Source organism: Mustelus asterias, chromosome 1 (genome assembly GCF_964213995.1).
Source record: "Mustelus asterias chromosome 1, sMusAst1.hap1.1, whole genome shotgun sequence".
Lineage (NCBI taxonomy): Eukaryota > Metazoa > Chordata > Chondrichthyes > Carcharhiniformes > Triakidae > Mustelus > Mustelus asterias.
Genome location: NC_135801.1, coordinates 10570817 through 10714995, shown reverse-complemented (window position 1 = coordinate 10714995; position 144179 = coordinate 10570817). Strand labels below are relative to the sequence as shown.

Here is a 144179-nt window from a genome sequence, read left to right as displayed (position 1 = left end):
ATAGAATCCCTACAGTGCAGAAGGAGGCTATTCAGCCCATCGAGTCTGCAGCGACCTCAATCCCACCCAGCCCCTATCCCTGTAGCCCCACGTATTTACCCTGCTTGTCCCCCCCTGACACTAAGGGACAATTTACCATGGCCAATCCACCTAACCCGCACTTCTTTGGACACTATGGGGCAATTTAGCATGGCCAATCATTCTAACCTGCATGTCTTTGGACATAGCCAATCAGATGTGTGCCAGCCACCATTTTGGATGAGGTGAATGTACTGGAGATGGCAGTGCATGTTGGGAACATTCAACTAGAGAATTCATTTAGTTAAATTTGGGTCCTCCAATTTTTCCAGAACCCGTTCATTTCATTTTCCATTGCCCAGTGTTTCCTTTATCACAGACTTAATTTGTACCAAGCAACATGGCACTAACTGGCAGGGAGGCACTCTTCTCTCTTACCTGAAATGGAACCTGGGAAGCGCAGGAATTGAGGGAAGAAAACAGCTGGAAGGTTCCCGAGCAGTGTTGAGGTAAACCTAATCATCTCATTACACAACTTTCTGACAAGCAGCGTGATGAAGCTTGGCTGACGGTGAGAAAGACCCTTCACATTAAAGCCTCCCTGCAGGCCTGGGGGACTCACCCCCCACCCATGCCTCCCCCCACCCCGCACTTTGCCCTCCAGGTGACTGCAGTGGGGAAGAGGCAGTCCTCAATCTCTTACTGTGCATTTGCAAAGAAGGTCTGGAAAGAGGAGCGGTGGTTTTCGTTGAGGTTCATCCCGCTCAACTCCATGGACACTGGACTCTGTTCTACGGCTGTTCCCAGAGATTCAGAGTGAGATATACATGCTGGAGGACCACCAACTTGGCAAAAGATGCTCTTTTCTCTTCTCAAATACCATTGGTCTTCCAGTACAAAGAGTTGATCAGTGTCGCAGCTTGGCACATGTCAAGGTGCAAGACTCCAAGTTGTGGGTCACACTGAAGCTTGGGAGAGCTGCTGCAAAGGCCACTTACTAAAAAGCATTTAGACAGTTACATGGGTAAGATGGGTATAGAGGAATATGGGCCAAATGTGGGCAATTGGGACTATCTTAGGGGTTTAAAAAAAAGGGTGGCATGGACAAGTTGGGCTGAAGGGCCTGTTTCCATGCGGTAAATCTCTATGACCTCTATGACTATGACTCTAAGGCTCTGCAGCCATGCTGCACCCAGGATCAGGAAAGTGTGGAAAGCTCCTCAGGATGTATGTTCAGCATGTAATGAGTATGATCACCATTGGGGGGAATTTTCTTGTCCCACTCGCCACGGGAATTGTAGTGGGCGGGGAGCAGACTTTAATCCATGCATTTCTATTAGCAAAGACAAGCTAACTCATTGCACAAGATGGCATTTCTTTGTTCGACTAGATACAGCATGTAAATGAGCATTATCGACCTACTACATCCACCACCTGAGATATTGGGGATGAAGAGGGCAAAAAGATGGATGGATGTGGAATTTTAGCTCCTGACCAATTCCCTGGCTCCATCCCATCCCCAGCCATTTCCCCGAGGCAGGATTTAGGGGTGTTATGGCAGCGCTAGCCACTTGACAATGACAGGGCGGCACGGTAGCACAGTGGTTAGCACTGCTGCTTCACAGCTCCAGGGACCTGGGTTCAATTCCCGGCTTGGGTCGCTGTCTGTCTGGAGTTTGCACATTCTCCTCGTGTCTGCATGGGTTTCCTCCGGGTGCTCCGGTTCCCTCCCACAGTCCAAAGATGTGCGGGTTAGGTTGATTGGCCATGCTAAAATTCCCCTTAGTGTCCTGGGATGCGTAGTTTAGAGGGATTAGTGGGTAAATATGTAGGGATATGGGGGTAGGGCCTGGGTGGGATTGTGGTCGGTGCAGACTCGATGGGCCGAATGGCTTCTTTCTGAGCTGTAGGGTTTCTAAGATTCAAAGGTAGCCAATTCACCTTGTTAATGTCCACTAAAGATCAAGGCTGGAATTCCCCGACCTCACCCGTGGCTGGGATTCTCTGGTCCTCGTGCTGTGAATGGAGGTTTGGCTGAGTGCCAAATTCTCTGTTCTGACTGGCCATGGTGGCAGGACGTACAACATGGGGGGAAAAAGAGGTGACTGACTATATGTGATTGCAAATGGGTACTGCAAATGTCCGTTGACCTTGGGTGGGATTTTCTGGTTTTGGAACGAGCGCAACCAGAAAATCCCACCAATTATCTGTAATTTTAAATCTAGTGAATAACATAGTGTTGGAAGAAGAACAGAGGACACCGGAAAAAACTCAGCAGATCTGTCAGCATTTATCAGGGGAGAAACAGAGTCAGACGGGCCGAATTCTCCGGCCACGCTGGTCTAAAAGCCAGAAATTCCCACCCGATCGTCAATGGTGTTTCACATTCTCCGTAACCCATCCACTAAAATTCCAGTAGCTGGTGGGATGGGAGAATTCCGGCCAACATCGTTCAGGAAGCAGTTAGACAAAGTACTTAGGGTGAAGCGGATCAATGGATATGGGGCAAGGAAAGGATTAGGCTATTGAGTTGGATGATCAACCATGATCGTAATGAATGGCGGAGCAGACTCAAAGGGCCGAATGGCTTCCTCCTGCTCCTAGTTTCTGTGTTTCTTTCGTTTCCTATGAGTCCATGGTCTCTATGTCAGAACTGAAAGGAGGGAGAATGTAGAAACTGCAACCAAAAGTAGCATCTTGAAGAACAAAGACAGATGCTGGGTGTGAGAGGGAGAGGGGGTGTTTTGCATAGAGGCAATACATGTATGGAATATTTTTTTAAAAGGGGAGGGTTTAAGATGGAGGAGAAAGGTCATGATCTAACTCAGCACCTTACTGTCATGCCCACATGTCCCGTCCTTGGCCTGCTGAAATGTTACAGTGAAGTCCAACACAAACTGGAGGAGCCACATCTCATCTTCTGGTTGGGCAAATGTAATAAGTCTTCGGAGGCAGAAGTCTCTTAACCAAAATCCTTTTATTTACAAACTCTAACAGCAGTATATTGTGCTATCAGTCGGCAGTTTACCTTTGGGAGTCCCAGAGGAACTGACAGTCCCAGTTGACTAGAAGGAAAAGACTCCCTGATAGGCCCATCAATTGATTCCTTAATCAGGGAGTTCATATTCCAATAGGCCAACCTCAATGGCCTGATTGAAGTCATTACAGCACAATGCAGCCCCTGGGACCCAACGTTGAGTTTGGCAGCTTTAAACTGTGGCTATCCCGGTGGATGGGCAGGGACAGTTGATGTTACAAAAGCAGAAGCTGGTCTTGGTGAAGGAAAGGACATGGAAACAATTCAAAGGCTGTTTCTAATACTCCTGAAGCACTTGAATTTATGTACAACAATACCTATGAACATCTTGCGGCATCTGAGTGATTCATCCTCAAGATGTTTCTTTTTGTTGTGGTGATGCCGGTTAACATCTATACTTCCATAAAGTCAAACACCAAATGTGCCTTCGCAAAGTTGTCAGATATCATTCAATCTTTTGTATCATATTTGTACATATGTATATACAGATATATACGGGAGATGATCCAACACAACACATTGCACCTGCACTGACAAATATCAAGAGATTACAATTGTCTCAGTGTCATGTTCATGTGGATTGTGATGAGTGACGCTGAGTGCTTTAATCCAGGTATTTCTATTGGCAAAGAGAAACTGACTCATTGCACAAGATGGCATTTCTTTGTTCAACTAGATACAGCACGTAAGTGAGCATTATCGACCTACTACATCCACCACCTAAGATATCTGGGCTGAAGATGGACAGAAAGATGGATTGATGTGGACTTTTCAGCTCCTGATCAATTCCCTGGCTCCATCCCATCCCCAGCCATTTCCCCGAGGCAGGATTTCGGGGTGTCGTGGCAGCGCTAGCCACTTGACAACGGCAGGTAGCCAATTCACCTTGTCAACGTCCACTAAAGACCAAGGCTGGAATTCTCCAACCTCACCCGCGGCTAGGATTCTCCGGTCCTCCTGCTGTGAGTGGAGATTTGGCTGAGTGCCAAATTCTCTGTTCTGACTGGCCATGGTGGCGGGGCATGCAACATGGGGTTGACTAAATGTGGTTACAAATGGGTATTGATACGTAGAAAAGCTCCATTAAAAATTCACCAAAGCAGCTGGCTTTGATTGTAAATATTTCAGAGCAGTGGCAGGGTTTCAAAGCTGTGAATTCATCAACTAACTCGCGGTGGCAGGAAGCACTGCAGACACAACATGTGATTACATTTTTAAAAAGATGACTTGTTTATTTTAGATTTCCCTGTTTGAAAGTACGAGCTATTTTGAGACAAACTTTACAAAATGAAATGCCAATTGTAATGTTTGACTTTGAGGCTGACACGGTTATCTTGTACCAACCACAATCCCAGTGGTTAACACTGCTGCCTCACAGCTCCAGGGACCTGGGTTCGATTCCCGGCTCAGGTCACTGTCTGTGTGGAGTTTGCACATTCTCCCCGTGTCTGTGTGGGTTTCCTCCGGGTGCCCCAGTTTCCTCCTGCAGTCCGAAAGATATGCTGCTTAGGTTGATTGGCCATGCTAAATTTCCCCTTAGTGTCCTGCGATGTGTAGGTTAGATGGATTAGCCACGGTAAATATGTAGGGTTACAGGGATAGGGCCTGGGCGGGATTGTTGTCAGTGCAGACTCAATGGACCGAATGGCCTCCTTCTGCACTGTAGGGATTCTATGCACCGGCAGTAGTTAGTGTTCAAGATATTTGATTGTAATTGACGGAGGGGGAAACAGAGAACCTGCATAACTAAAAGGATAAGGAATAATTATTTTCATCTGCATGCAGGTTGACGTACGAAATTGGAAATGCATTGAGCTCTCTTTTCACCTGGCTGTCTGGTGAACGCAAGAAAATCCTTAACACCATCATTTGTTCTACTGACGTAGTTACACAGCTCCAATGTCATTAAGTCACCTGCCTATTCTACTTGATTTATAGCTTTTGACCAAGTGCAACACGACAGGATATTGGTTAAGCTGACATCTATAGGAAATCCTGTGTGATCAAATCGCCTACCTCCTGATTATACTTTGTTCATCAGTTTGCATCTAATTTGTCCACTACTCATCTCCGTAACATCGCCTGGCTTCAGCCCCCGGTCTCAGCTCAGCTGCAGCTGAAACTCTCGTTCATGCCTTTCATACGACCATAGAATCCCTACTGTGCAGAAGGAGGCCATTCAGCCCATCGAGCCTGCACCAACAACAATCCCATCAAGGCCCCAGCCCCGTATTCCCACGTATTTACCCTGCAATCCCCTGACACTAAGGGGCAATTTAGCATGGCCAATCAATCTAACCCACACATCTTTGGAGATGGGGTTGGAGATGGGCTTGGAGATGAGGTTGGAAATGGGGTTGGAGATGAGATATGAGATGGGGTTGGTGATGGGTTTAGAGCTGAAGTTGGCGATGGGGTTGGAGATGGCATTGGGAGATGCAGTTGGAGATGGGATTGGAGATGGGGTTGGAGATGGGGCTGGACATAGGGTTGGAAGATGGAGCTGAGATGGGGTTGGAGATGGGGCTGGAGATGGGGTTGGAGATGGGGCTGAAGATGGGGTTTGGAGATGGGGTTGGCGATGGGTTTGGAGATGGGGGTTGGAGATGGGGTTTGGAGATGGGGTTGGAGATGGGGTTGGAGATGGGGTTGGAGGTGGGGTTGGAGATGGTGTTGGAGAGTGGTTGGACATGGGGCTGGAGATGAGGTTGGAGATGAGGTTGGAGATGAGGTTGGAGATGGGGTTGGAGATGGGGTTGGAAATGAGGTTGGAGATGGGGTTGGAAATAGGGTTGGAGATGGGGTTGAACATGGGGTTGGAGGTGGGGTTGGAGATGGGGTTGGAGATGGGGTTGGAGATGGGGTTGTAGATGAGGTTGGAGATAGGGTTGGAGATGGGGTTGGAGATGGGGTTGTAGATGAGGTTGGAGATAGGGTTGGAGATGGGGTTGGAGATGGGGTTGGAGATGGGGTTAGAGAAGGGGTTGGTAATTAGCAAAGATTCATACAGCTGCTTGGCAGATTAGCCAACAAAAATTAAGGTCACACTGATACGACATGTTTTAGAACTAATCGTTGCTACACGTGGAAAATAACTGATCGGAGGGAAAAAGGAAAATATTGTGAGACTTTGAGCAAACAGCAGGGTAACGAGAGTAATTGGAAAGCAGGAAAAAGCATGATGGGCTGAACAGCCTCCTTCTGTGCTGTAAGATTCACATGATAAAATAATTCTCAATGAGTATATAGGTTAGAAATCTATTACTCATTGCACTTTCCCCTTTAATTCTGCAACTCGATTAAGCACATTAAATGTCTGCAGTTTAGGCTGCTTTCTCTTCATTGTATTCCTGTGGGTTGTTATTATGCATTTTATATGTTGCAGCTCACACAAGGAGACTGAGTTGCTGTGGAAATGTACACTTTTGCATGCATGTTGTAGCCTGCAGACATGGATAATGATGGTCGAGATTTTGAATTTCTCTCCCTCGCACGGTTGCCCAGAAATCTTTCCTGCTCTGACCATGTGTTGAAAAATGTTCAGGTTGAAACTCAATCTGTTTGACTGTACCATGAATGCTCCTTCCTTGGACATCAGGGCCTGAGGTGGGTCTCAAGCCAGAAGCTCAGAGGTAGGGGCACTACCCACTCCAGCACCTCATTGCGCACGTAGCTCAAGGCATTAACAAATAATAAAATGGACCCTTTGGTCAGAAATGTTGAAGGTATTTCTTAAACAGAGCCACTGCACAGCAACTACAACAATGAAAGCTCGCCCCTCCCACAATTCCCAGCCATATCTCTTGGCAACCAGCCTTACTGTTCATCTCAGCACAGTAAGAAGTTTAACAACACCAGGTTAAAGTCCAACAGGTTTATTTGGTATCAAAAGCCACAAGCTTTCGGCGCCTTAAGTCCCTTCTTCGCCCTTTTTTTAAAAACCCCTAAGCTAATCCCAATTGCCCGCATTTGGCCCATATCTCTCTATACCCATCGTACCCATGTAACGATCTAAATGCTTTTTAAAAGACAAAATTGTACCTGTCTCTACTACTATCTCTGGCAGCTTGTTCCAGACACTCACCACCCTCTGTGTGAAAAAATTGCCCCTCTGGGCACTTTTGTATCTTTCCCCTCTCATCTTAAACCTCTGCCCTCTAGTTTTAGACTCCCCTACCTTTGGGAAAAGATATTGACTATCTAGCTGATCTGTGCCCCTCATTATTTTATAGACCTCTATAAGATCACCCCTCAGCCTCCTACGCTCCAGAGAAAAAAGTCCCAGTCTATCCAGCCTCTCCTTATAACTCAATCCACCAAGTCCTGGTAGCATCCTAGTAAATCTTTTCTGCACTCTTTCTAGTTTAATAATATCCTTTCTATAATAGGGTGACCAGAATTGCACACAGTATTCCAAGTGTGGCCTTACCAATGTCTTGTACAACTTCAACAAGACATTCCAACTCCTGTATTCAATGTTCTGACCAATGAAACGAAGCATGCCGAATGCCTTCTTCACCACTCTGTCCACCTGTGACTCCACTTTCAAGGAGCTATGAACATGTACCCCTAGATCTCTTTTTGTTCTGTAACTCTCCCCAACGCCCTACCATTAACTGAGTAAGTCCTGCCCTGGTTCAATCTACCAAAATGCATCACCTTGCATTTGTCTCAATTAAACTTCATCTGCCATTCGTCAGCCCACTGGCCCAATTGATCAAGATCCTGTTGCAATTGGAGATAACTTTCTTCACAGTCCACTATGCCACCAATCTCGGTGTCATCTGCAAACTTACTCACCATGCCTCCTATATTCTCATCCAAATCATTAATATAAATGACAAATAACAGTGGACCCCTGAGGCACTGTTATGCTCCTGAGGCAAAAGGTGAAATCCCATGAAATGTAACCTTATGCAACAACCTACCATGCGGTACCTTGTCAAAGGCCTTGCTTAAGTCATGTAGACAACATCAACTGCACTGCCCTCATCTATCTTCTTGGTTACCCCTTCAAAAAACTCAATCAAATTTGTGAGACATGATTTTCCACTCACAAAGCCATGCTGACTGTCCCTAATCAGTCCTTGCGTCTCTAAATGCCTGTAGATCCTGTCTCTCAAAATGCCTTCCAACAACTTACCCACTGGCTCACTGGCCTGTAGTTCCCAGGCTTTTCCTGCAGCCCTTTTTAAACAAAGGCACAACATTTGCCACTCTCCAATCTTCAGGCACCTCACCCGTGACTATCGATGATTCAAATATCTCGGCTAGGGGACCCACAATTTCCTCCCTGGCTTCCCACAATGTCCTGGGATACACTTCATCAGGTCCCGGGGATTTATCTACTTTGATGAACTTTAAGACTTCCAGCACCTCCTTTTCTGTAATATGTACACTCCTCAAGACATCTTTCTGTTTCTTTCATGGGAGTGTGGGTTATTCTTTCATGGGAGTGTGGGCATTACTGTCAAGGCCAGAATTTGCTGCCTATTGGTAACTGCCCTCGAACTGAGTGGCTTGCTAGGCCAATCCAGAGGACAGTTAAGAGTTACAAGTCGGCAGCAGATTTCCTTCCCTGAAGGGGCATTAGTAAACTCGATTTCTTTTTACAACAATCTATTAGTGAAATTTTAATTCCCAAATTCATTGATCGAATTTAAAATCCACCAGCTGCAGTGGTGGGATTTGATCCCGTGTCCCCAGAGCATTAGCCTGGCTCTCTGATTACTCGTCCAGAGACATTACCACTACCACTCCACTGGTGCTGCAAGGTTCACTGTTTCTAGAAAACCAACAAAAGCCAAAACATATGTTTTCAAACTCAACATTATTATCGATGTTAACAGTACACGGTGAAAAAAATCAACAGAATCATTTTCATCCCACACCCTGACTCTGAATCTATTGAGAGCTGTTTTGCATTGGATTCAGAAGCAGATGTGGGGTCTGGATAGAGAAATTTAGATTTATATTAAAACGCAGAAACCTAGAACTCAGCATTTTAATTTGCTTAACATCTCTGTTAAATTAGCAGAGGGTAGAATTTCAGATGCAACACATTAAGTATCCCATCATTTCAAGGGACTAATCTCATTGCTGGAAGCACGTTACAGTGACAGGATGTAATAAAAACCTATTAATAGACTGTGATTATAATATTTGAATGTGCTGCAGTCTTCTTTGTACAGTTCTTGCTTTTTCCTCTTTAAAACAATTGCATAGAGTTGGGTAAGTACCCTCTGGTCTGAGTCTGCAACATGCAAGTCTGAAAATGCATGGGATTACAATCAGCGCATACATCAGCAAGCAGATATAATGTGTATTCCTTGTGCCACAAGAGAAGCAGTTGAGAAAATAATTAATGAGTATGTCTTCTTATGAGGTTTAAAAGAAGGATCAGTGGCTTTGAGTTGCTCAATTTAATAATGACGGAAGGAGACTTTCAGGCTCTGCTCACACATTGTCCTGACTAAGAAAGAATGACTTGCATTTCTGTAGTGTTTATCATGAACTCAATATGTCTCAAAGTGCATTATAGCCAATGAAGCATGCTTGAAGTGTAACTACAGTTATAATGTAGGGAAAGTGGTGGTGTGGTGGTAGTGTAATTGGATTTGTCATTCACTGGACAGGCTGGAGTTTTTTTCTTTGGAGCGTAGGAGACTGAGAGGTGATCTTATAGAGGTGTACAAGATCATACGAGGCATGGATAGGGTGAATGCACTCAGTCTTTTTCCCAGGATTGGGGGAGCTCAACTACAGCCAGAAGCAAGATGGTGAAACAAAAACCTGCTGGGAATTGTTTGGATTTGCCAACTGTGCCATGTTCCATTAAAACCCCTCCCCAAAGATTTCTCGGATGGCTGGAAGGGCGGAAAGCTCACGTAAAAGTGTGGAGGACAAAAGGGCATCAAGGGGAGGTGGTGGTATAGTGGTACTGTCACTGGACTAGCAATCCAGAGACCCGGGGTAATCCCCTGGGGACCCAGGTTACAATCCTACCACGGCAGATGGTGAAATTTGAAGTCAATAAAAATCAGGAATCAAAAAGTCTAGTGATGACCATGAAACCATTGTCGATTGCTGTAAAAACCCATCTGGTTCACTCCTGTCCTTTAGGGAAGGAAATCTGCCGTCCTTACCTGGTCTGGCCTACATGTGACTCCGGACCCACAGCAATGTGGTCGACTCTTAACTGCCCCCTGAAATGGCCGAGCGAGGCACTCAGTCCAAGGGCAATTAGGGATGGGTAATAAATGCTGGCCCAGTGATGCCCGTATCCCATGAAAGAATAAAAAAAAGTGGTAATCTCTCAATTGCTAAAGGCTGAAAGAAACCCCTTTTGAATGAACTTGTTTCCAGCATCAAATAAAATCCCCTTCAGCCAGATAGAGGATGTGTTCGGCAATTGGTAAATTTAGATCTTTTTTTTAAGCTTCTGAGAAGCAATTCACACTGTTGCTGACAAGAAACAATGTGTAACCGAGAAGAGGTGGAAAGGACATGAGTGATAATTGGTTGCAGTTTAATAGAAGTATCTGTTCAGTCGTGCAGACAGCACGGCATCAGTCGCTGCTCTCTGTGAAATGAGAGTCAGATTATATTCCCTAATCCGGGTAAAAATATCAAAAGACGTGATTCAATTGTCCTTCCTCATTAGTGAACAAGAATTGGTTGCTCAAAGCCTCATTTTGGTTTGATCTATTATACATCAATAATTGCTTCTACCCCCCCAAGCCTGTCGCCGTGGGAGTTTGCATTCAATAAAAACTGGTTGTAATTAAGTGCTTTGATTGATCTGTTTGTCAACACACAACTTATTAAGTGCACTGATTTACATTCCTCCATGGTGGTGTGTTTGAGTCTAATGATGCCATACAGGATGAGTATGTGAGCACAGTGACTTTGCGTATAAGAGCGAAGGGGCAACGAAAACTTGGTGCAAAACATTGGCTCGATCTCAGACGGATCAATTTTGTGTCCTCCCTTATTACACAAGGAGCATTGGAGATTCATCTGGGTGACAGAGGGATGAGAAACTATAATTGCAAAGAGGCTTGACATACCGCTATTATTTCAACTGCAGCACAGAAAGCCAGAAGGGGATAACATTGAGATATCTTAATAAATTATCAAGGGTTTTCATGGAACGAATAAGGGAAGATTATTCCCTCTGGTTGTGGAGAGAATGCTAAAAACAAAAGCTGCCAATTTAATATTGCCACTGAGGGTGAGGTAGAGGGGCGAGGAGAATTTTTGCTTCATTCAGAAGGCTGTCTGTTTACAGAATTAGAGGGTGGAGTGTGAGTGGATGGCATTGATTCCTGATGTCACTATAAGTGTGCCTGTAGACTTCCTCCACTTCGAATCCAAAACTAAGGTATTTTTTACTGTGAGTTTGTCAGTGGGCGAATGAAGTTCTATCTTGAACTTTTTGGATGTGGGCATCCAGGTTTTTCATTAAATCGTGGCATTTTTATTTGCAGTTTGTTCCATTTTCCAACAAGCTACAAACCTGGTCTTTATTCTACCATATCCTCACCCTGCCCGATACAAAATATTGATTCGATCTGGCATGCTTGCTACGACTCTCACCAATTTTTACAGATGCACCATGGAAAGCACCCTTTCCGGATGTATCACAGCTTGGCATGGCTCCTGCTCTGCCCAAGACCGCAAGAAACTACAAAGGGTTATGAACGTAGCCCAATCCATCACGCAAACCAGCCTCCCACCCATCGACTCTGTCTATTCTTCCCACTGCCTCGGGAAAAGCAGCCAGCATAATCAAGGACCCCACTCACCCCAGGACATTCTCTCTTTCACCTTCTTCCATCGGGAAAAAGTTACAAAAGTCTGAGATCACGTACCAACCGACTTAAGAACAGCTTCTTCCCTTCTGCCATCAGACTTTTGAATAGACGTACCATAAAGTAAGCTGATCTTTCTCTACACTCTAGCTATGACTGTAACACTACATTCTGCACTCTCTCCATCCTTTCTCCCATATGTACTCTATGAATGGTGCGCAAGAAGCAATGCTTTTCGTTGTATACTAATACATGTGACAATAATAAATCAAATCAAAAAAATGATTCCATTCCCTAGCATTGACATTCTTCACTTTGATGAACAGAGAATTAAATCCCCTCAAAATTTAGAAGATAAAATATAAACAAAAGTTATTATATGTTCCAAATCTGTAACTGTTCTAGAAATCCAGAGTGTAGACTAATCTCAATGAAACTCCAAGGGTTCACAAAACTGACATGAATGAAGCAGCAATAGTAAGCAACAGGATGGCGGAATTTTTGGGGGCTTTATTTCAGATATTTTTCCTGGGTTCATAGGAATATTGGCCTGAGGAACAGGAGTAGGCCATTCAGCCCTTCAAGCCAACTCCGTTATCCAATAAGATGATGGCTGATCTGGTTGTGGTCTCAACTCCGATTTGCCATCTACCCCCACCCCACACCCCAATAGCCCTTAACTCCCTCTTCTATCAAAAACTAACTGTCCAAATGACCCAGCCTCTACTGCTTTCCGGGGAAGAGAATTCCACCTGTTAAAAAACTTTTTTTTTATTTGTGTGATGTCGCTGGCTGGCCAGCATTTATTGCCCATCCCTAGTTGCCCAAGAGCAGTTGAAAATCAACCACATTGCTGTGGCTCTGGAGTCACATGTAGGCCAGACCGGGTAAGGATGGCCGATTTCTTTCCCTAAAGGACATGAGTGAACCAGATGGGTTTTTCTGACAATCGACAATGGTTTCATGGTCATCATTAGATTCTTAATTCCAGATTTTTAAAATTAAATTCAAATTCCACCATCTGCTGCGTTGGGATTCGAACCTGGGTCCTCAAATATTAGTTGAATTTCTGGGTTGATAGTCTAGCAATAATACCACTAGGCCATCACCTCCCCTAAGAGAGAAATAAAAAGATTCCCCTCATCTCCATCCTAAACAGTAGACCTTTCATTCATAAAGTTAAAGTTTACTTATTAGTCACAAGTAGGGCTTACATTAACACTGCAATGAAGTTAAGTTACTGTGAAATTCCTCTAGTCACCACAGTCTGGTGCCTGTTCGGGTCAATGCACCGAACAAGACGTTTTTCAGACTGTGGGAGGAAACCGGAGCACCCGGAGGAAACCCATGCAGACACGAGGAGAACGTGGAAACTCCACACAGACAGTGACCCAAGCCAGGAAACAAACCGGGTCTCTGGCGCTGTGAAGCAGCAGTGCTAACCACTGTGCCACCGTGTCCCTAATCAATGTCCCCTGGTTCATGTTTCAATAAGATCACCTCTCATTCTTCCAAACTCCAAAGGGTACAGGCCCAGCCTGTTCAATCTTTCTGTTCAGCCTTTTGGTCTATTTTCTTTTCAACATTATCTGAGTAATTTGCAGAATACCCAAAGGATTGAACAGAAAACCTTTTCACCAGATCTTGGCTTGGATTCATCACCATGCTCTTGGATAAACTACCACATTGTCGGGAGTGGGTTAGAAGGAAGACTTTACTTGAGCAAGAATCAGGCTTTGAAATGCTAAAACGGGCCTTATTAATGACAAATGAGGTGTGAGATGACTTGAAGCCAGTTCGCCACAGGGCTATTATTAACCTCTTTGGAACGATTGACACAACACAACTGATGGACTGACTCAGAGATAGAGCTGTAAGGATTAAACCACAGCATCAATTAGCAACAACATCGACATAGTAATAGCCAGAGTTGTAACGATAAAAGTAAATGATAAAGATACAGATTGTTGCTCAATGGTGGTAGTCTAGTGTGGGCGAACATCTAATTTGTTGGGGATTTTCCACCTTTGTCATTTTAGGGATGAAATCCCTCCCATCAATAGTTTTATTAGGAAAGAAAGCTGAGAGTTTCGTGATAGATTTGTTTCGTTGTACGCTGATTTCTCTTTCAGTGAAAGCTTTTGTCAGACGGAATCGCATCATTTAATTCTCATTCATCATCATCAAACTTTGTCAATTAATTAATCGACTGCTTCATGCATCAGCTCAACAGTGGCACAGTGGTTAGCACTGCTGCCTCACAGCTCCAGGGACCCGGGTTCAATTCCAGTCTCGGGTCACTGTCTGTGTGGAGTTTGCATGTTCTCCCCATGTCTGTGTGGGTTTCCTCCCGTTGCTCCGGTTTCCTCCCACAGTCCAAAGATGTGCGGGTTAGGTGGATTGGCTGTGCTAAATTGTCCCTTAGTGTCAGGGGGATTAGGAGGGTAAATATGTGGGGCAAAGGGGATAGGGCTTGGATGGGGTTGTTGTCGGTGCAGGCTCGATGGGCCAAATGGCCTCCCTCTGCACTGTAGGGATTTTATGATCACTCGATGGCCCCAAACTGCTCTGTTTATTCAGTTTGTTGTTGATCCAACATTTTACGCTGTACCGGTTCAGTTTGGGGACAACGCTGTCATTTGTTTCATGGTGAATTCCTTTCAAGATTTCCATACCACCAGAGTGAATAACTGCAGATTTCTTCCTCCATTAGGCCACACATTTGCCCCAAATTCTTACCCCTCAGGCAGTGAATAAGTGCAGTTCCAAAGCATTGCCAGGAACTTGACTAAGTAACCTTTTACTGCTTATGCCTCAGTGGGAGTATTCCTGTCTGGGAGGGCGGGGGGTTCGAGTTTCACTCCAGAGACTTGAGCACTTAACTCTGGGCGTACATGTCCACCGATCACTGAAAGTGGCAACGCAGGTGGATAAGATAGTCAGGAAGGCAGATGACATGCTTGGTTTCATTGGTCGGGGGCATTGAGTATAAAAATTAGCAGGTTATGCTGCAGTTGTACAGAACCTTATTTAGGCCTCATTTGGAATATTGTGTACAATTTGGATGCCAAACTATCAGAACATTATGAATGCTTTGGAGGGTACAGAAGAGGTTTACCAGGATGTTGCCTGGTCTGGAGGGTATTAGCTATGCGGAGAGGTTGGATAAACTCAGTTTGTTCTCACTGGAACAACTGAGGTTGAGGGGTAACCTGCTAGAAGTTTACAAGATTATGAGTGGCATGGACAGAGTGGATAGTCAGAAGACTTTCTTTTGATTTGATTTGATTCGATTTATTATTGTCACAATTATTAACATACAGTGAAAAGTATTGTTTCTTGCGCGCTATACAAAGCACACCGTTCATAGAGAAGGAAATGAGAGAGTGCAGAATGTAGTGTAGAGAAAGGTCAACTTAATGCAAGGCAAGTCCATTCAAAAATCTGACAGCAGCAGGGAAGAAGCTGTTCTTCAGTCGGTTGGTACGTGACCTCAGACTTTTGTATGGCTCCTGCTCTGCCCAAGACCACAAAAAACTACAAAAGATCATGAATGTAGCCCAATCCATCACGCAAACCAGCCTCCCAACCATTGAGTCTGTCTACACTTCCCGCTGCCTCGGCAAAGCAGCCAGCATAATTAAGGACCCCACGCACCCCGGACATTCTCTCTTCCACCTTCTTCCTTCGGGAAAAAGATACAAAAGTCTGAGGTCACGTACCAACCGATTCAAGAACAGCTTCTTCCCTGCTGCTGTCAGACTTTTGAATGGACCTACCTCGCATTAAGTTGATCTTTCTCTACACCCTAGCTATGACTGTAATACTACATTTTGCACTCTCTCGTTTCCTTCTCTATGATCGGTATGCTTTGTCTGTATAGCGCACAAGAAACAATATTTTTCACTGTATGTTAATATATGTGACAATAATAAATCAAATCAAATCAAATGATTGACGTTCTCAGGGAGTGCCATTGGGGGTGTATCTGAATGCGAATGATTGGTTTTGATTGCCAACCAGGTGTATGAACAGAATCAAGCATCATTCATTTTCAGTAGTTGCATGGTTAACTAAACACTCCTCAGGATGCAAAGTAGCTGCTTTTGCCGAACTATTGAGACTGACTGTGGGTGGTCTGCACCCCCTGGCTTTACCTGCCTTCCTTTATCTTCAGTTTTACAGGATGTAGTCATCGCTGGCTGGGCCCAGCATTTATTGCCCATCCCTAACTGCCCTCCATTTCAGAGGGCATTGGAGGATCAACCACATTGCTGTGGCTCTGGAATCACATGTAGGCCAGACCAGGTAAGGACGGCTGATTTCTTTCCCTATGGGACATTATTGAACCAGATGGATTTTCCCAACAATCAACAACGGTTTCATGGTCATCAGTAGATTCTTGATTCCAGATATTTTTTGAATTCAAATTTCACCATCTGCCATGGTGGGATTCGAACTCAGGTCCCCAGAGCATTACCCTGGGTCTTTGGATTACTAATCTAGTGATAATTTCACTGTGCCACTGCCTGGCCTTCCTACATTCTTGGTGTGGAGCTGTCAGGATTGGACTGGGGTAGGCACAGTAAGTAGTCTCACAACACCAGGTTAAAGTCCAACAGGTTTATTTGGTAGCATGAGCTTTCGGAGCGCTGCTCCTTCATCAGGTGAGTGGGAGTTGGGTTCACAAACAGGGCATATATAGACACAAACTATTACAAGATAATAGAGTCATAGAGGTTTACAGCATGGAAACAGGCCCTTCGGCCCAACTTGCCCATGCCACCCCTTTTTAAAAAAAACCCTAAACTAATCCCAATTGCCCGCATTTGGCCCATATCCCTCTATACCCATCGTACCCATGTAACGATCTAAATGCTTTTTAAAAGATAAAATTGTACCCGCCTCTACTACTACCTCTGGCAGCTTGTTCCAGACACTCACCATGCTCTGTGAGAAAAAATTGCCCCTCTGGACACTTTTGTATCTCTCCCCTCTCACCTTAAACCTATGCCTTCTAGTTTTAGACTCCCCTACCTTTGGGAAAAGATACTGACTATCTACCTTGTCTATGCCCCTCATTATTTTATAGACCTCTATAAGGTCACCCCTCAGCCTCCTACGCTCCAGAGAAAAAAGTCCCAGTCTATCCAGCCTCTCCTTATAACGCAATCCATCGAGTCCCGGTAGCATCCTAGTAAATCTTTTCTGCACTCTTTCTAGTTTAATAATATCCTTTCTATAATAGAGTGACCAGAACTGTACACAGTATTCCAAGTGTGGCCTTACTAATGTCTTGTACAACTTCAGCAAGACGTCCCAACTCCTGTATTCAATGTTCTGACCGATGAAACCAAGCATGCCGAATGTCTTCTTCACCACTCTGTCCACCTGTGACTCCACTTTCAAGGAGCTATGAATATGTACCCCGAGATCTCTTTGTTCTGTAACTCTCCCCAATGCCCTACCATTAACTGAGTAAGTCCTGCCCTGGTTCAATCTACCAAAATGCATTACCTTGCATTTGTCTAAATTAAACTCCATCTGCCATTCGTCAGCCCACTGGCCCAATTGATCAAGATGCCGCTGCAATTGGAGGTAACCTTCCTCACTGTTCACTATGCCACCAATCTTGGTGTCATCTGCAAACTTACTAACCATACCCCCTGTATTCTCATCCAAATCATTAATATAACTGACAAATAACAGTGGACCCAGCACTGATCCCTGAGGCACACCGCTGGTCACAGGCCTCCAATTTGAAAAACAACCCTCTGCAACCACCTTCTGGCTTCTGTCAAGAAGCCAATTTTGTATCCATTTAGATACCTCACCCTGGATCCCGTGAGATTTAACTTTATGCAACAACCTACCATGCGGTACCTTGTCAAAGGCCTTGCTAACGTCCATGTAGACAACATCAACTGCACTGCCCTCATCTATCTTCTTGGTTACCTCTTCAAAAAACTCAATTAAATTTGAGAGACATGATTTTTCACTCAAAACGCCATGCTGACTGTCCCTAATCAGCCCTTGCATCTCTAAATGCCTGTAGATCCTGTCTCTCAAAATACCTTCCAACAATTTACCCACCACAAATGTGAGGCTCACTGGCCAGTAGTTCCTAGGCTTTTCCTGCAGCCCTTTTTAAACAAAGGCACAACATTTGCCACTCTCCAATCTTCAGGCACCTCACCCGTGATTATCGATGATTCAAATATCTGAGCTCGGGGACCCACAATTTCCTCTCGAGCCTCCCACAACGTCCTGGGATATACCTCATTAAGGTCCCGGGGATTTATCTCACTTGATGCGCTTTAAGACTTCCAGCCCCTCCTTCTCTGTAATATGTACACTCCTCAAGACATCAATATTTATTTCCCCAAGTTCCCCAACATCCATGCTTTTTCTCATATGGTTGGATTGCGAATCTTAACAGGTAATCAGGTCTTTACAGATGCAGACAATGCGAGTGGAGAGAGGGTTAAGCGCAGGTTAAAGAGATGTGTATTGTCTCCAGCCTGGACAGTTAGTTTTTGCAAGCCCAGGCAAGTCGTGGGGGTTACAGACAGTGTGACATGAACCCAAGATCCCGGTTGAGGCCGTCCTCATGTGTGCAGAACTTGGCTATCAGTTTCTGCTCGGCAATTCTGTGTTGTCGTGTGTCTTGAAGGCCGTCTTGGAGAACGCTTACCCGAAGATCAGAGGCTGAATGCCCTTGACTGCTGAAGTGTTCCCCGACAGGAAGGGAACATTCCTGCCTGGTAATTGTCGAGCGAGACTCGCATTCCAACCATGATCTTGTAATTGAGTCTGTGTCTATATATGCCCTGTTTGTGAACCCAACTCTTCACTCACCTGATGAAGGAGCGGCGCTCCGAAAGCTCGTGCTACCAAATAAACCTGTTGGACTTTGACCTGGTGTTGTGAGACTACTTACTGTACATTCTTGGACCTTGGGAATCTTCTCTTATCCAGGTTTTCCCTCCTCTTTAGCTGTCGCCATTTACACCTGTAATGGAGCCCATTTTTGTTTCCTCACTAGTTACTCACTATCCCAGTTCAACATCCCTGCTTGTCATTGAATCACTGCCGGGCTCCTCCATGTTAGAGGCTTTTGCCTCTTGCACATTTCCTGCCCCACTTCCCCTCCTGCTCTGCACTGGCTTACAAACCTGGAACATCTTTCCAATTCTCACAGAAGGTCATGGACCTGAAACACTAACTCCGTTTCTCTCCCCACAGACCATGCCTCACTGCTGAGTGCCTGCCAGCATTTTCTATTTTTAACTTGGATTTCCAGCATCCACACAGTATTTTCTTTTGTTTCAATGTGAACTGCCCCTAACTCACAGAGTGTTACTGCTGACCTTCCGCAGTGTCTCTAGGTATAACAACTTGCATTTATGTAGCACCCTTTGTGCAGTAAAATGCCCCAATCATAGAATCCCTACAGTGCAGCAATAGGCCACTCGGCCCATCGAGTCTGCACCGACTCTCTCTGACAGAGTATCTTACCCAGGCCCTCACCCCTGCCCTACCCCCATAACCCTGTGCATTTACCATGGCTAATCCATCTAACCTACACATCTTAAAGTTAAAGTAAAGTTTATTTATTAGTCACAAGTAGGCTTATATTAACACTGCAATGAAGTTACTGTGAAAATCCCTGAGTCGCCACACTCTGGTGCTTGTTCAGGTACACTGAGGGAGAATTTAGCATGGCCAATGCACCTAACCAGCACATCTTTGGAATGTGGGAGGAAACCGCAGCACCCGGAGGAAACCCACGCAGACACGGGGAGAATGTGCAAACTCCACACAGACAGTGACCTGAGGCGGGGTCTTAGAACACGAATTGGCAATTTAGCATGGCCAATCCACCTAAGAGATACAAAAGGGTCCAGAGGGGCAATTTTTTCACACAGAGGGTGGTGAGTGTCTGGAACAAGCTGCCAGAGGCAGTAGTAGAGGCGGGTACAATTTTGTCTTTTAAAAAGCGTTTAGACAGTTACATGGATAAGATGGGTACAGATGGATATGAGTTAAACACTGGCAATTGGGACTAGCTTAATCGTTAAAAAAAGGCAGCATGGTCAAGTTGGGCCTGTAAACCTCTATGACTCTAATCTACACATCTTTGGACTGTGGGAGGAAACCGGAGCACTGGAAGGAAACCCACGCAGATACAGGAAGAATGTGCAAACCTCACACACAGTGACCTGAGGCTGGAATTGAATCCAGGTCTCTGGTGCTGTGAAGCAGCAGGGCTAACCGCTGTGCCACCGTGCCGCCCCAAGACACTTCACAGATAAACCAATTGACAGCAAATTACAGCAACAGCCCAAACACCAGATTTTTAGAGCCCTCAGCTCCCCATCCCTAGTTTCTCTTTATCTACCCTGGGCAGGATACTCCGGCCGTTCACAGCAGTGGGATTCTCCAGTCCCGCTGCAGTGAATAGAGAATCAGTGAAGTGCCAAATTTTCCATTTTCACTGGTAGCAGTGGCGGGATGGGAACGGCTGGAGAATTCTGACTCCTGTCTGTTCCCTTAATAGTTTTAAAACATTGATAAAATTACTCTTTAACCTTCTCAATTCCAGAGAATACAACCGTAGTTTGTGTAAATTGCTGCTCTTACTTTGACCCTTGCAGTCCTGGTATTGTTCCCAAAGGCCGCAGTACCTACATATAGTGAAATATTTCTATTCTATGTGTTCTATTGCAACACAAGTAAGCTGGAAGCCACACACCAGTAGCCCACTTACACTTGCTCGAAGCTTCACATATTGAAATGCAGGGATCTGCCCTCTGAAGGCAAAAGGAATATGTCCAGGCATTGTACCTTTTTTGGAATTGAACAAAAGCATGGTGGGTAGCAGTTCCCTGGTGCATTCTCCATGGCAATGGAGCAGAGTCAACCTGCTAACCAATCAGCACCCTCTTCTCATGCAGTATAAATTGTTGCTCCTTTTGAAATTTGGCATTCTTGTGTCTGTCCTAATGAACAAAAAGCTTGGGCAGCATGCCTCTGTTTTTACAACATTAAACTGTTTTAGTCGAGTGAAGTTTCTAAGAAAGGTTAAAGGAACATCTTGCCTCACAAATCCCATTCATTATTTTAGTAAGTACTCTCACAACACCAGGTCAAAGTCCAACAGGTTTATTTGCTACCAAATAAACCTGTTGGACTTTAACCTGGTGTTGTGAGACTACTTACTGTGCCTACCTCAGTCCAACACCGGCAACTCCACATCATTCATTATTTTAAGCAGGGCCCATAAGTTTAAAGTTTATTTATTGGTTTCACAAGTAGGCTTAAATCCACACAGCAATGACGTTACTGGGAAAATCCCCTAGTTGTCACACTCCGGCACCTGTTTGGGTACACTGAAGGAGAATTTAGCATGGCCAATGCACCTAATCAGCATGTCTTTTGGACCTTGGGAAGAAACCAGGGCACCCAGAGGAAACCCCACAGACACGGGGAGAACATACAGACTCCACACAGTAACCCAAGCCGGGGATTGAACCCATGCGCCTGTTGCTGTGAGGCAGCAGTGCTAACGTGCCGCCATAAGGCAGTTAGCTCCCCGTTTCATACATTTCCATTTGCCATATCCTTACATTTCAGGGTAACTGGACAATATGTTCCCAAAACCCTGTCAATATAGAACAAGATAGAACAAGGACAGGAATGGTTGTTGGAAGGTCCGGGGTATAGATGTTTCAGTAAGTGTAGGGTAGCTGGTAAAAGAGGTGGAGGAGTGGCACTGTTAATCAAGGAGAGTGTAACGGCTGCAGAAAGGCATTTCGAAAGGGATCTGCCTGCAGAGGTAATATGGGCTGAGGTTAGGAATAGGAAAGGAGCGGTCACGTTGTTAGGAGTTTACTATAGGCCCCCAAATAGTAATAGAGATGTGGAGCAAGAAATTGCTAAGCAGATTATGGATAGGTGTGGAGGTCACAGGGTAGTTGTCATGGGGGACTTTAAACTTCCAAATATTGATTGGAACATTTATAGGTCGAATAGTTCGGATGGGGCAGTTTTTGTGCAGTGTGTGCAGGAGGGGTTCCTGACACAATATGTGGATAAGCCGACAAGAGGTGGGGCCACATTGGATTTGGTAATGGGAAATGAGCCGGGCCAAGTGTTGGATTTGGTTGTGGGAGAGCACTTTGGAGATAGTGACCACAATTCGGTGTCTTTTGTTATTGCAATGGAGAGGGAGAGGGCCGTACGGCAGGGCATAGTTTACAATTGGGGGAGAGGTAATTATGATGCAATCAGGCGGGAATTAGGAAGCATAGGATGGGAACAAAAATTGTCAGGCAAAGGCACTAATGATAAGTGGAACTTTTTCAAGGAACAAATACTGCGTGTCCTTGATAGGTATGTCCCTGCCAGGCAGAGAGGAAATGGCCGAGTGAGGGAACCATGGTCCACAAAAGAGGTGGAATGTCTTGTCAAGAGGAAGAAGGAAGCGTATGTTAGGTTGAGAAAACAAGGTTCAGTTGGCTCGATGGAGGGTTACAAGTTAGCAAGAAATGAGCTGAAAAAGGGGCTTAGGAGAGCTAGGAGGGGGCATGAGAAGTCCTTGGCGGGTCGGATCAAGGAAAACCCCAAAGCTTTTTACTCTTATGTGAGGAATAAAAGAATGACCAGGGTGAGGCTGGGGCCGGTCAAGGACGGCAGTGGGAATTTGTGCATGGAGTCAGAAGAGATAGGAGAGGTGATGAATGAATACTTTTCTTCGGTGTTCACCAAGGAGAGGGGCCATGTTTTTGAGGAAGAGAAGGTGTCACAGGCTGATAGGCTGGAGGAAGTAGATGTTCGGAGGGAAGATGTACTAGCAATTTTGAATAAACTGAAAGTTGATAAGTCCCCTGGGCCTGATGAAATATATCCTAGGATTCTTTGGGAGGCAAGGGATGAGATAGCAGAGCCTTTGGCATTGATCTTTGCGTCCTCACTGTCCACGGGGGTGGTGCCAGAGGACTGGAGAGTGGCGAATGTGGTTCCTCTGTTTAAGAAAGGGAATAGAAATGACCCTGGTAATTATAGGCCAGTTAGTCTTACTTCGGTGGTCGGTATGTTGATGGAAAAGGTCCTTAGGGATAGGATTTACGACCATTTAGAAAGATGCAGCTTAATCCGGGATAGTCAGCACGGATTTGTGAAGGGCAAGTCTTGCCTCACAAATTTGAGAGAATTTTTTGAGGAGGTGACTAAGTGTGTAAATGAAGGTAGTGCAGTTGATGTCATATACATGGATTTTAGTAAGGCGTTTGATAAAGTCCCCCATGGTCGGCTTATGAAGAAAGTAAGGATGTGTGGGATAGAGGGAAGTTTGGCCGATTGGATAGGCAACTGGCTATCTAACAGAAGACAGAGGGTGGTGGTGGATGGAAAATTTTCGGACTGGAAACCGGTTACCAGCGGAGTGCCACAGGGATCAGTGCTTGGTCCTCTGCTATTTGTAATTTTTATAAATGACTTGGAGGAGGGGGCTGAAGGATGGATCAGTAAATTTGCTGATGACACCAAGATTGGTGGAGTAGTGGATGAGGTGGAGGGCTGTTGTAGGCTGCAAAGAGATATAGATAGGATGCAGAGCTGGGCTGAAAAATGGCAAATGGAGTTTAACCCTGACAAATGCGAGGTGATTCATTTTGATAAGACAAATTTAAATGTGGATTACAGGGTCAAAGGAAGGGTTCTGAAGAATGTGGAGGAACAGAGAGATCTTGGGGTTCATATCCATAGATCTCTGAAGGTTGCCACTCAAGTGGATAGAGCCGTGAAGAAGGCCTATGGTGTGTTGGCGTTCATTAACAGGGGGTTTGAGTTTAAGAGCCGTGGGGTTATGCTGCAACTGTACAGGGCCTTGGTGAGACCACATTTGGAATATTGTGTGCAGTTCTGGTCACCTCACTGCAAGAAGGATGTGGAGACACTGGAAAGAGTGCAAAGGAGATTTACCAGGATGCTGCCTGGTTTGGAGGGTAGGTCTTATGAGGAAAGGTTGAGGGAACTTGGGCTTTTCTCTTTGGAGCGGAGGAGGTTGAGAGGAGACTTGATAGAGGTTTATAAGATGATGAGGGGGATAGATAGAGTGAACTTTCAAAGACTATTTCCTCGGGTGAATGGAGCGGTAACTAGGGTTCATAACTATAGGGTTCATGGTGGGAGATATAGGAAGGATGTCCGGGTAGGTTCTTTACGCAGAGAGTGGTTGGGGTGTGGAATGGACTGCCTGCAGGGATAGTGGAGTCAGAAACTTTAGGAACATTTAAGAAGCTATTGGATAGGCACATGGAGTACTTCGGGATGATAGGGAGGAAATAGCTTGATCTGGGTTTCAGACAAAGCTCGGCACAACATCGTGGGCCGAAGGGCCTGTTCTGTGCTGTACTGTTCTATGTTCTATATAACTATGGAGTTAGTTAGTCACTCAGGTGCTACAAGATAAAGGGTGGAATCTTACAATTTCCCACCGTCCCCTTGGAGTGGGCTGCCAAGGGCTGGAGGCAAAGTTAGGCATTATGGCTTGACACCGTGCCCATCAACGACCTGTTGCCATTGGTTACTTGCCTTCAAACCAGCCTGGTCCCAGCAAAACACTGGCCTTAACTGGGTGTCCAGCAACATGGTTCCTCTGTGATGCGGACTGCCTGCAGTCCCATCAGTGGCCTCTAATCCCAGCAAGGCTGCTGGGATGAGAGCGCTGCCAACAATTTGATTGGCTAGCAACTTTTGAAGGCGGGACTTCTTCCTCAATGGGTGTGGAGGTCTTGTCCTGAGCCAATTAACAGGCTGACAGTCATAAAATTGGTTCTGGGGCTACACAGCCACACAGAGGAGGGCTCGCCGCTGATCTTTAAACCAGGAGGTGGGACCTCTAGGTAAAATTCAGCCCGTGATCCCTCACTCTCCTCACCTCTGGTAAAGTGCCTGGTAAGAAGTCTCACAACACCAGGTTAAAGTCCAACAGGTTTATTTGGTAGCAAATACCATAAGCTTTTGGAGCACTGCTCCTTCGTCAGATGGAGTGGAAATGTGCTCTCAAACAGTGCAAACAGACAAAATCAAGTTGCAGAATACTGATTAGAATGCGAATCCTACAGCCAGCCAGGTCTTAAAGGTACAGACAATGTGGGTGGAGGGAACATTAAACACAGGTTAAAGAAATGTGTATTGTCTCCAGACAGAACAGCTAGTGAGATTCTACAAGCCCAGGAGGCAAGCTGTGGGGGTTACTGATAATGTGACATAAAGATGGGACTGCAGGCAGTCTGCATCACAGAGGAACCATGTTGCTGGACACCCAGCGGAAAAGCTACGGCATCTCCTCCGGAGCCTTCAACATGTCATTGATGAAGACAAACATCTCGCCAAGGCCATCCCACACCCCTACTTCTTGCCTTTAAACAACCACGCAACCTCAAACAGACCATTGTCCGCAGCAAACTACCCAGCCTTCAGGAGAACAGTGACCACGACACCACACAACCCTGCCACAGCAACCTCTGCAAGACGTGCCGGATCATCGACACGGATGCCATCATCTCACGTGAGAAGACCATCTACCAGGTACACGGTACCTACTCTTGCAACTCGGCCAACATTGTCGACCTGATACGCTGCAGGAAAGGATGTCCCGAGGCATGGTACATTGGGGAAACCATGCAGACACTACGACAACGGATGAATGAACACTGCTCGACAATCACCAGGCAAGACTGTTCTCTTCCTGTGGGGGAGCACTTCAGCAGTCACGGGCATTCAGCCTTGGATCTTCAGGTAAGCGTTCTCCAAGGCGGCCTTCACGACACACAACAGCGCAGAGTCACTGAGCAGAAACTGATAGCCAAGTTCCGCACACATGAAGACGGCCTAAACCGGGATGTTGGATTTATGTCACATTATCAGTAACCCCCACAGCTTGCCTCCTGGGCTTGTAGAATCTCACTAGCTGTTCTGTCTGGAGACAATACACATTTCTTTAACCTGTGTTTAATGTTCCTCCACCCACATTGTCTGTACCTTTAAGACCTGGCTGGTTGTAGGATTCGCATTCTAATCAGTATTCTGCAACTTGATTTTGTCTGTTTGCACTGTTTGAGAGCACATTTCCACTCCATCTGACGAAGGAGCAGTGCTCCGAAAGCGTATGGTATTTGCTACCAAATAAACCTGTTGGACTTTAACCTGGTGTTGTGAGACTTCTTACCGTGTTCATCCCAGTCCAACGCCGGCAACTCCACAAAGTGCCTGGTGTCAGAGGCTTCACCGTGAGGGGAGTGTGAATGAGATAGGAGCTTCACAGTGTGAAAACCATGGGTGCAAACCTGTGCGTGTGTGTGTATGTGTGTGTGTGCGTGTGTGAGCGTGTGTGTAATGGAATTCCTACTTACCATGTTGCCAGGGTTAGTGCATTGCGGTTCTGTCCCAGTCACTGCTGCAACGTCCCTCACGAAACAGACTCAACGGCAGCGAGAGTTTTGCATATTCAGTTTAATTGGTTTCACAGAAACACCAGATATTTACATACACTCGTCAAAAAAAACCACCAGCACAAACTGATTTTCAGTATCACAGTAGATAATTGTAATGTGCATAGCTCCATGCTAACCATTGCATACACTGTACACACAACATCCTCAGCAAACAAAACCACCGTACATAGAAAACATAGCAGTAAATAGGTAACACCAAGTTACACACACACACGCTCACACACGCACACACACACATACACACACACGCACAGACACATTAGACACGCGCGCACAAAACCTTTCATTTTTACACGTACACAGGAAAGCAATAGACAGATAGGCAGTTTTGTACTGTTGAACCTCAAACACAATGTCTGCAGAACAGAGTCCTGCTCCCAGGCCCTCATTTCAGTGGGAGGGAATCACTGCAATGAGGCCTGGTCAAAGCCACAACACTCTTGAGTACAGCTGATGGAAGACTTCAAAGTACACTGTAAAAAAAACACACACTTAAGGGGAGAATTTTACAACTAGCCATATCTGAATTCAAAGTACATTCACATACAAAAAGAGAGGAGGAAAAATAAAAGAGAGTTTCTTGGTCACTGCGCCCTTTGTCTGTTGATACTCACGCTTCAGGCTCGTAATCTTGGTATTCACCCTATGAAGAGTGGAACCAGAGAAAAAATATTAGTTTCAAAGTACAACAAGAGCTTTCCGACCATCTCCTTCTGCCTTGGGATGTGTCCTAAAGCCAGCCCCTCTGCTTGGTAAACAGCCAAGCCCAGAAGTGTAGTTTTCCCCGGGTTGGTCCCAGCTCTCCCTTTGCATCTCATCAACTTAGAGGGTCGTGGTGGTGTAGTGGTATTGTCACTGGACCAGAGATCCAGGGTAACACTCTGGGGACCCAGGTTCAAATCCCACCGTGGCAGATGGTGAAATTTGAATTCATTAAAAAAATGATCTGGAATTAAAAGTGTAATCATAGAATCCTTACCGTACAGAAGGAGGCCATTCGGCCCATCGAGACTGCACCGACAACAATCCCACCCTGTCCCCGTAACCCCACATATTTACCCTGCTAATCCCCCTGAAACTAGGGTCAATTTAGCATGGCCAATCAACCTACCCCGCACATCTTTGGAGTGTGGGAGGAAACCGGGGCACTGGAGGAAACCCGCACAGATACAAGGAGAATGTGCAGACTTCACACAGACAGCGACCCGATGCCAGAATTGAACCCGGGTCCCTGGCGCTGTGAGACAGCAATGCTAACCACTGTACCACCGAAATGATGACCATGAAACCATTGTCAATTGTCGTAAAAACTCATCTGGTTCACTAATGTCCATTAGTGCTACCCTTACCTGGTCTCCACCTACATGTGACTCCAAACTCACAGCAATGTGGTTGACTCTTAAATGTCTCTGAAATGGCCTAGCAAGCCAATTAGGGATAATGAATGCTGGCCCAGCCAGTGATGCCCATATTCCATGAACAAACAAACGTTTGGTACTTGCAACTTAGTTAGACTAGCCTAGGGATAATATGTGAACACTTGGTAAGTTTGAGACTTCAAACCGAACAATTTCCACTTCACTGCTGCTGAGCTATTGGATGACAATTTGCTAACAGTGTTTCCTACTCCTTTCGTGGAGTACAGGTTTGTTTCTTGTATTGTTCCTTGGGAAGTGGGCATTATTGGCAAGACTAGAATTTGTTGCCCATCCTTGTTTGCCCTTGATAAGGTGGTGGTGAGCTGCCTTCTTGAACCCTGCAGTACATGTAGTAGGTGCACCCACAGTGTTGTTAGGAAGGGTGTTCCAGGATTTTGACGCAGTTACAGTGAAGGAACAGTGACATAGTTCCAAGTCGCGATGGTGGACTGCTTGGAGTGGAACTTGTAGCTAGTGGTGTTGCTACCCTTCTCCTACTAGCTGGTAGTGTTCACAGTCTGGAAGGTGCTGTTGAAGAAACCTCGGTGAGTTGCTGCAGTGCATCTTGTAGATAGTACACATTGCTGCCACTGTGTGTTCACAGCAGTGAACATTTAAGGTGTTCGATTAATCAAGCCAGCTGCTTTGTCCTGGATGATATCAAGCTTCCTGAGTGTTGTTGGAGCTGCACTCATTCATCCTGTTGGAGATTATTCCATCACACGCCTGACTTGTAGATGATGGACAGACTTTGGGGAGTCAGGAGATGAATTACTCGCCACAGAATTCTCACCCTCTGCCTTGCTCTTGTAGTCACAATGTTCGTTGGTGCCTCCTGTTCCTCACTTAAGTGACCACGTATGAGCTTAGAAATTGAGAAGTGGACGTCAACATGGAGCTTGACCCTTGATCTCAACTTCCCAGCAGGCATCACCAGCTAGCAACCAGAACTGGCAACCTGGTTGATTTTTAATCTTTAGTGCCAGTCCAATTATCAAATAGCAGCTACTGCTTGTCTCGGTTCAGCTGACTTAACACAGACTGGGTAATTGAACCTGGCACCATCTGGTCTCTATAACCTCGAAGGATTACATAGAATTTACAGCAGAGAAATAGGCCACTTAGAACAACAGTTCTATGCTGATGTTTATCACAGAATCACAGAATCCCTACCATGCAGAAGGAGACCATTTGGCCCATCGAGTCTGCACCGACCACAATCCCACCCAGACCTTACTCCCAACACCCCACATATCTACCCTGCTAATTCCCCTGACACCAGGGTCAATTTAGCATGGCCAGTCAACCTAATCTACACATCTTTAGGAAGGGAGGAAACTGGAGCACCCTGAGGAAACCCACACAGACACGGGAGAATGTGCAAACTCCACACAGACAGTGACCTGAGGCCGGAATTGAATCCGGGTCCCTGGCGCTGTGAGAGCAGCAGTGCTAACCACTGTGCCACCCCTATATTCTGTGCAAGCCTACTCCCAATTTAATTATTTCTCCTTAACCGACCCTATTATCCCTTTATTCCCTGCTGTCTCTCATGTTTGCATCAAGCTTCTACTAAATTGCATCGGTGTTATCATTTTCAAACGTTCCATGTTGCAATCAGTGTCCAGCTCCTTAACACACTGTGTAAAGAAATTCTTCCTAAATCCTTTCATTAATTTGTTAGTTGCTATCTTACATACATTCTCCCTCATTCTGAATTCACCCACGAGCGGAATAAAATGTCTCAGCATCTACCTTATCAAGTCACTATTGTTACAATTGTGAGATCACATAGGATTGTTATGTTTCAGGACTGAGTCTATAATTTAGGGTAAAATGGAGGAATGAAGGGTCATGTGACCTCTTCCGAATCTTGACGACAGCAAAACTGGGTGACTTGGTTGTTAAAGATGAAAAGAGGGCTCAGGTTATTTTACAGAAAGGAAGGTACAAGCCTGTAGACAATGACAAAAGCATTTGTACTGACACTGAAAATGTCCAGTTTTGTAAATAGGTATACTTCGAACTGTCTATTTAGTTTCAAGATAGAATGAAGTTGGGACTCTAAAGGATAGCTTATTAGCATTTCTACCTGGATACAAGGCCTATGTGATTCATATTGCCATGGAGATGAGCTTTGAGAGAATAAGCGTCTATAGGGGGCCATTGTTGGATCAAGTAACATGTTTCCCTTAAAATATCACTGAATGTTACAGACAGGTCAGTCTTCAAGATGCTGTTAGAGACAGCTGAGAGACAGAGGTAGTCATTCTCTATGGTGCACCATGCTAGAATGCAGACGGGTCTCACATTTGGATTGAGGAGACCAAGGTGACAAGGGTTTAAACAAAGATGAAAGATTTGCTAAGCTTTGGCCACAGGGAGTGTTCTCCAGGATAATTTACAGCAAGGAAATCAGTTTGAAAACTTATCCGGCCGGAAAAGGAAAAAGCTTAGAATCACTTTGGACTGGTCCCTATAAAACTAGATGTCCATTTGAGGGACAAAAATAACCATACAGGAAGATTTTTAATCACCTGAAATATTAAATAGAGGATTTTTTCTGTAATTTAGAGTATAAGTTGCTGACTTAAATAGTGTTTTGTCAACAATGCTTTAAGATTGTATGTTACAGTAAAAGTCTTAGAACATGAAATCTTGCTGAGCAATTACGCTAAATTGGTCACTGGGAATGGAAATTTCTTTTTAAAAGTTATCGGTCACAACAGGGGTTGTCACACCATGTCTCTACTCCCTACGCAGTCTCATGCAAAGAATGATCTCTTGGGCAATATGTTCTTGGACTGTCTCTGTCTTTGGAATTGTACCCAAATCGATAAGAGAGGATGGGGGAACATGTATCATGAAAAGTAACTGCAAGAATTAAAAGAAAATTGAAGTCACTGCACGGGATTTCTTAATGTTTGCCCTCTGTTCTCATCACTGCTCCTTGAACAGCCACGAGGAAGCGCATTTGAGAGCTCTCTGAAGTTTCCCTCAGGAATATGCAGTCATGCATCACAATCACTTGAACTTTAGTTCTGCAGCCGATGGTGCCATTTGTAACCTCAGCATTGGATACCTGACATGTAATTCAGAAATCTATCTTACATTGGTTTAAATCTGTTTAAGTTTGCATTAGTCTCTTCGAGATGTTGGAATGTAACCGGTGACAATTTTGTATTAGATGGAATGTGACCAATGGTAACAAGCTATAAGGGTCAGCTGACCCAGTAAACCCTGGAAACAATTATAGAATGATGTGATGGTCAGCTGACTCACTATAAATAACAACCTGTTGGGAATTGTGGGGAGCTTGGATTGGCCCAGGGTGAGGCCCCAGGTTTGGAGTAATGAAGTTTCTTTATTAAACCCTTTCTCTGATTTATAAGTTGGAGTAAGTTTTGTTACATTTTTATTGTCTGCATTTGAAGAGTTCCTTCCGAGGAGACACGAGAGGCTAATTTGAACTCCTCCATTCTATATTACCCACAATAAGAGGAATTTCATGAACTCACCCCAGGGGCTGCTCCAAAGGCCTCAGCGTCAGGATCTATCTGCAGCGCTTCTGTGTTGTCCACCATACCTTCCTGAGGGAAAAGGTCTTCATCCTGTCAAGAGAATAAGTCAGCATCAATACTGATTCACCCAATACTGAGCTATCAGCAGTAATCATGTAGGGTGGCGTCTGGTTTTGTACCAGACGGTTCTGGGTTTCAGTGCACCTCAGCACTGTTCCTGTACCAGTACTCTCAGGTCCGGTACTCTTAAGCTCACATTGCTCGCAGAACTATCGCCCAGCCTGGGGGAAGGTCTGTTCAGTCGCAGGCACACCCCAACAAATCTGAAGATGATTCAGAGAGTCATCCAGCGCAGAAAAAGCCCTTCGGCCCATCGAGTCTGCACCGGCAATAATTACCACCAAAGTCGCACTAATCCCATTTTCCTGCACTTGTCCCATCTCCTTGAACTGTTGTGATATTTCAAGTGCTCATCCAAATATTTTTTAAAGGTTTCCGGCTTCGATTACCTTCCCAGGCAGTGCATTCCAGATTCCCACCACCCTATGAGTGAAAGAATGTTTTCTCAAATCCCCTCTGAATCTCCTGCTCCTCACCCTTAAGCAATGCCCCTTCGTGACTGACCCCTCAACCAAGGGGAACAGCTGATTCCTATCCACCCTGTCCATTCCCCTCATAGTCTTTATACATCTCTCCCCCCTCAGCCTTCTCTGCTTTAGAGAAAACAATCCAAACCTATCCAGTCTCTCCTTATAGCTCAAATGCTCCATCCCAGGCAACATCCTGGTGAACCGCCTCTGTACCCCCTCTAGCAAACACATCCTTCCTATAGCGAGGTGACCAGAGCTGCACACAGAAATTCAGCTGATTTGATTTGATTTGATTTATTATTGTCACATGTATTAACATACAGTGAAAAATATTGTTTCTTGTGCGCTATACAGACAAAGCATACCGTTCATAGAGAAGGGAAGGAGAGAGTGCAGAATGCAGTGTTACAGTCATAGCTAGGCTGTAGAGAAAGATCAACTTAATGCGAGGTAGGTCCATTCAAAAGTCTGACAGCAGCAGAGAAAAAGCTGTTCTTGAGTCGGTTGGTACGTGACCTCAGACTTTCCCGAAGAAGAAGGTGGAAGAGAGAATGTCCGGGGTGCGTGGGATGCTTAATTATGCTGGCTGCTTTGCCAAGGCAGCGGGGAGAGTAGACAGAGTCAATGGATGGGAGGCTGGTTTGCGTGATGGATTGGGCTACGTTCACGACCTTTTGCAGTTCCTTGCGGTCTTGGGCAGAGCAGGAGCCATACCAAGCTGTGATACAACCAGGAAGAATGCTTTCTACGATGCATCTGTAAAAGTTGGTGAGAGTCATAGTGGACATGCCAAATTTCCTTAGTCTCCTGAGAAAGTAGAGGCGTTGGTGGAGCTTTCTTAACTATACTGTCAGCATGGGGGGACCAGGACAGGTTGTTGGTGATCTGGACAGCTAAAAACGTGAAGCTCTCGACCCTTTTTACTTCGTCTCCGTTGATGTAGGCAGGGGCATGTTCTCCTTTACGTTTCCTGAAGTTGATGACAATTTCCTTCATTTTGTTGACATTGAGGGAGAGATTATTGTTGTCGCACCAGTTCACCAGATTCTCTATCTCATTCCTGTACTCTGTCCCGTCACTGTTTGAGATTCAACCCATTATGGTGGGTTGGCCGAACCAACTCCAACATGACCTCCCTGCTTTTAAGCTCTACGCACTAGTGAGCTGTTATCAAAGTTTATTTAAGAATACAGTTAATATATAGCAATAATTCTTACCAATTACAAACAAGAAAGAAAAACCACCATGATATTGTATAAACCTTAACAGCTAATTCCGTTCCAACCAAACAAATCCCACAAACAAAACACTTGCCACAGGTTTCGCACAGAAAATATGAATACTCACGTGATGCTGGAACTTAGTGCTTTGGTTGGATGCTGTAGTTCTCTTGATAGACGCACAAGCTTGAAGTCAGAACAGCTTCCCAAAATATCAGGGAGAGAGAGGGGCTCCAGGGGCCCCGCCAACAGCAGAATTTTCATTCCAGGAAGGCCAGGAGACCTGCTTCCAGCTAGCCAACAGAATCTATAATACCAGGGAGAGTGAGAGAGAGAAAAACTGCCTGCCATTTGACAACCAGGGGCAGCTTCTAACTCAAACAGCAGCAAGCAGCCAAGCTGAAAGTGAAACCTTGAATTCACTATGAAGAAAACAAAAACTGTCCAAAACACTTGACCCGCCACCCAATCTTCCCTCAAACAATGCAGGGTCATAAAACAATCCCAGAAAATACCTGAGGCCCAGAGTAAAAATAAACAAATCCCCCATTTAAACCATTGAAGCAGCAATAAAAGGACTTCTAGCAGACAGTCTGGCAACAATGAAAAAAACCAAAGCTGCTTATAGTTGCAGAGAACATGATTTAAGAAAAACATTTCTTAAAGGTACACTAGTGTCACACATTGAATAGTGACTCTCACCAGCTTTTACAGATGCACTATTGAAAGCATCCTTTCTGGTTATATCACAGCTTGGTATGGCTCCTGCTCTGCCCAAGACTGTAAGAAACTACAAAGGGTCATGTACGAAGCCCAGGCCACCATGCATACCAGCCTCCAATCCATTGACACTGTCTACATTTCCCGCTGCCTCGGGAAAGCAGCCAGCATAATCAAGGACCCCACGCACCCCAGACATACTCTCTTCCACCTTCTTTTGTCAGCAAAAAAATACAAAAATCTGAGATCACGTACCAAATGATTCAAAAACAGTTTCTTCCCTGCTGCCATCAGACTTTTGAATGGACCTACCTCACATTAAGTTGCTTTTTCTCAACACCTTAGCTAAGACTGTAACATTACATTCTGCACTCTCTCCTTTCCTTCCCTATGTACGGTATGCTTTGTCTGTATAGCTCGCAAGAAACAATACTTTGCACTGTATACTACATGAGGGGGGATCTCAGAGAGGTTATAAAATTCCAACAGGATAGACAGGGTAAATTCAGGGAGGATATTCCTGATGGTGGGGGAGTCCAGAACCAAGGGTTACAGTCTGAGGATTCGGGGTAGACCACTTAGGACGGAGGTGAGGAGACATTTCTTCACCCAAAGAGTGGTGAGCCTGTAGAATTCATTACCACAGGAAGTAGTTGATGCCAAAACATTGAATGCATTCAAGAGGCAGCTGGATATAGCACTTGGGGAGAATGGGATCAAAGGTTATGGGGAGAAAGCAGGATTAGGCTCTTGAGTTGGATGATCAGCCATGATCTTGATGAATGGCTGAGCAGGCTCGAAGGGCCGAATGGCCTCCTCCTGCTCCTATCTTCTATGTTTCTATGTGACAATAATAAGTCAAATCAATATGATATAGGCTTAAGAGGCTGAATGGCGTCCTAGGCTTTGCTGTTTTTCACATGTGGCAGTTTGCTATTCACAGAATCTTTTTTCCGAGGTGAAATGCACAGTCGTAGCACTGTCAGGGGACTGAGGAGCTGATAAATCAGTTGTCAAGCTGTCCATTAAGTAGCAAGACTCTGGTTACGAATGGTGAAATGATGAGGTTGCAGTCGGAATGGCAAGAGCAGTTGGCAAGATGTCAGTCAATTGACACTGGCTAATGAGTAAGCAGCATAGTTGGCAGGTTGCCTGGTACTGACACATGGATGGGGCAGGAATGATCTGCCAGTTCGTCATCGTCTCAACTGCATTAATCATGTAGCAAGACATCTGATTCATAATTTATGACTGTACATCAAGTTTTGTTTCCCTTCCACCCAACAAAATGCCTACACTACAAGCAAGGCGGTCCAAAGCTATCGGGTGCCCTCAGTAAATCATGTGCCCCCCCCCACATTAGAATTAATTTTGTGCACAGAATGAATTTTAAAAATCTGCATTTATACCTCGCAGTAAGTTGATCTTTCTCTACACCCTAGCTATGACTGTAACAGTACATTCTGCACCTTCCCCTTTCCTTTTCTGTGAACGGCATGCTTTGTCTGTATAGGGCGCAAGAAACTTTTCACTGTATGTTAATACATGTGACAATAATAAATCAAATCAAATCAAAATAATTACTGATTTAAAAGGAGAACATTAGGAAACCAACTGCATAACCTCATTGTTCCACAATTTTCACAGCATACGCACCAGAGGAAATATCTATTGTGTGATACTGTGCGTTCCTGCAACACTTGGCCCATTTCACGCGCAATTTACACAATCAATAATCATTACAATGGAGTGGGTTGGATGAAATTACTTTCTCCAATGTCATTTACTGGTTCACAGTTTTGCAGCAGTCATTTGATGTACACATTTGTAAAACCGTTGCATAAACAGAATGAGGAATATAGTGTGAAATTTTAGGAAAGGTTGGGCAGCACGGTGGCACAGTGGTTCGCACTGCTGCCTCACAGTGCTAGGGACCTGGGTTCAATTCCCGCTTGCGTCACTGTCTGTGTGGAGTTTGCACGTTCTCCCCATGGGTTTCGGGGGTCCATGGTGCAGCCTCAGAATGTTTCCAGATATCCCTCTTCTTTCTCAGTAAGTCCACCTTCTGGCCTCAGCTTCCTCCCAGAAATCACTCTTCATTTCCAGGAGGTTAGGTTGATTGGCTATGCTAAATTGACTCGAGTTTTGGGGGGATTAACAGGGCAAACATGTGGGGTTACAGGATTAGGGCCCGGGTGGGATTGTGGTCGGTGCAGACTCGATGGGCTGAATGGCCTCCTTCTGCACTGCAGAGATTCTGTGATTCCATGATGATTCTATGAGGTTCATCTTCTTTCCACAGTAGTGGGTCAGTGACATTGGGCGTCTTTTCAAGACAGTGCCAGGTATGACAGCGAATTACATGCCATCCAGACCTGCCCTGCCATCAAATACAGCGCAAAACGCCAGGGTGCGTAATGAATGAGGTCGGGACCGGAGGAATTGGCGTGTTTTACCACCAGCCACCACAGCGGGAAACACTCCACATGCCATTCCCCACCATGGGACTTAGTTCCAAGCTGGAAGAGGTCTGCCCGTCGGCCGGAATTGTATCGCCCCGCCCACCAGGGGAATCGGAGCAGACGAGGGGCAGACAGTTTTGGGCGGGACTTTACAGTTTTGGGACGAGCAAGGGCATAAAATCCCGCCCGTCAACTCTGTTTCTCTCTCCACAGGTGCTGCCACCTGTTTTTCCAGCACTTTGTGTTATTATTAACCAAGCTGGCTGGTGGTTTATTTAAATAGAACAGATAAGTGAACAATATGCCACATATAACAGTGAATAACATCAAATTTACAGCATAGGAATGAGCCATTCCATCCAGCTAGCCTGTACCAGAGTATATGTTGCTCACAATCTCCTCTCACCCTGTCTTATCCAGCTTTATCAGCATATTTTGCTATTTCTGTCTCATATGCTCACTCTTAAATATATCTTTCCTATTAGCCTCAACTATTCTTTATAGGAGTGAGTTCCACACTGTAACCAGTTTCTGGATACAGATATTAGTCTATCAATTTCCTCCTGGTTATCTTATTCATATTGCTCCTAATTTTGGACTCTTCCACAGATGGAAACATGTTTTCCACTTATTAAATGTATTACTTTACTCTATTAAACCCCACATAATCTTAAAAGCTCCTCAGACTTCTCTTTTCTACAGGAAAGAGACACAGCCTTTTCAGCTTTCATGACAGTCATAACCTTTCAGTTCTTGAATCGTCCTTGAAATTTTTTTCCGAATCTTATAATTATTTTCTGAACTGCCTCCAGGATCTCTGTACCCTTTTCATAATATGGAGACCAGAACTTTTCACAGCACTCCAAGTTAAAAGTTTTAAAGTTTATTTATTAGTCACAAGCCGGCTTACATTCACAACTGCAATGAAGTTACTGTGAAAATCGCCTAGATGCCACACTCCGGCACCTGTTCGGGTACACTGAGGGAGAATTTAGCATGGCCAATGCACCTAACCAGCACGTCTTTGGACTGTGGGAGGAAACCGGAGAACCCGGAGGAAACCCACACAGACACGGGGAGAGTGTGCAAGCTCCACACAATGACCCAAGCAGGGAGTCGAACCTGGGTCCCTGGCACTGTGAGGCAACAGTGCTAATCATTGTGCCACCATGGCCTAACTGGGCAGCACGGTGCCTCACAGTGTCAGGGACGTGGGTTCAATTCTGGCCTTGGGTGACAGTGTGGAGTTTGCATGTTCTCTCCGTGTTTGTGTGGATTTCTTCTGAGTGCTCTGGTTTCTTCCCACGGTCCAAAAAGTCGTGCTGGTTAGGTGGATTGGCCATGCTAAATTCTCCCTCAGTGTACCCGAACAGAGTGTAGCAACTCGGGGATTTTCACAGTAATGTCATTGCAGTGTTAATGTAAGTCTACCTGTGGCTAATAAATAAACTTTTTTAAAACTAGGGTGTGGTATCTGTTTAGCATAACTTCTCTGCTTTCAATTCTATTCTATCTCTCCGGAAACAGACACCAGCGCTGGAATTCTACCACCTCACCCGGCATGAAATTGGAGCGGGCGAGGGGTGGGTAATAGAAATGTCCGTTGACCTCGGGCGGGAATTTCTAACCTCACTCGAGCGAGACCATAAAATCCCACCCCAGTTTTTATTTTACATTTATTAACCGGGGATGCTACTTACAGTAATTTGGATATCTGTACCTCAAGATCCCTTTGCTTTGCTACCCAATTTGTCTTTTATTTTCCCAGGAGTTTGTGGCTTGTAAGACAACAAATGAAGGAAAACTCCAAATTTTGATGAAGAGACAGAGGTCTGATGACGCAAGGAAGTCCTTCACAGAGCTCCTTTCGTCTCTGGACCTCGGTCTGAAAATCTACGGGATATCCAAAACATACAATCGAACTCTAAAGTTTTAGGTCTGTTAGAATAGAAGAGTGTATTTACTAGAGGATGAAATGGTCCATAATGAGGCACTTTAAGGGCCGCACGGTGGCACAGTGGTTAGCACTGCTGCCTCACAGTGCCAGGGATGTGAGTTCCATTCTAGCCTTTGGGTGACTGTCTGTGTGGAGTTTGCACGTTCTCCCCATGTCTGCGTTGGTTTCCTCCGGGTGCTCCGGTTTCTTCCCACATGATGTGCAGGTTAGTTGGATTGGCCATTCTAAATTGTGTCCAAAGATGTGTGGGTTGGGGAAATCACCGGGGTAAATACGTGGATTTATGGGGATAGGGTCTGGGTTAGATGCTCTGTGGGAGAGTTGGTGCAGACTCAATGGGCCAAATGGCCTCCTCCTGCACTGCAGGAATTCTATAAGACTTTGCCCATTTCATACTTTCATATCAGTACAATAAAGAATAAGCAATTCACACTGAAGGACAAACTCTCTGCTTCTGAGCACCGATATTCTCAGTTGAAAGAAATGTCTCTCTGTGAGAAGAGTCTCTTGCAGATGATCAAGGGTAAACGAACCTAATCTTTCAGAGTCAATGCCACTTCAATTATAACCATAAACAACTGAGACAGGGCATTCTGTTCATACAACCACAAGCTGCCTGGAGCTAAATTAAAGCCAATATAATGGAGACAAGATCTCCACGCGAGAGAATATGCTATCAAGATCACATGACAAAGAGAGGCTTGGACTGCTTTAAATCACTGTTGATGTAAAGCATGCTGCTGTGAAAATTAAATACAAAATCTGAAAGCTCCCTTAATTGGTAGAAATCACAGTATGTTCCCAAGGACATCATTAATAACCTGTAAAGGTACAATAACGTCAGCAGGGCCAATATTGTTCTGTTATCCGCAGGTCACTGCATTAACATTTCACAAGGTGAATTCCTTCAAATTATTGTATCCTTTACTCTTTAATGTCCTTGGATTAAGCATTTACATAGAATCATAGAATCCCTACAGTGAAGGAAGCCATTCAGCCCATCAAATCTGCACTGACTCTCTGAAAGAGCACCTTACCTTGGCCCAGCCTCCATTCCTGTAACCCCATGCATTTACCATGGCTAATCCACCTCACCTACACATTTTTGGATACTAAGGGGCAATTTAGCAGGGCCAATCCACCTAACCTGCACATCTTTGGACTGTGATCCACCTTTCAACAAATGGGGGAAGCAAGTGCAAGATCACAGAATCCAGTACTGCCTGCAAGAGTCAACCGGGTCATAGAATCATAGAATAGAATCCCTACAGTGCGGAAGGAGGCCATTTGGCCCACCAAGCCTACACCAACAACAATCCCACTATATCCTGGTAACTCCACATATTTGTCCTGTTAATCACCGACACTACGGGGCAATTTAACATGGCCAATCAACCTAACCTGCACATCATTGGATTGTGGGAGGAAACCAGAGCACCCGGAGGAAACCCACGCAGACACGGCGAGAATGTGCAAACTCCACACAGACAGTGACCCGAGGCCGGAATTGAAGCCAGGTCCCTGTCGCTGTGAGGCAGCGGTGCTAACCACTGTGCCACCTAGTATGTTGCAATTATTTCAGCTTCTCTGCAGTACAAATGAATCAAGTCCCTCACATAAACGGTAGATGCTCAGCAGTACTAGGTATTCCAGTTTGACAGCTCTTAATAATAGAAATGTTGTAAATAGAAAGAAATACCTAATCGGTATGAAGAAGGCCGTGCTTCATACAGCTGGTTGAGGACATTACTTGAATCACTCAATTTTAATTATGTACTTGAATATTTTCCTTTTAAACTTTACTGTCTGGTTCACAGTCAACAATCACCCTTATAAGTGAACTTTGTGTCGCTTATCAACTGAAGCGTGCCTTTTATTAATAGTCTCCAGTTAAACAAATAGCATTGTGTGGGGTCATAATGAAGATATATTGCTGTTTCAATGTAATACGCATTGCTGCTTCAATGTAACACATATTGCTGTTTCAATGTAACACGCATTGCTGTTTCAATGTAACACGCATTGCTGTTTCAATGTAACATGCATTGCTGTTTCAATGTAACACGCGTTGCTGTTTCAATGTAACATGCATTGCTGTTTCAATGTAACACGCATTGCTGTTTCAATGTAACACACGCTGCTGTTTCAATGTAACACGCATTGCTGTTTCAATGTAACACACATTGCTGTTTCAATGTAACATGTATTGCTGTTTCAATGTAACACGCATTGCTGTTTCAATGTAATACGCATTGCTGTTTCAATGGAACACGCGTTGCTGTTTCAATGTAACATGTATTGCTGTTTCAATGTAACACGCATTGCTGTTTCAATGTAACACACGCTGCTGTTTCAATGTAACACGCATTGCTGTTTCAATGTAACACACATTGCTGTTTCAATGTAACATGTATTGCTGTTTCAATGTAACACGCATTGCTGTTTCAATGTAACACACGCTGCTGTTTCAATGTAACACGCATTGCTGTTTCAATGTAACATGTATTGCTGTTTCAATGTAACACGCATTGCTGTTTCAATGTAACACACGCTGCTGTTTCAATGTAATACGCATTGCTGTTTCAATGGAACACGCGTTGCTGTTTCAATGTAACATGTATTGCTGTTTCAATGTAACACGCATTGCTGTTTCAATGTAACATGTATTGCTGTTTCAATGTAACATATATTGCTGTTTCAATGTAACACATATTGCTGTTTCAATGTAACACATATTGCTGTTTCAATGTAACTTGCATTGCTGCTTCAATGTAACATGTATTGCTGTTTCAATGTAACACATATTGCTGTTTCAATGTAACATGTATTGCTGTTTCAATGTAACATGTATTGCTGTTTCAATGTAACACGCATTGCTGTTTCAATGTAACACGTATTGCTGTTTCAATGTAACATGTATTGCTGTTTCAATGTAACTTGTATTGCTGTTTCAATGTAACATGTGTTGCTGTTTCAATGTAACACGTATTGCTGTTTCAATGTAACACGCATTGCTGTTTCAATGTAACATGCATTGCTGTTTCAATGTAACACGCATTGCTGCTTCAATGTAACATGTATTGCTGTTTCAATGTAACACACATTGCTGTTTCAATGTAACACACGTTGCTGTTTCAATGTAACATGCATTGCTGTTTCAATGTAACACCCATTGCTGTTTCAATGTAACACTGTTTCAATGTGACATGTATTGTTGTTCCAATGTAACACGCATTGCTGCTTCAATGTAACACACATTGCTGTTTCAATGTAACACGTATTGCTGCTTCAATGTAACACCCATTGCTGTTTCAATGTAACGCTGTTTCAATGTGACATGTATTGTTGTTCCAATGTAACACGCATTGCTGCTTCAATGTAACACACGTTGCTGTTTCAATGTAACACGTATTGCTGTTTCAATGTAACACCCATTGCTGTTTCAATGTAACGTGTTGCTGCATGCATTCTCCTCTCAATATTAGGAACGGACAGAAAGTCACACTATTGACACCCACACCAATACACACTGAAGTAAAAGTTTTATTTATTAGTCACAAGTAAAGCTTACATTAACACTGTGATGAAGTTACTGTGAAATTCCCCTAGTCGCCACAGTCCGCCGCCTAACCATAGAACATAGAACATAGAACAGTACAGCACAGAACAGGCCCTTCGGCCCACGATGTTGTGCCGAGCTTTATCTGAAACCAAGATCAAGCTATCCCACTCCCTATCATCCTGGTGTGCTCCATGTGCCTATCCAATAACCGCTTAAATGTTTCTAAAGTGTCTGACTCCACTATCACTGCAGGCAGTCCATTCCACACCCCAACCACTCTCTGCGTAAAGAACCTACCTCTGATATCCGTCCTGTATCTCCCACCACGAACCCTATAGTTATGCCCCCCTTGTAATAGCTCCATCCACCCAAGGAAATAGTCTTTGAACGTTCACTCTATCTATCCCCTTCATCATTTTATACACCTCTATTAAGTCTCCCCTCAGCCTCCTCCGCTCCAGAGAGAACAGCCCTAGCTCCCTCAACCTTTCCTCATATGACCTACCCTCCAAACCAGGCAGCATCCTGGTAAATCTCCTCTGCACTCTTTCCAGCGCTTCCACATCCTTCTTATAGTGAGGTGACCAGAACTGCACACAATATTCCAAATGTGGTCTCACCAAGGTCCTGTACAGTTGCAGCATAACCCCACGGCTCTTAAACTCCAACCCCCTGTTAATAAAAGCTAACACACTATAGGCCTTCTTCACAGCTCTATCCACTTGACTGGCAACCTTTAGAGATCTGTGGATATGGACCCCAAGATCTCTCTGTTCCTCCACAGTCTTCAGAACCCTACCTTTGACCCTGTAATCCACATTTAAATTTGTCCTACCAAAATGAATCACCTCACATTTATCAGGGTTAAACTCCATTTGCCATTTTTCAGCCCAGCTTTGCATCCTATCTATGTCTCTTTGCAGCCTACAACAGCCCTCCACCTCATCCACTACTCCACCAATCTTGGTGTCATCAGCAAATTTACTGATCCACCCTTCAGCCCCCTCCTCTAAGTCATTAATAAAAATCACAAAGAGCAGAGGACCAAGCACCGATCCCTGCGGCACACCGCTAGCAACCTGCCTCCAATCCGAAAATTTTCCATCGACCACCACCCTCTGTCTTCGGTCAGACAGCCAGTTACCTATCCAATCGGCCAACTTTCCCTCTATCCCACACCTCCTCACTTTCATCATAAGCCGACCATGGGGGACGTTATCAAACGCCTTACTAAAATCCATGTATATGACATCAACTGCCCTACCTTCATCAACACACTTAGTTACCTCCTCAAAAAATTCTATCAAATTTGTGAGGCACGACTTGCCCTTCACGAATCCGTGCTGACTATCTCGGATTAATCCGCATCTTTCTAAATGGTCGTAAATCCCATCCCTAAGGACCCTTACCAACCAACGTGTCTTTCAGAACATGGGAGGAAACCAGAGCACTTGGAGGAAACCCACGCGGACACGGGGACAATGTGCAAACTCCACACAGACAGTGACCCAAACCGAAAATCAGGTCTCTGGCGCTGTGAAGCAGCAATGCTACCATGCCACCCCTACACACTGTACAAAACTGCACAATATTCACCCCAAACTATCAGAATAATTGAAGACGTTTACGCTCCTCAGCTTTGGGGAGATGGTAAAGAAAAAACCTCACTGATGTTGAATAAATAATACTCAAAAAATTAACATGGAAACCTACTGTAAGGTAAGTTAGTACACGAGAATACATATTAATTGGTAAGAATTAACTTCAAAACAGGTTTTAGAATAAAAGCATCTCGGGGAATGAGGCAGAGTGAAATATATGAGGGTCATTCAAAACGGTGGGCTAGATCTTACCAAAAAATAGCAAAGTGTTGCTTCCAGCGAGAAAACCAGTGCTTTTTCTCTCCAGATCTTATGACATTTTTCCAAAAACAATTAAGGGGACATATTTCACACTGTCAGACGGGGAGCGCGGGGCCTAAACATACTGGCAAAACTCGGTTGCCCTGGGATAAAGCATAGTAAGAAGTCTCACAACACCAGGTTAAAGTCCAACAGGTTTATTTGGTAGCAAAAGCCACTAGCTTTCAGAGCGCTGCCCCTTCATCAGGTGAGTGGGAGTTCTGTTCACAAACAGGGCATATAAAGACACAAACTCAATTTACAAAATAATGGTTGGAATGTGAGTCTTTACAGGGGTAATCAAGTCTGAAAGGTATAGACAATGTGAGTGGAGAGAGGGTTAAGCACAGATTAAAGAGATGTGTATTGTCTCCAGCCAGGACAGTTAGTGAGATTTTGCAAGCCCAGGCAAGTCGTGGGGGTTCCAGATAGTGTGACATGAACCCACGATCCCGGTTGAGGCCGTCCTCATGTGTGCGGAACTTGTTATCAGTCTCTGCTCAGCGACTCTGCGTTGTCGTGTGTCACGAAGGCCGCCTTGGAGAACGCTTACCTGATGATCAGAGGCCGAATACCCGTGACCGCTGAAGTGTTCCCCAACAGGAAGAGAACAGTCTTGCCTGGTGATTGTCGAGCGGTGTTCGGTGGTGTGGGGATTGGATTGGGGGGGGGGGGGGGGTGTGGTACTCTGGGAGCTGCCCTTTGTTAATCAACGGGCAAACCCCCTCTCCCCCAAGGGTAAATCCCTCTTCCTCCCTATCCTCCCGCCCCTTGCCATCCCTCTCCCCAACCCACCCAAACCGTCTTGGCTCAAGAGCCCAGACTTACTTGCTCCAGGTATCCAAGGTCCCCTTCTGCTGCAGTCCCAACAGCGGCCACCGGTGCCTCTGTCAGCACTGCTGAGACTGATGGAGCTGCTGGCTAATCTGATTGGCCAGCACTCCAGAGGGCGCGACCTCTGCTTCTGTGAGTGCCCCAGGGTGGTGTGGTTATATTGACTTATTTATTACAAAATCATTTAGAACTTTCTAGACTAGCATTTCAGAGCAGTACTGAGGGGAAAGCTGTTATCTTGTGTCCTCTTTCTTTCCAGTGGTGGATATAAAATATCCCAGGGAATTTTCTTTTATTCACTTGTGGGACATGGACGTCACTGGCTGGCCAGCATTCATTCCTAGTTGCCCTTGGAGGGCAGTTGAGGGTCAACCACATTGCTGAGAATCATGTAGGCCAGACCAGGTAAGGATGGCAGATTCCCTTCCCTAAAGGACATGAGTGAACCAGGTGAGTTTTTCCGACAATTGACAATGGTTTCATGGTCATCTGTAGATTCTTAATTCCAGATATTTTTTATTGAATTCAAATTCCACCATCTGCCGTGGTGGGATTTGAACTTGGTCCCCAGAACATTAGCTGAGTTTCTGGATTAATAGTCTAGCGATAAAACCACTAGGCCATCGCCTTCCCTCTTCAAAGAGATGGAGTGGGAAGTGGTATCTTGTGGCAGTCAACATTCATCTTTCATGCGTCATCACCAACACCGAGTAACAGGTAATTTATCTGGTCCTTGTTTGTGGGATCGTTCTGTGCTGCTATGTTTAGCCCACATAATGACACTGACTGCACTTCAAAGTGCTTTGAGGCATTCTGAGGATGAGAACAAGGTGCGACATGACTGCAAGCTCTTTGTTCCATGGATCAGACTTTGCATCAGCCTGTTCCAGTTATCGACTTTATGGCATTTGAAAGCAAAACTGCTGAAGTAATTGAACTGTGAACATGCCCCAATCTACTTATGTATGTCCCAGAGAGAGTTGTAATACACAAAGCCTGTTATCCTCAGGCCTAGAGGGAGCACTGATTAGTGGCTAGCGGGGGAGCTTTTTAATTAAGTATCTATTCAATTTGAGTGCTTTACCCAACAATTAAAAATACACAAATGAGACACTTAAGATAAATTTCCTCATTAAGATTTGAAGAAATAGTATTGAATAAGATTTATGAAAATAAACCTTGTTGGCCCACTCATTAAAGCCACTACTGGTTGGAATTATGGAGCATTTAATGCAACAAGCACACCTCAGGTTCATTGTAGGGACATAGTAGTTGGGATTTTCCTGGTGGGCTTCTGGACTCCGCTGTCAGGCTATTGGTTCTCCAGCTTTGAGAGCCCACCCACAAGCCTTAATTGGACACCACCTTTAGAGGAAGACACACAACACTCTTGAGGGAAAAAAATGGAAGATCCCTAATTTTTAGTCAATGGATCCGAAAACTAGATTCTCCCACAAGAGGAAACATCCTCTCCACATCAACTCTGTCAAGGCTCCTCTGGGTTTTATATGTTTCAATTAAGTTGCTCTTACTCTTCTAAACTCCAGTAGATACAAGCGTAGCTTATGCAACCTTTCCTCATCCAACCCGCCCATTCCTGGTATTAGTTGAGTAAACCTTCTCTGAGCTGCTTCCAACACATTTACATCCTTCGTTTAATAAGGAGATTAATATTGTACATAATACTCCAGATGTGGTCTCACCAAGGCCCTTTTAACTGTAGCATAACTTCCCTACTTTTGTATTCAATTCCCCTCACAATAAACAATAACATCATATTAACTCTTGTAATTATTGGCAGTACCCGAATACACGCCTTTTGTGATTCATGCACCAGGACTCTCAAAACTCTGCAATGTCTCAGCATTTAGAAAGAATCATAGAATCCCTACAGTACAGAAGGAGGCCATGCAGCCCATCGAGCCTGCACTAACAACAATCCCACCTAGGCCCCATTCCCGTAACCCCACTTATTTACCGTGCTAATCTCAATATTCTTGCTATTGAGGGAGTCCAGCAAAGGTTCACCAGACTGATTCATGGCATGGTGGGACTGACATATGAAGAGAGACTGGATCGACTGGGTTTGTACTCACTGGAATTTAGAAGAATGAGAGGGGATCTCATAGAAACATATACAATCCTGATGGAACTGGACAGGCTAGATGCAGGAAGAATGTCCCCAATGTTGGGGAAGTGCAGAACTAGGGGTCTCAGTCTAAGAATAAGGGGTAAGCCATTCAGGACTGAGATGAGGAAGAACTTCTTCATTCAGAGAGTTGTGAACCTGTGGAATTCTCTACTACAGAAAGCTATTGGGGCCACTTCGTCAAATATGTTCAAGAGGGAGCTGGACGTGACCCTTGCGGCTAAAGGGATCCAGGGGTATGGAGAGAAAGCAGGAGTGGGATACTGAAAATACATGATCAGCCATGATCATATTGAATGGTGGTGCAGGCTCGAAGGGCCGAATGGCCTACTCCTGCTCCTATTATCTACGTTTAATCCCTCTGACACTAAGGGGCAATTTTTTAGCATGGCCAATCCATCTAACCATCACATCTTTGGACTGTGGGAGGAAACTGGAGCACCTGGAGGAAATCCTTGCAGACATGGGGATAACGTGCAAACTCCACACAGTCACCCAAGGCCAGAATTGAACTTGGGTCCCTGGTGCTGTGAGGTAGCAGTACTAACCACTATGCCACCCCAAATTTTCTTCCTTATTTTATTGTCAAAATAGACAATTTTACACTTTGCCCATGCACTTAATCTATCTATAACCTGGCTGGAATTCCACACCCTACCCCATCCTTCCATTCCGGGCTTTAGCAGGGTTTAACAACTGAGCCTCATATACTGAAAATGAGATCTGAAATAACAACTGTTTGCTTCACTACTCCAGGCAACATTTGCAAATCAATAAGTCACTGATAAGCTTGATTAGTCTGCAGATCTCATTGATTTTAAAGCGTTAATTAGATTTATACCTTTGGAGTTGCTAACTGAATATCATCAGTTAAACACCAGGAACTGTTCCACTGGCTATTGGGTCTGTAGCCAGAGGATACGGATTTATGATCATTTGCCAAACTACTGACAGGGAGGTGAGGGAAACTTGCTTCATGTTGCAAATTACTATAATCTGGAAAGCTCAATCTGAAAGGGTGGTGGAAGCAGATTCAATAGCAGTTTTCCAAAGGGAACTGGATACATGTAGTTGAGAAGGAAACATTTTCAGGGCTAATGGGGAGTGGGATTGACTCGATAGCTCATCAAAAGAGGCCCAGCCACGATGGGCCAAATAGCCTCCTCCTGTGCTGTAACATTCAATGAGTGGAATTCTCCAGCTGTTCACGCCAGCAGGATTCTCTGATCCCGCCGGCAACGCACCCCTGCCCATGGGTTTCCCGGTGGTGTGGAGTGGCTTCAACAGGGAAATCTCATGGACAGCAGCGGAATCAGAGAATCCCATCACCAGCGAACGACATTCTGCCTTCCACCGTCAAGGAACAGGCCTCTGAGAGACTGAGAATCTCGCCCACTGATTCTCGTCTTAAGCAGGCCAAGATTCGAGACAAATTGCGAAGGCACATTCAATCGGATATCATCTGCTTAATTCGACAAGGGCGTCCTACGCAAGCTGAGAAATGGTGTAATGTTGTAAGGAAAACTCGGACGACAACAGAGTAGCATTTCCCTCCAGTGCATCCATGGAACAGATTGATAAATAAAATGGGTTTGTTTACACTGCGTCAATAATAAAATAGAGAGGACAGCATGAATATCTGGTGAAGAATGAGTTTGAAGGTTGCAAGGATAAATAAAATTGAATCCAGTCTGAAGTATGATTAACTCCTTGTGGTATTGGAGCCATGGCCAGGTCAAATGCAGTTGGTCCGGAATATACAATTTGACAGATATCCTTGTGTTGCATGTTGAAGGACAGAGAAAAAAACTCAATGTTCCTCTGGAGGTGAAGTGGGATGGAAAATATCGAAGACAGAATGGATTTTATTTATTTTTTTGGAGGAGAAATGTCACTGAGTTCAATTTTGATTTTGTGCTTTAGCAGACTTGGAGCACTGTGTCTTGGTCACTGAAGTGCACAGCAGAACATAGCTCCCTCCCCCGCGGCATTTGGTTACTAGGGAGGAAGCGGGGATTCCACTGCCTTCTCATCTTTCTGGTTGTATCACAACTTGTTATGGCTCCTGCTCTTACCAAGACCGCAAGAAACTACAAAGCCCAGTCCATCATTCAAACCAGCCTCCCATCCATTGACTCCGTCTACACTTCCCGCAGCCAACATAAGCAAGGACCCCCCGCACCCCGGACATATTCTCTTCCACCTTCTTCTATTGGGAAAACGATACAAAAGTCTGAGGTCACGTATCAACTGACTCAAGAACAGCTTCTTCCCTGCTGCCATCAGACTTTTGAATGGAAAGTCTCGCCCCATCTCTAACTGCAACACTATATCCTGCAACCTCTCTTTTCCTTCTCCCATGTGTACTCTATGAATGGTATGCTTTGTCTGTGTAGTGCATAAGAAACAATACTTTTCACTGTATCCCAATACATGTGACAATAATAAATGAATTCAATTCAATTCACCTCCAACCTGGTTAAGTCTGTGGAAGCAAGACCATGGATGGCATCCCCACCCAACACTAATTGGGTCCCTTAAGTGGGCAAATAATGTGCACTTACGGGGCCTCACCACACCATTGCTGGTAGCTGGCAATAACCCAGGCTAGGCGGGAGAGCTGTAGCGAGCACGATAAGCAAACCCAGGGGAAATTTCATTGAGGGTCTGGGGCGGGTGGGGTCCCTCATTCAAAGGCATTCAGTGTGCTCACTAAGTGCCAGCCCCATGCCCCTGCTGCCGACCCCTCTCCCCTGCAATCCCCATGACACCCCCTCTCTCCTCCCCACCATCACTCACTTCTGGTCTGGGGATGCTACCAGCAGTAGCCGCCGGTGGTGCTGTCATTCATTCCAGTTCCTGTCCTCCGATTCATGGCAGTTCTCAGTGGATGGGACTTCCACCCCCCCAGGGGTCGTCCTCAATCTCAGGGAAAGGCCCACCGCTCTCCGCTAAGTACCCGAGTGGTACTCAATTTGGTGTGTTGTCACTAAAAGAAGCGATGCAGGGCTCTCATCAGCTCTCCAACCAGTGGGTAAGTAACATCACCCACATTCCACAAGAGTAGATATTACAAACACACAAAAACTGTAATTTTGACAATTGTAACTTAACGCAATTCCCTGCTATCTTGTGCTGGTGTCCCACTTAGATCACGAATTCCATCGACATCGTCCCACTTAGAACCAGGGAAGTTAATTTACTGTGGATTTTCAATAAGATCCAAGTCTTTGGGACTAATTGAAAAGTTCTCATGAATAATAAAAACCTGTCTAAACTGTGACTTTTGATGGTTTTCAATTAAAACCTAATTATTGCTTCTCTGCGGTAACTGTGCAAAGATAAAATTTTAAGTGCATAAAGTGGAGACAGTGCAGAAGGGAAACCATTGAGGTGGAGTCATAGTGATAAAGCTCTGAGACGGGAGACATATAGTCCCTCGAAATGTGAGTAACCTGATTTTGGGGCATGCAGAGGGGTTGGCAATGTGAGCAGCAACTGCACCTGGATGGTGAGGCCTAAAGTGCACGCTTTATTGGGCCTCGGGTCTCATTGTCAGGCTTTTAAGCTGTCGACACCGAACAGGTATCCCCCAAATATGGGATGTTGGACCTGGTTACTGGGAAGACATCTAACGGGCCTTCCCGGTAGGTTACCAGTCAAACACTATGGAAGACACAAGGCAATAAATGCCAGCCCTAGTCACCAAGTTCCAAGACTGAAGAATAGAAAGCTCAAAGTTCCTTCACTTAGTGGGGAAATGGATGGCATCACTCTCAAATGCAACACTTGAATCTTCCGCCTGGCAAAGGCAGAGGCTGTTGCTGTTCAGGTAGAGCACCAAATCATAGAATCGTGACAGGGCAGAAGGAGGCCATTTGACCCATCGAGCCTGCACCGACAACAATCCCACCCAGGCCCTATCCCCGTAACTCCATGTATTTACCCTGCTAATCCCCCTGACACTGCGGGGCAATTTAGCATGGCCAATCCACCTAATCTGCGCATCTTTGGACACTAAAGGGCAATTCAGAATGGCCAATCCACCTAACCTATGCATCTTTGGACTGTGGGAGGAAACAGAGCACCCAGAGGAAACCCACACAGACATGGGGAGAATGTGCAAACTCTACCCAGACAGTCACCTGAGGTTGGAATTGAAGTGGAGGTTGGAATTGAACCCAGGGTCCTGGCACTGTGAGGCAGCATTGCTAACCACTGTGCCGCCCCAGGTCAGATGCAGCTTCAAATATGTCGTGCTCCTGTTTCATTAAGTTACTTCTTGCTTGACCTGCTTAGAATTGCCATGATAGCATTTGAATTAGTCCATGCAGTGCTGAATTGTCTCTCATTCTTTGCAGTCAACACACCTCAGCATGGGAATTGTCAAAATATCCTGTCATGTTTCCAAGAATGTGACTCCACTTCGATGCTCAACTAGCCCCCATGGCAATCATTAGTTACTCTGTGCGGCCAGGCATAGCATCAGCCCCAGTGCCACAGAAAGCAACAGTCCGTCACGCCTGGTGACTGCTTGCAGGCTGCACAACCAATGAATGCACTGATTCAATTAGTCCCACTTGATGTGGACTTAAAACAAAAGTGCCATTCCAATAACATCAGAACCGCTCAAAACAGCTGCTAAGGCCTTCCAATATTGACAGATAGTTTTTTTAATAAACCGCCCATATTCATTAACCCATAACCTTAAAATAAATAGTGCCCCTGAGGCAGCTGTAATTTACCCCAGCAGTAACACACACCATTGCTTCCTCCATTCAAAACGCCTGAGGTCTCAGCAACATTCAGAGACCTCATTTTCTGCACCGCGTGGCATTTAACTCTCTCTGGGAAAGATTGGAATTGGACATTGAGAGAGGAAAAAAAAGCGCTACATAACCCTGCCAAAGGATTTCTCTAAAAGTCACTGCAGTCTTGCCATTCAGTTTCTCCGTCATTAAAGTTCCTATGTTTTGCTTAAAGTTAAAGTTTATTTATTAGTCACAAGTCGGCTTACATTAACACTACAATGAAGTTACTGTGAAAATCCCCGAGTCGCCACACTCTGGCGCCTGTTCGGGTACACTGTGGGAGAGTTTAGCATGGCCAATGCACCTAACCAGCACGTATTTTGGACTGTGGGAGGAAACCGGAGCACCCGGAGGAAACCCATGCAGACATGGGGAGAACGTGCAGACTCCGCAAAGACAGTGACCCAAGCCGGGAATCGAACCCGGGTCCCTGGCGCTGTGAGGCAGCAGCGATAACCGCTGCGCCACTGTGCCAAAAATAAGAGCCCGTACTGGAAAACTGAATCACGTCCACAATCACCACAACTGGACGAAACATCTCTTCCATCTGCTTTTACCGAAGTTACAATTACCACTCTTTCACTGAACAGGCCAGAGGCTCTTTTCTCCGAAAAGACCTATGGGCCACAGCATAATAAAGTGGTTTGATAAGGAAGAAGAGAAAATGGTTTCCATACAGGGAGGGTACCAAGATCAGAGGTCATAATATCGGCTGGTTGCTCATAAATCCGATAGGGAATTCAGGAGAATGCTCTTTATTTAAAGCTTGGTAAAATTTGTGGGACTTGCTGCCGATCGTGTAGATGTACACATTCCGCGCTCTTAATGGACGCTTTTAGCACCATTCTCAGCCTTTATCACCTTCATTTACATTCCCTTTCTCTTATTATCTATTCTATTCCTATCAATTACAGTCCCCCAACCATCCCCCCCCCACCCCCCCTCACCCTCATTGTATAAATCTTGTCCAATTTTCCTCGACTTCAGCTCTGACGAAGGGTCATCCAGACTCGAAATGTTGGCTCTATTCTCTCTCTACAGATGCTGTCAGACCTGCTGAGATTTTCCAGCATTTTCTGTTTTTGTTGTTGGAAGTAAAAAATGGAGTGAGGAAGAGAAGGATTTCTGATTGGTGAGACAAAGGAGGTTGGATGTTTGGAACATAAACACTGGCATAGAGGTGTTGGGCTGAATGGCCTGTGTCCATGCTCTCAATTCGATGTCAGTCGGTGGCACAGTGGTTAGCACTGCTGCCTCACAGCACCAGAGACCCGGGTTCGAATCCAGCCTTAGGTCACTATCTGTGTGGAATTTGCACGTTCTCCCTGTGTCCACGTGGGTTTCCTCCGGGTGCTCCAGTTTCCTCCCACACTCCAAAGATGTGCAGGTTAGGTGGATTGGCCATGCTAAATTGCCCCTTAATGTCAGGGGGATTAGTAGGGTAAGTATATGCGGTTACAGGGATATAGGGCCTGGGTGGGATTGCTGTCAGTGCAGCCTCACTGGGCCAAATGGCCTCCCTATGCACTGGAGGGATTCTGTGATTCTATGAAGTCAAATAGTTATAAATTTTTCAAATCCACATTTCCTACACCAAATTCTGTTGGCCCTCTGAGTGAGATTCTCAAATATGCTTTCCTGCTTGACCACTCTGATTTGACAAGAATTCTTTGTTTCATTTTTCACGAACTCACACCTGAGCAGATAGACAAGGCCATGGTTAAACACTTTGTACAATTGATGGCACGTCTTGCCACTCGTCAAAAGTGTCAGCCTAGATCATTCACTCAATTCTTCAAGTCGAGATTGAAGATATGATATTCTGACTGGGGATTGAGATCACTATCAGTGAGAGAGATGCTCTATTCATCAACTCCCTACCTCAGGAGATCAGAGTGTCACTCCAGTTAGGTTGGAATTCAACTCTGAATTTACATCATTTAGAATGGCGGAGTGGCACAGTGGTTAGCACTGCTACCTCACAGCGCCAGCAACCCGGTTCAATTCCCAGCTTGGGTCACTCTCTGAGTGGAGTTTGCACATTCTCCCCGTGTCTGCATGGGTTTCCTCTGGGTGCTCCGGTTTCCTCCCACAGTACAAAAGATATGCTGGTTAGGGTGCATTGGTCATGCTAAATTCTCCTCCTGAACAGGCGCCGGAGTGTGGCAACTAGGGGATTTTCACAATAACTCCATTGCAGTGTTAATGTAAGCCTACTTGTAACACCAATAAATAAAAAATTTTTAAAAACTAAACATCAAACCTTTCAACAACACTAATCAAGATCATAGTCATGAGATGCTCTGATCTTCTGACATATTTAGACAGTTACAAGGAAAAATTTTACAACTCATTAAAAACATTTGAGACATCGTTTCTTAAGTGCTCAAGAACAATAATTGGCAAATTACAATCCTAAAAACATAAGAAACAGAAGAAGAAGGCCATTTGGCCCATCGAGCCTGCACTGCCGTTCAACACAGCCTTTGGATTCAACTCCATTTTTCCACCCTCTTCGCATATCCCTTAATTTCCCAAGAGGCTAAAGTTCTGTCTATCTCGGCCTTAAATATGTTCAATGATGGAGTAGTCACAACCTTTTGGGTAGAGAATTCCAAAGATTCACAACGCTTTGAGTGAAGAAAATTCTCTTCATTGCACTCCTAAATGGCCTGCCCCTTACCCGATGCCCATGCCCTCTTGTTCTAGCTTCTCCAACCTGGGGAAGCAACCTCTGTGTGTACCCTATCCAGCCCCTTCAGCATTTTGTACGTTTCAATGAGATGGCCTCTCATTCTTCCAGTGTTAGCAACTCAGCCTCTCATCATTGGACAACCCTTTCTTCCCCAGGACCACCTGAATGAATCTTCGCTGTTCAAGATCCTTTGAAGATCAACATTTGCAAGGTTGACATCTTCCTTTTTTACAATCAAAGTGAATCATCTCACACTTTCTATTATATTATACCCCATGTGCCACCTTGTTGCCCACTCAGTTAGGCCAGATCTTCACTTCCAAGGCAGGTAGCTTGAGTTGGGAAATTTCCCAGCTTGGCGCATCCACCTCGGGGGAAGAACCCTGAATGGCACACTTTTCATTCATGGGGGGCTGCAGTGGCCCAGTTGCTCTGGATTCTGATCAATGTGGCACAGTTGCACATTGGTTGGCACTCCAGCCTCACAGTGCTAGGGACCCGGATACATTCCGGCCTTGGGTGACTGTGTGGTTTGCACATTCTCCCCGTGTCTGTATGGGTTTCCTCCGGGTGCTCCGGTTTCCTCCCAAAGATGTGCAGGTTAGATGGATTGGTCATGCTAAATTGCCCCTTAGTGTCCCAAGAAGTGGAGGTTAGGGGGATTAGCAGGGTAAATACATGGGTAATGGGGATAGGTTTTGGGTGGGATGCTCTGTGGGAGAGTCGGTGTAGACCCGATGGGGCAAATGGCCTCCTTCCGCACTGTAGGGATTCTATGATGGTAGTCTGTCAGAAAGAATCGGTGCAGACCTGATGGGCCGAATGGCCTCCTTCTGCGCTGTATAGGGATTCAATGGAGAGGCAGCCATAGGGCTGAGGAATGCTGAGGTGGACTGGTTAAAATGCATGCCCCAGTTATGTGGGATTCAATCCCAATTGTTTTGTTAAATATTAGGTCCTTTAGCCCTCACCCCTCATGCCTCACCCACTCGCCATATTATAATGTAACCATTGATAACATTGCATCTGTTGTAATGTAACCAATGGTAACATGTTGTGAGGGTCAGCTACTCAGCTGACCCGGTAGACAATGTAACCAATGGCAAAATGATGTGGTGGTCAGCTGACTAGGTATAAACAAAAAGCAGATGGGAATTGTGGGGAGCTTGTATGGCCCAGAATGTGGCCATGATGTGGAGATGCCGGCGTTGGACTGGGGTAAACACAGTAAGAAGTTTAACAACACCAGGTTAAAGTCCAACAGGTTTATTTGGTAGCAAAAGCCACACAAGCTTTCGGAGCCCTTAGCCCCTTCTTCAGGTGAGTGGGAATTCTGTTCACAAAACAGAACAGAATTCCCACTCACCTGAAGAAGGGGCTAAGGGCTCCGAAAGCTTGTGTGGCTTTTGCTACCAAATAAACCTGTTGGACTTTAACCAGAATGTGGCCCCAAGTGTTGGAGTATTGAAGTTTCGTTATTAAACCTTTTTCTTTGATTTGCTTTCTGAAGTTAGTTCTTTTATTGCTTGTAACTGAAGTATCCTTACTGCTGGATTAACACCCCATGCCTATAGATGCCAATGAAACCAATGCCCCCACCCACCCTCAATGGCCTCCGACATTCCCATCACCTGGATTGAATTCCATCCAATGAGTGAGACTTGGATAGGGGAAAGAATAGGAATCTCACTGCCTCGGCTGAACACTGGCACAGTTGCTACAGTCGCAGTATCAAGCCCTACTCTAAGGTCCAACAGAATGTAAATTCAAGGCACCCTCTCTCATCTAAGGGAGACGGTGAAGATATACCGTGGGTCTACTTGATGAAGAGGCAGGGGTCCTAGCCAAACTTTGTCCCTTAACGCACCTAAAAACTGAATATCTGATTATTGTCACATTGCAGTTTGTTGGAGTTCACTCTGCAAATTGGCTACTGCATCTCTGATAACTGGGGTGGCATGGTGGCACAGTGGATGGCACTGCTACCTCACAGCACCAGGGACCCGGGTTCAATTCCTGCCTCGGGTGACTGTCTGTATGGAGTTTGCATGTTCTCCTCGTGTCTACTTGGGTTTCGTCCAGATGCTCCAGTTTTTTCCCACACTTTGTGTGGTTTAGGTTGATTGGCCATGGAAAATTGCCCCTTAGTGTCAGGGGGGCTAGCAGGGTAGATGCGTGGGGTTATGGGATAGGGTCTGCATGGGATTGTGGCCGGTGCAGACTCGATGGGCCAAATGGTCTCCTTCTGCATCAGAGCGATTCTATGATTCTATTCTATGATTCTATGAACCACTTTCTCCACCACCACCTTCTCAAGGGGCGATTAGGGATAGGCAATAAATACTGATCTAGCCGGTGATCCCATGAATGAATAAAAAAAGCAATGACTACATTCAAAAACGCTTCATTGATTGAGAGGTGCTTTCAAACATCCCAAGGTAGTGATAGGTGCCGCACAAATATAAATTCTTCTTCCCTGATGTTCAAAAAAGTCAGAAATTTATGGTAGAATTTGTTGTGGGCAAGGAGAGACATCTTCTTCTGCAGGTCTTAAATTATCACAAATAAGTGTTTATCCTCACACTGGCATAACCAAGGCAACTGTTTGTGTGTTCCTGTGATGATTAATGGTTGCAGATGCACATTTCCCTCTCAGCTCTGTGGCAATAATACTCATAAACCAGGGCAGGTCAATAAAGAGATAAATAAAAGAATGAGGCTTTTTGGAGACACACAAATAAACACACTGGGCAGAATGTTCTGCCCGCTCGAGGGTGCCTGGAAGCAGGGCAGGAATTTAATCAGGGGGGTGGCAGATGAGTAACCTGCTGCGTTTTCACCTGTGCCAAAAGAATTCCAAGACAGGAAGGTCTATGGTCAGACCCCCTCCTGCCAATCGACGCCCTTAATTTGTCATGTCCGCTACGACTCTCACCAACTTTTACAGATGCACCATAGAAAGCATTCTTTCCGGTTGTATCACAGCTTGGTATGGCTCCTCCTCTGCTCAAGACCGCAAGAAACTACAACAGGTTGTGAATGTAGCCCAGTCCATTACTCAAACCAGCCTCCCATCCATTGACTTTGTCTACACTTCCCACTGCCTCGGAAAAGCAGCCAGCATAATTAAGGACCCCACGTACCCCGGACATACTCTCTTCCACCTTCTTCCGTTGGGAAGAAGATACAAAAATCTGAGATCACATACCAACTGATTCAAAAACAGCTTCTTCCCTGCTACCATCAGACTTTTGAATGGACCTACCTTACATGAAGTTGATCTTTCTCTGCACCCTAGCTATGACTGTAACGCTACATTCTGCACTCTCTCCTTTCCTTCCCTTTGTACGGTATGCTTTGTATAGCGCACAGAAAACAATACTTTTCACTGTATACTAATACATGTGACAATAATAAATCAAATCAATTCAAATGAAATTAAATGATCAAACAATGACCTCTTGCATAGAAACAAAGAAACTAGAAGCAGGAAGGGGCAATTTGGCCCTTTGAGCCTGCTCCACCATTCATTATGTTCATGGCTGATCATCAAATTCAATATCCTGAAATGCCTTTCCCCCCATATCCCTTGATCCCTTTAGCCCCAAGAGCTATATCTAATTTCTTCTTGAAATCACACAACATTTTGGCCTCAACTACATTCTGTGCTAGTGAATTCCACACATTCACCACCCTCTGGGTGAAGAAGTTTCTCCTCACCTCAGTTCTAAAAGGTTTACCCCTTATCCTCAAACTATGACCCCTAGTTCTGGACCCCCCCCCCCCAACCATTGGCAACATTCCTACAATGGCTCCTTCCCACTGCTGTTGGTATTAAACCAGGTGGGCCTGTCACCAATTGGTGAACACAACAAGAAGGCCTGTGCAGACTGCTTGGGGGAGTTGTACACCCACACCCTCCTCACAGCCCCCTCCCCCACAAACCATGAGACCCTGCCTGCCATTACTTACCTCTGACCTAGATTACTCTTTGATCCTGGACCTCTGATAACTTTTCCCGTCGCCAGCTACCACCATCTCTACAGTAGCACCTTTAAGCACAAGAGTTGGCGGCCTCTGATTACCCTGCAACTCTTGGTGGGCGCGGCTTCCCACCCTCGAGGTCCTCATGCTGGGGAAGACCTACCAGTGGTCTTTCAACTGCCTAATTGGCTTGTGGTTTGGCAATCTCACCCAAAAGCGGCAACACCAGCTCTCCAGTCATCAGGCAAGACCTGCTGTCATCAGGATCGTGCCCAGTGATACAGAATGAAACATACAATCAGTGGTAAGTCATTACATAGGAACATAGGAATTAGGAGAGGAAGTGTAGGCAATTCAACACGTCAGTCCTGCTCTGCCTTTAACATGATCATGGATGATCTTATCCTGGTCTCAACTCCACTTTCCTGCATGCTCTCCACAGCCCTTCATCCCACTTTTCCTCAGAAACATATCTATCTTTTTCTTGAATCTGTTGATTAATTCTGTCTCCACTGCACCGTGGGGCAGTAAGTTCCACAGATTCACAACCCTCTGAGAGAAGTAGTTTCTCCTCATCTCATTAAACCCCTTTATTCTGTTCACCCATTCAATCAGGTCATAGCTGATCTCTGTCCCAAGTCCATTCATCCTCTTTGTTCCATATCCCCCCCATATCCTTACACTCAACAACATTTATTAATTTTCCATTGATCCAGCAGCCCCAGTGAGCAGTGGGGGCAGCGGGTTATTGAATATATTCAAGGTTCAGGGGCATAGGCAGGCAAGCGGAGTTAAGGCCGCACAATGAACCATGATCTTACTGAATGAGGGAGCAGGCTCAAAGGGCTGAATGGCCTACAACTCTTCCTTATGAGCTTGTGATCCACATACTTTGGGGAAGAGGGCTTTAGATTTGCAACTTCTGAGTGAAAAAAAAACGCTTCCTGTTGTCATTCCTAAGTGGCCTCATCTTGTCTATATCCAGCCCACCTTCTCAATCCTGCCCCTCTCCTGTGGTATGGTGATCCTCAGATTAAAATCACCACCAGTCAGTTCTCCCCCTCAAAGGAGAGAGCAGAATATTGTCACCTGGGACTATGGCAACTTTCATCCTATCCTAATCTCTTTGTGTACTTCGACTGGATCAACGGAGAGAAAAGTTGTTCTGGATCAGCAGCAGAAGAAAAATAACAATTTGCACGACAAAATGGGACGGGACATTGTTATTTTATTACTTAATGAATATGTTATATTATGCGTAAGGCTATATTCCCTGATGAGACCAAACCTGGGCACTTCTCCAAGTGTCACTATGAGATAACTCGAATACTAACTCACAATTGCAGCACAGTTGGTGTTCTTCTCTCAGCAAATAAAAACCATACATCATTTATGTTTTATAGTCTTTGATGTTGGTACAAGAGTCCTTGTAAATGTAGTGTCAGTGACATGGTGTCCTATTCTATAAGACCATCCAGCACCCTAACAACATGGTACAACCTCAAATGAGCTGCATCGAGTGCGCTTTGCATGACATTCCCATCAGTTACCCTGTGTCCTTATGGCCCCCTTAAGCATGACTGCCCAAGCGGCTCCAATTAAAGTCCAAGTTAAGAGCAGTTTTGTTTCTTTAAATGTGGAAGGCTCCCACCAGCTGGGTGGGGAGGGGATGTGGGGGAGGGGATGTGGGGGAGGGGATGTGGGGGAGGGGATGTGGGGGAGGGGATGTGGGGGAGGGGATGTGGGAGAGGGGATGTGGGGGAGGGGATTCGCTTCTGACCGTTAGCGAGCAGCGGTGGAAGTGGGGTGCGTGCCATCTTTACAATCGGGACACAAAAGAAATCAGCTGAAAGATGTAGGCCGGGATTCTCCAATCTCACACGCCCCGCCACCACTGCCAGCGAGAATGGAGAATTTGGCGCTCGGCCAAAACCCCATTCACTGCAGCGGGACTGGAGAATCCCAGCCATGGGGGAGGTCGGAGAATCCCAGCCATGGGGGAGATTGGAGGATTCCAGTCGCAGGGGAGGTCGGAGAATCCCAGCCATAGTCAGAAGATTGCAGGCAAAATTCAACTCGCCTTTTCAACAAAAACCTGCATTTGTGTAGTGCCTTTAACACCGTTAAATGTCCCAAGGTGTTTCGGAGTAGCATCGTCTGACAGAATTTGACGACGTGCAGAGCTGTCAGGAAAGGCAACCAAAAGGCTGGTCAAAGAGGTAGATTTTATGGAGCATCTTGAAGAAGGAGAGATCCAGAGATACTCAAAGAGATTACGAGAGGGAATTTCAGACCTTAGGGTTGAGGCAGTTGAAAGGAGGGACGGCACGGTGGCACAGTGGTTAGCACTGCTGCCTCACAGCATCAGGGACCCAGGTTCAATACCCGGCTTGGGTCACTGTCTGTATGCAGTTTGCATGTTCTCCCCGTGTCTGCGTGGGTTTCCTTCGGGTGCTCCAGTTTCCCCCCACAGTCTGAAAGACGGGCTGGTTAGGTTCATTGACCCGAACAGGCATCGGAGTGTGGCGACTTGGGGAATTTCACAGTAACTTCATTGCAGTGTTAATGTCAGCCTTACTTGGGACTAATAAATAAACTTGAAAGGATGGTGACAAACTGGGGCAATCTGGAAATCAAGGATGAGCAAGAAGCCAGAATTGGAGGAGTGCAGAGATCTCAGAGGTTTGTAGATGTGGTGATTGTCCCTTTAAGGTAGAATAAGAGTCAGCTGGCCTGGCTGAACAATTGGGACTCAGGGTGGGGTATCACCCCAGGGGGAGGAGTTCTCCTAGGGCAGAGGCATTCCAGAACTCCCTGCAGACATGCTGTTGGTCTTGTAAACCCTTGTAAAGAAATCCTTCTTGTTCACGAATGAAGTCACTGAAAGTGCATCGCTACCTGTCCTGGTCCCTCCATGCTGATGCTATAGTTAAGCAAGCCCACCAACGCCTCTACTTTCTCAGGAGGCTAAGGAAATTTGGCATCTCCGCCATGGCTCTCACCAATTTTTACAGATGCACCATAGGAAGCATCCTATCCAGGTGTATCACAGCTTGGTATGGTTCCTGCTCTGAGCAATACCTCAAGAAACAAAGGGTCATGAATAAAGCCCAGTCCGTCAGGCAAACCAGCCTCCCATCCATTGACTCTGTCTATACTCCCTGCTGCCTCAGAAAAGCAGCCAGCGTAATCAAGGCCTCCATGCACCCCAGACATACTCTCTTCCAAGAAAAGATACAAAAGTCTGAGAACACGTACCAACCGACTCAAGAACAGCTTCTTCCCTGCTGCCATCAGACTTTTGAATGGACCTACCTTACGTTGATCTTTCTCTACATTCCAGCTATGACTGTAACCCTTATTTGCGGAATGATGTATTGGCCTTGGAGGGAGTACAGAGAAGGTTCACCAGGTTGATACCGGAGATGAGGGGGTTAGCTTATGAGGAGAGATTGAGTAGATTGGGCCTGTACTCGTTGGAGTTTAGAAGGCTGAGGGGAGATCTTATAGAGACATATAAGATAATGAAGGGGCTAGACAGGGGAGAGGCAGAGAGATTCTTTCCACTTAGAAAGGAAACAGGAACTAGAGGACACAGCCTCAAAATAAGGAGGAGTCAGTTTCGGACAGAGTTGAGGAGGAACTTCTTCTCTCAGAGGGTAGTGAATCTCTGGAATTCTCTGCCCATTGAAGCAGTGGAGGCTACCTCGTTAAATATGTTTAAGTCACAGGTAGATAGATTTCTGATCAATAAGGGAATTAAGGGTTATGGTGAGCGGGCGGGTAAGTGGAACTAAACCACTATCAGATCAGCCATGATCTTATTGAATGGCGGGGCAGGCTCGAGGGGCTAGATGGCCTACTCCTGCTCCTATTTCTTATGTTCTTATGTAACACTACATTCTGCACCCTCTCCTTTCCTTCTCCCTTATGTACTCTATGAACGGTATGCTTTGTCTGTATAGTGCACAAGAAACAATACATTTTACTCCATCCCAATACATGTGACAATAATAAATCCAATCAGATCAAACGGTGGACCTGGGGGAAGTTAGAGAGTTAGAGGTGGGTGAGGCCAGCTTCACGTTGGGCAATTCTCTTTGAGTCCTGAAAGCATTTACTTGCAAGACAATTTACAACAAAGATTCATAACTTGGCGTTGATACAATCATAGACTCTTTCGGCAAAGGCAAAGGCCATTCAGCCCATTCTGCCCGTGGCAGCGCTCTGAAAGAGGGATTCACTGCCCGGCTCTCTCTCCATTGATTTTCAAATGATTCCACTTCTAATATATAGACAACTCCCTTTGAAACTTTACCACTGAGTCAAATGAAAATTGGAGGCTAATGACTCTGCTAATTAAATTGCTCGTGTTCTTGAGGGATCCTTCCCACAGATTGAAGAGCTAACATTTTAAAAAGGTAGAAATCCCGCTGTACTGAAAATGATTCTGCCAATCAACCTCAGATTTCTGTAAGGTTGTTGATCATGCAAGTGTATTCCTCTCTGAAAACAAATCATTGAATTGCTATAAGTATGAGCCAGAGGTAATTAACTCTCCCCCCCCCACAATAAATAGCCGTCGGCTGAATCATAGAAAGCCTACAGTGTAGAAAGAGGCCATTCGGCCCATCGAGTCTACACCGAACACAATCCCACCCAGGCCCTACCCCCATATCCCTACATATCACGATTATCACAATGCACGATTATTTTTCGGGGCGGCAAGGTGGTTCAATTCAGGCCTCGGGTGACTGTCTGTGTGGAGTTTGCATGTTCTCCCCGTGTCTGCATGGGTTTCCTCTGGGTGCTCCGGTTTCCTCCCACAGTCCAAAGATGTGCAGGTTAGGTGGATTGGCCATGATAAATTGCCCCTTAATGTCAGGGGGATCAGGAGGGTAAATATGTGGGGTTACGGGATGGGTCAGTACCTGGGTGGGATTATTGCCGGTGCAGACTCGATGGGCCAAATGGCCTTCGTCTGCACTGTAGATTCTATGATTCTAAACCGCTTAAGGAATATAATAGCATGCAGTGAACACTGGAACTGATCCAGAGACTGGATTCAGTTCTGAATGCAATCAATACATGTAAGTAAAGTTACAACAGCAATCATTGTGGGAATGTCTCTCAAGAACTGTGAAGGAAATCAGTATATAAGATAAATGTTCCATTGATTGTTAAGCTCAGTTAATATAGCATAGAAAATGAACAAATGGGGCAGATGCATCAAGACAAGTAGATGTAAAAACCTCTGAAAATAGGAGGCTCATTCCTTGTTTGTGGTCTCCTTGGGCTATCTTGAATTCAGTTGATGTGGTCTACATTCAGCCCAACCAAATGTCCTTCAAGAGGTCGCTGTCTAAAACATATGTTGTTGAAAAACCTACTGACCTGAATGTGGAGTTTGATGGTGCAGGAATGATCTTTCTGGGCGAAGGAGGGTGCCCAAAACCATTTCTGACTCTTGTACTGCTCCCTCTCCCAGGACTGATGTGAGGGTTGTTGTAGCAGCCCACGTTTAAGTCCTCTTTGCTGAGGAACTTCTTAGAGAAGTCCCGAGGTATCCTGCAGCTTTGCCAGGCTCATGCAAACGAGGCCTCGGGCCCGATATCGGGTGTGCCCTGGGCCTAGCCACACTGGCATAGGGATGATACTAACTCAAAGGAACATAGGACAAAGGAGCATAGGAATTAGGAGCATAGGAATTCGGAGCAGAAGTAGGCAAATTCAGCCCTTCGAGTCTGCTCGGCCATTCAATCAGATCATGGCTGATCTCTCCCGGGCCTCAAATCCACCTCCCTATCTGTTCCCCATGTCCCTTTTTTAATTAGAAATATATCTATCTCCTTCTTGAAACCATTCAACGGTTCAGACTCCACCGCGCTAACTCGCACCAATTCCTGTTCAGCCATCACCCCTGTGCTTGCTGACCAGTTATTAACACCTCGAATCCTTCAATGGTCCCACCCCTCCATTTCACTGTAATCTCCTCCGGCCCCCCAATATTCCTCTCATTCTGGCCTCTTCAACATCCCCAGTTTTAACCCCTCTACCATCTGCATCCTTGGCCCTCAAGCCCTGGAATTCCTCTTTCTCTCGACCTCGCTTTCCTCTTTTAAGACATGCTTCAAAAGTTGCTTCTTTGACCAAGCTTTTGGTCACCTGCCCTGGTATCTCTTACTTGGCTTGAAAATAAATTTTGTTTTAAAATCTTATGTCTTATGTTATGTTCATCAACAGCCTGTCCTTGCACCCCCCCGCCCCCCCCCACCCCCCGCGCCAACACCACAGTTAAGGAAGCCCACCAATGCCTCTACTTTCTCAGGAGACTAAGGAAATTTGGTATGTCAGCTACGACTCTCACCAACTTTTACAGATGCACCATAGAAAGCATTCTTTCTGGTTGTATCACAGCTTGGTATGGCTCCTGCTCTGCCAAAGGCTGCAAGAAACTACAAAAGGTCGTGAATGTAGCCCAATCCATCATGCGAACCAGCCTCCCATCCATTGACTCTGTCTACACTTCCTGCTGCCTCGGCAAAGCAGCCAGCATAATTAAGGACCCCACACACCCCGGACATTCTCTCTTCCACCTTCTTCTGTAGGGAAATGGCTTATGAGGAGAGACTGAGTAAACTGGGGCTATATTCATTGGAATTCAGAAGAATGAGGGGAGATCTTATAGGAACATTTAAGATTATGAAGGGAATAGATAAGATGGAAGCAGGGGAGTTGGTAGGTGAAACTAGAACTAGGGGGCATGGCGTCAAAATAAGGGGAAGCAGATTTAGGACTGAGTTGAGGAGGAACTTCTTCACACAATGGGTTGTGAACCTGTGGAATTCCCTGCCTAGTGAAGCAGTTGAGGCTACCTCATTGAATGTTTTTAAGGCAAAGATAGATTTTTGAACAGTAAAGGAATGAAAGGTTATGGTGAACGGGCGGGTAAGTGGAGCTGAGTCCACAAAAAGATCAGCCATGATCTCATTGAATGGCAGAGCAGGCACGAGGGGCCAGATGGCCTACCCCTGCTCCTAGTTCTTCTGTTCTTATGAAAAAGATACAAAAATCTGAGGTCACGTACTAACCGATTCAAGAACAGCTTCTTCCCTGCTGCCATCAGACTTTTGAATGGACCTACCTTGCGCTAAGTTGATCTTTCTCTACACCCTAGCTATGACTGTAACATGACATTCTGCACTCTCTCATTTCCTTCTCTATGAACGGTATGCTTTGTTTGTATAGTGCGCAAGAAACAATACTTTTCACTGTATGCTAATACATGTGAATAATAAATCAAATCAAATCAAAATGTTAAAGGTGCTATATTAATGCGTGTTGTTGTTGTATTTCTAGGCCCACATTCCTAACTCTGTGCCGCATAGATTTTAAGTGACCACACCAGTGAGCCACATCTCTGTCCTGCAAAGTCACTCACTCCAGCCAATAGAAAATTAAATAAAATCACATAAACCCTGGATGGAAAGAAGGAAATTCCTTTGTGCGACCAATGAGAGTGAACACGTTACTTGCTGTAGCAGGGGATGCTGAAATCCCTGCTTATTAAGGGGCTTTTAAAACAAAGTGGACTCGGCTAAAATAGGGACCATAATGTGCCTTATATATACCAAAGGTATCCCGATATGCCTCCTATATATATTATATGAAGGTATTGCCTTAACCACATATATAACCAACAGTAATGAATTTTTAACAAGTATTGTAACTTTGATATGTAGTTTTTAAGGTGTTTGTGAACTTTGGTCAAAAGCAACTGCCCCACAGCCTAATGGGAAAAAGCAGAACCAGACAGGCCACATTCAAATGGAACAATGGGGTATAGAACTTAATCAGTGAGAGGCATTGGAAGACCTTGCAAGATGTGAGGTACTAGATAATGGAATGAATAGAAGGATTCGATTGCTAATTAAAATGAATAGGAGCATTCCGCTCCTCAGTTGGCCTGATAAGGTATCGCTAATTCGACAGGATGACTCCCTTTTAGTTCTCACAGCATGCAGGTGGTGGCAGCGGACCTTGAACCTGTCAGACATGTATAAGCAGGTTGCTAAGCAATCAAGGAAAGACCTTTGGATCCAACGATGGACGGCACAGTAGCACAGTGGTTAGCACTGCTGCCTCACCGCGCCAGGGACCCAGATTCAATTTCTGCTTGGGTCACTGTACGGAGTCTGCACGTTCTCCCCATATCTGCATGGGTTTTCTTCAGGTGCTCCAGTATCCTCCCACCGTCTGAAAGACGTGCTGGTTAGGTGCATTGGCCATGCTAAATTCTCCCTCAGTGTACCTGAACAGGCGCTGGAGTGTGGCGACTAGGGGATTTTCACAGTAACTTCATTGCAGTGTCAATGTAAGCCAACTTGTCACTAATAAATAAACTTTAAATAGCCAATGAGTTCCTAATTATGCCAGAGGGTAGAATGCTGTTGGCCAAGGTAGATAATGTGTATTAATGTAATTGGACCATCCAGTTTGTATGACAGATTGGGTGGAGAATACGGATCTTTAACGGATCTTGGACGGCACGGTAGCACAGTGGTTAGCACTGCTGCTTCACAGCTCCAGGGTCCCGGGTTCGATTCCCGGCTCGGGTCACTGTCTGTGTGGAGTTTGCACATTCTCCTCGTGTCTGCGTGGGTTTCCTCCGGGTGCTCCGGTTTCCTCCCACAGTCCAAAGATGTGTGGGTTAGGTTGATTGGCCAGGTTTAAAAAAATTGCCCCTTAGAGTCCTGGGATGCGTAGGTTAGAGGGATTAGTGGGTAAAATATGTGGGGGTAGGGCCTGGGTGGGATTGTGGTCGGTGCAAACTCGATGGGCCGAATGGCCTCCTTCTGCACTGTAGGGTTTCTATGATTTCTATGATTAACAATAGTATATCAGATGTGTTCATGTGATGTAATTTTAGAGAGAAGTTGGAATCCATCTGGCATCTCTCTCCCAATGCGTATTGGTCAAATAAAGAACGTCTTTGACTGCATACTGTCTCTCGCAAGTTTTGTATTAGTTTCGGCTGAATACAGGGCCCTCAGAGGGAAGCCCCCAGAAAATTCCCCTAACACTTGCAAAGTATTAACTCCTGCAACTTCACTCTCGATTCTGCCACTGTGAGTGGCTGTAATTCCAAATGAACATCACCATCCATCATTTGGATTCTTGAATTTATTCTCTTAGACACTTATACTCATAAGAACCAGTTGAGCAAATGAAATGGGAAATAAATTTGCCAGGATTAGGAAATCGCAAACCATTTATGTTTGGCAGAACATAACTGTGTTACAAATTAGATGAATTATATGGTCAATATAGCAGAGGAATGAATATGTAATGAAGGTTTAAGCTCCACAGGTGTTGGAAGATTGAAGGTTTATTTGATGTCCCCAGTATCGTAGAATGAATTAAAAACATTCCTCTCCAGTAATAGGCTCAGTTTCTTGCACATACTACACTGCCTTACCCTGTGGATTCCAGAGGTTCTCGAATGTTTTTGGAGATCCCCCACTGCTATTTATTTATTAATGTCACGAGTAGGTTTACATTAACAGTGCAGTGAAGTTACTGTGAAAATCCCCTAGTCGCCACACTCCGGCATCTGTTCAGGTACACTGAGAGAGAATTTCACGTGTTTCACGCCGTCGTCTTCTCCCCACTGGCATCATGGAGAATACAGAATGGAGGGTCGGTATTCATCACCTTCCCAGTGACGGGATGCAAGTGAGGTTCATGCTGTCCTCTGGTGGAGTTTCCAGCAGCAAAAGATCCCGCTGTAAATTCGCGCTGGTGAGAAACTGATCTCAGGCCCTCCCCTTCCCGCCATACTCTTCCACCGTGCCCACCTTCAAACACGTTAGTATGTTTTGGAAGAATTCAGCCCGTAACATGGGCCAAATTGTGTAGACTTTAACGAGGTGAATTTGGATCAATTCAGTCCAGATTCATAAAATCCTTGCCTCAAATTTCCTTTCCCTGCCCCCCCCCACCCGCTCACCGAACCCTGCTGTCCTGCAGAGTGTGCTGTTGCCTCACCATGTTGACAATATGGCCGCTTTGCACATCTGAACATTCTATGATGGCGTAGTCCAGCACCAGCCAAAGACAGCTCCGGCCAATCGTATGACCAGATACAAAAGCATCCATCATGTACCACCCAGTCATCTATGGTGTCAGTCAAAACCTCAGATGGCTCTTGTCAACATCTGGCAACTGTGGGTTCGGCTCCAGTGATCTATGGGCAAAGATATAGGTTGACACTCCAGTACTAAGAGCGTGCTGTACTGTCAGAGGTGCTGTCTTTTGGATGAGTCCATAAACCGATGACCCATTTGCTCTCTCAGGTGCAGATCACATTTTGAAGAAGACATTTTTTTTCCAAGTAGAATAGATCAAAGAGTCCCTACAGTGCAGAAGGAGACCATTTGGCCCATCGAATCTATACTGACCACAATCCCACCCAGGCCCTATTCCCGTAACCCCACATATTTACTCTACTAATCCACCTGACACTAGGGTCAATTTAGCATGGCCAATCAACCTAACCTGCACATCTTTGGACTGTGGGAGGAAACCAGAGCACCCGGAGGAAACCCACGCAGACACGGGGAGAAAGTGCAATCTCCACACTGACAGTGACCCAAGGCTGGAATTGAACCCGGGTCCCTGGCGCTGTGAGGCAGCAGTGCTAACCACTGAGCTACCGTACCGTCCTAAAGAATCGTGGCTAATTCCTCAATCAACATCACTAAAACTAGACCATCTGGTCACTGGCACCTTGCCGTCAGTGGAGTGTTCACCGCCTGCCAATTATCTGCCTGGTCTCCAATGTTACAATCGTGACTATAAAAGTAATGAATTGGTGATAAAGTGTTTTAGAAAGTCATGGATGGTGCTCCATAAGTGCAAATCTTCCTTTCGTTGAAGCTCGTTCAAGATGCATATTCTTTGCTGTTGGGGCTGGGGGGGGGGGGGGGGGGGGGAGGTGGGGGGGGGGGGGGGAGGTGGGGGGGGTGGGGGGGGCAGTTGGGTGAATCCACTTCAAATACTGATCAGCTAACATGGGACAGCATGTTGGCACAGTGGTTAGCACTGCTGCCTCACAGCGCCAGAGATCCAGATTCGATCCCCGGCTTGGGTGGCTGTCTGTGTAGAGTTTGCACATTCACCCTGTGTCTGCATGGGTTTCCTCCGGGTGCTCCAGTTTCCTCCCACACTCCAAAGATGTGCGGGTTAGGTGAATTGGCCATGCTAAATTGCCCCTTAGTGTCAGGGGGACTAGCTAGGGCAAATGCATGGGGTTATGTGGGGATAGGTTCGGTGGGATTGTGATTGTTGCAGACTCGATTAACCAAATGGCCTCCTTCTGCATTATAGGATTCTATGCATCATCAGCAAGTAATGTACTTGGTGGAACTGCTTCCGTACTAACATTTCAGATATGAATATACTGAATAATCATTATATTGACCTTCGCTGTGATGAGATACAAGGCCTACAACTGGGAGAAAATGGTTGATGCGATTGTGCGATAACATTGTCTTGATGTTCTGTCATGCCTGGTCAAATATTTACAAAGTCAATCTGAATCATAGAGACAGCAGTTCCCTTTTGGTGCATGTGTCCTTCTGGACAGTGATCAAACAGCTTTTCAGATCAAAGAGATGAAGGATAGGATTGTACAAGCAGTACTTAAAACTGGAGCTTGCTACCAACTAATTGGCAAGAAGTACTGTGATTGTCAGTGTGGCATTTCCGATTAGGAATTCCCTTTATTACCATCACTCCATGAAATGTGAAATGGATTGAGTGACAAGCAAGCTGCAAACTAGCATAACAGTTTGTAGTTACGTGGCACCTTTAACATAGCAAAATTTCCCAAGGTGCTTCACGGAAGCATTATCCAAAGAATTCAGACACCAAGCTATCTCAGGTGATATTGGTCAGCTGGTCATCTTAAGGCCCATTTTAATGGAGGGAAGAGGTAGAAAGGTGGACATAAACAGGACATCAGAGACTGAGCACCCCTACACCCCCTCTCCCCCACACTTTGATAGAATTATAGAATCCCACACATTGTCAAAGATGAACACCCTCTAAAGGGCTCCAAGGCCACGAAGTTATCTGCCTGGCATCCACTTTAGATGATGTGGGTGAGAGACAGCTAGAGAAGGATTGGAGTTGAGAACAAACATTCTTAATTCAAGTCAACCCCATTTCAACCCTGACACTGGAGAGGGTGGATTGCAAACTGTTTGGGGAGAATCTTCCTGTTCTGCCTGCCACGGAAATCATAGCAGGTGAGGGGGATGGGGGTGGGCGGAGTGTGGACCATACATTCCCTCAGGTGGGATTTTCCGATTCTGGGGCTAGTGTGGCCAGAAAAATCCTTTTCTATTGGAAGTTCCCATGTTCCAGGCTTGAGATCAGAGGGACAGAATGTGTGGCGGGGTGGCCAGTGACGAGAGAATGCATTGTGGGCCCCATCTCAAGGGAGCAAGGCTGGGATCATGGCCGATGTTAATTGTGTATGAAATGTGTTTAATTGTGTGCAGATGAGGGAGGGGGAGGCATTAATTGGGGATTCACGTATTTTCCTTTAAATAGGAACAGACTGAAAGTGGGGTTGTTGGGTTAGAATTCACTCACCTCCTGACTCCCTAAAGCCTATCCACCATCTACAAGGCACAAGTTAGGAGTGTGATGGAATACTCTTCACTTGCCTGGATGGATGCAGCTCCAACAACACTCAAGAAGTTCAACACCAGAGGCATAGATTTAAGGTAAGGGGCAGAAGGTTTGGAGGAGATATGAGGCAAAACGTTTTCACCCAAAGGGTGGTGGAAGTCTGGAACTCACTGCCTAAAAGGGGAGACAGAAATCCTCATAGTATTTAAGAAGTATTCAGATGTGCACTTGTGATGCCAAGGCATACAAGGCTGGAGGCAAAGTGCTAGAACATGGGATTAGAATAGTTGGGTGGTTAGTCTTTGACTGGCACAGGCGCAATGGGCTGAATGGGTGATTTAGCGGTTTGGATCAGGAATTGGCTAGTTGTAAGAAGACAGAGGGTGGTGGTTGATGGGAAATGTTCATCCTGGAGTTGAGTTACTAGTGGTGTACCACAAGGATCTGTTTTGGGGCCACTGCTGTTCGTCATTTTTATAAATGACCTGGATGAGGGCGTAGAAGGATGGGTTAGTAAATTTGCGGATGACACTAAAGTCGGTGGAGTTGTGGACAGTGCGGAAGGTTGTTGCAGGTTACAGAGGGACATAGATAAGCTGCAGTGCTGGGCTGAGAGGTGACAAATGGAGTTCAATGTGGAAAAGTGTGAGGTGATTCACTTTGGAAGGAGTAACAGGATTACAGAGTATTGGGCTAATGGTAAGATACTTGGTAGTGTGGATGAACAGAGAGAGCTCGGTGTCCATGTGCATAGATCCCTGAAAGTTGGCACCCAGGTTGATAGTGTTGTTAAGAAGGTGTACGGTGTGTTAGCTTTTATTGGTAGAGGGATTGAGTTTCGGAGCCAGGAGGTCATGCTGCAGCTGTACAAAACTCTGGTGCGGCCGCACTTGGAGTATTGCGTACAGTTCTGGTCACCGCATTATAGGAAGGATGTGGATGCATTGGAAAGGGTGCAGAGGAGATTTACTAGGATGCTGCCTGGTATGGTGGGAAGGTCTTATGAGGAAAGGCTGAGGGACTTGAGGTTGTTTTCGTTAGAGAGAAGAAGGTTAAGAGGTGACTTAATAGAGGCATACAAGATGATCAGAGGATTAGATAGGGTGGATAGTGAGAGCCTTTTTCCTCGGATGGTGATAGCTAGCATGAGAGGACATAGCTTTAAATTGAGGGGTGATAGACATAGGACAGATGTCAGAGGTCGGTTCTTCACTCAGAGAGTGGTAAGGGTGTGGAATGCCCTGCCTGCAGCAGTAGTGGACTTACCAACATTAAGGGCACTTAATTGGTCATTGGATAAACATATGGATGATGTTGGAATAGTGTAGGTTAGATGGGCTTTAGAATGGTTTCACTGGTCGGTGCAACATCGAGGGCCGAAGGGCCTGTACTGCACTGTAATGTTCTATGTTCTATGACGGGCCTTTTTCTCTATGACTCTATGACCATCCAGGACAAAGCAGTCAGTTTGATTGGCACCCCATCTACAAACATTCACTCCCTGCACCACTGACACATAGTTGCAGCAGTGTACACCATCTACAAGTCGCACTGCAGCAACTCACCTTGGCTCATTCTTCAGTAGCTTCCAAACCGTGACCTCTACCACCTGATGGTAACACCACCACTTGCAATTTCTCCTCCAAGCCACACACATATATTCTGAATTGGAACTATGGGCAGAATTCTCCCACCTGGGACTAAGTCCCGTGGCAGGGGTGGGAATGGGGAGTGTGTCCCACTGCGGAGGCTGGAAGGAAATCATGTCATATCAACTGGCCCCAACCTCATTAATTATGCACCCAGGGGTTTAGCACCGTATTCCATGATGGGGTGAGCCTGATGGTATGAGGCCTGGCATCATATCTGGGAGCCTGTGATGATAGTAGTGCAATTGATGTGGAAATATATATATATATATATATATTTATTTTGTATTTAAAAATTCAGCTTTATGTTATAGGTAGTTAGTATGTCTGGTGGGAATGCAGCTCAGATTTTGGGAGAGCAGGATAATTACTCGTTTCAACCTTGCAAGAGGTTATGTTAAATAGAGCTAATGGACTTTTGTTTACTTAAGTTCCCCAGGGATTTCGGATTAGAGTGATTGACAGGGTCATGTGATGATGTGGTTAATGTGCAGAGCTGAGCCTGTAGCAGAGAGAAAAAAGATTTTGCAGAAAGCAGTTAGTTGCAGCTGAAGTCTGGATGAAGTTAGAAGGATTTTGCCGGCTTCTGGAACTCTATCTCTCTCTGAAAACTTCAAGACTGTGTACACTCAATATAGCAAGTATATTTATGGCTGCTAACTGTATTTAAAGTGACATTTAAGTCTGTAAGAGGAATGTTGCTTATTTGGAACTGAAACAGTGATAAGTTAGAAATTAAAGCAGTTTTTTTTCATTTTTATAGATTGTTCAACTGTTAATAGTTAAGTTGCTTCATTTGTTAGAGTTATATTTAAACTGTGTTATGAAATGAAGTTCGTTTTACTATAAAAGATCCTGACTTTGTCAGTGGAATTACTCCTGGAAAGAAATATCCTAGGCTCACATTTATGCTAAAATAGAAAAAATGTTGGGGTCTTATCTGGCTTACGAATATAACTTGGGGTTCAGGTCCAGCAGCCTAACAGTGTCGGATTGAAAAGACGTCAACATCACTGACCAACCATTGAAAAAAGAAAATGGATCTCCAGGAACACTGGAGCTGGAAGATGGACCTCCTCAATAACACTGAGTCTGGAAAATCTATGTGTAGATGCTCCCCGCCCATTATTGTGGCGTTCTGGGGTCCAGAGTTATTGACAGCCTCCAAGCTGAGCTCCAGAGGTAGTCCCAGGCATTGTGCAGGTGAGTCCTGACCTCTGTATGCCATGCTTGCAGAGTCTGGGTGGCACAGTGGTTAGCACTGCTGCCTCACAGCGCCAGGGACCCGGGTTCAATTCCCAGCTTGGATCACCATCTGTGCGAGTCTGAACATTTTCCCCGTGTCTGCATGGGTTTCCTCCGGGTGCTCCGGTTTCCTCCCACAGTCCGAAAGATGTACTGGCTAGGTGCATTGGCCATGCTAAATTCTCCCTCAGTGAATCCAGACAGGCACCAGAGTATGATGACGAGGGGATTTTCACAGTAACTTCATTGCAGTGTTAATGTAAGCCTACTCGTGACAATAATAAATAAACTTAAACTCCTCATTTTTGTACCATCAGAAAATCCTTCACTTCCAACTCTCCAGAGTAGAACAGTCTGGATTGTACAAGGGAGGAACTGAACATTTTTGTCGATGTAAAATAGTTTTATTACAGAAGGAAGCCTTTATACATTCTTTCCCTCGTACAATTTAACCTCAACCACTGGCCTGAGGCATGGCAAGAGTCCCAACTGTTTGGTGCTTCGTGGTGTGCAGAGACCTGAGATGCACCATTAGTAGGCCAGGCTCTTAACGCATGTGAACAAGGCGATCACCAGAAGCCCCGCAAACTTCATCATGCTTCTGTGTACATGGAGCACAGGCATTCAAAGTAACCCAGACCAAAGAAGATTTGTTTTGGATGGCGGGGGGGGTTCAAATGGCAAATCTTTCTCTCCCCCAGGATGGTCCGATTGAATCGAATGTACTGTTCTTGCAGTAGCCTTGGGGGATGATGCTGTGCTTTGACATTTTGAATCAGCTGTACAATTACAGCAAACACCATCCCGGAGGGATATATCATAGAAATCATAGAAACCCTACAGTACAGAAAGAGGCCATTCGGCCCATCGAGTCTGCACCGACCACAATCCCACCCAGGCCCTACCCCCATATCCCTACATATTTTACCCACTAATCCCTCTAATCTACGCATCCCAGGACACCAAGGGGCAATTTTTAGCATGGCCAATCAACGTAACCCGCACATCTTTGGACTGTAGGAGGAAACCGGAGCACCCGGAGGAAACCCACACAGACACGAGGAGAATGTGCAAACTCCACACAGACAGTGACCCAAGCCGGGAATCGAACCCAGGTCCCTGGAGCTGTGACGCAGCAGTGCTAACCACTGCGCTACCGTGCCGCAGAATCTAGCGAACTGGTGCGACGACAATAATCTCTCCCTCAATGTCAACAAAACGAAAGAGATAGTCATCAACTTCAGGAAGTGTAGTGGAGAACATGCCCCTGTCTACATCAATGGGGACGAAGTAGAAATGGTTGAGAGCTTTAAGTTTTTAGGTGTCCAGATCACGAACAACCTGTCCTGGTCCCCCCATGCCGGCACTATAGTTAAGAAAGCCCCACCAACGCCTCTACTTTCTCAGAAGACTAAGGAAATTTGGCATGTCAGCTATGCTTCTCACCAATCTTTACAGATGCATCGTAGAAAGCATTCTTTCTGGTTGCATCACAGCTTGGTATGACTCCTGCTCTGCCAAAGACCGCAGGCAAATACAAAGGTTCATGAATGTATCCCAGTCCATCACGCAAACCAGCCTCCCATCCATTGACTACACTTCACGCTACCTCGGAAAAGCAGCCAGCATTATTAAGGACCCCACGCACCCCAGACATACTCTCTCCCACCTTCTTCCTTCGGGAAAAAGATACAAAATCTGAGGTCACTTACCAACCGACTCAAGAACAGCTTCTTTCCTGCTGCCATCAAACTTTTGAATGGACCTACCTCGCACTAATTTGACCTTTCTCTACACCCTAGTTATGACTGTAACACTACATTCTGTACCCTCACCTTTCCTTCTCTATGAATGGTATACTTTGTATAATGCGCAAGAAACAATACTTTTCACTGTATAATATATGTGACAATAATAAATCAAATCAAATAGATCTTTCACCACTCCACGACATCCAACAATTTATTTGCCAAAGCTTTCTACAACAGAGTACCATGATATTTCACAATATATTTGAAATGTGGCCATCAGTTGAATTGCCTTGTTGGTGAGCAAAGGGTGCGATATGGATCTTGGTGTGCTAATGTGAGGTGACAAAGCAGCAACATCTAAAGCCCACATCAGTCCGGTGTGATGGAACCGAAGATCTTCCTTCTAAATTTCTGTCGTAATAGGGTTCAAAGGCTTTTACTGACTTTCAATGGAATTAAGACTAAAATTGTGCAATTATTAATAATTATACTTAGGATTGCAAGATTGCCAGAGATTTCATCCGCTACAATCCTCAAGGGGACTGACTTGTTAAACCTGGTCCAATTCTGGAGTATCTGTTCCAACTCCTCTCTTTTCACACCTTTTTTTTTGCTCAGGCTATTTGAGGGTCCACATGTCTCAAAGCACTACCTCACGTTATTCACTTCCTAAGTTTCAAGATTATCAAGGCTTCCCATACATCTTATCAAAACTTTATCTTAACTGACTTACTTGTCAGTCAACCCATTCAGCTGCAGGGCACATCTGTACAGATGTGTCCTTGGAGGTGTGAATCCTCAGGACACTCTGCTGAGGGAAAGAAAACTTGTAGCAAAATGCGCGTCAGCCAACCAAAGTCAACGTTGATATTGCCAATCTTCTAATCGCAAAACTAAAGTTAATATAAAGACTGTAACTGCTTCCTTACAGTCGCTTTGAATGGAACAGCCAGGAAATAGGCATCAAATATACATTCACAATAAAATAAAGCAACTGCAGTTGTCCCCAGCAGCTCAATGTGAGTTTGCACCATGTGCTGTTACATTTAGCCAGGCTGAGCAGCAAGGCTCCTACCGTGCATACCATCCGGTGTACTTTCCACTGGTTGTTATTAAGCAAAAATGAGACAGGTGAGTTGAAAGTGTAGAAACATATTGTCCAACCTCCTCAGCCTGGGCAAAGTTGGGCACACAAATTGGTCCCACAGACCATAGCCCATGTGTGTGTGTGGGTGTCTGTGTGTCTGTGTGTGTGTGTGAGCGCAGAAGAGATTCACCAGGATGCTGTCTGGACTGGAGCACTTCAGCTATGAAGAGAGGCTGGATAGGCTGGAGCTGTTCTCCTTAGAGCAGGGGAGGCTGGGGGGGGGGGGCCTTATCGAGGGGTACAAAATTATGAGTGCTATAAATAGGGTAGATAGGAAGAAACTTTTCCACTTAGTAGAGGGGTCAATAACGAGGGGGCAGAGATTTAAGGTAAGAAGCAGAAGATTTAGAGGGGATTAGAGGAAAAATGTAAACCAAAAGAGAAAATGCTGGAAAATCTCAGCAGGCCTGGCAGCATCTGTAAGGAGAGAAAAGAGCTGACGTTTCGAGTCCAGATGACCCTTTGTCAAAGCTTTCACCCAGAAGGTGATGGGAATCTGGAAGTCATTGTCTTAGAGGGTAGTAGAGGCGGGAAGCCTCACGACATTTAAGAGAATTTAGCTGAGTACTTGAAATGCCCTGGTGTACAAGACTACAGACCAAGTGCTGGAAAAATGGGATAGGTACTTGATGGCCAGTACAGACACAGTGGGCTGAAGGGCCTTTTTCTGTGCTGTAAGCCCCAATATGGGAGTGAATGCTGCTCAAGGAGCAGAAATTCAATATTGGCATTGCTAACAGCTGCCTAGTGCAGACAAAGCTGAGAAGAGTAGACAGTCGGGTAAGAGCCAGAGGAAATTAACTGAAGGGCTAGCAGAGGTGGAGAAGGCCTCAGGTGCTAGCAGTGCGCACCAGTGAATCTGCTCTAACAGAGAAGCCTGAAGCAGTGGGAGTGAAACCAAAGCCGTCGGAGCACTGAGGCATGTGGAGCCAGGGGAAAGTGATAAGTTAAATGCACAGGATGCCTGCGGATGAGGGAATTAGTCCCAGGGGGGGTTGAGAGCAGCAGCAGGAGTTCGAGGAACCAGTCCCACCTAGAGCAGCGAAGAGTGGCTGAGGAATTCAGAGGGATGAGTGGAGTCAGGAACCACGGGAAGTGAGTGCAAAGTAATAAAACACAGATAACACCGCAGCAAGGGAACAGGATGGGAAGCAGCGAGGAACCAACCATGGTAAGCATGATTACATGATTACATTACAGTGCAAAATCTTCCCAGCGTAGCCACAGAAAACTGATTGTGCAGAAGCAGGAAGCCAGCAGTAACAGACATTGCACAGCAGCAGAATAAAGCTGAGAAACCCTTCTCATTATAAGCTAACATTTATTGGAACCCAACTGAATTCTTTATCCTGTCTTACATTTCCAAGGTTTATTCTCCAGGCAGAAGATACTTCCAGTAACCTTTTAGAAACAGGCAAACATTCAGATGGCTTCATATTCAGAATGTACTTCAGTCAAGTGGAGAGACAACCCTCATGTTAGCCTCGAAAAGGTCAAGGTCTGTCTCATTAATGCGAGATCACATTTCCCCTGTCTCGCACAGTCTCTCTGGTAGAACTTGCTCTAACTATTAAAATTAACCAGAGACGTATAATAGGGCCAGGATTAATCAGCATTTCTCTTTTCCCCCAGGGCCCACCAGTGTGGATTTTCACTCAGCAAGAATATATTGGGAAGACTGCAGCAGCAGTCGGCCATTCAGCCCCCCAACCCATTCCTCAATTCAATTCGCTGCCCCTGGAAAGCAGCCAGCATTATCATTGATCCCGGACATACTCTCTGTTTCACCTCCTTCCGTCAGGAAAAAGATACCAAAGTCTGAGTGCCAGCCATCTCAAGAATAGCTTCTTCCCTGCTGCCACCAGGACCTACCTCGCACTAAGTTGATCTTTCTCCTCACCCTATTGGTAACTGCAACACTACATTCTGCACCTTCTCCTTTCCTTCTCCCCTATGTTCTCTATGAACGGTATGCTTTGTCTGTATAGCTCGCAAGAAGCAATACTTTTCACTGTATCCCAATGCATGTGACAACAATGAATTAAATCAAATCTTTAAAATTCCAGGGCTTTTGTGAATCGTAACTCGCGGGCCTGGGTTCCATGTTGCTTAATACCCATGCCTAGCAAAAGTCTATTGCCCTGGGAATTAAAATGATTAATTGAGCTGGCATCTACAGCCTGTTCTGGGATAGACTTCCACACTTCCATCACCCTTCTTCTAACTTCCATCCTGAATAGCAAGGATCGCATTTTAAGGTTATTTCTCCTTATTCCCCCTCACCCACAGATATAGTTCTATCTATTTTTATTCAATCAGTTCTTTTCAAAAATCCTAATGAACATCAATCAAATCACTCCTTAACCCTTCTATATTGCACTGAATACAAACCTAGTTTATGTAACATTTCCTCATAGCCTTAAAGCAATGGCAAAATTCTGGCCAATCTGCATAGCGCTTCGTCCAAGATCAATACTTCAAAACCAGAACTGTAGCTAAATATGCTCACTTTATATTCTCGCCCAAAGTTCAACCTTCCCTTGTGATGGGTTTTTTTGTACCTGACTGCAACATTTTATTATGATCGTGATGAATGGCGGAGCAGGCTCGAAGGGCCAAATGGCCTCCTCCTGCTCCTATCTTCTATGTTTCTATGTTTCTATTATCTGTGTACCTGGACCCCAAAATCTCTTTGAGGTTTCACTGCACATACAAACATATGAACATACAAAATAGGAGAAGTAGGCCATTCGGCCCCTTGGGCCTGCTCTGCAATTCAATAAGATCATGGCGAGTGAGTTAGTCTTTTGAGTTCCACATTCCCATCTACCCCCGATACCCTTTGAATCCCCTTGCCTAACAAGAATCTATCCACCTCTGCCTTAAAACTATTTACAGTAAGAGTTTTAACAACACCAGGTTAAAGTCCAACAGGTTTATTTGGTAGCAAATGCCATTAGCTTTCAGAGCACTGCTCCTTCGTCAGATGGAGTGGAAATCTGCTCTCAAACAGGGCATACAGAGACACAAAATCAAGTTACAGAATACTGATTAGAATGCGAATCTCTACAGCCAACCAGGTCTTAAAGATACAGACAATGTGAGTTAAGGGAGCATTAAGCACAGGTTAAAGCACAGGTATTGTCTCCAGACAGGACAGCCAGTGAGATTCTGCAAGTCCAGGAGGCAAGCTGTGGGGGTTACTGATAGTGTGACATAAACCCAACATCCCGGTTTAGGCCGTCCTCATGTGTGCGGAACTTGGCTATCAGTTTCTGCTCAGCGACTCTGCGCTGTCGTGTGTCATGAAGGCCGCCTTAGAGAACGCTTTCCCGAAGATCAGAGGCTGAATGCCCGTGACCGCTGAAGTGCTCCCCCACAGGAAGAGAAAGCTAATGGCATTTGCTACCAAATAAACCTGTTGGACTTTAACCTGATGTTGTTAAAACTCTTACTGTGTTTACCCCAGTCCAACACCGGCATCTCCACAACATTAAAAATATTTAAGCAGCCGCTTTCTGAGGCAGAGAGTTCCAAAGTCGCACAACCCCGAGAGAAAACATTTCTACCCATCTCAATCCTAACCCCTAATATTAAAACAGTGCCCCCTAGTTCTGGGCTTACCCACAAGAGGAAATATCCACCCCATGTCTATCTTGTCAGGACCATTCAGGATCTTATATACTTCAATCAAACAACACCTCATTCTTCTAAACTCCAGTGGAAATAAGCCCAGTCTGTCCAGCCTTTCCCCAAAGACAACCATCTCACTCCAGGTATCAATCCAGTAAATCTTCTCTGAACTGGTGGCAGGGCGGCACAGTGGTTAGCACTGCTGCCTCACAGCACCAGTGATCTGGGTTCAATTCCGGTCCAGGTCACTGTCTGTGTGGAGTTTGCACATTCTCCCTGTAGCTGCATGGGTTTATTCTGGGTGCTCCGGTTTCCTCCCCCAGCCCAAAGATGTAGAGGTTTGAATAATTGGTCACGTTAAATTGCCCCTTAGTGTCAGGGGGATTAGAAGGGTAAATATGTGGGGTTAAGAGGATAGGGCCTGGGTGGGATTGTTGTCGGTGCAGGCTTGATAGACTGATTGACCTCCTTCTGCACTGAAGGGATTCTATGATCCTATGAACTGCATCCAATGCATTTACAGATTGCTTATTTTCCAGCTGTGCTTGCTGCAAGATCGGAAAATCCCGCCTGAGGCCAACAGACCGTTGCATGGCCCTGCCTCACTCACTACGATTCCCATTGCGGACGGGACAGAAGAAATCTGCCCATGGTCTCACCAATGCCCTGTATAACTGAAACATAACATCAAAGCTTTTGATCCTTTAAATAATATTTGAACCGACACCTTTTTGGTGCAAAATGGATGACCTAATTTTTACTTCCATTAAAATCCATCAGTCACTTGCCAATGGCACCTTCCAAGCACACCACCTCTCATACCTAGAAGGAAAAGGGTCAGCAGATGAATAGGAACACCATCACCTGTAAGTTTTCCACCAAGCCACTCACTATCCTGATTTTGAACTATATCACCGTTCCTTCACTGTTGCTGGGTCAAAATCCTGGAACTCCTTTCCTAACAGCACTGTTGATGTTTCTGCAGTAAGAAGTTTAACAACACCAGGTTAAAGTCCAACAGGTTTATTTGGTAGCAAAAGACACACAAGCTTTCGGAGCTCCAAGCCCCTTCTTCAGTTGTTTCTGCAGCACATGGACTGCAGCGGTTCAAGAAGGCGGTTCACCACCACCTTCTCAAGGGCAATTAGGGATGGGCAATAAACTCTGGCCTAGCTAGCAACATCCATATCTTGTGAAAGAATTAGAAAGCTAATAGTCTATTACGTATCTTCCGGATTTCCATTTCCATAGACAATTCCCAGTCGACGACATTGGGCACTTCTTCCAAAATTGTAATGAAGGTTCGTTACACATGACCTACCCTTTACAAATTCATCTTGGCTCTCAACCATCAGTTCAAATTTCTCTAAGTGCTCACTCACTCCGTCTTTAATTATAGATTAATGCTTCAAGGAAGAATGCCCAGATTATCTTTATTTCTGTTAATAGCCATCAAAAGTGATGAAATATAAATGACATGCAAAAGATTATTAAGTAACATATCAATGAAGAGTTTGCCCAGAGATGGCATCGATTTGTATCATGGTGTGTATGATCTATAAGTCTATTTATTAGTCACAAGTAGGCTTACATTAACACGACAATGAAGTTACTATGAAAATCCCCCAGTCGCCACACTCCAGTGCCTGTTCGGGTACACTCAGGGAGAATTTAGCATGGTCCAATGCACCTAACCAACACTTCTTTTGGACTGTGGGATGAAACTGGAGCACCCGGAGGAAACGCATGCAGACCTGGGGAGAACGTGTAGACTCCGCAGAGTGACCCAAGCCGGGAATTGAACCCGGGTCCCTGGTGCAATGAGGCAGCAGTGCTAACCTACATGTTTCATTGTACCTACCATAGTCAGTTTGACTGCACATCCAAAGATGAGGAGGTTAGGAGGATTGGCCATGCTAAATTGCCGCTTGGGGATCGATTTTACCATTTTGATTCTAAGTGCTAAATCTGGGCGTGATTCAGATCCGACTTGTAAACCCTGTTCTCAGGCGCCTCCATACGCACTCAGCCTGAAAAAAAAGCAGCAAATCTGAATCGTGTTGTGGGCGGGGCTAATCACACCCAAAACGCTGCTGGTCCGATTGGAGCCTTCAACTGCGCATGCGGAGTAAAGAAAAATGGAAAAACGCTCCCCTGTCACATTGCACCCAGGCTGCAAAAAATAGATAAAGCGGCCCGCGAGCGATGGCCCCCAGAGACATCACCCCACTCCCACAACATAACTGTCCCCCTTATCCACCCCACCCCCCCGCTACCCAGACTGATCGCGACTCCTTGCTCCCCTGCCCTCTCACCAACCACCCGCAGAGTGGCAGCAGACCCCCCTTCCCCCCACCGATCACACACACAGTGGCAGCGAACCCCCCCGCCCCTGCCCCTCCCCACCAGAGAGCGACCTGACTCTCCTCCTCTTCTCCCACCAGAGAACGTCTGGCCCTCCTTCTCCCCTCCCCCCTACCAGAGATACATCTGACCCACTTCCCCCCCTCTCCACAGAGATACATCCGGCCTCCCTCCACCCTCCCCCTCCGCCCCCCACCCACTCCACCCCCCACACCAGAGGGTCAGATATAAATCTGTCAGACATAATGTCAGACATAAATCATTCAGGCTGGATTCCAAGCTTTCCTGCTGCCCTCAGACTTTTGAATGGTCTTATCATATATTAAGCTGATCTTTCACTTCTCCATATCTGTAACTACAACACTATATTCTGCACCCTCTCCTTCCCCTCTCCCTATGTACTCTATGAATGGTATGCTTTGTCTGTATAGCGCACAAGAAACAATACTTTTCACTGTATACTAATACATGTGTCAATGATGAATCAAATCAAATGAAAATTTCAACAAAGCAACTTTATATAGACTGATAGAATGTTCATTTGTTTATTCAATGATAAACGTGGGCAATGTTTGCAACGCCAGCATTTGTTGCCCATCACTAATTGCCCTTGAACTGAGTGGCTTGCAAGTTGATTGCTGTGGGTCTGGAGTCACATGTAGGCCAGACCGGGCATGGATGGCGGATTTCCTTCTCTGAAGGATACTCATGAACCAGTTCCTTTTTTCGACAATCGATGACAGCTTTATAGTCACCATTTCTGAGACTAGCTTTCAATTTGAAATGCTGTCGATTGAATTTAAATTCCACCAGCTGCTGTGGTGGGATTTGTCCCCAGAGCATTAGCCTGGGCTTCTGGATTAACAATCCGCTGCTGACCCACTAATGAGCCCAATGCTGTAGTTTTGTTTTATTCATTCGGGGGACATGGGTGTCACTGGGGGGCCTTCATTTACTGCCCATCCCTAGTTACCCTTGAGAAGGTGGTGGTGAGCTGCCTTCTTGAAATGCTGATACAACTGAGTGGTTTGCTCGGCCATTTCAGAGAGCAGTTGAGAGTCAACCACATTGCTGTGGCTCTGGAGTCACATGTAGGCCAGACCAGGTAAGGATGGCAGATTTCCTTCACTAAAGGACTTTAGTGAACCAGATGGGTTTTCCCAACAATCGACAATGGTTTCATGGTCACCAGTAGATTCTTAATTCCAGATTTTTTTATTAAATTCAAATTCTACCATCAGATTTGAACCCGACACTCCAGAACATTAGCTGAGTTTCTGGATGAATAGTCTAGCGATAATGCCACTAGGCCATGATATATTTTAAGTATTTAAAAATGGAACGACATTATTAAGAATTGATATGCAGAGTGGTCACTATTTGGAGCAGAATTATAGCTACTCCCGCTGATTCAGATCCATTCATAGAATCATAGAATCCCTCAGTGCAGAAGGAGACCATTCGGCCCATCGAGTCTGCACTGACAACAATTCCACCCAGGCCATATCCCCGTAACACCATGCATTTACACTGCTAATCGCCCTGACACAAAGGGGCAATTTACCATGGCCTATTAACCTAACCCGCACATCTTTGGAGTGTGGGAGGAAACTGGAGTACTTGGAGGAAACCCATGCAGACACGGGGAGAATGTGCAAACTCCACACAGACAGTGACCCGAGGCTGGAATCGAACCCGGGTCCCTGGCCTTGTGAGGCAGCAGCGCTAACCACTGTGCCACCGTGCCGCCCGTTGGGTAATAAACCATGACTGGTAAAATTCACTTCACCCAAATGATCTTTACAGCTGTCAGACATAAATCATTCAGGCTGGATTCCAAGCGCGACGTGACAGCTGAATTGGTACCACATTGATTCACATTACTGTCCATTCGAGTGTGGCCTGCCTGTGTCAGCACTGCGCCCTTCACAAAGGCTCGCAACTTGTCAACCACGTATGCAGCAAGGCAAATTACGACACAGAAAAAGAAGAATCAATGGGGCCACTGGGCTTTAGAAAGTGCTATTCAATTAGTCTCACTCCTGTTCTTTTCCCCACCACCCTGAAAATTGAGTGTTCTGAGCCTGGAAAACTGAAAACAAACCAAGGCAATAATAAAAGAAACCAAAAGAGAAAATGCTGGAAAGTCTCAGCAGGTCTGGCAGCATCTGTGAGGAGAGAAAAGAGCTGACGTTTCGAGTCCAGATGGCCCTTTGTCACCCTTTGGGTGAAGAAATGTCTCCTCATCTCCGTCCTAAATGGTCTACCCTGAACCTTCAGACTGTGATCCCTGGTTCTGGACTCCCCCACCATCGGGAATATCCTCACTGCATCTATCCTGTCTAGTCCTGTTAGAATTTTATAAGTCTCCATGAGAACTCTCCTCATTCATCTGAACTCCAGCGAAAACAATCCTAATTTAGTCAATCTCTCCTCATACATCAGTCCCACCATCCCCGGAATCAGCCTGGTAAACCTTCACTGCACCCCCCCGAGAGCAAGAACATCCTTCCTTAGAAAAATATGTTACCATTCTAATGAAACGACAGATAGGAAAAGACTAACTCATCCATCAAGCCTGTCCTTGTGGAACAATATTTTAGGTCAGGGGACCAAAATTATACACAGTATTCCAGGTGAGACCTCACCAACACCCTGTACAATTTTAACAATACCTCCCTATTTTTAAACTCCAACCCCTGTGCAATAAAGGCCAAAATGCCATTTGCCTTCTTAACTACTTGTTAGACCTGAAACCAAAAAAGAAAACGCTGGAAAATCTCAGCAGGTCTGGCAGTATCTGTAAGGAGAGAAAAGAGCTGACGTTTCGAGTACAGATGACCCTTTGACAAAGCTAAAAGGCAGAGAAAGTGGGAGATATATATATACTGTAGAGTGAAGGAATGAAAGGTGATGTGTGAGGCAAGTTTTTTACACAGAGGGTGGTGGGTGCCTGGAACTCACTGCCGGGGGAGGTAGTGGAAGCAATTACGATAGTGACTTTTAAGGGGCATCTTGACAAATACATGAATAGGATGGGAATGGAAGGATATGGCCCTCGGAAGGGGAAGGGGTTTTAGTTCAGTCGGGCAGCATGGTCAGTGCAGGCTTGGAGGGATGAAGGGCCTGTTCCTGTGCTGTAATTTTCTTTGTTCTTCTTTGTTCTTTGTGAGTCATAGCCACAAAAACAAGGAGGAAGGCTAAAAGGTGCGAATGGCAGAACCGAGAGAATAGAAGGTTCACACCTTCTAATCTCTCAAAGTGTGAACCTTCTAGGCTCTCTATTCTATCTACATACTGCCATTATCACCTCTTAGCCTTTCCCCTTGCTTTTGTGGCTATGACTCATCTTTCACTCCCTCACCCTGTGGTATAAATATCTGTGATGTGGAGATGCTGGCGTTGGACTGGAGTAAGCACAGTCTCATGAAGGTTGTGAGACTTCTTACTGTGCACAAATATCTCCCACTTTCTCTGCCTCTTAGCTTTGTCAAAGGGTCATCTGGGCTTGAAACAGTCAACTCTTTCCTCTCCTTACAGATGCTGCCAGGCCTGCTGAGGTTTTCCAGCGTTTTCTCTTTTGGTTTCAGATTCCAGCGTCTGCAGTAATTTGCTTTTATGCAATAATAAGAGGTAGGTTCAGGCAGCAACAAAATCATCACACTCCCATCCACCTCCCCTTCCATAACGGGGAGGCAGTGGCATAATGGTATTGTCACTGAACTAGTAATCCAGAGACCCAGTGTAAGAGACGTGGGTTCAAATCCCGTCATGGCAGCTGGTGGAAAAGGTCATGACTGTAGCCCAATCCATCACGCAAAACAGCCTCCCATCCATTGACTCTGTCTACATTTCCCGCTGCCTCGGCAAAGCAGCCAGCATAATTAAGGACCCCACGCATCTCAAACATTCTCTCTCCCACTTCTTCTGTTGGGAAAAAGATACAAAAATCTGAGGTCACGTACCAACCAACTCAAGGACAGCTTCTTCCCTGCTGCCACCAGACTTCTGAATGGACCTATCTCGCATTAAGCTGATCTTTCTCTGCACCCTAGCTGTGACTGTAACACTACATTCTGCACTCTCTCCTTTCCTTCTCTATGAATGGTATGCTTTGTCTGTATAGCACGCAAGAAACAATACTTTTCACTGTATACTAATACATGTGACAATAATAAATCAAACCAAATTTGAATTCAAGAAAAAATGTTTGGAATTAAGGATCTGCTGATGACCATGAGACCATTGTCAACTGGGGAAAAACCCATCTGGTTCACTCATGTCTTTTGGGGGAAGGAAATCTGCTGTCCTTACCCACTTTGGCCAACATGTGACTCAAGGTCCACTGCAATGTTGACTCTTACATGTCCTCTGAAATGGAATAAATGCTGGCCCATTCAACAACACCCACATCCTGTGAATGAATAGAAAAAATATCTCCCCTCCCTGCACAATAATACCTGCCTATTCTAAATGGATGCAGAGCACTGGGGCGTTGCAGACTCACACAGCATGGGAGGTGGGGTGGGTTGGTGGGAGGTTGAGGATTGTGGGGGGAGAGGAGCGGTTGGATTTGTTGCTTGCTTCGTACCATTTTGCATTGGTTCTGATTGTTATAACACTGCTAAATCGAACATAGCTGAGCAGTAAAAACCCAGGCCAAAATGCCATGGCAACGCCAAGAAAAAGAGCACAGTGATGAAGAAGACAGCAAGCATCAATTGTAAAACCGCAAGAGCAGATGCGTGGAGATCAAGGGAAAAAAAAGTATTGAGAAAGGCAGCTGCCGCCACATGAAGACGAGGAACGAGAGTTTCAAAGCACTAGGTTGGATCTTGAGCCTACGCTCTCCGTCCTGAGACTGCTGGCAGGAGCTCAGTGTATGACCAAATTCGGAAAGCTCAAATCTTGCCAGTGAGATCGCAATCTCTGGTTTTTTGCCACCCCTCACCAGCGGCGTAATCAGGTGAAAACCCGTAATGGGCGAGGACCCGATTTGTATTCATTTCAATAGATTCTAATCTAATTAAAGACCCCCCTTAGTTAGATCTTAGCTAGATGGGCAGCACGGTGACACAGTGGTTTGCCACTGCTGCCTCACAGTGCCAGCGACCTGGGTTCAATTCCAGCCTCGGATCACTGTCTGTGTGGAGTTTGCATGTTCTCCCCGTGTCTGCTGGGTTTCCTCCGGGTGCTCCGGTTTTCTCCCACAGTCCAAAGGCGTGCAGATTAGGTTGATTGGCCATGCTAAATTGGCCCTAGTGTCAGGATTAGCAGGGTAAATGAGGGTTGCGGGGATAGGGCCGAGTGGGATTGTGGTTATAGAAGAGTCATAGAATCCCTACAGTGCAGAAGGAGGCCATTTGGCCCATCGAGCCTGCACCGACAACAATCCCACCTTGGCCCTATCCCCGCAACACCACATATTTATCCCTCTAACCTATGCATCCCGGGACACAAGTTAGTTGGTACAGACTTGATGGGCCGAATGGCCTCCTTCTGTACTATAGGGATTCTATAATTCTATCATTTTCCCCCCTCACTAGACTTCCAACCTGGCCGATGGTTCACCCAGAGGAGATCCACCCTGGGGTGCAAAGGTCACTGTTGCCCCCGTGGGAGAGGGACATCGCCAGGCAGTGCCCTGGGACTGACTCTCCTGGCTCTGTCCCCTGGCATAGGTTATGTGCTGTAGGGGCAGTGCCTGGGGCAGACCCTCGGGGGAGTCTCACATGTGGGGACTCACCTATTTGTGGTGGGGGTTGGGGGTGGTAGCAGACACTACGGGCGATGGGGATGCTGGCGAGGATCAGGGCGGGGCGGACGGGGCCAAAGATTGGGGTGGGGGAAGACCACAGATGCCCCCCTGGTGGAGTGAGTGAGGGGCGTGGAGGGGAAGGAGGGATTAATGTTTGTTTCAGGGATCAGGACCACACAATCTCAGTGGAATCAGTCCCAGTTCCAATAGTCCCCGTCTCACCACAGTGATGGCGCAAACCATGTCCATTCTTTTTGGCAGTTAAATAAACAATATTTCGAGCCAAAACTGGCCAGCGCAGCTGGAGAATTGCACGCCAGTTTTCTCTTCAGAGATGACACTCTGCCAAATTCTTGTAAGATTCCACCCAAGGGGTAGTTTTGACTCCCAGCGAAAGCCTCGTCTGCTGTGATCACACGTTGGAATACTGTGCGAGTGCTGCGGGTGTTCTACACTATTGCTGGAAGCCTGAAAATGTGCCGTGCATCAATTTCCTGTTGGTTAGCCCTCCCGGCGGGAATCTAATGAAAGAAATTTCATTTCTATCACATCTTTCAGCTCCTCAGGATGTTCCAAAACAGACATAAGGAGAAAGACAAAATAGAAACATTATAACAAAGAGCTAGCAGAGGTATGAAGGGCTGAACGGACTCACAATACGCTGGAAGATTCGAAGAGTCAGAAGTAAAGTTAAAGTTAAAATTTATTTATCAGTCACATGTAAGGCTTACATTAACACTGCAATGAAGTTATTGTGAAATTCCCCTAGTTGCCACACTCTGGCGCCTGTTCGGGTCAATGTCCCTAACCAGCATGTCTTTCAGAATGCGGGAGGAAACTGGAGCATTCGGAGGAAACCCACGCAGACACGGGAAGAACGTGCAAACTCCACACAGACAGTGACCCAAGCTGGGAATTGAACCCGGGTCCCTGGCACTGTGAAGCAGCAGTGCTAACCACTGCGCCACGTGCCGCCCTAAACTAAAGGCATGGCAGGTTGGTGACCCCGACACAGGTTCTGGCACTGGTCTGTATATGAAAGGGCCACTCCTTTCCTCTTTTCGGATGCTGATTAGCCTCCTCCAGGTCTATATCACTCTGTATCCGCCCCCGTCCCAACTCATCAACTTCTGAAACTGACTCCTCAACAGCACTCCCTCCTAACCTCTCATCATTCGTGCTTTTATAACCTCCAGACTGACTACTCCAATGCTCTGCTGGCTGGCCTCTCAAGCTCCATAAAGTTCAGCCCATCCTAAACTCTACTGTTCCTGGATCCTCACTCACACTATAGAATTCATTGAATCCCTACAGTGCAGGAGGCCATTTGGCCCATCAAGTCTGCACTGATTCTCTGAAAGAGCATCTTACCCAGGCCCACTCCCTGCCCTATCCCTTAACCCTGTGCATTTACCATGGGTAACACACCTAAGTGTTTTGCTTGTCCTCTTGGGAGTCGACTGTCATCGAATCATAGAATCTCTACAGTGCAGAAATGGTCATTTGGCCCATTGAATTTGACTCTCTGATGAAGTATCTTACACAAGCCCTCTCCCCTGCCTTATCCCCATAACCGCACACATTTACCAGGGCCAATGCACCTAACCCACACATCTTTGGACTGCGGGAGGAAACCGGAGCACCCGGAGGAAACCCACGCAGACACAGGAAGAACGTACAAACTCCACACAGGCAGACACCCAAGGCTGGAATCGAACCTGGGTCCCTGATGCTAAACACTGTGCCGCCTGCCGCCACCAGATCCTCTTCGCCCATTTCCCCCTGGGTGGTTGACCTACACTGCCCGTCAATGCACCAACACATTGAGTTTAAAATTCCCAGCCACGCTCAATTGCCTCCGAGGATCTTGCTCCCTCTATCTCTGAAACCGACTGGAGCCCTGTTAACCTTTCCAGGCCTCTGCACTCCTCCAATTCCGGCCCCTCGTGCATTCCCGATTTCAATCTCTCCACCATTGGCAACTTAGACCCTATGAAATCCCAAAAGCCTTGTGCCTCACTATCCCCTTTCAAGATGCTCTTTAAAAACCTATTTCTTTGTCCAAGCTTCTGGTCGCCTGTCCTAATATTATTTCATGTGGCGCGGTGCCAAATATTGTCTGATCCTGTGAAGCACCTTGGGATATTTTACGATCAGAAAGGCAATATGGAAATGCAACTTCCGTTTTAGCACCGACATGCTTCAGTTTCATTCACAAAATGGCTGCTTCTTCCCATTTCCCCGGAGTAAGAGAAACCTTCCTTCAGGAGTTGGATCATTTGTGGAATTAGAAATTCACACGGGAAGGAAAAGAGATATCTCCTGAGAGAAGCAGACTGCGATTAAACAAATTGACTGCCAGTTGACAGCAAAGCAGCAGAACCCTTAAACAAACAGACCGGATTCAGAGATCGCAGTCACAGCTGACAGCCTTGTGAAGGAAGAGAGAGAGAGGAAAAAAGGATGTAGCATGATGACTTGTGAACAGTTAGCTGAACCGTAGATTTTGTAATGAGGGAGTTCACTAGATTATTTATCTCAGCCCCGACAAATGCCAGCTTCCAAAAAGCTGAAGGCAAGGAATCCAAGGTTAGATCTCCATGTAATTACATACAGCTCCTGCTCTGCCCAAGACCGCAAGGAACTACAAAAAGTCATGAATGTAGCCCAATCCATCACACAAACCAACCTCCCATCCATTGACTCTGTCTAAACTTCCCGCTGCCTCAGCAAAGCAGCATGTGACAAATTAAGGACCCCACTCACCCCGGACATTCTCTCTTCCACTTCTTAAGAACATAAGAACATAAGAACTAGGAGCAGGAGTAGGCCATCTGGCCCCCTCGAGCCTGCTCCGCCATTTGATAAGATCATGGCTGATCTTTTTGTGGACTCAACTCCACTTACCCTCCCGCTCACCATAACCTTTAATTCCTTTACTGTTCAAAAATGTATTTATCCTTGCCTTAAAAACATTAAACGAGGTAACCTCAACTCCTTCACTGGGCAGGGAATTCCACAGATTCACAACCCTTTGTGTGAAGAAGTTCCTCTTCCGTCGGGAAAAAAGATACAAAAGTCCGAGGTCACGTACCAACCGACTCAAGAACAGCTGCTTCCCTGCTGCTGTCAGACTTTTGAATGGACTTACCTTGCATTAAGTTGATCTTTCTCTACACCCTAGCTATGACTGTAACACTACATTCTGCACTCTCTCGTTTCCTTCTCCATGAACGGTATGCTTTGCCTGCATAGCGCACGAAACAATACTTGTCACTGTATACATGTGACAATAATAAATCAAATCAAATCAAATGAGCGACTGTGACGAGTGTGGCAGTGGGAATACTGTGGGCTGCAGAATAGCCAGCTGAAAAGGAAACCTCTGTCACTTATGCCAGAATGACAGACCTGATCACTTTGACCCACAATATCACCTTGGCTCACTGGGTATTATTCTCAATTCAAAGGGTTGTGGATTCATGCCCCAGTCCGGAACATCTGCAGATAATCAACTCGATGCAGCACCGTGGGAGCACTGCCGTGTTGGAGGGGCTGTCATCACAATTACAGGCTACACATTTACAGCACAGAAATCACTTCAATCATCGCATAGTATTCATATTAATTCCCTGCGGTGTAGAAGAAGGCCATTCGGCCCATCGAGTCTTCACTGACTCCAACAGAGTCTTAACCAGAACCCCATCCCCCATTCCGCCCTATGCCTGTAGCCCCACGTCTTTGTGACACAAAGGGACAATTTAGCAGCACAGTGGCACAGCAGTTAGCACAGTGGCTTTGCTGTGAGGCAGCAGTGCTAATCATTGTGCCACTCTGTCGCCCTAACTGAAGAAATTATTTCGAAGATGAGTCATAACTCTGTTACTCTCTCCACAGATGCTGCCAGACGTGCTGCATCTTTCACACTTTCTGAATATATTTTAGACTTTAACCTGTCTGCATAGATACAAAAGTCTGAGATACAAAAAGATACAAAAGTCTGAGGACATGTACCAACGTCCCCTGCTGCCATCAGACTTTTGAATGGACCTACCTCGCATTAAGTTGATCTTTCTCTACACCCTAGCTATGAGTGTAACACTACATTCGGCATTCTCTCCTTTCCTTCTCTATGAACAGTATGCTCTGTCTGTATAGCGCGCAAGAAACAATGCTTTTCACTGTATACTAATACATGTGACAATAATAAATCAAATCAAATCAAATCATGATGGATATAAAAGACGCCATGGCACTGTTCCTGATGTCTTGACCAACATTCGTCCCTCATCAGATATTTAAATAAAATAAATTGACCCATTCTAGGTAAATGCATTTATCCTCACAACAATTAACAACGAAATGGTTGTTTTGTGTTGGACAAATTGTAAGCTTAATTCGTAACTTGGAGAACCCAGAATTCCACAGTGCTGTGCAGATTTAAGATGAGGTTACAGAAAAAGAGAAGACTGAAAGTATAACCCTCAAGAATCAATATACAAATTATAAGCATCTGAACAGCTAATCAAGTAGATGACCCATAATTACAGGGAACTACTTATCCTCCCCCCCCTATTGTGACTCATCTCCTTTCAACAGGACTGGCACATTACTGATCAAGGTAACCTGCAGTTACTGGAGGAGGCAGAGGTGTACAGGAACATTGTCCTCCGACCTTGTTTTTCATCAGAGAATCATTTTGAAAAACAGGATACGGAGAATTTCTGCTCCCCCAGAAGGTTTGAGCCAATCCTTCTTCCCTCTCACTGCCTGAGTTCTGATGCTTGCTCTGTCTCACTGAAGCCACCACCGTTTTCAACTTCAGAGATCTTTAAATCCCCCTATTCTCCTCGCTCTCCGTACACCTGTGACTGTGTGGCCAAATTCCCCTCCAACTCGATTTTCAAGTTTGCTGACGATAGCACCGTGGCAGGTCGGATCTCAAACAATGATGAGATAGAGTACAGCAAAGAGAGAATCTGGTGAACTGATGCGATAACAATAATCTCTCCCTCAATGTCAACAAAACGAAGGAGATTGTCATCGACTTCAGAAAGCGTAGAGGAGAACATGCGCCTGTCGGCATCAATGGGGACAAAGTAGAAAAGGTCAAGAGCTTTAAGTTTTTCGGTGTTCAGTTCATCAACAACCTGTCCTGGTTCCTTCCCATGCCGACACAATAGTTAAGAAAGCCCACCAATGCCTCTCATTTCTCAGAAGATGAAGGAAGTTTGGCATGTCAGCTACGACTCTCACCAACTTTTCCAGATGCACCATAGAAAGCATTCTTTCTGGTTGTATCACAGCTTGGTATGGCTCCTGTTCTGCCAAAGACTGCAAGTAACTACAAAAGGTTGTGAATGTAGCCCAATCCATCACGCAAACCAGCCTCCCATCCACTGGCTCTGTCTGCAATTCCCGCTGCTTTGGAAAAGCAGCCAGTATAATTAAGGACCCCACGCACCCCAGACGTTCTCTCTTCCACCTTCTTCCGTCGGGAAAAAGGTACAAAGGTCTGAGGTTACATACCAACCGACTCAAGAACAGCTTCTTTCCTGCTGCCATCAGACTTTTGAATGGACCTCACACTAAGTTGATCTTTCTCTGCACTCTAGCTATGATCATAACACTACATTCTGCACTCTCTCCTTTCCTTTTCGATGAACGGTATGCTTTGGCGCACAAGAAACAATACTTTTCACTGTATACTAATACACGTGACAATAATAAATCAAATCAAATCATAACAGATGGTGCATGGAATGCAATGCAAAAGAAAATGACAAACTTGCATTTATGTAGTGCCTTTCACATCCCAAAATCCCTTGCCGTGTATTACGCAGTCTTGCCCAGCCAATAAGGTACTTGTGAAGTGTAACCACTAATGTAGGAAAGTTTGCACAAACGGCAATGATATCACCGATAAATGGAATGTGGGCATTGCTAGCTAGGCCAACATTTCTATTGCTTTCAACCATTTGCTTTTCAACTGAGTGGTTTGCCAGGCCATTTAAGAGGGCGTTTAAGAGTCAGCCACATTGCTGTGGGTCTGGAGTCACATATAGACCAAATAAGGGTAGCAGATTTCCTTCCTTATGGTTAGGTGCATTGGCCATGCTAAAGTTTCCCTCAGTGTACCCGAACAGGCGCTGCAGTGTGGCGACTAGGGGATTTTCACAGTAACTTCATTGCAGTGTTAATGTAAACCTATTTGTGACACCAATAAATAAACTTCAAAAACTTTTCTCTGAAGGGCATTTGTGGACCAGGTGGGTTTTTACAACAATTGTTTCTTGGTCGTCATTAGACTTTTAATTCCAGATTTCTACTAAATTCAAATTTCAATATCTGCCGCGGTGGGATTCAAACCCGGGTCCCCAGAGCATTGCCCTGGGTCTCTGGATCACTAATCCAGGGAGAATACCACTATGCTGCCTCCTATTCGCCAGTGCACAATGCGAGTGCACCCAGGCTTGGTTAAAAACCCTTTTATCTAACCAAATCTCAAGGGGACAACTCAAGACGAGATTTGTCAAGAAAGGGAAGTACAGAGAAAACACAACCCCGAAACAGACCACTTATCAATTATCCACCAATGGTGTTGCAATCTTGAATCTTTTCAGTACGAACGTGAGAGAGATGCCAGTCCATCCAGCCTGATCAATGCAGTTGCCATATCTTATATCTCACAGTATATATATTTCCCCCACCTTCCAAAAATCATGTGATCAGTTTGGAGAGACGAATAAAATCCAGGGGAAAAAATAATCTAGGAAACTCCTCCCTAAATCCCTTCTCCCAAGCGACGGAATCTGTTCAGGAGCTTACTCTAGCCTGAGTTAATTGTGGTAAGATATCTTTTGTAGAAAGTAATCACCAGTCCAGACAGAAATAAGCCCAGGTCTTGTTTGATGAAGTTCAGAAAATCAATGCCCACCACACAATTTGGCAATCTGTTCCAGAGAACCACTATTCTTTGGAAAAATAAAACACCGCACGGCCGTGTTCACCCTAAAACCGGAAAATCCCGCCCAAGGTCAACGGACATTTGCATGGTTTGCACCCCCCGCCCCCCAACCCCTGGCCGTCCGCTATGATTCATGTGGCAAGCGGGTCTGGGAAAATTCCCCTCAATTCCAGATCTGACCTTATAAAACTTCAAATTGTGACCCCCCCCCCGACCCCGGAATTCTACCGCCCCGCCCACTACAGGAATCGGAGCAGGCGAGGGGCGGACAATGGGAAGGTCCGTTGACGTCGGGCGGGATTTTCCAGTCTCGGCACAAGCGAGGCCGTAAACTCCCACCCCTGATCTTTCCTCGGCTAGTTCACTGTGACAACCTCTGAACTGGAACACAATCCCATTCGCATTCAGTGCACATCATGCTCCATCAGCACCAACACATGCCACTGCCTACACAGAACTCAATCTAACTGAACCAAATTAAACCCTCAAAGGTTACTTTATAAAAAGAGGTAAAAGCACAAAAATCAACGACCTTGATTGATATTAAGAAAGTATTGAGAGTGAGGCAGAGTTTGTAAATGGATTTAACTTCTCCTGCACATTTTGTGGAGTTATCCAAACTTTCCGATTGCATTAAACCATTGTAATTATTCCCAGGTATCCCATTTTTCTCTTGGTAATTCAATTTTTAAAAAAAATCAAAGGGCCTCGCACATGATATAATTCTGTTTTATTTTCAATCATGTTTTATTTAGCTGCCAGACATCTAAATGGCTCCATCTCAAAAAGTAGCCGCTTCTAATACTGTGTCACCCGCAAATAGAACTGAACACGATTAATGATGGAGGGGTCATCCAGACTCGAAACGTTGGCTCTATTCTGTCTCTCCACAGATGCTGTCAGACCTGCTGAGATTTTCCAGCACTTTCTGTTTTTAGAACATAGAACATAGAACATTACAGCGCAGAACAGGCCCTTCGGCCCACGATGTTGCACCGACCAGTTAAAAAAAAAAACTGTGACCCTCCAACCTAAACCAATTTCTTTTCGTCCATGAACCTATCTACGGATCTCTTAAACGCCCCCAAACTAGGCGCATTTACTACTGATGCTGGCAGGGCATTCCAATCCCTCACCACCCTCTGGGTAAAGAACCTACCCCTGACATCGGTTCTATAACTACCCCCCCTCAATTTAAAGCCATGCCCCCTCGTGCTGGATTTCTCCATCAGAGGAAAAAGGCTATCACTATCCACCCTATCTAAACCTCTAATCATCTTATATGTTTCAATAAGATCCCCTCTTAGCCGCCGCCTTTCCAGCGAAAACAATCCCAAATCCCTCAGCCTCTCCTCATAGGATCTCCCCTCCATACCAGGCAACATCCTGGTAAACCTCCTCTGCACCCTCTCCAAAGCCTCCACATCCTTCCTGTAATGTGGGGACCAGAACTGCACACAGTACTCCAAGTGCGGCCGCACCAGAGTTGTGTACAGTTGCAACATAACGCTACGACTCCTAAATTCAATCCCCCTACCAATAAACGCCAAGACACCATATGCCTTCTTAACAACCTTATCTACTTGATTCCCAACTTTCAGGGATCTATGCACACATACACCTGGATCCCTCTGCTCCTCCACACTATTCAAAGTCCTCCCGTTAGCCCTATACTCAACACATCTGTTATTCCTACCAAAGTGAATTACCTCACACTTCTCCGCATTAAACTCCATCCGCCACCTCTCGGCCCAACTTTGCAACCTGTCTAAGTCTTCCTGCAAACTACGACACCCTTCCTCACTGTCTACCACACCACCGACTTTGGTGTCATCAGCAAATTTGCTAATCCACCCAACTATACCCTCATCCAGATCATTAATAAATATTACAAACAGCAGTGGCCCCAAAACAGATCCCTGAGGTACACCACTTGTAACCGCACTCCATGATGAATATTTACTATCAACCACCACCCTCTGTTTCCTATCCGCTAGCCAATTCCTGATCCAATTTCCTAGATCACCCCCAATCCCATACATCTGCATTTTCTGCAGAAGCCTACCATGGTGAACCTTATCAAACGCCTTACTAAAATCCATATATACCACGTCCACTGCCTTGCCCCCATCCACCTCCTTGGTCACTTTCTCAAAAAACTCAATAAGGTTAGTAAGGCACGACCTACCTGCCACAAAACCATGCTGACTATCACCTATCAATTCATTACTCTCCAAATAACTATAAATCCTATCCCTTATAATTTTTTCCAACATCTTGCCGACAACAGAAGTGAGACTCACCGGTCTATAATTCCCGGGGAAGTCTCTGTTCCCCTTCTTAAACAATGGGACAACATTCGCTAACCTCCAATCTTCTGGTACTATACCAGAGGCCAACGACGACTTGAAGATCAGAGCCAGAGGCTCTGCAATCACTTCACTTGCCTCCCAGAGAATCCTTGGATAAATCCCATCCGGACCAGGGGATTTATCTATTTTCAGACCCTCCAGAATATCCTGCACATCCTCCTTATCAACTGTAATACTGTCTATTCTACTCCCCTGCAACCCAGTGTCCTCCTCAGCTATATTCATGTCCCCTTGCGTGAACACCGAAGAGAAATATTGGTTCAATGCTTCACCAATCTCCTCCGGTTCCACACATAACTTCCCTCTGCCATCTATAACTGGCCCTAAACTTGCCCTAACCAACCTTCTGTTCTTGACATACCTATAGAACGCCTTAGGATTCTCTTTAACCCTATCCGCCAAAGTCTTCTCATGTCCCCTTTTAGCCCTTCTAAGCTCGCTCTTCAACTCCCTCTTAGCCAATCTAAAGCTTTCTAGTGCACTACCCGAGTGCTCACGTCTCATCCGAACATAAGCCTCCTTTTTCTTTTTAACCAACAAAGAAACTTTTTTGGTGCACCACGGTTTTTGTTTCAGATTGCAGCATCTGCAATATTTTGCTCTTATCTTAATGATCAATTCACACATTTATCCGGTGACTCAGCCAATCATAACCCCAGTGTCTCATGTCGAACTGAGCCACAGGGACCTGGATAATTCCAGGTTCAATCCACAATGTGTCAGCCGGAAATCTCCGGCCGTTCACGCTGGTGGGATTCTCCAGTCCCGCCGGCTGCGCACCCCTGCCCGCGGGGTTCCCGCCGGCATGGGGTGGCATCAGTGGGAATTCCCTTTGACTGTGGCGGGACCAGAGAATCCCACCGCTAGCAAACAATGCGCCACCTCCCGAAAATGGGAAACACGTGGCTATAGGCCAGAGAATCTCACCCATCCTGTTTGTTATCTCAGCCAGTGTGAAAGGGATAAAAAAGCTTGCATTTAGATAGTGTCTTTCCTCACTATGAGATAGCCCAAACTCTTCTCAGCCAATGAACCACTTTGAAGTGTAGCCACTGTTGTGATGCAGCCAATTTGAATGGAACACAAGTAGCTCCCACAAACAGCAATGCGATAATGGCCAAATAGTTTGTCCTTTTGGATAGTCAGAAGCTTTTTCCCAGGGTGGAAGATTCAATTACTAGGGGACATAAGTTTAAGGTGCGAGGGGCAAGGTTTAAAGGAGATGTACGAGGCAAGTTTTTTACACAGAGGGTGGTGGAGGTCTGGAACTTGCTGCCAGGGGAGGTAGTGGAAGCAGGTACGACAGTGACTTTTAAGGGGCGCTTGGACAAATACATGAATAGGATGGGAATGGAGGGATATGGTCCCCGGAAGGGTAGGGGGTTTTAGTTCGGACGGGCAGCATGGTCGGTGCAGGCTTGGAGGGCCGAAGGGTCTGTTCCTGTGCTGTAATTTTCTTTGTTCTTTGTTCTTTTCATGTTGGCTTGGGGCTAAGTATTGGGAAAGACAATGCCAGTGCGTCTAGACTTAATTAAAAATCCTCTTATCTGCCTCTTATTTCAGAGAACAAAGCAAATAAAAAAAAACAGAATTGGCTCAGGAGAACTCGCTGGGAATGATGCAGAATTGGAAGGGCTGCTCTTGTGCCAATATCCTGCTGGGCTGCACAATCTGCTGTGTTTTGCAGGTGTGAAGGCTTATGTCCTTTTTGTACCATAGCCTGAGCCTAGATTTAACCCAAAAATATTGAAAAATGAACACTGAGCACAATTTTGCTGGTATCACTCTTTCCACCTTATTCCCATCCCAAAGCCCCATGAGTGAAGGAGGTCTTCAAGTGGCTTTTAAGTTTTTTTTGCAGTGCTTAATCACAATTTTTTTTTAAGAAACTGCAAAATTTCATTTATTTGTACCATCTTCCATCTTCATTTCAAATTTAATCTCAGCGGCTTATTAAAAAAATATATTTAACTGTTTTTGAAGTGCCTCAGATCTAGTATTTCTGGTTGAGATGACCTGCCAGGAACAATATCAAGCATCAGACCATATGCACAGACCTTTGTAAACCTACCAGCCAAAGACAGGCTCAGCAGGCAGTCAGTGGCATAGATTTTGCCATCTGTGGCAAGGGCAACTTGAAACACAGGGATAACACCATTGGTGGTTTTTAGAGTTATCTTTATTCTCAGCTATAACGCCTGTGATTCGTTCTGTTAGCACTGTAATGCCGACTAAATTACTGGTCACACACATCTATCAGACAGATGATTAATGCATTTCTCAGCATGAACATTGCTTTCATCTTCTCTTCGCTCAGAGAATGACACATCTGTCCAAACCTCAAAGGTGAAGGGTGGTGGGGGAGGAGGATGAAGACCATTCTAGGAATCACTCAGCGACCTCAAAACGCTTCAACTTGGGTGTGGCAACTGTAAATTGCAGCTTGAATGTGTGCTCTATTGAAGTATGCTTTTCTATGTGAGGCAGTGTAAGAACTGAAGGGTTCTGCCAGTGTTTCACCTGGTTGAGCAGTTAGCTGTGGAACAAGTTTTTTTTTATTCATTCGTGGGACATAGGCATCGCTGGCTGGCCAGCATTTATTATGTGGAGATGCCGGCGTTGGACTGGGGTAAGCACAGAAAGAAGTCTCACAACACCAGGTTAAAGTCCAACAGGTTTATTTGGTAGCACAAGCCAAATGTGCTACCAAATAAACCTGTTGGACTTTAACCTGGTGTTGTGAGACTTCTTTCAGCATTTATTGCTCATCCCTAGTTGCTCTTGAGAAGGTGGTGGTGAGCTGCCTTCTTGAATTGCTGCTGTCCATCTGCTGGATTTTGACCCAGTGACTGAGATAGAAAGGCCGATATATTTTGAAGTCAGAATGGTGGGTGGCTTGGAGGGGAACTTGCAGGTGGTGGTGTTCCCATTTATCTGCTGCCTTTGTCCTTTCTAGATGGAAGTGGTCGTGGATTTGGAAGGTGCTGTCTAAGGATCTTTGGTGAATTGCTGCAGTGCATCTTGTAGATAGTACACACTGCTGATACTGAGCATCAGTGGTGGAGGGATTGAATGTTTGTAGATGTGGTGCCAATCAAATGGGCTGCTTTGTCCTGGATGGTGTCCAGTTTCTTGAGTGTTGTTGGAGCTGCACCCATCCAGGCAAGTGGGGAGTATTCCATCACACTCCTGACTTGTGCCTTGTAGATGGTGGATAGGCTCTTGGGAGTTAGGAGGTGAGTTACTCACCACAGAATTCCTAGCCTCTGACCTGCTCTAGTAGCCACTGTGTTTATGTGGTGAGTCCAGTTGAGTTTCTGGTCAATAGTAACCCCAGGATGTTGACAGTGGGGGATTCAGTGATGGTTGCACCATTGAATGTCAAGGGGCGGTGGTTACAGTGTCTCTTATTGGTGATGATTATTGCCTGGCATTTGTGTGGCACGAATGTTACTTGCCACTTGTCAGCCCAAGCCTGGATATTGTCCAGATCTTGCTGCATTTGAACATGAACTGCTTCAGTATCTGAGTTGAGTTCAATTGAGCAGCCGCTGTGGAACAAGTTGACAGTTAGTGACCTGCAATCTTGAGCTACCCACCTGACAGACGGGTACAGGTTCACACTCTCAACTTGCTAGGAGCCTGACAAAAATTTATAAAGTGCTACACACGTGGATTCAAAACATTCCCACAATGACAGTGGTTAGCACTGCTGCTTCACAGCGCCAGGGACCTGGGTTCTTAACTTTCCTGGTAATGCTGGCAGAATATTTAATATCTGTGTCCAAATTTTCTGAAGGCTGGTATGACATGGGATGGAACTATGAGGAGAAACATAGAAACATAGAAGATAGGAGCAGGAAGAGGCCGTTTGCCCCTTCGAGCCTGCTCCGCCATTCATCATGATCATAGCTGATCATCCAACTCAATAGTCTAATCCTGCTTTCTCCCCATAACCTTTGATCCCATTCACCCCAAGTGCTATATCCAGCCGCCACTTGAATATATTCAATGTTTTGGCATCAACCACTTCCTGTGGTAATGAATTCATTGAGAAGCTGGATAGGCTCGGGTTGTTTTCTTGAGAGCAGAGAAGGCTGAGGGAGGGATCTGACTGAGGTGTATAGGATGATGAGGGTAGAATCATAGAAGGAGGGCATTCAGCCCATCGAGTCTGCACCGACCTCAATCCCACCCAGGCCCTATCCCCATAACCCCACGCATTTACCCTAGCCAGTCCCCCTGACGCTAAGGGGCAATTTAGCATGGCCAATCCACCTAACCCGCACATCTTTGGAGTGTGGGAGGAAACCAGAGCACCCGGAGGAAACCCACGCAAACACGGGGAGAACGTGCAAACTCCACACCAACAGGTATGGACAGGGTGAATAGAAAACAGCTGTTTCTCTTAGTTGAAGGGTCAATAATGAGGAGGTATAATTTTAAGGTGAGGGGCAGGTGGTTTGGAGGGGATCTGAGGAAAAATCTTTTCATCCAGAGGGTGGTGGGAGTCTGGAATGCACTGCCTGAGAGGCGGAAATTCTCAAAACCTTTTAAAAGTATGTAGATGGACACTTGAAATGTCATAACATTCAAGGCTATGGGCCAAGTGCTGAAAAATGGGATTAGTGCAGATTTAGTGTGGTTTTGTTGGTGCAGACTTGATGGACTGAAGGGTCTCTTCTGTACTGTATGACCCTATGTATCCCAAGCCTGTCAATACTTTGTGCAACTCGTGCTATATCTTGCCCATGGGTGGATTAGCCATGGTAACTGGGTAGGGTTAGGACAAGTGGGCCTGGGTAGGATGCTCTTTCAGAGAGTCAGTGCAGACTCAATGGACCGAATGGCCTCCTTCTGCACTTAAGGGATTCTATGGTTTCTATGGTTCTGCACTTGGCCCATTGTGCAGAGGGATCATTCCTGGGTCAATATATTGGGACTGTCAGAAGTCTCACAACACCAGGTGAAAGTCCAACAGACTTATTTGGAATCATGAGCTTTTGGAGCGCCTCTCCTTCATCAGGTGAAAGCTCGTGATTCCAAATAAACGTGTTGGACTTGAACCTGATGTTGTGAAACTTCTTACTGTGCCCACCCCAATCCATCGCCGGCATCTCCACATCATGAATATATTGGGATGTCGCAGATACTAACTGCAGTTGTCTTCCAACAATTATTGGATTTCTGCGTTAACTCCAAGTGCTTCATGTCTTATTGGAATTGTGCCCACCATAACTCAGCAGTAGCAGCACTCTTGCCTCAGAGTCAGAAGGCTGAGGGTCCACTCTGGAAACCTCAGCACTAAATCAATGTTGACACCTCAGTTTAGCGCTGTTGGAGGTATTGCCTTTCGAATGGGGTATTGAAACCGAGACCCTGTCCGGCTTCTTAGGTGGACGCAAGAGATTCAATGGCACGACTCAAAGATTAGCAGAGTAGTTATCCCATTGTCTGCACCAATGTTTATTTCTCAATGAACACCAACGAAACAATTTATTGGTCCATCTATCACATTGCTGTTTGTGGGACCTTGCTCGAAGCAAATGGATTATTGAAGATCCCTATATTTCAACAGTGACTACACTTGTAAAAGCGCAGAAATGTACTTTGGAATGTTCGATGGTCACACTACATGAAGGCAAGTTCTTCCTTTTTACAAAAAGAAAGGAAATTTCAATAAAAAGTAAAACCAAACAGACACGGAAAGAGCAGGAAAATTGGATCATAATACATTGTTCTGCTGAAGAGACTGGAACTGGTGGATGCAGTTTAAAAGTAAGGGGTTGCCCATTTAAGACAGCGATGAGGAGAAGTGTTTTTTTTCAGATGGTTGTGAGACTCTGGAGCTGTCTTCCCTGGACAGCAGTGGAGGTAAGGTCATGAAATAATTTTAAAGTAAAGTTTTAAGTTTATTTATTTGTCACAAGTAAGGCTTACATTAACACTGCAATGAAGTTACTGTGAAATTCCCCTAATTTTGTTTTAAAGTTTATTTATTAGTCACAAGTAAGGCTTACATTAACACTGCAATGAAGTTATTGTGAAATTCCCCTAGTTGCCACCGTCCAGCGCCTGTCCGGGTTAGTACACCTCACCAGCACATCTTTGAGAATGTGGGAGGAAACCCACGCAGACACGGGGAGAACATGCAAACTCCACACAGACAGTAAGTCAAGCCCAGTAAACAAACCCAGGTCCCTGGCACTGTGAAGCAGCAGTGCTAACCACTGTGCTACCATGCCACTATGGTAACTGGGTGGTTTTAAGGCAGAGATAGATAGATCCTGACTAACAAGGGAGTCAAAGGTTATTAGGGGTAGGTGGGAATATGGAATTGAGACCACAATCGGATCAGCTATGATCTTACCGAGTGGCGGAACAGGCTGGAATGGGCCCTATGGCTGGCTCCTGCTCCTAATTTGTATGTTCGTCAGAGTTAGCAGAATCACAGGCGTAAAGGGCCTCCCTTGTGACTTTCTCCAATGGCATTACTACTGTAGAAGAGGTGAAGGGAAAAGCCCTTTTGTTTTTAAATGCATTCCAACACCAACCTCAAATTACAGTATGATCCTCAGTGGCGAATAATTGCCGAGTGGTGCTCCATCCATCGATTACAGGAAGATGGTGCACTTATCTTTTAGCTGCTTATTTCACTGCCAGTTTGTCAAGTGCGATGGCTCAAATATTAACTGCGGAGATAGGTATTTCTGAAATATTCTGAAATGTTTGAACATTGTTGTATTGAGATTGAATGCCTGCTTGTTTAGCCCCCAGATATTACTCAGTTCTGTTGCAAGTATGAAATGTCATCCTGCAACGCAACATCAGAATTGATTCTGTTAAAGAGGCAACTAAACTATTATATCCTCAGTGAGAGATGTCCTCAAACATTTCCTGCAGGTACCAAGACACCAGTGGCCAGCTAATGGAAACAAGTATTGAAGAAGTGAAGGATTTATGCATGTTTCAGGGAGGCTCTCTCCTTCAAATGCAAGGAACAAGACATGTCATAGGATTGGAACCCTGGAATGATACAACACAGAAGGAGGCTATTGCCACCCCCATGTCTGTGCTGGCTCTTTGGTAGAATTATCCAATTAATCCTATTCTTTCTCCAGAACCCTGTCATTTTTTTCCTTCAAACATTTATCCAATTTCCTCTGGAACGTCACTATTGAATTTGCTTCCATCACTCTATGGACTCTATTCTTCCATTAATAAAACCATAGATCCTGGGTGCTCTTCTTTAAAAAATTACTTGCATAGGATTCTCCCAAGCTTCAAAATGGGCAATGTTCCATATCCCAATTGTGGGTGGCACTGTGGCACAATGGTTTACACTGCTACCTCACAGCGCAAGGGACCCAGGTTCGATTCTCGGCTTGGGTCACTGTCTGTGCTGAGTTTGTATGTTCGCCCTGTGACTGTGTGGGTTGTCTCCGGGTGCTCCGGTTTCCTCGAACAGTCCGAAATTCGCACTGATTAGATGCATTGGCCATGCTAAATTCTCCCTCAGTGTACCTGTACAGGTGCCGGAGTGTGGCGACTGGAGGATTTTCACAGTAATTTAGTTGGAATGTTAACGTAAGCCTACTTGTAAGGCTAATAAATAAACTTATAACTTATCCAGGTGTTGACATATTTACCTAAAACCACCGAATATAAGCTGCTGTAAGCTCTGAATTTGGTTTTGAAGCTCATCTCAATAGCCTTACCATGAAACGTGACCCACTGATGCTGTGTCACACATCTTCTCTGGCCCTAAATGATCCTACTTTCAAAGCACACATGACCTATTCACTACATAACGCTGAGGATGAGTATTTTCCGCTACCAGATGTTTTTCCAACTCCTAGGTGTGTATCAATCTAACTGCCACTCAAATACTGCCCACTAGCTAATGCCAGAACAGGGAGTTAAATATTCCCATGAGAGATGGTTCACTGCACCGCCGATGTTTAAAATAAGTTAAAGTTTTTAAAGGTTAACGTTTATTAGTGTCACGAGTAGGCTTACATTAACACTGCAGTAAAGTTACTGTGAAAATCCCTGAGTTGCCACACCTGTTCGGGTATGCTGAGGGAGAATTTCACATGGCCAATGCACCTAACCAGCACGTCTTTCGGACTGTGGAAGGAAACTGGAACGCCCGGAGGAAACCAATGCAGACACTGGAAGAACATGCAAACTCCGCACAGAGCCGGGAATCAAACCTGGTTCTCTGGCGCTGTGAAGCAGCAGTGCTAACCACTGCACAATCAAGTCCATCCTGCATGTTTGGTGTTGCTATTATCGGCTTTGCTTAGCTCCTGCTCTCTATCATGATCGAGAAATGGTTCTTAACATAACCATGCCATGCTTGAGTAATCCTATGAAGCCTTTGGCCATTCACGTCTCTCGAGAAATAAAAGATTATGTTCAGATGATGGTGACGTCAAACAGTGAAGCTCATTGCAATGTGAAAGGAGTACAACATTCAATAATGTCCAGACCAACGAGATTTGAGGGAGGTGGGAATATTGTGGGTATTACCCCGGCCAATGTGGGGGGGATATAAATTGGAAATGAATGTTAAAAAGCGAACCTGTTTCACCAATTGATCCTTCTTCACCAGTCCGGTAGCAGCTGCAATGTTCCCAGCTCCTTCCACTGTTTTCTGAGCAACTGTAGACATTCCTGTCACCACGGCTCCTCCTACAAGAGACGCCTGCTCTTTGGTCTTCTCAGCCACTGACAAAATAACCAGAGGAAATAGTCTGTCTGATTAAAAACTCACAGTTCAAGGAGGGTCATCCCTCCCAGCCCTGCACAGAAATGCCACTGAAACAGTACCAGCCACAAATCAGTCATTTTTAAAATCCATTTTTAAAAGGTTTGCAATTTTCAGATGAGAAGATTTTATTACAACGCCAGTCAACAACAACTTGCATTTACATAGTGCCTTTAACATAGCAAACCGCACCCCCCCAAGCCCCAAGGTGCTTCATTAAATTTGACATTGAGCCATATATAAGCATGTGAGGAGAAGTGACATGAAGCTCCAACATGGTTGCGTTTTAAGGAGAATCCTAGAGGGAGAACGGAGAGTTTTCAGGAGAGAACTTCAGAGCAAAGGGCCGAGGCAGCCGAAGGCACAGTCATCACATAAAAATAGGAGCAGGAAGAGGCCATTTGGCCCTTTGAGCCAACTCCACCATTTGTTATGATCATGGCTGATCATCCAACTCAATAGCCTGATCCTGCCTTCCCCCCATGCACTTGCGCCCTCACTCAACTTGTCCAAGTCACACTGAAGCATCTCTGCATCCACCTCACAGCTCACCCTCCCACCAAGCTTTGTGTCATCACCAATGCCATTCCATTTATCAAGAGTATTCTTATCACTTCTGCCTGATAAAGGATAATCTTGGTCGACATTTATCCCTCAGCCCACCTCAAAAGGTTAACCTGGGGGGGAATTCCAGGATTTTGACCCAGCGACTATGAAGGAACGGCAATATATTTCCAAGTCAGGACGGTGAGTGGTTTGGAGGGGAACTTGCAGATGGTGGTGGTGTTCCCATGTATCTGCTGCCCTTGCCCTTTTAGATGGAAGTGGTCCTGGGTTTGGAAGATGCTGTTTAAAGAATCTTGGTGAATTGCTGCAGTGCATCTTGTAGATAGTACACACTGCTGCTACTGAGCGTCAGTGGTGGAGGGAGTGGTTGTTTGTAGATGCGCTGTCAATCAAGCGGGCTGCTTTGTCCTGGATGGTGTTGAGCTTCTTGAGTGTTGTTGGAGCTGCACCCATCCAGGCAAGTTGGGAGTATTGCATCACACTTCTGTCTTGTGCCTTGGGGTGGCACGGTAACACGGTGGTTAGCATTGCTGCCTCACAGCACCAGGTACCCGGGTTCGATTCCCGGCTTGGGTCACTGTCTGTGTGGAGTTTGCATGTTCTCCCCATGTCTGTGTGGGTTTCCTCCGGGTGCTCTGGTTTCCTCCCACAGTCCAAAGATGTGCGCGTTAGGTGGATTGGCCATGCTAAATTCTCCCTCAGCGTACCCGAACAGGTGCCGGAGTGTGGCGACTAGGGGATTTTCACAGTATCTTCATTACAATGTGAATGTAAGCTACTTATGACTAATAAATAAAGATGGTGGATAGGTTTTGGGGAGTCAGGAAGTGAGTTACTCGCCACAGTATTCCTAGTCTCTGACCTGCTTTTGGAACCATTGTTACCACAGTGACCACACTTCCACAAGGTGCTTTGATGGAGTGCTTTCGGATGCACTGAGCTTGTGAAAGAGCCGATATGAATGCAAGCTCTTTCTCCCTTTGTAACAGTAAGATAGGGGCAAGAAGTCAAGCTAAATTGATACCAGCTTGGAATACATCCCTTTGCTACTTCTTATCCCCAACTCGCAGCAAATTGAACAGATGGCCACGAATCTCAACAGCTTAGGCCAAGATTACTGCATGCCCCACAGAGGGCAGCCAATTTTACATTTTTGTTTTAAAGAAATGATGAGCTGGATGTATTGGCTGCCAGTTTCCTGGGGTCTACAATCCAGCCTCTGCAAAGGGAGAGCTTTGTTGAGCCATGGCAATCGTAGAAACTGGTTCGCGGAACATCATTCACACAAGCCTGACCAACACAAAATTCATTGGTTATAGGGCCTTGAAGGGGTTGTGTAAGAGAGAAAATGATTTGACCTTCATCATTATATATTTATCCTTTGGTAGTTAATCAAAACTGGAGAATTTGCATTATCAGGAGTCAGAAATCCCTCTAATAGTTTATGAATAAGGGAAAACTAGGGTAGATTACCAACCCCTCTGCTATTGGAGACGATTTGGGAGGTGATAGCTCAGTGGTATTATCGCTAGACGATTAACCAGAAACTCAGCTAATGTTCTGGGGACCCGGGTTCGAATCCCGCCACGGCAGATGGTGGAATTTGAATTCAATGAACAATACCTGGAATTAAGAATCTACTGATGACCATGAAACCATTATCGATTGTCAGAAAAACCCATCTGGTTCACCAATGTCCTTGAGGGAAGGAAATATGCCACCCTTACCTGGTCTGGCCTACATGTGACTCCAGAGCCACAGCAATGTGACTGACTCTCAACTGCCCTCAAAGGGCAACGTGGGATAGGCAATAAATGCTGGCCCAGCCAGCGACGCCCATGTCCCACGAATGAGTAAAAAAAACTTATTTCATCGAGACAATAATTGTGTGTCGCTCAACACTGTCAGTGCTGGGTGAGTCTTAATCTTTTCACATAATCCATATAATCCTACAGTTTAGAAGGAGGCCATTCGGCCCATCGAGTCTGCACCGACCACAATCCCATCCAGGCCCTATCCCCATAACCTCATGCATTTACCCTAGCTAGTCCCCCTGACACTAAAGGGCAATTTAGCATGGCCAATCCACCTAACCTGCACATCTTTGGACTGTGGGAGGAAACCGGAGCACCCGGAGGAAACCCACACAGACACGGGGAGAATGTGCAAACTCCGCACAGACAGTGACTCAAGGCGGGAATCGAACCTGGGTCCCCGGCGCTGTGAGACAGTAGTGTTAACCACTGTGCCACCGTGCGCCCATCTGACTACCTCTTGATACATTTCCTTTCCTCATTCCCTTGTGCACAGCGGTACCTTAGCATGATCCTAACAATCCAGTGACAGGATAGCTGGTCCAACAGCCCTATCCTTGCTCACGCCAACTTGCTTAACATTGAGGTGTTGATCACACAGAACCAGCTCCACTGGGCGGAACATGTCCCTTGTATCCTGACACCAGACTCACAAAGGAATTGCTCAACTCAGAACTTGGCCATGATACGGGCGGCATGGTAGCACAATGGTTAGCACTGCTGCCTCACAGCTCCAGGGAACAGGTTCAATTCTGGTCTTGGGTGACTGTTTGTGTGGGGTTTGCACATTCTCCCCGTGTCTGCATGGGTTTCCTCCGGGTGTTCCAGTTTCCACACACAGTCCAAAGATGTGCAGGGGAGGTGCATTGACCATAGAAAATTGCCCCTTAGTGTCCAAAAGATGTGTAATTTAAATGGATTAGCCATGGGAAATTTGTGGGGTTATGGAGATAGGGCGAGGGAGATGGCCTGGATAACATACTCTGTCAGAGAGTTGGTGGAGACTTGATGGGCCGAATGGCCTCTTCTGCACTGTAGGGATTCTATGATTTGATGAAAGACTCCCAGGTGCTCAGGTGGAACACTTTTCTCCTCAAAATATCCCCAAAGAGATCAAACATCCTCATTAACTCATGGGAGACCTTTACTTGAGACTGACCAAATGGAGAAGGGTTCATTTGGGAAGGCATTGAACATATCGAGAGGGGCATTTGTGGAGATGATTTTGAGGCATTGGAGGGAGCATATAGATCTCCAAACAACCCATCCATCCAAACCTTCAAGCACCACCTGCCCCACACGGGTTGAGTCTGCAGCCCTTAGGTCTGAAGAGACAGACGAAAGCCTGTTGACACTGGAGTGGAAATGAAAGATAATTCAGTCTGACCTGTGGGTGGCTTTTTGAAAGAGCAGCCATGTTTAGTTCCTCATAACCCTGTACGGGCGACACAGTGGCACAGTGGTTAGCACGGCTGCCTCACAGAGCTGGGGACCCGGCCTCGGGTAACTGTCTGTGTAGAGTTTGCACTTTGTTCCCGTGCCCGCGTGGGTTTCCTCCAGGTGTTCCGGTTTCCTCCCACACTCCAAAGAGATGCAGGTTAGGTTGACTGGCCATGCTAAATTGCCCCTTAGTGTCAGGGGGCCTAGCAGTGTAAATATGTGGGGTTACAAAGATAGGGCCTGGGTGGGGTTGTTGTCACTGCACGCTCAAAGGGCCGAGTGGCCTCTTTCTGCACTGTAGAGATTCTATTCTATTCTGTTCTATAATAAAAGGAAAATTGGAGCCACTGCAAATTGATCCAATTCAGAGTCTACAGATCAGACACTGGATTTATCAGCCCTTTCAGAACTCATCGAACTGGAATGGGAGCAAGTCGTCCTCCATCCCGAGAGACAACCTGAGATGAAGAAGAGTGTGCCTTTGTGCAGGCCAAAATGTCTCAAGCGCTTATTCAAAGGGAATTGAAAAGGAGGTTGCTACTGCACTAAGTTGCCTTTGCAATATTTCAGTGAATGATATTTCATTTTTAATTAAGATTCATTCGATGAAACCAGGGCCCCAGACGATTGGCAGAGAGTAAAGTTTAAAGAACTTATTAAATGTCAGCAGGTTGTGTAAAGGAATCCGGACTTCAATCCTGACAAGCGTATCTGAGGCATTATACTGTGGGACATCTCTCCCCCAACCACTGCCAAAAACAACTTCTCGCCAGCTGCCCAGGAGAATCTAACCGTGGTTTTGTAAAGTTGCCCTCTCCAATGCTCCTAGCTCCTTGCCCCCCTTCTCCTACACTATTGATATAAGAGGTCGAAAGGAAAAGAAATGCATTTTATATTAGCTGGTGGTTCACCATCACAGTACTTTTTTATTTATTGCAAAAGAATTTTGTTTTATATCATAGAATCCCTACAGTGCAGAAGGAGGCCATTTGGTCCATCGAGTCTACACCGCCCATAATCCCACCCAAGCCCTATCCCCGTAACCCCACACATTTACCCTGTTAACCCCCTGACACTAGGGTCAATTTAGCCAACAAACCTAACCCACACATCTTTGGAGTGTGTGAGGAAACCGGAGGACCCGGAGTAAACTCTTGTAGGCACAGGAAGAATGTGCAAACTCCACACAGACAGTTACCCGAGGCCGGAATTGAACGCGGGTCCCTGGCGCTATGAGGCAGCAGTGCTAACCACTGTGCCACCATGCTGCCCCTTTTGCATTGTTAGCCGAGACTAGATGAACACGCTAGCCCTCGGTTCAATAACCTGGCTTTGTTTTTTTTTTAAATAGACACCCACATGAATTAAAATGAACATCCTACTGGCTTATTTCATTTGTCTGTAAATTATATATTTAGATAAAGTGCCTCACAAGAAATAATTCACCCAGGTGAGCATTTTGATGAACAGGAATTAAAAATAACCAGGTTTGAAATTTCTGTATCAAAGCCATTAATTTCAAATGAATCCGGAACAAGAAAAGCAAATGTTTAACACATCATTTTCACAACATTGCTCAGCACAAATCCGACACAACAGCGCTGGCTACTTCTAAAAATAATTCCGTGGCTGGGAAGTGCTTTGGAAACTGAAAAGTACTCCTGTTTTCTTGCACTCAGATGGCTAAATAATACGATCGAGTAGGAAGAAGGCAGGAGCTTTGAAATCCCCTGTGTAAATTAAGTTAAAATGGCAAATGGAATCCTTGGCTTTATCAATAGGGGCAATACAGTACAAAAACATGGAATATTGGTGTAAAGGGAGACATGTCACCGAAACATTGCACCCTGCACTCATCAGGATAAATCCAAGAATTCCAAATTTCAAACGATCGCAGCAATCTATACAACAGGAGGAAAGGGTTGATTGGTTGACAAGTCAACCCTGATTGAATCATAGAATCATACAATGCAGAAGAGGCTCTTCAGCCCATCGAGTCAGCACCAACACGTGAGAAACACCTGACCTCCCACCTAATCCCACTTGCCAGCACTTGGCCCATAGCCTTGAATGTTACGACATGCCAAGTGCTCATCCAGGTACTCTTTAAAGGATGTGAGGCAACCCGCCTCCACCACCCTCCCAGGCAGTGCATTCCAGACCGTCACCACCCTCTGGGTAAAAATGTTTTCCTCACATCCCCCCTAAACCTCCTCTCACCTTGAACTTGCGTCCCCTTGTGACTGACCCTTCAACTGAGGGGAACAGCTGCTCCTTATTCACCCTGTCCATGTCCTTCATAATCTTGTACACCTCGATCAGGTCGCCCCTCAGTCTTCTCTGCTCCAACAAACACAACACAAGCCAACCCAACTTCTCTTCATAACTTAAATGTTCCGTCCCAGACAGCATCCTGGTGAATTCTCTCTGCACCCCCTCCAGTGCAATCACATCCTTCCTATAATGTGGCGACCAGAACTGCACACAGTACTCTAGCTGTGGCCTCACAAATACAACTCCAACCTGACTTCCCCGCTTTTATAATCTATGCCTTGATTGATAAAGACAAGTGTCCCACATGCCTCTTTCACCACCCTACTAACATGCCCTTCCATCTTCAGAGATCTATGGACAATCCTGCCAACGTCCCTTTGTTCTACAGAACTTCCTCGTGTTATGCCGTTCATTGAATACTTCCTCGTTAAATTACTCCTCCCAAACCTCACATGTAGCTGAGGCATTCACATGGAGAAAGCAATGGGGAACTATAGGCTCCCTGAGCACCAGGAAAAAAATGCAAAGCTTGATCATGTTACTTTTGTTTGCAGAAAATGGGTCCCTCCATATGAATGCATGTCACTTCTGGCAAGCCTAAATGAGCCAGTGTACGAGATGGACTGATTATCTTAAATAGGATGTTCTGTCATAACAAAACCAAGGAAGGCATGCAAAAAATTTATAAAACACTTGTTTTGCCTCAGATGGAAGAATGTGTCCAGATCTGAGCATCTCGCTATAAGAAGGATGTCAAGGCCTTAACGAGGATCCAGGGGAGATTTATTAGAATGGTTTCAGGGATAAAGGGTTTCAACCAGGGGTGGCACAGTGGTTAGCACCGCTGCCTCACAGCGTCATGGACCCAGGTTCAATTCCAGCCTCGGGTGACTGTCTGTGCTCCCCTTAGCTGAAGAGTCAGTCACGAGGGGACGCATGTTCAAGGTAAGTGGCACGAGGTTTAGGGGGGATGTGAGGAAAACATTTTTATCCAGACGGTGGTGATGGTCTGGAATGTGCTGCCTGGGAGGGTGGTAGAGATGAGTTGCCTCACACCCTTAAAGAAGTACCTGGATGAGATGAGCACTTGGCACGTCGTAACATTCAAGGGTATGGGCCAAGTACTGATGGAGTTTGCACATTCTCCCCATGTCTGCATGGGTTTCCTCCGGGTACTCCAGTTTCCTCCCATTTTCCAAAGATACGCAGGTTAGGTTGATTGGCCATGCTAAATTGTCCCTTAGTGTCAGGGGGATTAGCGGGGTAATTATATGGGGTTACTGGGATAGAGGTTGGGTGGGATTGTTGTTGGTGCAGGCTCAATGGGCCATGGCCTCCTTCTGAACTGTGGGGATTCTATGATTCTACGAGCTATGACGAGAGATGAGAGATACTGGGGTTATTGTCCTGGGGGAGGAGAAAATTAAAGGAAGATTTGATCGAGGTGTTCAAAATCATGAAGGGTTTTGATAGAGCAAATGAGGAGCAACAGATTCCAGTGGCTAAAGAATCGCTTAGCATAGAGCATAGACTCAAAGATAATGAGAAAAAAAGAGCCCTAGGCGACAGAAGGGGGGAAAATTTCAGAGCATGTTGTTATGATCTGGAATGCAGTCTTTGAAAGGATGCCCGAAACAATTTTAATAATAACTTCTAAAAGAGAAATTGGATAAATAAAATACATGAAGGGGAAAAGATTACAAGGCTCTGGAGGAAAAGCAGGGGAGAACGACTAATTGGTTCGGTCTTTCAAGGAGCCAGCATGATGAACTGAATGACTTCCTCCTGTGCTGTATCATTTTACGATTCCAAGTATAGATCTATCATCGTAAATTAGATCATTAAAAGAAGCAAGAAGACAAGCACAACAGGCGAATACATTGCATCAGATCTCGACAAGTGGTGTTACAAACTGGCAAGGTTCTGTCTCCACCATCAGCTCACTCACCCATCCAGAATAAAGTACCCACAGTACGACTGATTGGCAATTTCTTGAACAAGGTCTAAGCTTCCACCTTTACACAGAGACTATTCGAAGTATCCCAACAGGCCTATGGGTGCACCTACACCACAAGGACTGCGGCATGTCAAGAAGGAGGTTCACCACCATCAATTCCAAGGGGCAATTAGAGATGGGCAACAAATGCTGGCTCAGCTGGTGATGCCCACATTCTCGGAAATGGTTTTTTTTAAAGGAAGTGTTGGTTACTCCGAGTATGAAGAAACGCTTTTTGATGGCCATCTCAAATGCTTCCCTCTTGCCAGTTTTAACTATTCCTCCCTTGTTCTAGTGTCCTGCTAAAGTTCTAAGTTTATTTATTAATGTCACAAGTAGGCTTACATGTTGATTTGATTTATTATTGTCATATGTATTCGTATACAGTGAAAAGTATTGTTTCTTGCATACTATACAGACAAAGCATACCGTTCATAGAGAAGGAAATGAAAGAGTGCAGAATGTAGTGTTACAGTCAAGCTAGAGTGTAGAGAAAGATCAACTTAGTGCGAGGTAAGTCCATTCAAAAGTCTGACAGCAACAGGGAAGAAACTGTCCTTGAGTCGGTTGGTACGCGACCTCAGACTTTTGTATCTTTTTCCCGACGGAAGAAGGTGGAAGAGAGAACACTGCAACGAAGTTACTGTGAAAATCCCCCAGTCGTCACACTCCAGTGCCTATTTGGGTACACTGAGGGAAAATTTATAATGGCTAATCCATCTAACCTGCACGTCTTTCGGACTGTGGGAGGAAACCGGAGCACCCGGAGAAAACCCACGCAGACACGGGGAGAATGTGCAAACTCCGCACAGACAGTGACCCAAGCTGGGAATCAAACCCGGGTCCCTGGCACTGTGAGGCAGCAGTGCTAAGCACTGTGCCACCCACTCCCACTATCCACTACATGCTATCCACATTTCACATGAACCCTACATTATCTCAAGATGGCGCTGGAGCGAGGTGACTTCTTGCAAGCTATGTATGCCCAGCATGCCTTCTAACTCTATCTTTTACTCTCGTTCTATGCTTCTAAAACTTTATTCACTCTTTTGTTGCTGTCTCTATGAACGGTATGCTTTGTCTGTATAGCGCGCAAGCAACAATACTTTTCACTGTATGTTAATACATGTGACAATAATAAATCAAATCAAATCAAAATCAAATCAAATAAGGTGGTTCGGCACACCCGTGTAAAATGCCTCTTGGATCTCTCCCTTGCAAGGCAGAAAAGACTGCTTTCTCTCGCCCTTCTTCATAACTTTTTAACACTAGCCTTATGTTTCTTCTCAGTGATGATGTGGAGATGCCGGCGTTGGACTGGGGTAAACACAGTAAGAAGTTTAACAACACCAGGTTAAAGTCCAACAGGTTTATTTGGTAGCAAAAGCCACACAAGCTTTCGGAGCTCTAAGCCCCTTCTTCAGGTGAGTGGGAATTCTGTTCACAAACAGAGCTTATAAAGACACAGACTCAATTTACATGAATAATGGTTGGAATGCGAATACTTACAACTAATCAAGTCTTTAAGAAACGAAACAATGTGAGTGGAGAGAGCATCAAGACAGGCTAAAAAGATGTGTATTGTCTCCAGACAAGACAGCCAGTGAAACTCTGCAGGTCCACGCAACTGTGGGAGTTACAAATAGTGTGACATGAACCCAATATCCCGGTTGAGGCCGTCCTCGTGTGTGCGGAACTTGGCTATCAGTTTCTGCTCAGCGACTCTGCGCTGTCGTGTGTCGCGAAGGCCGCCTTGGAGAACGCTTACCCGAATATCAGAGGCCGAATGCCCGTGACCGCTGAAGTGCTCCCCAACAGGAAGAGAACAGTCTTGCCTGGTGATTGTCGAGCGGTGTTCATTCATCCGTTGTCGCAGCGTCTGCATAGTTTCCCCAATGTACCATGCCTCGGGATGCCTGTCTTGATGCTCTCTCCACTCACATTGTTTCGTTTCTTAAAGACTTGATTAGTTGTAAGTATTCGCATTCCAACCATTATTCATGTAAATTGAGTCTGTGTCTTTATAAGCTCTGTTTGTGAACAGAATTCCCACTCACCTGAAGAAGGGGCTAAGAGCTCCGAAAGCTTGTGTGGCTTTTGCTACCAAATAAACCTGTTGGACTTTAACCTGGTGTTGTTAAACTTCTTACTGTCTTCTCAGTGACACAGTGCAACACTAACCTGGGTTGACTGCGTCTCTTGTTTCTTGGTGGCCGAAAACTAAACAAGCTAAAGTCCGATCAGGAAAATGTAGTTTTAGCTTGCATAGCTTCAACTTTTCCTCAACAGAGCTAGCAACATAACTCTGCATTACGTATAGCTAACCATTTGTTGGATTACCCTTTGCGATGATTTGGAAACTTACCTTCCTGTAAAGCAGACAGCATAACCACACATGGGGGTTAAAGCACATGCCCATGTTGATTCCAGTGAAAGAAAGTTGATGTGATTTGAAAAATGGTTGCTATTTTTAATTCATATCAATTTTTTTCACTAAAATTAGACAGAAGGCAGAAATTCCAGCCCCATTGCGGACGTTGTTAATGTCTTCTTCCTAAATTAGGGTGGCACAGTGGCATAGTGGTTAGTACTACTGCCTCACAGCGCCAGGGACCCGGGTTTGATTCTGGCATTGGGTGACTGTCTGTGTGGAGTCTGCACATTCTCCCCATGTCTGCGTGGGTTTCCTCTCCAAAGATATGCAGGTTAAGGTTGATTGGCCATGGTAAAATTGACCTTTATGGCAGGATTTTGCAGTCGCGTCGCCTCAAGGCTGGAAAACCCTGCCCAAAATCAACGAAGCTTTGCATGGTCCATGTCCCCAACTGTTACAATTCCCGTGGCAGACGGGACAGGAAAATTACACCCTTAGGACGGAATTCTAACGGCACGCCCGCCCTGGTTCCAGGGACAGGCAAGGCTTGGAGAACGGCATTCTCCATTAGCCTCAGGTGGGGTCGTACAAAACTTGGGCAGACGTGCCAGTAAAATCCCACCCTTTGTATTCCAAGATGTGTAGGTTAGGTGGACTAGCCATGGTAATTGTGTGGGGTTACGGGGCTAGGGCGAGGGAGAGAGTCTCCACAAGATGCTCTGTCAGAGAGTCGGTGCAGACTCGGGGCAGAATGGCCTTCTCTAGGGATTCTATGATTCTAAATGTTGGCAATGGTTCCCTACCCACCATTTTAGCCTGAAACGCAATACTCAAAGGAAACTGACGGAGATACATTGTCACTATGAAGAGCGGGGCATGCAGTTTTACTGTAATCATGAGTAAACTCAAAGAAATTGAAGCCAGTGGGCCCTCACTATCTTTGGATGATGCCATGAGTGATTCAAGTCTTTGCTCAGGAATAACCCTCAGCCTGGACCCAAGCTGAGAAAGGCAGCAGAAATCAACATCACAACATATCATTACCTTAAGTTATTACACCTATGCGCAGACACCGCAACGACAAGATCTTCTGATGGATTCTGGAAATTGACATATGCCCCCAGCGCAGAAACCAAGACAAGTACAACACAAAATGAATAATTAACTCGACTCTTCTTTGGAGCATGCAGTTAATTTATGTCAAGCGTGAGATTACTGACGGTAGATTGTACAGTGGGACAATAGCTCTCACAATGCTTCCTCCGTGTACGTTTTGGCAGGCTATTAGAATGTGGATTTATCGAAAAAAGCAGCAGGCTCACCCCATCACCCCTCTCCCTTTCTCTCCTTTGCTGCCCATGTACAGGTTCTGTGAGTCAGGCAAAGAACCAAAGTAGCACGGTGGCTCCATGACAAATTCTGGAACTTTTCCCACATGTTCATCCCGGAATTTGAACTCAAGTCCTGTTACTGGAAGGGAGGAAAATAACTGTTCTCTCCAAGCTGCGGTCATGTTCACCCACCATCTTCCCGACAACATTCCTTCTGATCCCTCTCAGAAGCAGGAGACGCAATTACTTTGCGGCGGTTCTGGAGGAAGCTTGGAACAAGCCTCATTCTCTGGGTGCAATCTTCCCAGAATTGCACAGTGTTGGATCAGGCGAGAAACGCTGTGTGAAACTCGCCGTCTTCACAGATGCCGTTCCTCGCCTGATTTAATGTCGCTCTGTGATATTTCAAAGTGCTGGCCAGGATTCACACAGCCAGCTGGAGGGCGGGGCCTAAAGACGCCGTCAAAGTCGGGGAATCTGAAATCGGGGCATCCAGATCTCAAAGTTAAATTTAAGGCCACCCTTCTTTCGTGGAGCACCATGCCGCCCCCACCCCTCCCCCCCTTACATAGAGGTCATAGAGGTTTACAACATGGAAACAGGCCCTTCGGCCCAATGTGTCCATGCCGCCCTTTCTTTTTTAACCATTAAGCTAGTCCCAATTGTCCACATTTGGCCTATATCCCTCTATACCCATCTTACCCATGTAACTGTCTAACTGCTTTTTAAAAGACAAAATTGTACCCGCCTCTGGCAACTTGTTCCAGACACTCACTACCCTCTGTGTGGACAAATTGCCCCTCTGGACACTTTTGTATCTCTCCCCTCTCACCTTAAACCTATGCCCTCTAATTTTAGACTCCCCTACCTTTCGGAAAAGTTGTTGACTATCTAGCTGATCTGTGCCCCTCATTATTTTATAGACCTCTACAAGATCACCCCTAAGCCTCCTATGCCAAGAGAAAAAAGTCCCAGTCTATCCAGCCTCTTCTTATAACTCAATCCAAATCTTTATTACTTTATTTCAGTAAAGCATTTGATAAGGTTCCCGATGGTAGGCTATTGCAGAAAATACGGAGGCATGGGATTGTGGGTGATTTTGCGGTTTGGATCAGAAATTGCCTAGCTGTAAGAAGACAGAGGGTGGTGGTTGATGGGAAATGTTCATCCTGGAGTTCAGTTACTAGTGGTGTACCGCAAGGATCTATTTTGGGGCCACTGCTGTTTGTCATTTTTATAAATGACCTGGATGAGGGCGTAGAAGGCTGCGTTAGTAAATTTGCAGATGACACTAGAGTCGGTGGAGTTGTGGACAGTGCGGAAGGATGTTACAGGTTACAGAGGGACATAGATAAGCTGCAGAGCTGGGCTGAGAGGTGGCAAATGGAGTTTAATGCGGAAAAGTGTGAAGTGATTCACTTTGGAAGGAGGAACAAGAATACAGAGTATTGGGCTAATGGTAAGATACTTGGTAGTGTGGATGAGCAGAGAGATCTCGATGTCCATGTGCATAGATCCCTGAAAGTTGGCACCCAGGTTGATAGGGTTGTTAAGAAGGCGTACGGTGTGTTAAGTTTTATTAGTAGAGGGATTGAGTTTCGGAGCCATGATGTCATGTTGCAGCTGTACAAAACTCTGGTGCGGCCGCACTTGGAGTATTGCATACAGTTCTGGTCGCCGCATTATAGGAAGGATGTGGAAGCATTGGAAAGGGTGCAGAGGAGATTTACCAGGATGTTGCCTGGAATGGTGGGAAGGTCTTATGAGGAAAGGCTGAGTGACTTGAGGCTGTTTTCAGTACAGAGAAGAAGGTTAAGAGGTGACTTAATAGACGCATACAAGATGGTCAGAGGATTAGATAGGGTGGACAGTGAGAGTCTTTTTCCTCAGATGGTGATGGCTAGCACGAGGGGACATAGCCTTAAATTGAGGGGTGAGAGATATAGGACAGATGTCAGAGGTAGGTTCTTTACTCAGAGAGTAGTAAGGGCATGGAATGCCCTGCCTGCAACAGTAGTGGACTCGTCAACATTAAGGGCATTTAAAGGGTCATTGGATAAACATATGGATGATATTGGAATTGAGTAGGTTAGATGGGCTTTAGATTGGTTTCACTGGTCGGCGCAACATTGAGGGCCGAAGGGCCTGTACTGCGCCGTGTTGTTCTATAATCCATCAAGTCCCGGTAGCATCCCAGTAAATCTCTTCTGCACTCTTTCTAGTTTAATACACAACTTGGACATCGGTGCACATGCACAGGCAACGGGGCACCCACACATGGACATCAGGATCCCTCAGTGGACAGTGGGAACATCCTCCAACCTCCACATGCAAAATGGAAATCCCCCCCCCCCGAAAGTGGAGGAGGGTAACCCCCCTGAATGCACCCCCTGCAAGTACCCCTTGGCAGTACCCCCTTGGAAGTGGACAATGCTAGGGAGCAATGCCATGGGGCATTGTCCAGCCTTGTCCCTCAAGCCCCAGGACCTACAGACACCTCTGCAGCCCCTGGCATGGTCATCATGACTGGGTTTTGTTTTCGAAACCAGTAGTGATTCTGGCGTGACTTCACACGTTCGGGAGGGGAGGCAGTGGTGGGCAGAGGAGGGAGAGGAGATGTCATGGCCAGACATTACGGTGCCAAGAACATTAATTAGATGAATATATATTTAAATCGATGGAAATCAGTTTCACTTCCAGTGAGGACCTGACCCTGATTATGTCACCAGCGGAGAGCGGGGAGGATCTCAAACTGAGATCTCGCTAGCACAAATCCCGTTTTTAGCCGCTCGTGAGGTTTAGCGGCCATTATGGGATTTGGGCCCACGGCTAACTGGGGTTGCTAGATTGCAGCCTCTGTCATATTGTCAGAATTTGATACACACTGGCAAAGTCTGTTGTGAATATTTAATTCATGATTGATGTTAATACTTTAAAAGCAATTTTTAGTTCTGAGAAGATTAAAGTTTTTGTAGAAAATGAGATAAATGCAACTCAAGCAGCTTGGAGTCTATTACAGTTAAAAGGTTGGGGCCATGTTGATTTAAGGGATTAACAGCCAGAAAGATCTTAAAAAAGCAACAGGGCTTACTTATTTGGAGATGTGTGGGTGGGGGAGGGGAGGGGGGTGGCAGTTTCTGGCTAGTCACGCCCTGCCGCCACTTCAAGTGAGGATAGAGAATTTGGCGCATCCGGTCACTGCAGTGGGACCAGAGAATCCCGCTGGTGTGAATGGTCAGAAAATTCCACCTCCCCACCGGTGATGTCTGTACTGCTTTCAAAGAAGCAGAGAGATTTTTTTGATTTGATTTGATTTATTATCGTCACATGTATTAACATACAGTGAAAAGTATTGTTTCTTGCGCGCTGTACAGACAAAACATACCGTTCATAGAGAAGGAAACAAGAGAGTGCAGAATGGAGTATTACAGTCATAGCCAGGGTGTAGAGAAAGATCAACTTAATGCAAGGTAAGTCCATTCAAAAGTCTGACAGCAGCAGGGAAGAAGCTGCTCTTGAACGGTTGGTACGTGACCTCAGACTTCTGTATCTTTTTCCTGAAGGAAGAAGGTGGAAGAGAGAATGTCTGGGGTACGTGGGGTCCTTAATTATGCTGGCTGCTTTGCCGGCGCAGCGGGAAGTGTAGACAGAGTCAATGGATGGGAGGCTTTTTTGCGTGATGGATTGGGCTACATTCCCGACCTTTTGTCGTTCCTTGCGGTCTCGGGTAGAGCAGGAGCCATACCAAGCTGTGATACAACCAGAAAGAATGCTTTCTATGGTGCATCTGTAAACGTTGGTGAGAGTCGTAGCTGACACGCCAAATTTCCTTAGTCTTCTGAGAAAGTAGAGGCATTGGTGGGCTATAGTATTGGCATGGGGGGACCAGGACAGGTTGTGGGTGATCTGGACACCTAAAACCCTGAAGCTCTCGACCCTTTCTACTTCGTCCCCATTGATGTACAAAGAGGCATGTTCTCCTTTACGCTTCCTGAAGTCGATGACAATCTCCTTCATTTTGTTGAGCTCCATTAGTTTGAAAGCATTCTGTGAACCCCAATAGGCTGCCTGGTCGAAGTCTGTTAATTCACATTTCCCTGACGTGAATTGAGAACGTTAGGAGTGTAAGATGCAATGGTGTGAATTGCTTTTCTTTTCTGACTTTGTAAAGTTTATTGCACTTGTTTTGAACCATAGAGTTTCAAAACTTTGTTACTTTAAGCAAAACGTTACTGGTCCCTAACCAGATCGTAACACGTTTCAATCTGCGCGGAGGGGAGGAGATGACAGTGAAGTAATTTTTTTGTTCTTAACCCCTAAACTAACATGACATATCAATGTAATATATTAATATAAAATAGACTGCCCCTCAGTCTATTCTATGAGCATTGTATAGGAGTTTCTCTGTAAAAGACTTTCTTTCTGAAAACTTTTTTCCTGGAGCGGCACAGTGGCACAGTGGCTAGCACTGCTGCCTCACAGCTTCAGGGACCCGGGTTCAATTCCCGGCTTGGGTCACTGTCTGTGTGGAGTTTGCATGTTATCCCCATGTCTGCGTGGGTTTTCTTCAGGTGCTCCGGTTTCCTCCCACAGTCCAAAAATGTGCAGATTAGGTGCATTGGCCACGCTAAATTGCCTCTTAATGTAGGTTAGAGGACGAGTGGGTAAAGATGTGGGGTTACAGGCCTAGGTGGGATTGTTGTTGGTGTAGACTCAATGGGCCAAATGGCCTCCTTCTGCACTGTAGGGTTTCTATAATTCTTACGGAGAGAAGGATTTGCCCAGTGCTTCATTAAGCATGACGTTCCTGACCCAATTCACCTTGCTCCCATAGTCAATCTTTAACACGTCACTGAATTCAACTTCAATATTTAACTATATATTACAGAGTAAGAGGTGGATAAAAGTTACCACTTCCATTTTCTGGGCTTTCTATACACTGGATGAGAAATGTTGTATTTAAATGAAGGATAACATCCCATAAAGACTGTGGTATAGAGGTTACTTCATGTTCAGAACCGCATCAATGAACATGGAAATTCCCCGTCTTTCACAATGAGTGAAAGAAATTCCCTCTTCTTTCTGATACAGCGACTTAATTTCATTATATTTGTGCCCTCATGTTTAGGCTTCGCAGTATTTATTTATCAGTGTCACAAGTAGGCTTACATTAACACTGTAGTGAAGTTACTGTGAAAATCCCCTAGTCGCCACACTCTGGCGCCTGTTCGGGTAACACTGAGGGAGAATTTAGCACGGCCAATGCACCGAACCAGCACGTCTTTGGACTGTGGGAGGAAACTGGAGCACTCGGAGGAAACCCACGCAAACACGGAGTCCCAAGCCGGGAATCGAACCCGGGTCCCTGACGCTGTGAGGCTACAGTGCTAATCACTGTGCCACCGTGCCAATAGCACCATTGTGCCAATGGTGACATTTGTGACAAAATCATGTCAGCATTTGTTCACTAACTTGGAAAACTGTTATTTCTTTATTCAACATTTTTGGAAAATAACGTTCTGCGGTGGGTCAAAAAATATGGGTGAATGGATCGCGGAATCCAAAGAGTAGCAGCTCTTAAAGGGCTGCTGCACTTACAGGAGGGTTGAATCTCTGTAAACATAAAAGTGTACTGAAGAAGCTGCATAACTGCCTTCTTGATGAAACCTGCCTCCGGCACTGTGCACGGTTCTGGTTACCCTATTAAAGAAAGGATATTGTTAAACTGAAAAGAGTGCAGAAGAGATTTACTCGGATGCTTCCGGGACTTGATGGTTTGAGTTATAAGGGGAGGCTGGACAGACTCGGACTTTTTCCCTGGAGCGTAGGAGGCTAAGGGTTGATCTTATAGAGGTCTATAAAATAATGAGGGGCATAGATTCAGTTCGATAGTCAACATCTTTTCCCAAAGGTAGGGGAGTCTAAATAAGGGGCATAGGTTTAAGGTGAGAGGGGAGAGATACAAAAGTGTCTAGAGGGGCAATTCTTTCACTCAGAGGGTGGCGAGTGTCTGGAACGAGCTGCCACAGGCAGTAGCAGAGGCAGGTACAATTTTGTATTTTAAAAAGCATTTAGACAGTTACATGGGGTAAGATGGGTATAGAGGGATATGGGCCAAATGCAGGCATTTGGAACTAGTTTAGTGGTAAAAATTGGGCGGCATGGACAAGTTGGGCCAAAGAGCCTGTTTCCATGCTGTAAACCGCTATGACTCTATGAGATGTTCCTCCTTAACTGGGAGAATGCAAGAGTTCCAGCCCAAGCTGGTGCCATGGTCCAGCCCAAGGTGATGCCATGGTCCAGCCCAAAGTGATGCCATGTAGGGAAGTGGCTATTTTGCGCAAACCATGAAGCTGCTTTGGCAGGAAATGGGGAAGAATCAGTTCAGCCCTACACAGCCACTTAAACAAATGAACAAGAATTTCTCAGGACTGAGAGTATACATCGATAAATGCCAGCTGTCTTTCAATTTCTTCTGACCTCTTTAATCTAGGTGCTTTGGCTCTTTAACCTAATTTACTCTCCTAGTCAAGGCTGAGATCTCTGGCCTGATACGAGGTACATCTACAGTAGATGATGGTAATGTTCAGTAACATGCATGGATCAAGCAGAAGACCTTGATCTCTTAGTTATTTTTATTCAACTGAAATTATTCTTGGCCAAGTGATGGGACATTAAATTAGATCTAGTTCTAATGTTAAGGTAGTAAGCAAATTTGACGATAAACAAGCAATTATACACTAAACTAGATGGAGGCCAGGGTGGCACAGTGGCACAGTGGTTAGCAGGGACCAGGGTTCAATACCAGCCTTGGGGGACTGTCTGTATGGAGTTTGCACATTCTCCCCATGTATGCCTGGGTTTCCTCCAGGTGCTCTGGTTTCCTCCCACAGTTCAAAGATGTACAGGTTAGGTGGTTTGACCATGTTAAATCGTCCCTTAGTGTCCAAAGATGTACAGGTTAGGTGGTTTGGCCATGTTAAATTGTCTCTTAGTGTCCCAAGAAGTCCAGATAAATTAGCCATGGGAAATGTGTGAGGTTACAGCGATAGGGTGGGAGAGGGCCTGGGTAAGATACTCTGTCAGAGAGTTGATGTAGACTCAATGGGCCAAATGGCCTCCTTCTGCACTCTAGGGGTTCTATGATTCTAAGAGGGCACTCAGTAGAGTGCATATCTCCACCATGCTGTGTTAAACTAAAGTTGTTACAATTACACAATTTTTCCTTGAGGCGTTTCCCTGCCTTGTCAATGCCCTGCCTTGTTGATGCCCTGCCTTGTCGATGCCCTGCCTTGTTGATGCTTTGTAACCACAAAGCTGAGAGCCAATGGATGTTATCTATCTTGACTTCCAAAAGGCCTTTGACAAGGTGCCTCACGGGAGACTGCTGAGTAAAATAAGGGCCCATGGTATTCGAGGCAAGGTACTAACATGGATTGACGATTGGCTGTCAGACAGAAGGCAGAGAGTTGGGATAAAAGGTTCTTTCTCAGAATGGCAACCGGTGACAAGTGGTGTCCCGCAGGGTTCAGTGTTGGGGCCACAGCTGTTCTCTTTATATATTAACGATCTAGATGACGGGACTGGGGGCATTCTGGCCAAGTTTGCCGATGATACAAAGATAGGTGGAGGGGCAGGTAATATTGAGGAGGTGGGGAGGCTGCAGAAAGATTTAGACAGTTTAGGAGAGTGGTCCAAGAAGTGGCTGATGAAATTCAACGTGGGCAAGTGCGAGGTCTTGCACTTTGGAAAAAAGAATAGAGGCATGGACTATTTTCTAAACGGTGACAAAATTCATAATGCTAAAGTGCAAAGGGACTTGGGAGTCCTAGTCCAGGATTCTCTAAAGGTAAACTTGCAGGTTGAGTCCGTAATTAAGAAAGCAAATGTAATGTTGTCATTTATCTCAAGAGGCTTGGAATACAAAAGCAGGGATGTACTTCTGAGGCTTTATAAAGCACTGGTTAGGCCCCATTTGGAGTACTGTGAGCAATTTTGGGCCCCACACCTCAGGAAGGACATACTGGCACTGGAGCGGGTCCAGCGGAGATTCACACGGATGATCCCAGGAATGGTAGGCCTGACATACGATGAACGTAGGAGGTTGAGGGGAGATCTAATAGAAACTTACAAGATAATGAACGGCTTAGATAGGATGGACGTAGGGAAGTTGTTTCCATTAGCAGGGGAGACTAGGACGCGGGGGCACAGCCTTAGAATAAAAGGGAGTCACTTTAGAACGGAGATGAGGAGAAATTTCTTCAGCCAGAGAGTGGTAGGTCTGTGGAATTCATTGCCACAGAGGGCTGTGGAGGCCGAGACGTTGAGCGTCTTCAAGACAGAAATTGATAAATTCTTGATTTCTCGAGGAATTAAGGGCTATGGGGAGAGAGCGGGTAAATGGAGTTGAAATCAACCATGATTGAATGGTGGAGTGGACTCGATGGGCCGAATGGCCTTACTTCCGCTCCTATGTCTTATGGTCTTATGAAAAAGAAGTCCTGTTTATCAAGAGCTTTCACCTCACTGAGGGGGCTTCAAGACAACCCACATCCAACAACCTGCTGTCAAAACTCTGCTCGCATTCTGACAAATTCCCACAGCAGCTGAGACAATCCACAACATCCTGAAACAACCAACAGCATTCTAAATGAAACAGAAAGACCACCATCTAAATGAAAGACGATCTGCCTTACATCCCGATGGATCTATTAAAATATTCCAGGATCTGGATCTGCATCTTCGCCAAGAACGAATCATTTCTTCTTTGGGCCACATCCCACCTGTGTACCAGGTTTCACTGAATTTGCCCATTAGTTTTTGAGATGTGTTGTTTACAGACAAACAGATTAACAAATAGGGGGTGAAAACATTACCTCTGCCTACTTTCACAGGGGGAGGTAAATATTTACAGTAGAGATTGTACAATTTAGCTCCTTGAAAGGTAAAATAACAAAAGGTTTCAAATCTAATGTTAATTTGCATCTTCTCAAAACTAAAACATTTAATGCTCCTTCCTTCTCCTACTTGAGGGAGCAATCCAAATTTGTTTGCCTGATTCACTGCAGTTAAGATAATTAGTTTGCTCCTCTTTATATCTCTTGACCTGTTGCCAAAGCTTAATATAAACCCATAACTGACAACCTCATTGACAAACAAATAACAGGTTGCTATAATCATAAGTATTCAACTCATCCAAAAATCTGTCTGAGAGTCTGGTATTACACATGAAATAGAAGCAGGAGTAGGTCATTTGGCCCACTGAGCCTGCTCCCTGCCATACAGTAAAAACATGGCCGACATGTTAGCGTTTCGAGTTCCACGTTCCATCTACCTCCTTGATTCCCTTGCCTAACAAGAATTAAAAGACCTCGCAACTTTGTAGAATCATAGAATCCTACAGTGCAGAAGAAGGCCATTTGGCCCATCAGGTCTGCGCTGACCACAATCCCGCCCAATCCCCATAATCCCACTGATTTACCCTAGTTAGTCCCCCTGACACCAAGGGGCAATTTAGCATGGCCAATCCACCTAACCCGCACATCTTTGGACTGTGGGAAGAAACTGGAGCACCCGGAGGAAACCCACGCAGACACGGGGAGAATGTGCAAACCCCACACAGGCAATGATCTAGGGCTGGAATCGAACCCGGGTCCCTGGCGCTGTGAGGCGGCAGCGCTAACCACTGTGCCACCGTGTGCCCCTGCAGAGCCTTCAGAACAAATTTCAAAAAAACACATAATAAAATGGGTTGAGGCAGTTTGCTTTTCTTGACAATCTCATACACGTCTCCATGATTTACGGGGACAGTTACCAGATCAAAATAAGACAGAGGTGTTTTGTTTTTTGCCACACTGTTCTTGCTAGCTCACTCAGCCAACGACCAGCTGCTGCATCAGCTGTACATCATAAAATGTTTGGCTCTCGTCCTCACCGAGACTGCAAACACATCCCTCCCCCCCACCCCCCTCCCCCCCACCTCCCCACCCTGCCTCCCACACCGCCACCCTCCCATCGCCATCCCCTCCCTCATGGTGGCCCGCCAATCCCATCTCACTAAAGGGGGCGGCACGGTGACACAGTGGTTAGCACTGCTGCCTCACAGCACCAGGGACTCGGGTTCAATTCCAGCCTTGGGCCACTGTCTGTGTGGAGTTTGCATGTTCTCCCCCTGCCTGCGTGGGTTTCCTCCGGGTGCTCTGGTTTCCTCCCACAGCCCAAAGACGTGTGGGTTAGGTTGATTAGCCTTGATAAATTGCCCCTTAATGTCAAGGGGATTAGCAGGATAAATATGTGGGATTACGGGGATAGGGCCTGGGTGGGATTATTGTCGGTACAGACTCAATGGGCCGAATGGCCGCCTTCTGCACTCTATGTGTGAAAAGAAAAGTTGCAACTTAAATTGCAACTTCGAATCATAGAATCCCTACAGTGCAGAATGAAGCCATTTGGCCCATCGGGTCTGCACTAACAACAATCCCACCCATGCCCTATCCTTGTAACCCAACGTAATCCCCCTGACACTAAGGGGGCAATCCCACCCATACCTGTTCCCCATAACCCCAAGTATTTGCCCCACTAATCCCCTAACCTACACATCTTGGGACACAAAGGGGCAATGGTGGAAATCAAGAGCAAAGACACTCCTTTTACCCAGCAAACGTTTTCTCTTTCCTTACCCATTTAAGCTAATTCTTTTCTGACTCTTTATACTTCCTGTACGTTCCTACTGTTCCTGTCACTGCAGGTGGAATACAGACTGAGCTTAGCATGTCAAATGTAATAAAATTATCTGTTTGCTGTGTCACTGTTGGAGAAGGCATACATCCATTCATGAGTGAAGTTAAACTAGAGTTGGGCCGCCTAATCTCCACCTCTTAAACCAAGTTGGCCATCTAAGTGATTGCAGTGGAGGCCATTAAGGGTTTGTGGGTAAGCAAGAGCTTGCTGCTATCAATCCCACAGCCAGTCATCGCTTCAACTTTGTCTGCCTGTCCGTGGCAAAATCCCTAAAATACAGGCTGCCACCTCTGCCCCTCTGCCACAAAGATTGGCCCTGTTACTCTGCAAAGCAATTGGTTACGTAACCAAAGTGGCCGTGGGTGGACATGTGGGCACTGGAAGAAGAAGAATCTTCATCACAAGCACGCCAGCCTCCCCAAACATCAACACAGAAACTTTCAATTTGGGGGAAAGAGAGATAATTGCAATCAGGTAACAGCAATCAGGGGCTGCTACAAGTGGCAACAGACCAACAGCAACAAGAGGAAGGATGAATGGCGGGGGGGCGGGGGGTGCGCGTGGCACGGTGGTTAGCACTGCTGCCTCACAGCGCCAGGGACCCGGGTTCAATTCTGGCCTCAGGTCACTGTCTGTGTGGAGTTTGCACATTCGTCCCGTGTCTGCATGGGTTTCCTCTGGGTGCTCCGGTATCCTCCCACAGTCCAAAGGGTTAGGTTGATTTGACATGCTAAATTGACCCAAGTGACAGGGGGATTAGCAGGGTAAGTATCTGGGATTGCCGGAGTCGGGCCTGGGTGGGATTGTGATCGGTGCAGACTCAATGGGCCGAGTGGCCTCCTTCTGCACTGTAGGGACTCTATGATTCCATGAAAAGCCTAATCAACATCGACTAGAGTGTCGCCCCAACACCCCACGTCAAGAAATCACCGTTCAAGGATTCTACCTTGAATGCCATCCATTGACAGCTATTAATAAAGGAGTGTGCGTCCACTTGGCTTCAAAGCCTACCCATCGACATTCAGCGTCCAAGAGCAAAATAAATAGTCTGTTGAATAAGGTCTGTTGCAGCCTTTGATACTATCACACAAGGGAAAATAAGGAGCAAAAGTCAAACTGAAAACATGAAGGGGGAAAGTAACTCCCTTGTAGCCCATTTGACACAGAACAACTGGCCGAATCCTCTACACTAAGAATCTAATCATTTTGCTGTTTACGGCACATTTTTGCAAGTTGTGGTACATACATAGGTCCATACAAATGTATACACCAATTCAGAGGAGTAGGCCACGCAGCCCCACCAGCCTGCTTCACCATTCGATATCATGGCTCACCTGATTTTAAACTCATCCCTAAAATCCTGCCTACTCCCCGATAACCTTCCCACCCCTCACTTATCAAAACTTTCACCCCTTGCTTATCATAAATCTACCTACCTCTGCCTTAAGAATATTCAAAGACTCTGATTCCACCACCAAGAAATTTCCAAAGATTAATGACCTTCAGAGAAAATAAATTCTCCTCACCTCTGCCTTACATGATCAACCGCTTATTTTGAAACAGTGATCCCTAGTTCTAGATTATCCCACAAAAAGAAACAGCCTTTCCACATCCACCCTTGTCAAGACACGAGCGGCATGGTGGCACTGCTGCCTCACAACGCCAGGGACCTGGGTTCAATTCCCAGCTTGGGTCACTGTCTGTGTGGAGTTTGCACGTTCTCCCCATGTCTGCGTGGGTTTTCTCTGGGTGCTCCGGTTTCCTCCCACAGTCCAAAGATGTGCGGATTGGGTTGATTGGCCATGCTAAATTGACCCTGGTGTTGGGGGGTTAGCAGGGTAAATGTGTGGGGTTATGGGAATAGGGCCTGGGTGGGATTGTGGTCAGTACAGACTCAATGGGCTGAATGGCCTCATTTGTACTGTAGGGATTCCATGAAGACCCCTCAGGATCTTATATCTTTCAATCAAGCCACCTTTTAATCCTCTAACCTCCAGCAGATACATGCCTAACCTGTCCAGCCTTTCCTCATTAGACAACATTCCCATTCCAGATTTTACTCGAGCGAACATTCTCTGAAATGCTTTCAGTGGAATTACATCCTTCCTTAAATAGGGAGACCAATACTGTACAGAGCACTTCAGATCTGGTCGCACCAATGCTCTGTATAACTGAAGCATAACTTCTGACTTTTATAATCAATTCTCCTTGCAACAAATGATAACTTTCCTAATTACTTGCTATCCCTGCATACCAACCTTTTACAATTCATGCACCAGGATTCCCGGGTCCTCTGCATTTCAAAGTTCTTTCATCCTTCATATTTAAATAATTTTTATTTATTCTTCCTGCCAAAACGGACAATTTTACATTTTCCCACATTATACTCTTTTTGCCAGATCTTTGTCCACTCACATAACCTATCTGTTGTAGCCTCCTTATGTCCTCTTCGCAACTTACTTTCCTACCTATCTTTCTGTCACCAACAAACTTAGCAACCCTTCATTCAAATCATTTATATAAATTATTTAAAAATTGAGGCTCGAACATCCCTGTGGCACATCGCTCGTTACATGATGCCAACCAGAAAATTACCAATTTATGCCTACTCTCTGTTTCCTGTTAACTAGCCAATCTTCAGTCCATGCCATCATGCTACCCCTACACTGTGAGGTTTTATTTTCCACAAATAATCTTTGATGTGGCACCTTATCAAATCTAGAAATAAATCTAGAAATCTAAGTACAGTATATCCACCGTTTCCCTTTTAACCACAGCACATGCTGCTTCTTCAAAGAACTCCAATAAATTGATTGGACATGATTTCCCTTTCACTAAACCATGTTGACTCTTGCTGATTACTCTGCATTTATCAAAGTGCCCCATTGCAGTGTCATTAACAACAGATTCGAACATTTTTCCCATGACAGGATGTTAAGCCTTGCAGTTTCCAGCTTTCTGTCTCCCTCCTTTCCTGAATAAAGGAGTTACATTTGCTATAAACCAATGCATCAACAATCCCACTAGTCATTTCTTTTAAAACCCGAGGATGAAGTTCATCAGGGCCCAGGGATCTGTCAGCCCGCAGCTCCAACAGTTTACTAAGTACCACTTCGCTGGTGACTGTAATTTTTTTGAATTCCTTCCTCCCTTCCAATTCTTGATTTGCAGCTATTTCTGGCATGTTACTTGTACCTTCCATAGTGAAGAGCAATGCAACATATCTGATTAATTCATCTACCATCTCCTTTATATTTAATCTCGGGGCGGCACAGTGGCACAGTGGCACAGTGGTTAGCATTGCTGCCTCACAGCGCCAGGGACCCGGGTTCGATTCCCGGCTTGAGTCACTGTCTGTGCAGAGTCTGCATGTTCTCCCCGTGTCTGCGTGGGTTCCCTATGGGTGCTCCAGTTTCCTCTCACAGTCCAAAAGCCGTGCTGGTTATGTGCGTTGGCCATGCTAAATTCTGCCTCGGTGTACCCGAATAGCTGCTGGTGTGTGGCGACTGGGGGTTTTTCACAGTAACTTCATTGCAGTGCCGACTTGTGACCAATAAATAAACTTTATTTTCCATTATTTATTCTCCAGACTCTTTCTATAGGACCAATGCTCATGTTGTTAACTCTGTTTTCTAAGTATTTATAGAAACTCTCACTCTCTGTCTTTATATTTCGAATAAGTTTTCTCTTGTACTTTATCATGTCCTTCCTTATTAATTTTTTTAGTCCACATGGACACAACTGGGCAGGATTTTCCAGCCGTGCTCACCCCAAGACCGGAAAATCCCACTCGAGGTCAACGGATCTCTGCACAGTCTGTGTCCCACCCACTACAATTCCCATAGCAGGCACAACGGTAAAATTCCGCCCAACTGTGTTCCAAACAATTTTGCCATAAAGATCACGCAAAGATGAGACACCCTCACGTAGCTCATCCTGTTACAATAACCTAGTATCTAACCACCTCCCTGATAGCTCTATTAAATTATTCTGCTCACCATCTGAAGCTAAATCAAACAAATTAAACGCTGTTGGTGTTTGAGCTTGCCTTTTACTGATTTGTCATTATTTACTTTGTAAAGGAATTGGCTTAGAGACTTAGAGAAATATAAATAGCAAAAAGCAAGATGCAACATTTAAGGTGCAGTAAATACTGATTTAACATTGGTCCCTGCACAAGCTCTGTGGAGTCAAGTTATACTTCTAGCTCCAACTGCTCTCTCCCATTTTAAAGCTCACCATACCACAACATGATCTACATTGTACTTTCTTTTCATCTTATCAATTTTAATGGTGGCTTTCTTTATAGAAATTTATCATACACATGAAGGCCATTTAGCCCATAAGGTGTTCAAGTATCACATGCACCTCCTTCCATTTACTTTGGGTTTTTTTATTCGTTCAAGGGATGTGGGTGTCACTGGCTGGGCCAACATTTATTACCTATCTCTAACTTATAGCATCATAGAATCCCTACAGTGCAGACAGAGGCCATTTGGCCCATCAAGTCTATAACGCCTCTCTGACAGAGAAGCAGTGGACCCAGGCCCACCACCCGTCCTATCCCTGTCACCCATTTACCACGGCTAATCCACCTAACTTACAGATCTTGGGAAACTAAGGGACAATTTACCATGGTCAAACCACCTAACCTGCACATCTTTGGACTGTGGGAGGAAACCGGAGCACCCAGAGGAAACCCATGCAGACACAGGGAGAACATGCAAACTCCACACAGCCAGTCACCTGAGGCCAGAATTGAACCCGGGTCCCTGGCATTGTGAGGCAGCAGTGCTAACCACTGTGCCACCATGCTGCCCCATTTGCCTTTGAGAGGGTGGTAGTGAGACGCCCTCTTGAATCACTGCAGGCCATGCGATGGAGATGCACCCAGAGGGTTGTTGGGGAGTTCCAGGATATTGACCTGGCAAATGTCATTTAATTCACGGGTGACACACTACCAGTGAAGATCCAGTGAAACAAGGGAGGACCTGCCAACTGCGCAGCAGTTCAAAATGACTTTTGACATGTTGTCTGGTGGTCAACCCTAATTTCAAACACCTCACTTCTCACTTGCTGCAACAAGGTAGTAGTAAGTGTAAGATGTTCACACACCTCCTGCTGTAGCAGTCGGTGTGGACATTTCCTCACCTCAGATTTTGCACCAAAGCAAAGCTCAAACCAACTCTGCAGGAAGATAAAAATCTGCACCACTCCTGGCTGCTTGAACATATGAACATGGGTTTGATCAGGGTTTAATTATGAAGATAGGTTGCATAGACGAGGCTTGTATTACCCTGCACGGAGAAGATTAAGGGGTGACCTGACTAGATTTGGTAAGACAGAGAGAGAGAGAGTGTCAGAGACTAACACAAGCTATTTTGTTTTCATCTAGCCAGGGAGGCCCAAACAAGGGAGGCATGGCCTTAAAATTAGAGTGGGGTCTTATCAGGTGATATCAGGAATACGAAGAGGAAGTACGTTGTCACACAAAAGGGGTAATGGATAAAGCTGTTGAGGCTGCGGAAGGTGGGGGTGTCAACTAATATTTCAAAACTGAGATTCAATTTTCATTCAGCAAGAGTATTGAATGTTATGGAAGCGAGTTCACCTTTAGATCAGTCATGATCTAATTGAATGGCAGAACAGGCTGGAGGGGCAGAATGGCCTTTTTCCCACTCCCATGTTGCTGATGCATAGACAAGACAGACACACACACACATGGACAAAGAGACCAGCACAGACAAACGTCGAGATTAAGAATTCTATTAACCACTGATACCTGAAGATACTCCATGAAACACACCTTCTTTAGTCCTGGAGCCTAGAAATAAAGATATATGGGGGTGGTGGAGAGAGGGTGGGGGGGGGGGGGGGGGGGGCGGAGAGAGAGAGAGAGAGAGAGAAAAAGAAAACCCTGTTAATAAAGTTCATGCTTTGGGACAATGTCACAAATCACAGCGGTAAATTCCCTTTCACAATTCAGGAGCGTTCTGGACAATTAAGCAATGAGGAGTAGACAGGGTGTTACATCAATCAAAGGAAAGAAAACCGATCGAAGTGAAATTTGACAAGATATTGGCAAAAAGGCGCAGAGCAGAGCGAGCATTCTGGAGGGGACAGTAATAGGGATGAGCTTTCATACGAGGTGATTCAGGAAAGGGTTAATGGCGCCATTGTTCCACTCACTCAGAACCTCGCCCCCCCACCCCATAATAATCCTCTCTCCACCCCCCCTCTCCCACCCTGCACCCATCTCACACCTACCATTCCAAATGACCCCAGAATAATTGGCAACCTGCAAACATGTTAAAAACACACACACACACACATACAGATTTCACAGCTCAGAAATGAATGTGGGGAAGGGGGGGTGGGGGTGGGGGGGGGGGGGGGGGTGCAGAATTGACAAAAAAAAAAACTTTTGCATCCAAAATCAGGATTGTTTTATAATTTCAAAAATGCTAAATTTTAATGGACTTTATCCCGCATCGAGGTTATCGAATAATAACAACTGGTTGCTTTTTTTAAAAAAGCTTTTCAACAAGTATTTATTAATATTTTCAGATTTTGAAACAAAATACTATCTTAGGAAACAGCAGAAAGCAAGAAGTATGAAAAGCAACACATGAGTGTTTTGACTAGATGTCTGTTCATATGGCAGCACACAGTCAGATTAGTACAAAGATAAGATCCCAGAAAATATACATTTGTTTGACACCAATTACATTATTTCCCCCCCCACAGTATACACTCTGGTGTTTTACTTTATATTAATATACATGTTATAAAAATTGCCCAAAATGCTCTGTGCTTGTCAATATCTACTGTGCAGCTAATAGTATTCCACATCCACTTAACGTGAAAAATGTATTCACGATTGAAGCTAAAATGACCTTGAGACTCACTTCACACCCCTTACTCGCCAATGTAAGCCCTACAAGACAAGAATCAAATGCTACATTTTTTTATTAACCTCCCCTCTCCCTCCAAAAAAAATTATTTATTTTTCATCGCTCAAGATTTTGCAATTACAAATCCCAACTCTTATTTTTTAAAAAAAGGTTCTCTGCTCCTCCCGGCTCCAAACACTTGATGCTCTCTCGCGGTCATGTCCACGGGCTGTAACTTAACATTCCTTCTTCCACACACATCCCAAACTATCATCCCCACTGTCCTGGGTGCACTCATCCCTCCTCTTCACCAGTGGGAAGAGGATTTCAATAGATGCACACACACACACACACTCCCCCCCCCCCCCCCCCTCAACCAAGTCTAAGAATGAATGGATGGATGGCGCACTCTTCCCATACCATTCATACATGTTTTTTAACGAGGACGAGAGACGGCCATAGAAGCAATGATCTCCCACCTACCCACATAGAGCACTCCATCCTTTGTCTTCCCTGCTGCCTCTGCCACTCCCTGCTTGGTTTTCTCGGCAGCTGCTACCACCCCATCCTTGGCTTTGGAGAGTCCTTTCATGAAAACATCCATGTTTATTCTTTGGTCACTGAGGGAGAGAAGGGAGAGCGATCAGACAATAAAAAGTAGCCTCCACACACAGTGATAAAAAAAACGCAAATACAAACATAAGTTTACCGTTTATTCTACTGGCAACAAAAAAAAGGGGGGGGGGAAATAATCCTTCAGTCTTTCAGTGCATCACTACTGCATCCAGCCTTTGGTTCAGAAGGCAGAACTGAACGTAGCCCAGAGCTGAAAGTGTTGAATGTTCTTTGAACAGATTGCTATGACTCCGGCTGAGATGTTGAGCTTCTCTCCTGCGTCCCTATCTTCGGCGAGCAGACGTGCCTCCTGATTTGTTAGTGTGAAATACTTTCATCTCTCGGCTTCACAAAGCCCCCCTCCCTGTGGGAGAATCAGCTTCTCTCTCTCTCTCTTTCTCTTTCCCCCTTTCTCTCTCCTCGCCTCCAACATTTATATAAAATACATCATTCTCAATCAACGCCTCATATCAGCTGTTGAGTGAAATGCTTCACAATCTTCAATCTTCAGCAGTCTGACATGTTTTTTGCTGGTGGAAAGCTTTGCCCCCTTCTATCGTACATTGGAGATGATGGCTCGACTGTATTTGAAACGTTTCGCATCAAGAAAGGAACAGAGCTTCATACATTTAAACACCACCTTTTTTGAGGCGTTCAGTGGGTTTTGCTATTTGTATAAGCTAAATACTATGAAGAATCCTTTCCCTCTGTCACTATGAAGGGTTTGGAGGATTCAGTTTGGCCCCCTTCACATTAATGAACAGGAGAATATAAGGTGAACATGGATATTTCTATGGAATTTAAATTACTTGTTGGCTTTTTTTTGCGTTTGTCATACCAGATTGGATGATGCCATGTGTGGCCAACATTGAAACAAACTGCTTTTTGATAATTGTATTCTGTACCTGCATGGTATTTTTTATTTTAATATGTTGCAAGGAGAAGCCTCACAAACGCAGGCAAATTTTGCCATCTGGTGAAAGTCTAAATGCTGAAATAGAGCAGAAAAAAATAGTTGCTAGTCGAATTGAATTTGTTTTTCATTCTGTAACAAAAGTCTATGTAAAGCGAGATACAGCGAGATTGCATTGGTCGAAAGCAACCATTCTCTACAGTGAAGCCTGTAAAGGATCATATAATTTTATAACACTTGCTGAGGGAATTCTCTCCACTTTTGAGTTTGAGGGTAATTTGATTTGATTTATTATTGTCACATGTATCAGCATACAGTGAAAAGTATTGTTTCTGGCATGCTTTACAGAGAAGGCATACTGTTCATAGAGAAGGAAAGGAGAGAGTGCAGAGTGTAGTGTTGCAGTTATAGCTAGGGTGTAGAGAAAGAGCAACTTAGTGCGAGGTAGGTCCATTCAAAAGCCTGATGGCAGCAGGTGCTCCGGTTTCCTCCCACAGTCCGAAGGGCGAGCTGGTTAAGTGGATTGGCCATGCTGAGTTGTTAATATTATTTATTAATGTCACAAGTTGGCTTACGTTAAAAATTTATTTGTTAGTCACAGATAAGGTTTACATTAACACTGAAATGAAGTTACTGTGAAATTCTCCTAGTCACCACACTCTGGCGCCTGTTCGGGTCAATGTACCTAACCAGCACATCTTTCAGACTGTGGGCGGAAACTGGAGCACTTGGAGGAAACCCACGCAGAAACGGGGAGAATGTGCAAACTCCACACAGACAGTGACCCAGGAGTCAAACCGGGGTCCTTGGCGCTGTGCAGCAGCAGTGCTAACCACTGTGCCATCATGCTGCCCCCTATACTGCAATGAAGTTGCTGTGAAAATCCCCTAGTCGCCACACTCCGGTGCCTGTTCGGGTACACTGAGGGAGAATTTAGCATGGCCAATCCACCTAACCAGCTCGCCCTTCGGACTGTGGGAGAAAACCGGAGCACCTGCTGCCATCAGGCTTTTGAATGGACCTACCTCGCACTAAGTTGATCTTTCTCTACACCCAAGCTCTGACTGCAACACTACACTCTGCACTCTCTCCTTTCCTTCTCTATGAATGGTATGCCTTCTCTGAAAAGTGTGCCAGAAATAATACTTTTCACTGTATATTAATACATGTGACAATAATAAATCAAATCAAATCACCTGGAGGAAACCCACACAGATACAGGGAGAATGTGCAGACTCCACACAGTGACCCAAGATGGGAATCGAACCTGGGTCCCGTTCCTGGCGTAAGAGGTAGGGCAGTGTTAACCACTGTGCCGCCCCGATGTAACACATGTTGCTACATGTAATCTCCTCTCAATATCGAAAATGGACAGAAAGACACACTATTGACACACACTGAAACACACTGCAAACAAAACCGCACAATCTTCACCCTCCATGGAGGTGACACATTAACAATAGAGAATTCTCGCAATAAATCATGCAAATGAATGTAACAGAGGTCTCTTTCTCCCCTCCCCTCAATCCAATTTGTGACTTCCTTTTCATTCTTCACCAGCATCAGGTAACCCAACCATTGCACTGTGCCATGGAACACTCTTCCACTTTGTACCTTCAACCTCAATATTGAGCACTCTGAGGTCAAATATAGAATAGCAACTACAAATATGCTGGGTTTGTGCAAACTCATTTCATGTGGGACATTTCTGGCAGCTTTAATGAGCAAGCACACTTCATTCTAGGCAAGAGTGTATAGATGGGGCTTTTGAGTTTTTGTGGGGGTGGTATGGTACACAAAGGATGGAAAACGATGGTGCCACTCAGTCTTGCCAAAGTAAAATTCCATTAACTTCCTCTTTTTTCCGGAAGGAAAAATTGGGTATCTTTGAAACATAGAATCTATCGAGTCCCTGCAGTACAGGAGGTCATTCGGTCCATTGAGTCTGCACCAACCCTCCTTTAACTCCCATGTATTTACCCTGCTAATCCCCCTAACCTACACATCTTGAGACACTAAAGGGCAATTTAGCTTGGCCTATGAACCTAACCTGCACACCTTTGGACTGCGGGAGGAAACCAGAGCACCCGGAGGAAACCCACGCAGACACGGGGAGAACGTGCAAATTCCACACAGGCAGTCATCCAAGGCCGGAATTGGACCCAGGTCTCTGGCGCTGTGAGGCAGCACTGTGCCATAATGTTGCCCATAGGAACCAGAGTAGGCCACTCAACCCCTCCAACCGGTTCCCCCACTCCATTAGATCACGGTTGACTTATATGCGAACTCCATGGAGCTTTTTGAGAGAGAGAGGGAGCTACAGATTTCCACATTGTGGACAATGATTACTTGTCACAGACAGCATGGTGGCACAGTGGTTAGCACTGCTGCCTCACAGCGCCAGGGACCCGGGTTCAATTCCGGTTTCGGGGCAGTGTCTGTGTGGAGTTGGTACATTCTCCCCATGTCTTCATGGGTTTTCTCTGGGTGCTCCGGTTTCCTCCCACACTCCAAAGATGTGCGAGTTACGTTGATTGGCCATGTGAAATTGCCCCTTAGTGTCAGGGGGACCAGCAGGGTAAATACATGGCGTTACAGGAATAGAGCCTGGGTGAGATTGTGGTTGATACAGACTTGATGGGTTGAATGACCTCCTTCATACTGTAGGGATTGTATCATTCTAGATGTGTAGCCAATGTTATGGATATTGCATAGCCTTTTGTTAAAGCCAAAGGCTGTGTGAGCCACAATGGTAATAACTGGACTTTTCCAAGCTTTTGTTTCAAACTTAGCTTCAGAGCTCCGACATTCAGATATTTTTGAGAGTGAACTTGAAGAAGGTGTCCAGTCGCAGTTAGATCTGTATTCCATAATGAAAATAACAGACCAACAAAGCGGGCTAAAGATAAGGAACACTTGAGAAACATTGATCAGAGCCTAATTAGATTCACTATGAATTTAGAAAGAAAGAATCATTGATGATAAGGAAAGGCATTGGGTTGGAAACTAACTCATCTACATGCATGGAAAGGAACACAACTCAGGTCAAATGTTTGGAAAAACAGCAGATGAAATTAAGCTGCAGTGGGAGGTGTATGCATTGTAGATTAATGCTACAAAGATATGTTTTGTGCTAAATAATGATTTTTAATCCACCATCTGGAAACCTAAATGAACTTTTAAAAACAGGCTTTTTCAAAGCACAAAGACTAACGGGATTTGAACACCCAGCCCAAGATAGTAAACCTCAATTTGCATCACTATACATTCCACCTTCCAATTTGTTGGCATGGAGTCAGTCTGTCTATAAAACTCCATTAAGGACAATTACTTCAGGGGAGTGTGAAGGTCTCATATCTCCTACCTCATTGGTTATTCATCTATGGTAATCACCTGAGGTATTCACCTGTTGGAGACCGGCCATTAAGACTAATTGTTTGGACATTGGGACCATGAACAAGTTATCTTCCAAACATACACCCAAATTCTACTGTCCCGCACATCACGGGAATCGGAGCGGGTGAGGGGCAGACAATGGGAAGGTCCGTTGACCTCAGGTAAGATTTTCCAGTCTCGAGTTGAGCAAGGTCATAAAATCCTGCCCAAAGTCGAATGAAATCACCTTTGGAATACATGGACAATGAAGTGTATGTTGGTATGTGTGGTGTGTGTTGGTATGTGTGGCTTGTGGTGTGTATGTGTATGTAGGTACGTGCAGTGTGTGTGTGCTTCTGTGTATGTTGGTATGTGTGGTGTGTGCGTGTATGTTTGTATGTATGTTGGTATGTGTGGTGTGTGCACGTGTTTGTGTATATGTTGGTATGTGTGGTGTGCGTGCGTGTATTACTTTGATTCGTTTAAGTATAATAAAGCTAACTGCTTTCTTTGTTGAACTCAAGGTAACCTGTCCCATTGGTTCTTTTATGGTCACAGTGCGTAAACAGTTAACTCCTTATTGAATTTGCAGTATATCCTTTTCAAACAAAAAAATCTATTACTGTCAAATGAGAGGACAAAGAGGCGAGTCAAAGGACCCCTCCTCACTTGGTCGTAACAAGCTATGTGTTGAACACATTCCACATGGAAGAGTGCATCAAAGGCTAGGGTTCCATTGATAAAACAGTGAGGTTGATCAATAATAAGTTTAGACAAAGAGTCTTACAAATATTTATGTCAACAAAACAAAGGAGATAGTCATCGACTTCAGGAAGCATAGTGGAGGGACATGCCCCTATCAACATCAACAGGGACAAAGTGGAAATGGTTGAGAGCTTCAGGTTTCTAGGTGTCCAGATCGCCAACAACCTGTTCTGGTCTCGCCACGCCGATGCTATAGTTAAGACAGCCCACCAACACTTCTACTTTCTCAAGAGGCGAAGGAAATTCAGCATGTCTGTTACAACTCTCAGCAACTTTTACAGATGTACCATAAAAACATTCTTTCTGGTTGTATCACAGCTTGGTATGGCTCCTGTTCTGTCCAAGACCACAAGAAACTACAAAGGGTCATGGACGAAGCCCAGTCCATCACTCAAACCAGTCTCCCATCCACAGACTTTGTCCACACTTCCTGCTGCCTTGGAAAAGCAGCCAGCATAACCAAGGACCCCACGCACCCTGGACATACTCTCTTCCACCTTCTTCCATCAGGAAAAAGATACAAAAGTCTGAGGTCACATTCCACCTGACTCAAGAACAGTTTCTTCTCTGCTGTCATCAGACTTTTGAATGGACCTACCTCGTATTAAGTTGACCTTTCTCAACACCCTGTCTATTACTGTAACACTACATTCTGCACTCTCTCTTTTCTTTCTCTATGAACAGTATGCTCTCCCTGTATAGCATGCAAGAAACAATACTTTTCTCTGTATACTAATACATATGACAATAATAAATCAAATCAAATCAAAGTATTTGGGGGAAGTCATGCAGAATAAGAGTTTGAAATCTGCAAGTTGATTTATGAGACCATCTCGGTCACCCTCATCCTCTTTTAGTATCATGCAGTCATCAGCCCAAGGCCGGTGTGTGCATGTGCAAATGAGGCCAATCACCGGGACCCACATAAGCACAAACTCCCAGAAGAGGGTCACAGCATGCAAGCAATCCAGGTGAAAACCAACATATCACAAACACGAAACACTGATACAACCAGAGCCACAAATGCAAAGAATAATTATTTATTGACAAAATGAATCAAGAAATTTCACACCTCGCACAAGGAAACATTTACCTTTATGAACCCATTAGTGACTAACATGGTTGTTTTAAAAATGTTCCTAAGTGCCAGGGCATGGTGTTCCTCCCTTGCTCCCAGCCGTGCTGGAGACAGGCTACGAACCATTTCTGTCCCTTTTCCTAGGTGGGTGTCCTCTCGCTGCCTGAGGCCATGAGGACCCCCAGTGTGGTGGGGGGGCCTCCTGCACAGTAACAGGAGGCTCATCTGTCACTGTGGCACTCAGGCCTTTGTGCCAATGGCAGAGGGCTGGAGCAATGCCCTCCTCATACAAAGTGCCCGGAGAGGTGCCCACCTCCGATGGCAGCAGCAGCTGCTCACCCATCGCTGTGAGGGCCATTCAGCCCTCCCTGATTTCCTGAGAGGGACCAGGGCCTGGATGTGACTCCAGGTTTTTTTGTTCCCCTCTCGTCCTAGCTCTGGGCTCCTGGGCTTGTGGAAGTTAGGTTACAACAATTGTGAAAATTAAAGTTCCATAATTGTAAAAGAAAGCTCTGTGAAGTAATGGAGAATGATTATTAGCTAAACACGGCCTTCAGTCAGGCTTTCAGTAAGGCCAACACTGACATACGCAGGATAAACGCAGGGGCGGCACGGTAGCACAGTGGTTAGCACTGCTGCTTCACAGCTCCAGGGACCTGGGTTCGATTCCCGGCTTGGGTCACTGCCTGTGTGGAGTTTGCACATTCTCCTCGTGTCTGCGTGGGTTTCCTCCGGGTGCTCCGGTTTCCTCCCACAGTCCAAAGATGTGCGGGTTAGGTTGATTGGCCATGCCAGAAAAATTGCCCCTTAGTGTCCTGGGATGTGTAGATTAGAGGGATTAGCGGGTAAAATATGTAGGGATATGGGGGTAGGGCCTGGGTGGGATTGTGGTGGGTGCCGACTCGATGGGCCAAATGGCCTCTTTCTGTACTGTAGGGTTTCTATGATAAAGCGAGTTCATCTAAAACCTTGTTCCATAAACACTGCATTCCAGATTAGGACAACAGGATGAAAACAAAGAACAAGTTACCATGGTGATTACCAAATAGCAAGATATGGGAACATATCATGCTAATGAAGGATTGGCTAAGAAAGGGCAAAAAGCTATGCTATGATTGGTGGATATGTATGTCAATGAAAGATGTGAAAAATCTCTTGTTCCTGATTTGCTGTAATTGACTATAACAGCTGAGCTGTTTCTCTGTGACCTCAGAACTGTTCCGGCCAATCTGATTTGGCCGTGGAGAGTTCTCCTTGTGCACAAGTAATTAAAGACCTTGCATTGGATGCATTGTGTCCAGCACTTTTTGTGTAAGGAATTGACTGAGTGCCTTTAGATTGCTGTTACCTAAGAGAACTCTAACAAGCTCAGAGACAAGACAATGGAGTGCAGGTCAGAACGTGTACCCAATGTCCCGTTAATGAGCTGTTA

The 144179-nt window shown here is 45.4% G+C and overlaps 1 protein-coding gene across 1 annotated transcript; it reads right to left on the bottom strand.

The window, feature by feature from the left end:
- Window positions 1-26980: 26980 nt before the first annotated feature.
- Window positions 26981-136605, bottom strand: LOC144491353 (alpha-synuclein-like). The gene is made up of 5 exons (XM_078209050.1): window positions 136485-136605; window positions 134891-134932; window positions 106387-106532; window positions 31327-31419; window positions 26981-27033 (listed from the first exon to the last, which is right to left on the bottom strand). Exons 1-5 carry the CDS (start codon window positions 136603-136605, stop codon window positions 27001-27003), a joined length of 435 nt encoding a protein of 144 aa, XP_078065176.1. The 3' UTR covers window positions 26981-27000.
- Between the last annotated feature and the right edge of the window lie 7574 nt (window positions 136606-144179).

Bases quoted from the DNA above. Each gene is read 5' to 3' on its own strand.
- LOC144491353 (XM_078209050.1), bottom strand. From the start codon at position 136,605: ATGGATGTTTTCATGAAAGGACTCTCCAAAGCCAAGGATGGGGTGGTA. The intron at 106,533-134,890 runs GTATCAGTGGTT...TTATTTTGTCAG, and splicing joins GTTTCATGGAGTATCTTCAG to TGGCTGAGAAGACCAAAGAG. The intron at 31,420-106,386 runs GTTCGCTTTTTA...TTCTCTTGACAG, and splicing joins AGGATCAATTGGTGAAACAG to GATGAAGACCTTTTCCCTCA.